Here is a 121,896-nt window from a genome sequence, read left to right on the forward strand (position 1 = left end):
AACAAAGCAATTTTCTGGAAGGTATTTAAAGTCAGATTCAAATTACTGGGGAATATCTCAATGTGCTTTGTTTGTCCGTGGCATTGTCAGCTCTTTATGTCAATGCTACATAAATTTAAAATATACACTGTTGTGTGTCTAGGTGTGTGTGGCTTAGGATCCTTCAGAGGAATGCTTTCTCCCAGACTGAATAAAATGTAACAGAAGGAGGCTCCAAATGAAATTTTATAGCTGCCTGAAGTTCCTGATATCCCTATTCTTTACTATGTCAACTTGGAGCTGATATGTCCATACAACGAAGAGGGAAACAGGCAACAACAATGAGAAAAACAGACATGGGGGAGACGAAAAAGAGAAAGCCCTAAATGGTATTGTATGGCTCATAATGGGTTCACTGAGCAGAGGTTACTTTCTTTCAAACTATGAATAATTTTATTATCTCAATTTGTTTTAAAAGAATTTTGTAGCAAGGAGATGTTTTTGTGGTTGCCACAAAAAAGACATTTCTGTATTATGGATTTACCATTGTTTGCTTTACAATTTTTGTAAGATGTAGCTTCAGCAAAGCATAAAAATGCAATAAAAATTTTCTATATTGTTTACAACCCCACCTAGTGGTCTTCTGTTTCAAATTTTAACAGTAATTATGCATTGTGTATTATAGGCATTCCTCAGGACTCTAAAGCTTTCTAGATTTTTTTATTTTTAACATTCTGTAAACATTTTAGAACTAAAAAAAAAAGGATTTTAGCAAAAATGTTCTGGTAAAAATACCTTGATCACACACTATGTCTGTTTAATACTGTTGTATTTTCCTTTTCTTCATGGCTTTTTTCGCAACAGTACAAGTTCATTGAGATTCAAACATCATAAAGAAATAAAAGAAATATATATAACTTAGGTGAGATAACAACCACCTATTGCAACTTTTAAAACTGTCATTTGTCTGTCTCAACATGCTGCTTTCATGCTGAGAGCTCACAAGGGACTTTTCTTGGCTAAAGGGAAAGGTGATGGGCTCAAGATAGGAGGAGAAGGAAGTCAAAGCATCAAAAGTCTATTGTAGTATAGTAACTACCAGGTTACAACTGACAGGTCAGCTGGAAGTCGAAACCAGGAAAGCTCCTAGAACAGACTATTAAATGGTTGGTCTTTGAGCACTTAGAAAAGGATGCTGTGATTGCTAAGACCCAGCATGGGTTTCTCAAAAACAGGTCATGCCAAATAAATATCACTTCCTTTTCTCTTTTCTTTTTCTTTTCATTTTTTGCTAGAGTTACAAGCTTGGTGGATCAGAGGAATGCTCTAGATGTAGTGTTTCTTCATTTCAGTAAGGCTTTGGACATCATCCCAAATGGTATTATTGTGGATAACTGGTAAAATATGAGCTGGAGTTAGGTGGACTTGTGGCTGGTTGACTTACCCAACCCAAAGAGTGCTCACTAATGATGGTTCATCATCCTGGGAAAAAGGACTAAATGGGGTGCCGCAGAGTACTGCCCTGGGCCCGTTGTTGTTTAACGTCTTTATAAATGATTTCGATTAAGGAACTGAGGGGATGCTCATAAAATTTGCAGATGACACCAAACTGGGAGGGGTAGCTAATGCCGCAGAAGACAGAATTGGGATTCAGATCACCTGAACATATTGGAGAACTGGGCCAAAACTGACAAAATAAATTTCAATAGGGACAAATGTAAGAATCTACACTTAAGCAGGAATAACCAACTGCACAAAGGTAAGTGTCATGAACTGGCAGGACAGCGGGGAGGAGGAAGAGGATCCCAGTGAGGGGTGTAGCTGGGACTGGGACAAGCTGGTTATGGGGAAGGAAGTACTCACAGGGTGACAAAGGTTAATCCACAGGAACCAGGGCAGCAGGACCCATTGCCAGAGCCAGAGTGGCCCCTGTCCACATGAACATAGCAGCTAAGGCGTAGGGAGCAGCGAGAGTGGTGCTCTAGGAGCCTGAGGCAGGCAAGGACCCCCCAGGCCAGCTCCCTAGTTGGCCAGGTGGGGCTCACTAGCTCTGGGAGGATGGGTGTGATTCCTCAGCTTGAGTAGGCTTGGAACAGGTGAAGGTCACCTGCCTCATCATGTCCAGATGCTGCAATCAGCAAGCAAAGTACAAAAGGGAAGCAGAACTGAGGTGCTGTGTTTGCTCAACTGCTCATGTTGATAGGCCTTGGCCTGGATGCTCCTAGATCTCTATGGGGCTGTACTTTGGGTTTGACTCTGAACTGTATCCTGACTGCAGGACTTAACTACTTGGATTGACCCTGGACTATATGGCTTGACCGTTGGACTTTGCTTGTGTCGCTTGACCCCCAGACTTTGGACTTGACATACTGAATTGCTGCCTGGAAGGCCAGGGGTTCAGGACAATAAGATAGGAGACGTGGCTTCCCAGTAGTGCATGTGAAAAGGATCTAGGAGTCTTAGTAGACCACAAGTTTAACATGAGTCAACAATGTTGTTAGGTTGTGGGTTGACATAGCCGACGACCAGCGATTTCTCCAAATAGCTCTTTATTTCGTAAGCTGGAATAGAACTGACTGCAAACAGCTCAGCCAGCCTGCTTTTATAGGCAGCCGGCTGTCAACATTGTAACAACAACAGCCCAGAGTTCCCGCCTAAAATAACTGACGCGGACCTGAGGGAAAACTATCTACAGACCTGAGTGAAAACTATATACAGTATCCCCCTGCTGGCCCAGGGTGAAACTTCACTACATAACAAATGTGGTACAGCAGCAAAAAAGAGACCTATTTCTATTCTAGGCTGCATCAACAGAAGTATAGTATCCAGTTCAAGGGAACTAATAGTACCACTCTATTCTGCCTTGGCCAGACCACACCTGGAGTACTATTTCCAGTCCTGGGTGCCACAATTTAAGAAGGATATTGATAAGCTGGAATGTGTGCAAAGGTGAGCAACCAAGATAAAGGTTCTGGTATGTTTAGCTTGGAAAAGAGGAGTCTGAGAGGAGATATGATGGCCATCTTCAAATAGCTCAAGGGCTATAACATGGAAGGTGGAGCAAGCTTGTTTTCTTCTGCTCTGGAGGACCCAAACCAATGGCTTCAGGATACAAAAAAGGAGATACAATTCCAGTACAGATGCAGAATGGGGAAGATATCCACTTAAAAGGCTTGCAGAAAGAGGAAAGTATTCAGTAGGTGCTGAAAAGTCAACAGGGACAGTGTCTAATTTTAAAATGCAGGGAACTCCAAAAGGCAGGCAATACCCAGAGATGGCCGGGTCCGTTTCATCACCTGAGGTGGTTTCCAGCATGGTATTGAGATCTCTTGGAGATCTTGCTGGGAGCCACCGGCACCACTTCTCCACGCTTCTCTGGCTGTGGGCAGGGGCAGTGCCCCTAGAGATTTTGCTGTCTGAGGCGGCTCCCTCAGTCTGCTTATGGGTGGGCTGCCCCTGGTGCTACCACATTGGAGACCAAATTCCTATTGTAGAGAATGGACCTCCTGATAGATAAGGAATGATATGATCTTTCAGGTACCCTGGTCCCAAGGGCTATATAAATGATACTGAACAGGAGTAGGGGTTGTCAACCCAGTTGCACCACGTCCCCTTCAAACTACTATCACTTTGCAACGGTTTTGCAAGGCAGTAGGGAAAATATCTTAAAGAGCCCATTTTACAGGGAGCAAATACATTTGCAAAACACACCCCAAGAAAAATTGCCCAAAGGGCATGTTTTACATTTGCAAATGCATCTACACCCCTTCAACACATTTCCCAATTGGAAATCAATATCTAATGGGGCAAAAGTGGGAACGTGAATGGAAGTGTAAGCAATCTAATGGAATTTACATTCTTATATCAGCCCGTTCCATGAAAACAGAGCTTGGACTTTGTGCCAAGATAACACTATATTTACACCCAAGAGCAGCTTGATTTTATAACCTGGATAAATTACTTACTTTGCATGTTTGATTATGTTTCTGCCCGCCCCCCCCCCCCCGGAAATTGTTCAGCAAAACCAGAGAGTAAAAGGAGACACACAAGTTTGCATAATGTTGGCATTTGCTAATTCAATGTATAGATATAAATTTTAAAGTGACTAATTTAAACGGAAATATGTCTTACCATAATGAGCAAGGCTATATGGCCAAGTGACCTGTGGGCTTGCTTAATCTGCAGGCCAGGATTTGTTAAGGGGTAGCTTCAAGACCCTCCCTTCTTCATACCTGCCTTGGGAGAGATGTCTAGCCTCTCCTTACATGACCTTAAGTTAAAAAAATAAAAATAAAAATAATTCAGGCAAGCCATGTCTTGTAGAGTTGACTCGCTGTTTCTTACTGTTTGTTTAACTGGGTGTGGTGAAAGTTTGATTTTGTTTTTAATTAGTAGGCTGCTTTTAATCTGCCTTGAGTGGCTAGTTTTGTAACTTATGGGGTTTGCTTCTTATTGATTTTAATGATTAATGTAAGCCACATTTAATATTATGGTAGAAAGGTGGGGTTACAAGTAGATTAAATCAATCATGTAAGCTTATCTTTGGCTGCTGTTTCTTGCTAAATGTGTAGCATTAGAACCTTCTTGTTCATTACTTGAATATCTCTGCTTTAAGAACTCTGGCTTCTCTACAAATAAGATTTTTCAACCTTCAATTAATTCTTTTCTACATTCAAATTTAATTGCTTTTTTAAATATATTCTTCCACTGCCTTCAGATGTGATATCAATTGATCAATGTATGGTGTTCTTCTCTACCTCCTCAACTCTCTTTACTATTCCAAACTTCTTTGTTAGCTTTATCTAGTCCATTTATACTCTTCATTGCATTACTTTTAGTCCCATATTCAAAGCTTTGCCTCCACTTCCACACTTTTCTCCACGCTTTCCAGGCATGATCCCCGCTTGCAAGCTCCTTATCTGAACTTTTTTTCCCTTGCTCTAAAGCTTTCCTCGCGAAACCTGCTCTTTACTACTGAATCGGAAAACGCCAAATTGCTGTTTGATTTAAAGAGAAGGCTTTTGCAGGGAAAACTCTGGGGTGAAAAAAGGAGCGCTTGGACACAGCTTTAAAGCACAGGTCTGTACATGGAAAGTGTGGAGCAAAAAGTGTGGATAAGCCCCAAGTCTCCCCTGGAATCATGTTGTTATTAAATATGAAGCACAACAAATACAAAGCCCAAAGTATCAAGCCACTGTCAGAAGGCCTACTGCATCTCTCCATTCTTTAGTGGGCTTTCCAAGTCTTTACTAGACAATCCTGTTGTATTTTCCTACATGGCTCTGAACACTCCCACCCACGCACCCCCTGGTATCTAGACACAAACCTTTACTTGAAGTTTGACTCACTTTTTCGAAGAAGGATAATAAAACTAGGACTATAGTTACCAGGATGTGATGATCTACTTTATCTTAATTGCTCACAGCATTCCTTGTGGAATAACTCTTCAAATAGCCACTCAATATTTGCATTCTCAAACACAGCAATCTGCCAATCGGCAAAAAGACCTTGATCCCCCACTGACACCTGGATCCCAAGCAGGTTTTGCTTAGAAAGGAGTCCAGTAGGGTTGCTACACCAGTGCACACAACTTCCAAAAGAAAATAAAAAAGGCTGCCTAGAAAATGGAAATATGAGTAGGGTATGTGGGTAGGGCACATTGCTATCCCTTTCTCCATTGACCACTCATGCACCAGCCCCCATATGCTAATGCTATTCCAGCCCTAGATGAATTGCTAAGCAATTCTGTATCCAGCAACCTGCAGCCTAGTGCACAGGACTCCATGCCCCCCCCCACATTTTCAACCAACATACAGTAAGCCCTCCTGGAGCTATGAGACTTGATGGTATTCCATAGCTCCCGAGGGGCGGGGGGACAGGTACAGGGCAGCCTATAGGCTGGATTCTTCCTCCATCCCTATTTTTCATTCAGCATTGACACAAACGTAATCCAAAATAGGAAAACAGACCCCGAAATATAAAGCAGAAAGCATTTCCCACCATCCTCATGAATAAATGAAGCAAGTAGTTCTTCTGGTACAGTGCTATGCAGTTCTGTGATGCAAGACCAGCTCCATTAGGCCTTCTCTCCATCAAATGGCACTTGCCACTGCTAGTAGCTGCCCCCGCAGGTTGCTGCAATGGGAGAGATGGGAAGCAGGACCATTTCACCAGCTCTGCTGAAAGTTCAGTTCCATTGGCCACCTCCTGTCCTTGAACTGTTACAATTCCAGTTGGTCATTCATTAAAAGTCTTTGTGGGATGGTCTAAGGCAGGCATAGGCAACCTCAGCCCTCCAGATGCTTTGGGACTACAATTCCCATTTTCCCTGACCACTGTTCCTGTTAGCTAGGAATCATGGGAGTTGTAGTCCCAAAAACATCTGGAGGGCCGAGGTTGCCTATGCCTGGTCTAAGGCTAAGCAGTTTCTCCAAACCAACTTCTCCATCACTTTCTTCCATTACACAAATATACTTAATTCTGTTCTTTACAGACTACATTTTGCCAGTAAATAATTGCTATTCAGTCACCTTGAAATCCTGTTATTCTGTGAGGATCTACTTGGAAACATTTTAATCTATTGATTATGATGATATATTTACTATATGTATATCCCACCCTTATTCTAAGAAGCTTCCCTCCGCCCCCATACATTTTATAACATAATGAATGGATTTAACAAACTTTGCAAAGAATAAGTCCATGACCTATAAAATATACAATAATAACAATGTATCTAATGTGATTATGATTGCTTGGTTATTATTGTATATTCTATACCCCATCCTTTCATAATATGTTATAAAAATGCATAATGTTCATTTAGTAGCTTGAGTTCATTCTTTTGCATCTATTGCTTGGTCTGGAAATATAGGCTTGTTTCCCGCCTGCCCCACCATTCTCCATTCTATCCCCCACAATCTTGATTGGCTAAAGGTCACTGAGTGATCTTCACGGCTGAGTGGGAATTTGAACCTGGGCTTGTCCAGTCCAACATCCTGGCTACTACACTGCACTGGCAATAAGTATAATTACATGGAAAGACAAAACACTTTGTACTGTTCCTGCTCCTTTCCATGTGCAGTTGATAAAATAAATTGCAAACAAGTTACCTGCTCCCATTCCCCCTTGGTTTGACTTTGCCCAATTATCTGTTTTAACTGACGCAAAGTTCAATTTCTTATATACTCAGTTTTGGAAATAGGATTGAAAGAAAGCCCTGGTAAAGAAAGATTTTTCTTTTCTTTTTTTTGCAATTTGTTAGAATTAGTGTGAGATGGATTATGAAACTTACCAAACTGAAATAGTACAAAAAATGCTAGATAAAAAAAAACTTAATTTCAAACAACCTCAGCACTTTATATTAAGGTTACAAAGAGAGCTTCAATTTCACATCAGAGTTGAAGTAGACAGTTTCTTGTTCTTGTGTCTGTAAGGTAAAGGTTGAGGAAATTATAGTGGAACTCCCAATGTGTTAAGCTCAAATCTCTGCAGACACTCATCTCAGTGGGAATGACTACTGCCATAAATCCATTATTTTAAGTGACCTCCATTTTTGTAAGGGAATGTGCCTTATTTTACAAGATCAGCTCTATAGGACATAACGAATGTTCCTTATTCCAGTAAACCCCCGTTTTCCAGCACTTGGTAGAATTTAACTTTATTAGAGAGTCCCTTACTAATTTTTCAAATAAAGTTTAATCTCTCACAACTGTATTGCATTGGGATCCGGTGTAACGAATTGGAATTCTAGTGCTAAATCGAAATGGTTTAGTAATCACAAGCACATTAGTACTAGGTAAAAGGATCAGTATTGCATACGTGTGAGTTCTCCAGCTTATCTTTATATTGCACTAGAATCCAAAGTTAACACATTCTAATCTTCTAAACAGAAATGGCTTAGCAAACTACACACACAGTTGTGATTGAGCAGAAGGATAAATGTAGCGTGTGTGTGTGTGTGTGTGTGTGTGTGTGTGTGTAGAGAGTCTGAATTCTTTTTATGTATCTTTATCTTTAAAATAATTGATTCAAATTACCATCACAATTGCACGTTAATCCTATGCAGTATGCCTTTCTGTGAGTAAAATGCTAGCGTAAAAAGCCTTGCAAGAGAGTGCAGTACCATTAGCTACATTTTTCTCCCTTTGTATCATGCATATGTTAAAATGTATGCTAATAAGATCTAAGAAGCTTTGGAAGTTTTATGCATGAACTTTGAAAAGGCTGTTTTCCCAGTTCACCACAGACAAAAGAACAACACACAAGCTATTTAGTATTTAATATTTTCCAAGTAGAAAAACACTCCAGTTAATTATGAAAAGTAATAATTCCAGTCACTTTGTATTTTAATTCATGCATTTAAAAACTGTTGAGCACCCTAAAGCACTCTAGTAGTTAATGTGAGAAGAAAGCGGCTATAAAAGATCTTAGAGTTTTGCAATCCCCAATCTGTTTCAAGTATCTAGAAATATATTTTCAATGAGACACACAACCAAATACCATAGCGAATCTGATAAATAATTGGAATTTGTTTCTCTGGTTTTAAAGGTTTCTAAAATTACTGTACCCAATGAAATGTATTAAACTGTGCAATTGTCATGGGAGTATTAATACTTGGAGAACAATCCAGTTCTCTGCCACATCCTTCCCACACACTCATGTGTGTTCTCACTGCCCTCTCTGTTGCCTCTCTTTTATGCATGGAGCTGTACAATTCTATGAGTGCTACGGTATATGCTCTCAGTGGTGTATGTAAGGAACTGACTGGATCATCCCCAGAGTATTTTTTAAGCACTGCATGTTGCTTTTAATTAACATTCCTTACAATCCTGTAAAGCTGGCCGACAAGGAAGGGGAAACTGAAGTTCCATCGGTGTTTATAAATGAACTGAGATTTGAACTACAGTGGTACCTTGGGTTACATACGCTACAGGTTACAGACTCTGCTAACCCAGAAATAGTGCTTCAGGTTAAGAACTTTGCTTCAGGATGAGAACAGAAATCGTGCTCCGGCGGCGCGGCAGCAGCAGCAGGAGGCCCCATTAGCTAAAGTGGTGCTTCAGGTTAAGAACGGATCTCCGGAACGAATTAAGTACTTAACCCGAGGTACCACTGTACCAATGTTCAGCTCTTGGAGCTCTGTCATGCTTATACCAACCATCTGGCATTGGTTTCCCCAGTGCTAGTCTTGTGTTCAGCAGATTTAGATGATTCTGAATTATTTTTAAGCAGGTTCCTAGAGACAAAACACTTGCTAAGTTGTGTATATCAAACATGTTGGCCACAATTCAAGCCCTATTGATTTCAGCGGTTCTTGTGGCTACAACTGCACTGGATTGTAACCACTAGCGGTAAATTCACATAAAGTTATACACTATCTCTGATATCAAAGGTGATGTTGGTAAAGTATGATGTATACATATTTTACTGGCCATATCAACATCCATCACAATGAGCTGGTATTGAATTACTAAGCAAAATAGGATATAGTTTTGCCTGAAAGTAATCATAGCTTTGCAACCACTTTCCACCTTACTTCTACTTTTGAAAGGCAAGATTAATACTGAAGGAATGGCCCACTTGTAAATTTATATAGATTCAGGAATGGACAGAAAAATGCTAAATACAGGTTGAAATCTGACTCCAGAAATCCAATAAACTAATCCATTAGGTGTGGTTTACTAACCTGAGAAAACCTTTCAAGAACAGTTCCACTATCTTGGCAACCAGCAATATATCAAGAGTAGATTTTGCCACTAAGGGTTAGTGGCTAGGATATTAGTAGCTGTACTTGGGGGGGGGAGGAGGGAGGAAAGCAAAACGGTGGGGGGGATCTGTAATTCCTGCTAAACTTTCCCTAGGTCTAAATAAAATTACTGGAAAATGTTTATATTTCAATATGAATGTAATCAAATAGGTTCACTTTTCATATAATGTCATAAATATGAATGTTGAGGTAACTGTAATATTGGAAGCAATGAAGGAGAACTAAGCATACTTCATTTGTGCAAAGATTTAACAATGAAATGTATTAATTGATTTTGAGACCTGAAACTTGTTCGGTTAACATGCACAAGGCACAGCAGAGTTTATACTAATATTAGTAACTTACAGATGGTATTAACAGAGAAAGAAAGAAAGAAAACCCTGACCATTGATACAGCATCAGCGACCAAGTACATTTCTAAATAAAAGTGTGATATCATTCTATCCAAGAGCAAGTGGACAAAAAGTGAATACGTTCTGGAACTCTTTCCCAACAGTTGTCTGTGTCTGAGATTCAAATGCATTTACATGCTGGTCTTTGTTAACAGCAGTAAATACCTCATGGTTGCCAGGAATACCTTATTTTGCAATAGCCTTGCCTAGCTTTGGCACTGTGGATCCCTTCGGTGCATAAAAGAAGTTTAAAAAATATTGCAAATGATGGTTTGTGGAGATCCTGCTCTCTGACCTTTATCTGCATTTAACAACAGCTTAAATTCCACATTTTCTCAGCATAGCAATCGCACAAAAGTCTACTAAATAGGCCCCCAGAAGCTGCTATTCAGACTCTGAGCGTTGCTTCCATTGTAAGCGTTTTCTCCCACATTTGGTTGTTTTAGGAGTAAAGTGTTACAGCATCTCTCGCTTTATTCCATTGAAGCCCTTTTTCTCTTTCAACTCTTTTAATGGGGGAGTACAAATGCTAGTAGTCTTTGTATATTTTCCTTCTGTTGTCTTTCTTCCTAGTAAAAGTAAGTCAGCACTTAGAATACCAGCAATATTTATGTTTTGTTTGGAGCAACTGGGATAATTTCAAATTACTTTTAAAAAAAACCCCAACAACAACATATATACACTGTTTATCTATAGTTTGAATAAAAATCTTTTCCCATCCGCCCAGATATTTAAAGAATGACTGGCTATTTATTATTATTATTTTTTAAACCACACAGCTTGTGTCCAAGCCTATACCTTATTATGGCTGAGAATAATATTGAATTTTTAAAATAATGCTAAGCAACAACATGTATTTTAATGACCAGAGGAAAAAATTGGCTATGGACCGAGATAGTGGTGGTGTTGTTTTAAAAAAGATATAAACTGGAAGCATGTGTAGCTTATATTTTCTTTATGTTGCAGAGAAAGCTATGCAAATACTGTGTTCAGTATATGCTTTTCTAGTCTAGAAATGTTTTCCCCAAAACAGGGAAAGAGCAAAAAAGGAATATGTTACTTTTTGCCACTAAGTGAGTTTCAGAAATTTGGTGAATGTTGATTTTTGCTGGTAATTCATAAGATTTAAAGACAGCAAGAGGAATAATTCATTTATATGTAGATAAAAAAAGACAATGGGGCCTTCAAAGAGTTAGCCTTGTTTCCACCAGTTCTCTGGAGAGCTGTGCACCATATATCTATAAACCTTCTCCTACCTACTTGGCACAGTAATTTAATGATGGAAATGTCTGTAAGTGTTAGAGAAGATCTGACAACTCCTCTGTTTATTAAAATAAAGTGCTACCTTATTCCCACCACAGGTAAATCCTTGGTGAGTCTTGTTCTACATGGAGCACCCAGCACACAAGGCTAAGGATTCTCTGGTACCTGTTGTGGGAAAACATAGATTAATGGGGCCATTCCTGAATGTAGCCAAGAGTAAAGATTAAAGAAAAGAAGCTTCGGTTCAGAAGGGTCTTGCTGGGATGGTAGGGTAAGAGCTGCTTTGTGGCAGGTAGGTCACTGTTGCTTTCCTGGAGGAGTTCTGTGGTGCATAGGTGCCTCCCAGTGTGCTTGCATTGTGCTGACCTCCCCATCACCTTGTCCCTTCTTGTAAGCAACAGTGACTCACCTACTGGGAGGCCAGCATAGCGGCACTGCCCTATCTGGTGAGCTACTTCTGAGTGTACTTTCATAGCATTTCCTCCACAGCCAAAATGTGGAGACGAATCCTTGCCCCACGGCCAGTGATCGACCGTTTTCTTGCTCTCACCGGAGGTAATCGTCACAAAAGAGATGGGGAAGAAACAGGAAACAATCACTGGCTGGGGTGGAAGTAGGTTGTGTATTGGTTGTGGGGCAGTCAGGCCAAAGACGGTTACTTCAGAGTTCAGCTAGGTGTTTGGAAGCAGGTAGGGGAAAGCTGGCTGCTGCTCAACTCCTGTTTTGTGCATGTAGGTACTCCTTCGTAAACTTTGGTAGATCCAGTGGGAGTGATTGAGGCCCAAGTAGCAACCTTGGGTAAAGAATCCTCTATTCCCTCTTGATTCCTGAGTTTTCATTCTCCACCACCCCAGTATTTTATGAAAATCTGTTCATACCTGATAAGTGTATAACACAATTAGCAAAGCAGGTCAGTCATCCTTTTTAAGCAAATGGACCAGGTAGAGGCTCATTTAATTGGTTATAATAATAGTTGCCAGAGAGTTTGCCAGGAATACCAGATGCTCCTGAGGAGGAATCGCATATGATCTGAAGCTCAGGAGAGAGCAACAGTCCCCTTTGCTGATCTTAAACATCAGTGTTATATGCTACCACTTGTGAATTGTGCCAGATGCCTAATTAAAACTTTTAGTAATATCTACTATCATACAGTATTATGGATATACGATGCTGTCAGGACGTCTGTGCCAACCTTGGCAGTGTGTGTGGATGTGCGTTTCAGAGAACATCAATGTGCTGGCTTTAGGGGGGCAAACAGGGCAGACTTGGGGGCCCTGCAAATCTTGTACAAAGCCCTGCCTGCCTTCTTTATAGTGTCAGGCTGCCTTGTCTTTCAACTCAGAAGCATTGAAGGCAATGCTTCAAAAACACAGGCAGCAGGCCCTTCCCAGCCAAATTCAGGCCCATCCACATCAATAGTTCTTTAGCAGGGAGCTGGCTTATGCCCTTTTTTCTGCACATGCCCAATTGCCGAGTTCCCTGATGACATCAGGAGGGAGTAGTCATTTTGTTTTAGTAAGAGGAAAAAGGAAATACTGCAGGCGTCCTCTCCACTTAGGCAGCTCCTTGTGCATGCTTTGAACAAAAAGAATTAAAGGAGTAGAATTTCCATGGGTAATGCATGTAGATACGTATGAGCCATCAAGCCACTCAACCTAGCCACTATGTATTTCAGCTTCATGCAGGTCTTACTAAGCTCCTTGTTGGCTGCCATAAATGGGAGGTTGGCTACATTCAGCTGTTTGAGTCACAAGTTGTGCAGGACTAGGCTAGACTTCTTTGCTGGTATTGAGACAATCTGCAGGACTCAGGGTGGTTCACAGCATAAACTAAAAATATAAAACTACAAAATACATAATCAAAATAAAAACAACAACCCAGCAACCCCTCCACATTTTAAAAGGGCATAGGATGTCAATCAAATAAACCAAAGGCCTGGTTAAAAAGGAACATTTTTGCCTGGCGCCTAAAGGTGTATAATGAAGGCACCAGGCGAACTTCCCCGGGGAGAGCATTCCACAGACAGGGAGCCACTGCAGAGAAGGCCCGTTCTCGTGCTGCCACTCTGTCATGTTGCATAATCACTATTTCATATGTTTCATGTATAATTAGTTCATTTTAATCAACAAATAACAAACATAAATTTATTTATTCATTTAACAGAATTGGTAGACCATCCTTCCTCACATCATGGTGACTCCAGGGTGGTTAGCAACATCTTGCAAAATAGACAACCACATAAAATATAACTTGATTAAAATAAATTACGGCATTGCAAAAAGAAACAAAAAACGAAACAAAATACAGTAGCAGATGAAATACCAAGCAGTGGATTGTTTGCACATGGATGTCAACCTATCCAACCCATCTGCACCAAATTACATGAAAGGAATGCTTATGCAACACCATTCCTCCTTACAGAGAGAGGTATATTTATTTAAACTGACAGCCTCTCCTGCCCACATACAGTGGAGAAGCGGCATTGGGAGATGCAGGCGAGCCCTTAGGAATCTAAGGAGACTTGCTGTAAATCACAACATTTGACACATAGCAGGGTTTAGTTTCTTGTAAGGAGGAATACAGCAACACAGGACCAATAGTTTCCTCCAGAACTAGGCATGGGTAATATTTGAAATATTGGAGCTTTTGAGTACTGGCAGGAAGAGGCCTGTTTTCATTAGTCAGGGAGCATTCAGGCCAAAGGGTTAGGAGCACAAAGATCAAACAGAACCAGGCACCATCAAACGGACAGAAAATAAAGGCTTGGTGCAAGTCAAATAGTCGCCTGGGAATTCTAGAATGATTCAGGAAGGCAGCACAAGAGACAATTCCCATAAAGTTGATGGAGGAATGAAGAAGAGCATATGAAGGGGTACACTCCAAATCTAAAAGGAGGTTGTATAGGGCTTCACCTAAGGAAAAAGAAACTGACCAGTGTACAGATATAATATCCCATGCAAAGTTTCTGTTTTGTTGCTGCCTGGACCATGGAGATCTGTAGTGCAGCATGGTGGCTGCAGTGTGTCAGGGGATGGGATTCTGGGCGGCAGGGGGGCTTGAGGGTGGCACGGCGTTTCAGGCGCTGCGGGGGGGGGGGGGGCAGCTGTCCTAAAAAAACACTCCACAACTTTGGTCCGCCCCATGCTCCTCAGATGAGTTCAGAACCCTTTTGAGATCTGTTTAAGCAGTCTTGCTTCCCCATTAATCCCTCTGTCATCAGGTGTGTAAGGAGCCTCTTCCTCCTTCAGTGAATCCTTTTTCTCTTTGACTTGCCACATGGGTAAACCCCAGAAATGCTGCCTTTTCCTTCTTTCTAGACTGTGTCCTAAGCCACTGTGGCAAGACTCGTTACTCTTTCCCATTTGTGTCAAGCTGTTCCCTGTCCTTGCTCCATCTGTGCTTGAAGCCCCTTCTAAATGTGCTGCCCGTCACACTTTTATCCACCAGGTGGTCTAACGCCTTTCCTTCTCTAGTGGGGCCACCTGCCCAGCTTCTTCTTGTCTCTTTGACTCACCTCTGCAGCTGACAGCATGGAGCAGCTGTGCCAGTCACTGCTGACACTCTTATACCACTTTAGCAGTCATAAAAAAGGTAAAGGTAAAGGACCCCTGACAGTTAAGTCCAGTTGCAAATGACTCTGGGGTTGCAGTGCTCATCTCACAGAGGGAGCCAACTGCAGACAGTTTTTCCGGGTCATGTGGCCAGCATGACTAAGCTGCTTCTGGCGAACCAGAACAGCGCACGGAAACACCGTTTACCTTCCTGCCAGAGTGGTACCTATTTATCTACTTGCACTTTGACGTGCTTTCGAACTGCTAGGTTGGCCAGAGCAGGGACCGAGCAACGGTAGCTCACACCGTTGTGGGGATTCGAACCGCCGACCTTCCGAATGGCAAGCCCTAGGCTCAGTGGTTTAGACCACAGCGCCACCTGCGTCCCTTTTTAGCAGTCATGGTCTTCCCCAAAGAATCCACTAAGTTCCCAGAATTCTCCATGACTGTAGAAATGGTATGAAAGTATTTTAAATGTGTTATGTAGATGTGATCTAAGAAGCAATAACCATCACTGTGTCGAGACTGGGCTGTAGGCAGCACACAGCAGGGAGCTTAGGAGCTAAGCTAAAGAGTCAGAGACAAGGAAGACCGTTGCTGCTCAAGCAAGATTCAGTCCAAATAGGAAAATTATTGTAGGCCTTTCTATCTAAGTCCAGTGGCCGGTATGGGAATACTTTTATTGGTAAGAGAGAGGATCTAGCCCTCGGTTCAATGGCTCAACACACATGAATCATAAAACTGTAGAGCTGGAAGGGTAATCTAGTCCAGCTCCCTGCAACTCAAAAATCTTTTGCCTAACTTGGGGACTGAACCCATGACGGTGAGAAAAAGAGTCTCATGCTGTGCTGACTGAGCTACAGAACAGAGGTTTTCCAGTTTTACCTCAAGAGGTTCCTCCCACACACAAAAAATAGCCGATGGTGTACACCACCGTCATCTTTTCGACCAGGACAGAAGTCAAATTGTTGCTTTACTACTAAATTGTAACTGAAGAATAAAAGACCCTGAGCAAAAGGCAAGGTAATAACCATTAACCATGCAAAAGTGTCTGGAAAACCGAAGACGTAACGAACCAAATCTACATATAACTTGGAAAGAATGGAGGTGGAAAATACATGTTATGACAAAAGGTTTTATCTATAGGATAATGGAGTCACACATATGAGCAGAATATTAATGAGGACAAAAGTAAAATTGATACTTTTCATTTTCTGAAGATGTAAAATGCTTAACTAGTTCATGCTTTTCTGCCAAAGTCCTTCTTTCTGGAATTTGCAAATATGTATAAATGATGAAATAAATACTGATATATATTAAGATTGTATATTTTCCATCAAACTGAAATAGGGGGGAAATGGTATCAGTTCACTGCTCAACTAAAGCTTAATGAGCTATTCTACATTTCAAGCTGAATACAGTACAGTGGTACCTCGGTTTAAGAACAGCCCTGTTTATGAACAATTCGGTTTCTGAACTCTGCAAAACTGGAAGTAGTGTTCCGGTTAGCAAACTTTGCCTCGGTCTACGAACAGAAGCCCAACGGTGGAAGGGCACCGGCGGCGGGAGGCCTCATTAGGGAAAGCGTGCCTCGGTTTAAGAACAGTTTTGGTTTAAGAACGGACTTCCGGAACATATTAAGTTCGTAAACCGAGGTACCACTGTATATAGATATGAGCTTGTGAAGGTGCAACTAGATATCAAGAAATGGATTTGGTGGATGGGAGTTCAGATTCCTCTGTGCTGAACTTCACATTATGTTAACGACATCAGAAGAAGCAACTGGTTTATGATAAGACCAATATAAAAATAACAGCATATATCCAGATTGTGAACAGAACACATGGTAAAGAATTTAAGATATATTGTGTAAATATATGTTCCAAGAGAAAACATTGACTTGAACATATTGACACTCCCAGGGTGTAATATTATGACAGCCATATCTTTGTATCATTGTAAAGAAAAAAACCATACATATATTTGGTAAGAAGTTTGTATAAAGTTTTTGTTTGACTTCTGTGCTAAAATGCTAAAGGTGGTTGTAAAAGGTTCCTTTCTAGGCCCACAATTTTGTTTTTTCAGATGTTAACAAAGAAAAAGAGGTGTCAAGTTTAAGATAATAATTTCAGAAAACTGATACAAAAATTACAGTATTTCATCCCACTGGAGTATTGAAAACACATCTTTTTGAAACTTTTAAGCAAGGTTAAACTAAGTACGTTGCTGGGAAATTTCTAAAATAACAAAAGGATTTAAAGCTTTCATAATAAAACTTGGTTTAGAACTAACAGAGCAATACTGTACATCAGATCCTTCAGCTGAGGGATATGGTAGAAACCCTGTCCCACTGACAGAATTTGAGATAACACTGCTGCCATGATAAACAGCATGGCAGAACATCTGTAGAACGCTCTGGTGGTGCACTCTACCAAAGATATGCCAGGACAGTTACAACAGAGGAGTAATAGGGAACGAACCATTACTGGAGATAACAACCAATGCTACATGCTATACTCTCCCAGATCATGACTATGTCCCCATTGGGTAGTTGATATCAATTGGGACTGGTAGGGCAGGGAGCCCAACAGTAAGTGAAGAAAGCCAACAAGAGGCAGACTTGTATGGATAGAGATGATTCTTAATATTCTGTAGTCCTGGGCCATTTAGGATTTTAGAGGTCAGAATCAGTACTTTGAATTGAGACCATAAACAAACTAGTGGCTAGTGTAGATCACTGAGCATTAGCAGGGCCTTAAAAAAAAAAAAAAAGACAGTACAGGTACTCACTGGAACAGAATACCAGCAATTCTCTCTCTCTTTCTCTCTGTCTATAGCTGGCACCTATGGCACATTTATCAATATATGAGTGCCAGCACCTCACTTTTTACCAAAAATAAAAGCACTATATTAGCAGACTTGTTTGTTTTGGCACTCTGAATGTCCATCTGCTTGTGTATGTCATCCCACCAAGATGTGCAAGGCAGTTTAGGTCCCAAAACTAGATTTGATTCAGAACAACCAGTTTCATCAAAGAAAACCTGGAGATGGTTTGCCACCATGTACTTGAATATCTTGCCTAAGGAATTTAACACAGGTTTGCCTTTTACTATGCGTATCGAGTTTCAGCTTTCTATTTCTTATGGAAGCACTTGTAACCGTTTTTGCACTGCTATTTTGCACCGTATTTTTTAATGCTTGTGTACCTTGAACAACAATCTGACGCACAGAAATCTACCGCGTCAAGCTGCTCCTTGGTTGGAGATGTATCTGCTAAATTTCTGTGTGCAAATTGGCTGTTAGCAAAACAGGACTGGGGCCAGTAATTAATGAGTCAGACATTTGATGTCATCTTTATAAATATGATAAAAAACCCCAAGGACTATGAGTCAAGGGAGTGACCTTGAGTTAGCAACTAGCTACTTATAAACATAACAGCATTTCCCTCTCCTCTGATTGTATTTAGGACAAACATAGTATTTATTGAATGGCATTGAGAGATTGTTTACAAATTTGAATTTTAAATCCTAACCAATGAAATAAATAGCATGTTGAAATGTTAATGCATGGAGTTTTACAGTTTTTATGCTTGTTTATAATCTTGGTGCTTAATATTAGGCTACGTTCTTGTTGTGCTAAAAAGTAGGTGGTTGATGATCTAATGGGGTGGATTTTGAATCATGGGACAAACCTACCCAACCAGTTTCCTAAAGAGATGAAGGCTGAGCTTCAAACAAAAACTGGTATCTAGCTTGTGATAGAATTCTTTTCATCCTGCATGTAATGTTGTCCTTATTATGAACTTTGACGCTAATTTGCATTGATTCAGAATTGTCAGAATGTCTCTTCCTTCAGGACTTCGGTTCTGGAGAAACAGGTTTAGTGGGACTATAGTTAAGGAAGGAGAGTGTCAGATTAGCTGGGAAATATTCTGTGTTCATTTTCTTGTTATTTGTGAAACAGTTTTTCAAAAGTGAGAAAGGCATTAACTTTAGCTTCCCTAATTCTGATGACTATAATATATTCATTATAACTGTGATTAATGAACAAGCCCAGGTCATAAACCATGGCTTGATCCTGGCTTGTTTAAACTAACCACCGTTCCCCTGAGTTTGGATATAATGGGAGGCTGTGGTTAATTTAAAAGCAGAAGTAAAAGCTTCTGATCTTCTATTTATGGCTGCACCAGAGCTGGTAAAGGGAAATGTGTGACTCTGAGGCTCATTCAGGTTTACTCACAGAGGTCTAACTCTAAACTATAGCTTAGAAGTGCATCTGAAAAAATCCTACATGTACAGTACTTGAGCAGTAGATTTAGGATATAGCAGCAATGCTTCTCCTTCCAGCTCTGATGTATTTCTGTCTGATCACATAAGGTGAACTATTCCTACTTATCAGAAAGGAAATTTGGGATCCTAGAGCAGTGCCTTTCAGTCTTTTTACGCTGAGGAATCTTTTCTATATTGACTTATTTGTTGAAAAACGTATGGGCATCTGCTGTAAGCATCTAAGCATAGTAGAAGATTCTGAGCTTGTTCTAAAGTAAACAGCCAGATGTGGCAAGGTAAAAGCGCATAAGGCATTTAAAATCCATATTGTCAGGAAAGCATTGTTTAATGTCTGGATTAGATATAAAAACTTTTTGGAGAGTAAAACCCCAAGGTGGCTTTCACCTATGGAAGCGAAAGCTCTGAAAAAACTTAATATGGAGGCCAAGTGGCCAAAATATTGGGAAATTTTAGAACAGGAAGGTGACAAATTGAAATTGCAGAGTTATGAGAAGTTCAAAGAGAAGGTGTGAGACTGGCTACACTATTTTCAAATAAGAGAGGTTTACAACCAGGATAAAAAAGTGGGTTTCCAGGTGGAAAGATCAAAGTTAGAGACAGAATTGCTAGAACCCAATGCTAAGATCCTATCAAGAATGTATAATTTGTTGCTGAAATGGAACACTGAGGAAGAAACCGTAAAATCGGCAATGATAAAATGGGCACAAGATATAGGATACAATATTATGTTTGCTGACTGGGAGAGGTTGTGGACCACTGGGATTAAATTTACGGCATGTAATGCCCTAAGAGAGAATATTATGAAAATGATGTACAGGTGGTACATGACCCCAGTCAAGCTTGCAAAAATTTATCATTTGCCTGATAATAAATGTTGGAAATGTAAAGAAAATGAAGGTACATTCTTTTCCCTTTGGTGGACGCGCCCAAGGATTAAGGCTTTCTGGGAGATGATCTATAATGAATTGAAAAAGGTATTTAAATACACTTTCCCTAAGAAACCAGAGGCCTTTCTCCTAGGCATAGTTGGCCAATTGGTGTCAAAGAAGGATAGAACTGGCTGAAATGACTGGCAGAATCCGAGACCAGGGAGAAGAGTTGGTGGAAGAAGATTGGAGGAAATTTAAAATTTATTTAGAGAAACATTGCAAAATTTATGAATGTTAATGACATTGAAATGAATTGAAGGGGTTCTAGCAACAAGGTAAAAAATAAGATTGGATTGATAATAGATAAATTAATTGGATATGAATTTGCTGAACTAATTTTTAAAAGGGATACAAAAAAGGGAGATGTGAGGAAGTCAGGAAAATAAGTGAATCAAAGATGAGAAATTAAAAAGAGGGATTTCTGTGTTTTTTATGTGCTTTTTCTTTTCTTTTTTCTTTTTCTTTTTTTCTTTTTTTTGAGTTAAATTTTTGTATTTTTTGTATTTTATAACTTTATATTTTTGTGTATGTGCTTTTTCCTTTTTCCGTTTGTTGTTATTCTTAAAACCTAATAAAATATCATAAAAAAGTAAACAGCCAGATGAATTGAGCCTGCATCCTAAAATTGCCAATATAATGATGCTGTTAGCAAAATCTATGGTTAATACAGACTACAGATCTACCTCATTTTTTAAATAGACCTCTGTGGTACATAAACTGGAGGCAGGGGCAAAAGAGTAATTTAGAGAGGCAGGCATATAATTATTAGGAATAAGTGCTTCTGAGCCCCCAGGAATGTTCTTACTACTGGAACTGAGCTTAACAGCCATTTCCTATGAGAATCCATGCCTAGCTTTTATCCAAGCTTTCTTCATTTCAGCTGACTAATTAAGAAGGGAGAAAGGTGTAGATTAGAAGTTTGGCCAGGTGTGGAAGATCGGGGAAGAGAAGTGAATTTGGTGTTGCGCAATCTTCCCTAATATCTGTCTGGGTGCCAATCTTCTCTGCGTAACACTGTTTTGCTTATAACCTGCCAAAAAACAACAACCATACACTGTTGCCCTTTCTCCACATGTAAGAACTTCTCTAGTTCAGTAGGGCTGCAGTCCCGTAAAGTCAGCTGTATTGAACTCCACGCAGCTTGCTTGTGAGATGTGCACAGGATTGCACTGTTGGGTTGCAATCCTACAAGATAGAGGACCCAACAAACTTAAACATCACCTACATGAGATTTAGGGACGCGGGTGACACTGTGGGTTAAACCACAGAGCCCAGGACTTGCCAATCAGAAGGTCCGTGGTTCAAATCCCCACGACGGGCTGAGCTCCTGTTGCTCGGTCCCTGCTCCTGCCAACCTAGCAGTTCAAAAGCACGTCAAAGTGCAAGTAGATAAATAGGTACCACTCCGACGGGAAGGTAAACGGTGTTTCAACCCGGAAGCTGTATGCCGGCTCCCTTGGCCAATAAAGCGAGATGAGCGCTGCAACCCCAGAGTTGGCCACGACTGGACCTAACGGTCCGGGGTCCCTTTACCTTTTACATGAGATTTAATTCCAGGCGGGGACTTAATTTGCGAACGGATCACTGAGGTATTTAAATTGGGATAAATACAAATTAAAACTCGTGTGTGTGTGTTTGTGTTTTGTAGGGTGGGGTGGGAGATGCAGTGTAGTAGTATTCTAACACCTCTAAAACCGCCGCGTGGACCTTGCACCATTTAATTCAACGAGTCTCAGCGACCTGTACAGATAGAACCGCGCGCGCGCACCCCGGGCGTCATTCCAGCAAGTGACGTGAGTCGTACGTCACACGCCCCAAGGGTAAGTGTGGCCCCACCCACAAAACCACAAAAGCACCAGCTCTTCCGCTTTCCCGGCAGCCTCCGGGCGCCTCCTCGGCACACATCGACCTCACCGGAGATAGTCACGAGATAAGGGTGGGGGGAGGGTGTTGAATGTGCGTCGACGCTGGTTTGCGGTTCCTGCTCTCGCGAGAGCAGTTTGGGGAGAAGCTCGCGGCTAGTCGGGGCCGTTGGCTCGGCGGTGATTGGCAGGCGGCGCTGGGTGGCTCCCTCCCCTCCCTCAACTCGGCGTTGAAGCGGCCGCCATTGTCGGATCAGCCAGCAGCTGGAGGAGGAGGAAGCAGAGTCGGAGAGCGGCAAGCGGCGGTGAGCAGCTTGTGTCTCGTGTTCCGTGTCTTGTCTGGTGGGGTGGGGGGCACATGGGGCGAAGTGGGGGCGGTGCTCCGTGTCGGGGCTGGAGGCGAGGGCCACCGTTTTGAAGCTGGAGGCTCCATCTTGTGTGAGAGTGAGTCGGCAGGAGCCCTTGGCCCAGTTCTCGTTTTCCCTTGTAAGGCTCTGAGGGACTGGCCTGACCCTGGCCTGGAAACATCCTCCCTTATCCAGCAGTCTTGATGGCTACGTATGCAGAAAATAAAAATAAATCCTCTCAGGCAGGCGTACCTTTTTTCCTTTTCAAATGCTTCCCAACCAAGCAGTCGTGGAGGTGAAATGGAAATTCTCACTGGCTTTCGCCCCATAAGTGTTCCAAGAAAAAAAATATGGAAGGGAACATGCAGACTTGTATTACTGGTTTTCAACCAGTAATAAACATAACAACAACACACGGAGTACATATTAATTTGCATTGCCTGTTTCAAAAAGTAACAGTAGGGAAAGATACGCAACTAGGTTCGTTGATTTAATTAATCCTCTCCATAAATACCCCCCCCCAGCCCTTGCCCTGTTGTTACGACATGCTGTACTTCTTTCCATTTGTCTTCATCATCAGGTTTGTGTCTTGCCCTTCCTCCCAAGGTGTGTACCTGGTGTTATTCCCTATGTTATCCACGTGTCAACTCTGTGACGTAGGTAAGGCTGAGAGCAATGGGCTTTGGAATTGAGGCCCAGGTCTCCCTAGCCCATTTCCAGTTCTGCATCCAGTGCATCCCTTAGTTTCTCTGCAGCATTTACACATCCTTGATTATTTATGTCAAACTTATGCTCTGGAACAAGCTTTGTCTGATCTAGCCTTTACGGCATTGCCTTTCTCTTCCTCAGCTATGTCCCATGGGACAGCCTGACACAGATTCTGGGGCTGCTCTGATTCCCCCCCCCCCCCAAAGAAGCTAATGGAAAGATCCTTCTTCTGGTTTCTCCTTTTCCCTTTTCTCGTGTCCCATTGTCTGACACTTTGCTCCCACATCCTTACAGACTTGATTCCTCTTCTGCAAGGGGGTTACAGAGACCATTGGCATAAAATTGTCAGCAGCCTCACAGGGCTGCAATTTTTGCATGCCTCTGCATCACTTGGTGAAGTTGCCCACAGATGAGTACTGTGTCACCATTGAAAAAGTATTGTGTTTAAGGTGGCATAAGCTGATAAACCTTGGGTTGTGGTCTTTACTCAGAAGTGGCTTTTAATACAGTGGTACCTTTGGTTAAGAACTTAATTTGTTCCAGAGGTCCGTTCTTAACCTGAAACTGTTGTTAACCAGAGGTACCACTTTAGCTAATGGGGCCGTCGCGCCACCAATGTGCAATTTCTGTTCTCATCCTGTTCTTAACCTGAGGTACTATTTCTGGGTTAGCGGAGTCTGTAACCTGAAGCGTCTGTAACCCGAGGTACCACTGTATATGAAAATCTTGATGTTACAGTGATAATAATAATAATAATAATAATAATAATAATAATAGTTTTTTATTTATACCCCGCTCTCCCCAGCCAAGGCCGGGCTCATGATGAACATGAATGTATAATTTGTTCTGCATTTACTACAGTTATGTATTGTAACACTACTCCCTTGTTTAGGACATCCAGCTCATACTTTAAAAGTGGCCCGAGAGAACAGTAAGTTTTGTTTCCTGCAGCCCATCCTGAATTAGTGCTAAAATTTGGAGTAGTGCTATCTTACTGGTAAACAGCTAGTTTAATCTGCAGGGAACTAGATCTGTTTTCAGTAACTGCTTTGACTAAGTTTGCTCAAGTAATGATGTTTATCGTATGTGGGTATGTTAGAATTTGCCATGAGGATGAGAAGAATCCTTACATTGCCCCAAGATGGCTGCAGTGACTTAATGGAAGTGTTGTTATATTAGTTTAGCTAAATTAGTGCCCTAGCTTTATGTTCAGACTCCTATTGGAGAAACATTGAACATGAAGTAGTTCACGATATTTGCTCCCTAATAATTTATACTCTGTGATGTTTTCCCCAAGACGGCCTTCTTTGTCTCAGGATGAGATAATTGCGAAACTGCATTAGAAGGGAGAATGCAGATGTAAAAAAATTGCCCCTCAGGAGAAACATTGCTTAATTAGATGTAATAAAAAAAAAAAATTCCTTCCAGTAGCACCTTAAAGACCAACTAAGTTAGTTCTTGGTATGAGCTTTCGTGTGCATGCACACTTCTTCATTTCCAGTAGCACCTTAAAGACCAACTAAGTTAGTTCTTGGTATGAGCTTTCGTGTGCATGCACACTTCTTCACACTTCTTGAAGAAGTGTGCATGCACACGAAAGCTCATATCAAGAACTAACTTAGTTGGTCTTTAAGGTGCTACTGGAAGGAATTTTTTTTGTTTTGACTATGGCACACCAACACGGCTACCTATCTTTAATTAGATGTGTTCTGTATGGAACAATGTGTGTTGCAAGTAGGTCTAAATCATCACTGTCAGTGTTGCAAGAGTTTTTTGTTTTTTTTTTGAAGCAATATTGCATGGAGGAAGTTAGGGAAGTTCTTAGAGCCAGCATCAGTAGCAGAGTTTTGTTGGTAAGCTGCAACTTTCTTTGCTGCAACTTCACTTTACCATCTTCAGAATCTGTTTGCCATGTTCTTTTCCTGCCATTTTAAACAGGGAAAGAGGTTGGCTTCTTTAGCTGGATAGTGTTGCTTAGTTAGAGACAGTTTTGTTTCCTTCTTCCTCCAGTTTTTACTTGTCTGGGGCCAAGTTAAACATTATGGCAGCATGAGTGTGGGTGGGAAAGAAAAGCAATACAGTAGTCTTCAGAACTCTTTTTACCTAGATATTTTTATCCCAGTTGGGGTTACATTCTGTTTTGGAGACAACTGGGATGAAAATATAAGGACGAAGCAGTTGGTGAAGCGCAGTGGTGTGTCCACTATGTGTCCACTGTCAGCAAGGGTAATTTTCAGCTGACATTTGATAACTTTTACTATATATTGCACTGAGCACCTCTGTTTTCTCCTAAGAACTTCAGCCAAACCCATTACGTAAAACGATCTCTTTCTTGGATACAGAAAAAAGACAAGCGATAAACAGTTTGTATTGTTTTTAACATTGTGTACTCATGACTTTTTACATTGCTAAAACCATTGCATTAAAACCTACTTTTAGCTTCAGGCACCATTCAAAAGACTTTTTTGTACAGTTATTCAGTCAAATTTATAAGCTGCTCCTTGAACTATTTGATGACATTAGCAAAGTATCTGTACTTAAACAAATGTGTAATTGGATCGATCTGGTAGATTTGAACTCTCAGATGCCTCCTGTTAAGGCCTCTCATCAAAAGTTCCTTCGAAAACTTTAGCAGCTGATGGGTAATGTGAGAGATAAGATAATGGTTAAAGAGGAGGCAGTGATAAAAATACAGCAACAGACTTAATCAGGGAGAGAAAGAAATAGTGGAGTCTCTTAGGGCAGTGTTTCCCAACCTTGGGCCTCCAGCTGTTTTTGAACTACAATTCCCATCATCCCTGACCACTGGTCTTGCTAGCTAGGGATGATGGGAGTTGTAGGCCAAAAACATCTGGAAGCCCAGGGTTGGGAAACACTGACTTAGGGAACCAAGTTGGGAATCAGGGCTGCTTAGTTGACTTCTAACAGTAATTGGTCAAACTTCATTGAAGGTAGATACCAGTGAGCCATGCAGAGATGCAGTGCATTTCAAAGTACAGTGGTACCTTGGGTCAAGAACTTAATTCGTTCTGGAGGTCCATTCTTAACCTGAGGCACCACTTTAGCTAATGGGGCCTTCTGCTGCTGCGGCTGCGCAATTTCTGTTCTCATCCTGAAGCAAAGTTCTTAACCGAAGGTACTGTTTCTCGGTTAGCGGTGTCTGTAACCTGAAGCATCTGTAACCTGAGGTACCACTGTACAGATGCAGGGAAAAGGAGATTCACTGCTGTGACTGCCCTGCTGGTGATGGGGAAAAGGGGTAATTCTAGGAGCATATAGTGACACTTTAGATCCATTGAATCCAAATCCTCTTGTACTCCAGAACTAGGAGAAAGCTATGTCAATTTTAGAGAATGTGTAATTCCCCTCTCCATTGGAACCAGTGGGTAGGGGTGGTACCTCTTTCAAGGACCCTCCCCCTTCATAAGATTGCTCTGCCCATAAACTTGGGTAGATGATACAGTAAATATTCTTTAAGTGACTCAGTTCTGAAGTGTACAGGATATTGTTGGCAGGACATGAGCAAAACTTCCAAAGACATCGTAACTTTTAAATGGCAGCAATAAAATAGCAGTTCAGCAGAGGAAAAATATTTAAATGTAGTCATTGCAGAAGCAAACATAAGAAAAAATACAGTTCCTTAGAGTAAAATACAATATGCAGAAAAAAATCATAAGCGTATAGACTGAACTCCAGTTTTGAGCACACTGCATCTTTTTGAATTTCTGCCCATCTAGTCCTTATCTAGTCTGGATGGGCGCATGGAAGCAGTCTTGGGATAACTGAGTACCTGATCTGGCTTGAGTCCTAAACCAAACATTCACAAAACATTATCATGTGAATACAGCATGAGGCTTCATTACCTCAGACAAACATGCATGTTATGCCTTAAACTTTAGAGTGGAAGGTTATATGTGTATTCTTAATATAACAAAAAAATAAGAATGAGGAAGGTACTGAGGCCAGAAAAAGGAAGGAACTGGTTAGATGCAACTGAATGTGCTCAAACCAGAAGGTAGTGCTTGATGAAACTTACACTTTTTGCATCTACACACAAAACCATCAGTTGTGACTTCTCAGAAGTTGAGGGAAGAGTAATAGGAAGGGAGGAAGGGGCAGTCATCTTTTTTAAAAAATACAAAAGGGAACCTAGGCAGGTCATCACCATTTTTTGTCAACTGTTGCCTGTTGTAAATATGTTGAATGAGCAAAAAGAATTTACGTTTGCAGTATAGCACACACTTGGCTTCTGATTGACTTTGGTATGTACAAATGTTAGCATACTGTGTGTCTATGGCCTGAGCAGGTGCTGTGTTGGCGTACTAATGTTCCATGTATAGTGGCCATGGGTTGCATTTAAGCAAGACACTAAGCATGTGCAATGATACCCTGGAAGTTCTTACAGTCTGAATGTACAGCAATAACTGTACGTGACTTAGAAAATCACAAAAAGTTCATTCCCCCAAAGCCAGGTGAACTTGTCTGTGCACATTTGTGAGTTGATGGGAGTGCTGAAACAGCTCTGTGTGCTTGCTTTTTCTTGTTTTTTATTATGAAGTAAGCTACATTTCCACTAGGTTACACACAGGGTATTTACTTTCAGGGCTGTATATCTTGTGAACAGCTTTTGAAATAGTTTATTTATTACCAGGGTTATATGAGCTTCTTCTAGATAACCAGGTTAATAACTTTATTAGATGGTAGCAGGTGCTCAGTGTTGACCTTCCTGAAGCTTTATTATGATACCTCAACATGTATGACTCTTCTACTCTTGCATATCATACATTTCAGAAATGCCAGCTTCTTTAGGTTTACTTCTAGTAAGTGCTTCCTTGTAGTTTTTAGCTGTGACTTGTCAAGCTTTGACTAGGTATGTATTTGTTACTCCAGTTCTATGAATAATGTCATCTGAGGGGAATGGCTGTCATTTTTCTGATCAGCAGGTAAAACTGTATAGTAAACTGGAACCTCTTTGCCCCAAACTGAAACCACTGTTGTGACATTAATTGGATAGCCACTTGTGCAATTTGGGGTGTTGTTCTTAAAGCCCCCAAACTTCTACTTGTGTTGTCTCTCTTCAAAAAAGTTCAGCAAGTGTTATAGCATTGTCCAGACTTTGATTTTGTTGCGGTTTTAGCGACTGTAAGAAGACATTATCCATTACAGTAGACCAAATGATTAAGAGGCTGCAGTTTATTTCCAAGTTTCTGAAATGTATATATTTGCTTTGTACTTAGATTTAACCTTAATTTGTTGATCCTCAGGTTAGTGTATAAACATTTGTGCAAAGCTTAATGTTACAAGCCATATGAATGCTAAATTTATAACTTGTATTGTTGTATTACTACAAAGAATATGCTCCATTATCTAATTGGAAATATAAATATTTTTTTCATATTGCATAGAATATGGAATCAAAGCCACCAAGAATTCCAAGGAGGGTATCCACTCAGCCATCCAGTTCTCAAAGTGCTAGGACAGGAGCAGGAAATGGAGGAACCAGTTTAACTGACTCATATCTTACAAGAGAATCTTCACTTAGATTGGAACCTGGATGCCAAGTAAGTAGTATTTGATGGTGATACATGCTTCATTCAGCTTCCGCTTCTGAGTTTCTGCTCAGGAACAAATGAGTGGACTTAAGTTGCATGAAAAGGGGATACCTTGCTAGGAAAAAGAACTTTAATTAATCTGTTTAACATGTTAAGATATGATCATGATAAGATGTCCAAAAACATCTTCTGAAGCCTTGATAGATTTATTTATATTGTCAATATACTGTCCATAATTAGAATATATATATGTGGCCTTGGAATTTCTCTTCCAAGTTTACTTTTTTCTGTACTGTATGTGTAGAACGCTAGACTACATAGTGCAGTATTGCTATTTTAAAGCATTATCCTAAAACAGGGGTTGGCTTCAACTGAAAAGTGGTATTGGGAAATAGTTTATTTTGTAGGTGCTTTTAGCTATCTTTTTTGAAGAATTAGCAGAATTAAGCCTCTAAATATAGAAATGCTTGTGGCTATTTTAAGCTTTAGCATTTCTCTGTTAAGAGTAACTTACAAAACAAGGACTTGGGCAGGGATTATAGCTCTTTCTCAGTTTGTTTCCAGTAGATTATATAAGCAGGAATTCTCCTGTGGGAATGTTCTTAAGACTGTCTTACAGGTATGACTACATGTAAAAAAATGAGTTGCATTCCTGCAACACTTTAGAAACTTAGTTGATGCTTCCTGTAAGTAGGCAATTTAACTACCATCCTTCAGTTGAAAGGATGCTTTATTGAATTCAGTGTGATTTGATTTTAAGTAAACATGGGTAGGAAGGGGCTCATAGTCATATTTTCTTAGCCCAAAATAGAACATTTAAAATGCTTTAAGGCCATTTTCTCAAAGCATTTTAAGCTGCTAATGTAAAATAAAAAATAATCAGAGAAATCAGCCAATAGAAAACATATGCAGTCCTCACAGAGGGTGGGCAAAAAACCACAATTTCCTCACTGTGGTAGGCAGAGCATTCCAGAGCTACAAAGGTAATATCTAGATAGCTGTGTGGCTTGAATCATATTCAAACAGTACAAGCCTGTGGTTCGTACTAGTATATGCATATTGAAAGAAATGGTCATTTGGGTATATTGGACCCAGACACTAAAGTCAAAGCATTTTGAATTTGGTTTGCTAGTATATAGGCAGTTACTGCTGCTGCAACAGCGCAGGGTTTAAATAAGTGTTCCTTGTAATATCTGTCAAAAGATGGTTCTGGTTATTATAGCAGATGAAGTTTTGAAGTCATTTTCATGGACAGCCTATTTAAAGTTCATTGCAGAAGTAAAGCCTAGAAATTATAAAAGCTTGTATCAGGGTAGCAAGTTCAGCTGCATGTCTTGTAATATTCTACAAGACATTCTACAAGTAATATTCTATTGGAATTTTTTGAGAGAGTGATCCATGAACGATAGTGATTATTAGGCCTTCAGTGAAACACCTAATGAGTGTTTGGATAATTTCAATGGGATAATTGAAAATAAATATTCAGAGTATTAGAAATGTCAAAATGTGGCCCAAATGAAATGTAAGATGAACAAACTTTGCCTGGCTTAAACCATCTTCCACTTAAGGGCTTCTGGAAAGGCAAACGTGAAGAAGGAAGTGAATAAATGCTGTCATACTAGATAGCTCTTCCTCACAAGGGAATTTTCCTGGACTGTTCCTTACCCAACGTACTGTAACACATTTCGAATATTGTGTTGGGAATGTTGACCTTATATGTACAGGTACCATGTTCCTGGTGTGGCATATAAATTTTATTTATTTATGTTACTATTTATTCATTTATCCCACCCATCCTTCTGAAGGAGCTTGCTGTACAAATACAATCAACACAGAACAATAATATAACCAGTGTAAAATCAATATTTTAAAAAATGCAGTACAGCAGGATGCCATTGACTGTACTGTAAAACTCTGCTCCAAATTAGGTCTTGGTTGCCAGTATATCAGTGTTAAGCACACCAGCACTGCTGTACTCCCAGCCACAGGTCCCTGGCAGGCTAATCTTGCAGTTAATTGCAATTCTATTTATTTGTGATGATAGATATGCTTTGCATATTTTCTTTTATCCTGCCTGGTGCAGTGTTCAAACCAGCCTCAGGCAGTAGTCACCATGGTGATACACTGTTAGCAAGATATTCATTCCTCTTAGTCTAAAGAAAACTAGTAGAGTAACAGTACTTAACTGTCAGGTAAGTAAGTACACCAAACTGACACCCAACATTTGCAGCTTTTAAATTGATAGCTTGAGTTCATTTTTAAAGATTTCCATTCTTGGACTAAAGTACAAATCCTACTGGGACACATTCATTTGTGTATATATAGTTGTGGTATATCACAAATCTATAAAAGTAATCGTCCTTCTTCCAAAAAAGTACAGGAGTTGCTTCACATTATCCAAAGTGTAATACTCTGGGTACAAACATAGCTTTTATGTACTTATTAAAATCATAAGGATGGTAAGGATGGTAGCCATAGATGGAACTCAACTTGATGTCTTGAGCAGAAATGTGACCATATTACTTTGTAGGATTCTAGTCGGTTGCATAGTTCCAGTAGAGACTGGGCAATTGGAGAAAGAGAAGCATATGAAAGCCCATGGAAGCTTCCAGCTTCATCTCCAACTCGCTACTCAGGAACACTTGATCGTCCATGGTCTGGAAGATTGTTGGGAAGCAGAAACAGACTGGTAAGATATTTATTTTAAATGTTTTCCAAGTTTGCAGTCACATTAATTTAATTTCTTGTAAGTAAGTTTCAAAGAAACATGCAAATGTTATCAGTTGTCTAGTTTTGTGTTAGACTGCAGTTGAATTGCAGAAATGTAGCTTTCTCTTAGGAAACTAAGATGTCTAGAATTGTATTAGGAAAATCCAAGCATCTGTAAGTATCTGTGCTTAGCCATTATGGACTTTGTAGAATCCTGTTTTGCGAACATTACCCACAAATTACTTAGTTTTTGCCTAACAACTCTTGAGAAAAGGCATTCTTGGGGTGGCCTCCAAATATGGAGATTAAGTACAGCATTTTATATGTTATTTCTTGTTTTTGTTCAGGAAATGTTGTTGTTTTATTCCCCCCCCAAAACAAAAAAAACAACAACACTTTTTACATTGTAACAAACAGTGCAAACTTCACTTTTTCAGTATCTGCATTCAGTCTGGAAGTTTCTAACTTTTGCTCTGTGAGTTACATTTCTGTGTAAGTGCTAGAGAACATGTTGTGAGCAGAAAGCAGGGAATGGGGTGGAAGAAATGAAGGGAAATTAAGGATGGAGACATGTGTCTGCAGCCGCCTTGAGTCCTTGTCAGGGAAAAAGGTGGGATATAAAAAAAAGAACAACAACAACAATTCTAACATAGAGAAATATAATAAAAAATAAGCACACAATTATAAATTCACAAGCATATGTATATTTGATATAAATAGTGCTAAATTTAATTTAAAGAGTTGGCATTATTTCCCACACTAAGACCCCAAATTAACTATTAATTTAGATTTAGATGTATATTCTGCTTTAACTATCACAAAGTGGCTTCCAAAAGATGAAAATATGAAACCACATAGCTATTAACAACAAAATAGAATACATGGAAAAACGCTTAACACCAGCAGAGAGGCATCCTAAAAGCTCTGCACAGCTTTGACAAAGCAATGCTACTGCTGCAAATGCTTTGTTGTAGTAGATGAAAACCTTTCCCTTGGTGATGGTACCTTATAATTCTTCAGATTATTTTAAAATGGGAGGTGGGTGAAGGTGGTAACCTGGGGAAAGGCACTCCTACTATATTCAGGGTCTAGGTTGCAGTCCTTTAGGTTGCAGTCCTGTACACCAAGGGTGGGGATCATATGGCCCTTCTGATCTTGCACTATTAACTTCCATCATTCCTAACCATTGGGGTTGAAGAAAGCTGGAGTCTAACAACATTTGAATTTCCACAGGTTCTTCACCCCCTGCTGCTGCACATACTTGCCAGGAAAAGCCTCACTGAATTCTGTGAGACCTTTTCATGAGGAGACATGCTTAGGATAGTACTATTAAGACTTGAAAATTTGACGCAGATTCAGCCTAGAATCAAACCAGCAGCTAATGCAGATAAAAAGAGCAGGTGTTAACAAATGTCACATCTGGTTCCAACCAGGAGCTGCACTATGGCTTTCTGTGTCTGATGACATTTTAAGGGGCAGCCACATGAATGCATAAATTAAAATCCGAGAAGATTTCAGAGCATGTAAGACATTAGCTTCTGAATGTGAAAATGAATGATAGTTTAAAAACAGTTTTAAGAGAAACTGTGCTAATTGAACTGTTTTCTTTAAAACCTGTTGAACTGTACTAAAGGGATTGTGTATATCCTTGAGAATGGATCTAACCATGTTGTCTAAATAGTAAGAAAAAACCTTTTAACTAGTATTACTTAACAGTGAATACAGTCATACCTCAGGTTGAATGCGCTTCGGGTTGAGCGCGTTCGAGTTGCGCTCCTCGGCAACCCAAAAGTAACGGAGCGCGTTACTTCCAGGTTTCTCCGCATGCGCAGACGTGCCACCGCTCCTTACATTTACTTCTAGATGTGAACGGGGCTCCGGAACGGATCCTGTTCGTATCTAGAGGTACCACTGTAGAAATATCAAATCCTGTGTTTCTGGTTGTTGGACTTGGAGCCCTTTGCACTATCTCTCATTCTGAAGCTTACTCCCAAGTCTTTAAAAAGAGGGAGGGAAGATCACCAATAGATATTAGACTTATTTTTAATACTTTTAAGGGTAAGCCTGCTCTTTTTCAATCTCATTCATACAAGCCCTTTTCATTATATAACCCAAGCATTTTCACTTTGATTTGATTTAATATTCTGCTAGCTTATTTTTTTAAGGCCCAGTATTTTGCAGAAAAGTAGTAACCTTTCAAAACATTGTTTGTAGTCTACATCTTCATCTTCACCTCTTACATCTTCTTGGTTTGGCGAATCTGAAAGAACTCAGGGATCATATTCTTCAAGACTGCATAGCCAGCAACAGGATACTGATTCTAAGAGACCTAAACTTTCTTATACATCTACCTCTAGTGTGAGAAATAATGGTTTAAACACAGTTTCAGGTAAGTGATGTGCTAAAAGGTATAAAATGATGTGTATTTATTTTGTTTTATACTGAAGCTAGCTTCTTGCTATCCACGCTCTTACACAAGCACAGTTGTCTTGTGGAAACTTAAAAATTAACAAATGTTATGGCTTTTTGTGGGGTTGAGTCTATTTCATCAGATGCATATAGCATCAGATACTATTATTATGCTCCTAAAATATCTATTTGGGGCAATGAAATACATATAAAGCTTTTATTCCACAACCAGAGTTTCTACTATAGAGTGGCTTTGACTGATCGACAAGTAATGGCAATATTGCCACTACAATAACAATAGCTATATTGTTGTGCATAATTTTCAGAAGAGAGAAGTGTATTCCAATCAGGCCTAAAAACACAGCAGTAAATATTGTGTGTTTAAGACTTTTATCAAGGAAGCAAGAATACATATCTTTTTCACTTTTTGATTTTAGATTCCCCATGGAGATACAGTGATGTACCCAGATCTTCATCCATGGTACTTGGATCATTAGGAACTGAACTTGCAAGAGAGAGGAGAGAGCTGGAAAGAACAGAACCATCTATTAGCAGTCTTGTGGACTGTAGTCGCAGAAATGGTGACTTTTCATCTTCATCATGTATGCATTGTTTCATTCTATTTATGAGGTTCAGTCTATTATCTGTTTTTGCTTAGATGAAGACACTGTTCTTGGCTCACATGGCAGGATAGAAATTTCAGGGGGTTTAGAATGTTGCTAATTGTGAATGGCAAAGTTTTACTTAAAGAATCCTTACGGGTTGAATGTATTGGGCCAGTTTTTTAAAAAAAACTTAACTTCTAGTCCCGTAACTAGTTTAAGCTAATAAAATAGCATTATTGAACAGTGCTAAGGATATGGCTTCCTAATTGTGCACTGTCTCCAGGGATGCATTTGTGGGAGGAAGGTATGCTCATCCTAGGTTTGGAGGCACATTTGGAATTTTGAGAAAGTGCTGAGGGTGCCAGTCCTAAAATGGCTGCTGTTAAGGGTGTGGCCTATTTAACACAAAATAGCTGTCACATCCAAAAAAGTAGAATAAGAAAAGAGATGGGTGGTGGTGGGAATGGTTCAAATTTGGTCAAAACAATTTCAAAAACTTAGCAATGTTAATTCTTGTTGCTTCTCTTGTCTTCTGCTGGTGTGTCGCTATAGAGAAAATAAAATATAACTGAACCCAGGAGTAATTTTGAATTGCTACAGCTAGCCATACATGTGTATAGTCACAAATAAAAAGACATAGGTAATGCTGGCTGGCAGTTGTTGTTGTTGTTGTTGTTGTAATATTATCTTTATAGAATAGAAAAGAATAGAAATACACAGAAAATAAACTTACCAGAGTAGTAGGGCTAGTTGCTACTGCACACTGTCTAATTTCTCAAATGTTGGTTGTGAGAATAAAATGGGGAGGGGGAAGGCTGAACCAAGTATGCTGTTGTGAATTTCTTGGAAGAAGGGCATGCTAAAAATGCCATATATCAATATAATCAACCATGTTCTAAGCAAGACCAAGGGTTGTAGCTCTAGCATACTTACATGCCAATAAGCCCCACTAAATTCAGTGGACTTATTTCTGAGCAAAAATGCATATAATTGGGGTCTAGTTAAAAATGTACTTCTTGGGCTCTAGTTAATAATCATCATATTTGGTTAGTCTTATCTACATAGCAGTATTTTACAGTTGACTTTTTGTGATTCTTATTATTGTAGATCTTCAGGAAAGATCTTCTGCTTCGTATGCACAGGGAGCAAGACCAAAAGAGAACTCACTGAGCTCTTTGAGGCTGAACACATCAATGAACCGCCAGTTGCCTTCTGAACATCAGTCATCATTACTCTCTCGAGAGCATAGCTGGAATTCAAGATCTAACTATGTCCCAAGAGAAGTAGAATCTTCTGAAAGGAATATACAACCAGAGTTTACCCTTGGTGCCATGAGAAGTGGAAGCGGTTCCTCAAACAGTTCCGATAGAGTTATGCCATCCCAAAGGTCACTGAGTGAGCCACCTGCAGATACTGAAGGAAGGCGTACAACAAGACAATTGTTGTCTCGTTTAGCTTCTAGTATGTCATCAACATTTTTCTCAAGAAGGTCTAGCCAGGACTCATTGACTTCAAGACCATTAGGTTCTGAAGATTCAACTGTTCCAAGAGCTCATTCTTCTACCCAAGCTAGTGCTACTAACACAGTTACAACTTCTGAAGGCACAGAAGGGCAGACTCCTGATGTTTCTCAGGGATTTAGCTTTCTTAGAAGACGATGGGGCCTGTCAGGTGTTTCATCAAATCCTAGTTCTGATTCGGAAGCTGAAAGTTACAGACCCGATTCTGAAAGTAGAAATTCAGGTTCTTGGCTATCATCTTCCCTGAGGAACAGGTGCACACCTTTGTTTTCCAGAAGACGAAGAGAAGGAAGAGATGAAACTGCAAGAACCTCTACCTCTGAAACACCAGCTAGATCACTGCATCTTTTCAGAAGAAGAGAACCTGGTGGGGAGGTATCTCTTGAAGCACAAAGTGAATCCCTCAGGCCTGCTGCCAGGCCACCAACACCTGCAGTACCTAATGGTGCTATGTCTGTTGCCTCTGGGCCAGATTCAGCGCATGGTAGAAGAAATTCAGGAATATCGGGAATGTTTCCTGGTTCTCTCTTCCGGTTTGCAGTGCCCCCAACCCTGGGGAGTAATTTGTCTGACAATGTTATGATAACTGTCGATATTATTCCTTCAAGCTGGAATCAGCCTGATGGACAAGATAATGACAAGTCAAAAATACTATCCTCAAGAGACCCTGAAAGGCTTAAAAAAATTAAAGAGAGGTAAAAGCACTATTTCTATAGCTTTTTAAATGGAGTTTTAAATCAATTATAAAACTGATACCATGTACCATGTACCAAGAGATCTTCAACTTTTTTTTTTTTTTTGGAAAATGTTGGTTTTGATCCTAAATTGCTCCTCCGTTTTAACTGAGGTGGGGTTGGGGTTTTCTGCCAACTTGCCTTCATCTGCAGCCCTGCACACCATTCTTAATGCTCCCCAATCCCCAGGAGCAGACTTAGGGGATGTGCAGGGGGCTGTAGATGGAAGAGAGGGCAGCAAGTCTCATTTGGTGAATATCACCTCTTTTGTTCATGCAAGGAATGTTAGGATCCAAGGCAATGTTCCTAGTGATGGTATACACCTCCTAGTTAATGGTCTCTCTTCAGTGCCATTAATAACTTGGGTTGGGAAAAGCTTCGTGATTGTCTCACATGTGAATGTGATTCAGATTAATGCGTTAACATGTGAAAAGTGTATTCCACGTTTTTTCTGCATAATAATTGTTTCCTCTTACTTAGCCTCCTTTCCGAGGACTCCGAAGAGGAGGAGGGAGACTTATGTAGAATTTGTCAGATGTCGTCTACTTCTGCTACTAACCTCTTAATAGAGCCATGTAAATGCACTGGAAGTCTGCGCTATGTTCACCAGGAGTGTATGAAAAAGTGGCTACAATCCAAGATTAACTCAGGTAAGGCAACTCATTTTTAGGACAAGATTTTTTTCTTTGCTCCCGAGTTGCTCTTCCATTGACTGAAGGTTTGATGCAATGGGGACTTCAAATACCTACTTCTGTTTCTGTTTCTGTTTTTGTGTGTATATATGACCATAGAGAGACATACCACACTCTTTATGCTAGGGTGTCACCAACCTTTTTGGATAAGGGGGCATATTTCAAATTTTGAGAGTGTTGTGAGACCAGTAACAAAATGGCCTCCATAGGGGCGGGGCATAACACAAGATGGCCGCCATTGGGACATGCCTTAGCATAATGTTAGATAATAGTCATATTGACGCTTTTTACATAGTTGTATTTTCAGACTATACAATGCTTAATCTGTTTAATTTGTTACTGCTATACAACTGTTAAAGGCACAAGAACCCTGCCTCCCCTTCCCCTTGCCAACCCATCCAAAGTCTAGGCTGCCATCCTGTACCCACTTACCTGGAAGTAAGCTCCATTAAAGAAAAATGCTTGCTTCTGAGCAGATTATGTATACAGCTGTACTGCATTGAACCATATACAGTGGTGCCTCGCAAGACGAAATTAATCCGTTCCACGAGTCTCTTCGTCTTGCGGTTTTTTCATCTTGCGAAGCACGGCTATTAGCGGCTTTAAGAAAAAGGAAAAAAACTTGCAAGAACTTGCAAGACGTTTTGTCTTGCGAAGCAAGCCCATAGGGAAATTCGTCTAGCGAAGCAACGCAAAAACCGAAAACCCTTTCGTCTTGCGCGTTTTTCGTTTTGCGAGGCATTCGTCTTGCGGGGCACCACTGTAATGAATTCTTCATGAATGCCTATTCGTTAGTTCCTGCACAGCAGAAGACATGCCTAAATTTCTTTGAAGAGTTTTCACATTTGTCTTTAGCGGGGAGAGGAATTTTGCAGAAAATAATTTATAGGATCTATTTAATCTCAGATGAACCCCTCACAGGAAAGATGGATCCTGGTTGCTAGAGGAAAAAGAAAGGGCAATTTATGGCGATTCAAAGGACTAGAACTTAAGACAGAAGCGGGGAAATAGCATTAAAGGGGAGGGGAAGATTTGCAATTATTTACGAAGGAAGGATTTCTATTCATTTACCAATCACAACTCTGACTTCATTCATTGGCTAAAACCACTGACAGGTGGGAGCAGCCAGGCTGAGTCATTTCACAGAAATTGGCTTGGAAGAGTGCCTGTGCTCTGTTTTGTAACATTTTCCTGGAAGGGCTAGAGATGCACTTTTTTAAAAAGAGAAGGCTCAAAGAGGCCGGGGCTCTTTGACCAGTGAAGGACTTTGTTAGCACTGTGTTAGCAACCTGCCCCCTCCCCCTTATATAAATCTGTACATAAATTTATACGCTTCAATGAAGGAGAATATGATGATGCTAGTTAGTGAACTGCGAAACATAAGTCATGCAGCTGAAACTTATGGCTGTTTGATCACTGGCACCAGTGTATTCTGCCTTGCATGTTTATTTTTTATTAATGGCTCGGTTATATAAACAAAGATAAACCTATCTTTCTGTTTGTTAGTGTGCTTTCATATGCCCAGTTGACTCATGAATGCCTTCACTCTGAAACAAAAAGTGTAACTCCCTTGTTCCCTCAGGTTCTTCACTGGTAGCAGTAACTACTTGTGAGCTGTGCAAAGAGAAGCTGCATCTCAATCTTGACAATTTTGATATCCATGAGCTTCATAGAGCACATGCAAATGAACAAGTTAGTATATTTTGGCTAATTTGGTAAGTGTCAGTTTTGTGCTGTGATTCGGGACACTTTTTTTTCTAGAAGAAAATATCAGTTCAGGTCAAATTTGATACTGAATTTTTAATTGTCCTAAATAAATCACAAACCACATTTGATATCTACAATGCCTGTTTAGAATAACATTCTGTCATATGTGTGTATATCTTGGGCTTTGTGTCTGAGTGTATGTGTTCTAATTTTTTAATTTTGGGGGGCGGTAACTCAGTGAGCATCTGCCTTGCATGCAGGCAGTTCTGACTTCAATCCCCAGCATCTCTAAGTAGGAATGGAAGAGACCCCTGCCTGAAACCTTGAGAGTGCTGTTGCCAGGCCCATGTAGACAATGCTGAGCTAGATGGATCCTGTGGTCTCATACAGTATGAGGCAGCATCCTACGTTCCTAAGACACAATGCAAAACAAAATAAATGGGAAGCCAGAATGAACATCATTGATAAAGTGACCTCACTTGCTGTGTGGTCCAAGATAAAAGTTGGGATTATGGAATAGCAGAAACAAACTGTCTTCTGACAGTGACAGTGCAATTTTATCTCAAAAGATGTCTATAGGATGAACTCTTAATAATATGTCTGTGGAAGCATCCTCCTTCCTCCACGCTGACCTTCCCTCATGGAGTCTGAAGGGAGAGTGTAGTTCACCTGAATGCTGTCAAAATCCTCCCTGCTCAGTGAGAGATTGTGTAGCTTTCTAATAACAGGGAGGATTTTCAGTCTGAAGCAAAAAGTGTTACGTACTTGCAGTTCCATTTCCCATGCACTATGCGGAAGGTCATGGGAGGTGATAGGACCAGACACCATTAATGAATATCTGAGTAGGCTTTAGACGCACTTGGAGACGGCAGCGCTAGTTTCCATTGATAAGTAAGGAGACAGTGTGTGTGCTGATGCTGAATATATTTCCCTTCTACAATTTTACAAAATAGGCTTAGCAAGAGGTGCTAGAAGAATTTTTAAAGACTAGGGGTAGGTCTGAGAACATTTGGGGGGGGGCGTGGCGTGTTGAAAGGCATACGTGTGCAAACCTACTTGCCAACAAATGAAATTGCTAGTGTCTTTGACAGACTCCTCCCTGTCAAACAGGTATAATATACTTGTGCATCTTTCTAACCAATATGCAGATGAGGCCTTTTTGTGTCTCATATTCATTGCTATATAAACACCAAGTTGTATTAAGCTTCAATATAAGTTTTATAAATGTATAATGCATTTTGCTTCTGTTTTTTAATACTTTCTGCTTATTTAAATCATTACATTTAATTTAGAGTTTGAGTTTTGAATATTTATCAAGGGCACCCTTTGTTTTGCAGAAAGGAGCCCAAAAGACTTCCCATTATTTAGTGTAGCTCTCATTTTCAATTTTCTCAAGATGTCTACTTAAGTATAGAATTAGTCATTTTAGTGAGGTGTTCATTTACTTGGAAGAACGGTCTTTACAAAGCAGTTTCTTTAAAAGTGCAATCATGTTAAGATTGAAATCTTTGATGGATATTAAGCAATAATGCTCCTGCATGTGCTGGGATAAAATAATCAGTGTAAAACAGCACTCATTGTGCATTTAAGACAACTTAAATGTTTGACTTGATGATACCCTCTTTCTCCAGGCAGACTATGAATTTATCAGTTCTGGGCTTTACCTTGTAGTATTGTTGCACTTGTGTGAACAGCGCTTTTCAGATATGCTGGGAACTACAAGTGAGGCCAACACACGTGTCCGGGTAAGTAAGTGGTGCAAACAGCTTCTGTGGCAGAAGCAGATTGTGACACCTGTTAAAGCATGTTTTGATATTTTCTTGAATTTTGTACTGGTCAGAATCAAAAGCCACACTCCCAGCTGGGGCTTTCTGCTCATTCCTGCTGCAGTCTCTCATGCCCCAAAGTTGCTCACAAAGGTCTGAAGACCCTCTGGAGATGTTATATAGGAAATGCAGCCATGTACACATGTTTTGTTGGCACAAGTCCTTCCTGCTTGCATATGGGGTTCTAGTTATTTCCTAAAGTACTGCTTAACAAACAAAGCCACACACATTGGGGAGATTAAATAGGCATTGGGTAGTATCTGAATGTAATTTTAAAGTTGATTAAGAGTACGTTAAGGCAGCATTTCTTTGGATCCTCAACTGGACTCCGTTCTTCTCCAGCCAGCACTACCACTTGTTTGGGATGATGAAAGTTGTAGTCTAGCAACATCTTGGGATCCAAGGACAAGAAAAAGCATATAGCAGGAGTGGGCTACATTTCCTTTGGAGCAATGTCTCTGAGTTTGCGTGTCACATGCAGAGTAGGTGGGGCCAGAGCTGATGGGTGGAGCCACAAACTAATCTGGAATAAAGGCTGTCCTGCATCCATGACTATCTCATATAAGAATTATCAATCTAATACAGGTCTACCTGAAGTAAGACCCACTGGGTTTTATATGGTTACATTCAAATTGGTATATAGGGGGGGGGGGGTTTCAGTGCAACAAACACATACAACTACTGGTCATGCAAGTAATAACTTCCTTACTTTACTATGCTGGACACACATTAATGGAAAAGATGTTCTTGAACATCTGGGAATAAAAATACTACCAGCATTCACCAATTTATTTTTACCAATAAAACACTACTCCAAATTATTCTGAAATTGCATCGAAAGAGAAAAAAGGAGGAAGTGATGGGGTGGAAGAATGGGGCAGCTTCAGGGGCATTGGGGGCCATATAAAATGAGGCTGGGGGGCTGCATGCAGTCCCTAGATTGCAGGTTGGCCACCTGTACTGGTACATTACTGGTAAAGGAAAGTGGAGGATAAGCATAACCTCCATGAACATGCATTGATTTTTCTATTCTAAAAAGTCTCATATGCCTATTTGGGCTCATAAGCATCATTGTAGTTGCCCTTTTTTTCCCATACTACGAAGCCCCATGCAGCCTCTGCTTGTAGATAAATTGACACACTGCCTGTTCTATCCACTTTCCAGTACTTGATACCTTTTTTGAGCAGACTTTGTTATATTTTTTCTTGATTGACCAATAAAAATCCCTAGAAATGTGCCTGTTTGGGAAAGGATTTTATTTTATCCTCTAGCAAAGTCCCCTGGATGGCTGGTGCTATCAAGATTGACTAAATATGCAGGAGTTAATGACAACTATCTATGCAAGTTTTTCTCAACACCCACTCCTTCCTGAACAAGGAGTTTCATCTAATGATAGATTTCATTCTGTTACAATTATAGTACTTAAGCAAGATTTTCTTACACTCTTGCTTGCTCAAAGGGTGTCCTTGACAAATATTCAAAAAAACCCCAAATCCAGTCATTCTAAATCATTGTTCTAGTTTTGGATCTGAAGATCTGCATGTATTTCCGTGAACTAAAGACGGTGCTCATCTTGTCTATATAGTAAACTAGACTGAAACTTGCAAGTAGGTTCACAGTCAACATATGTCCATTTCTAAGGCCTAGCTCATACAGTACTTTTCTACATGCAGTTAATAACTTCTGCATTAAGAAACTTAACATGTGATTGTTGGGTCAGTTTTAGCCATGCACATTCCCACATTTTTGTGGAGAAACTTACATGTGTGAATTTCTGGCTCACAGATACAGATGGTGTTTCCTGGGCCTTTTGAAAGCCTCTGCGATTATCAGTGTCCCTTCACCCCCTTGGCCCAGCTCACATGTTTTTCTATAGGTGTGCATTCATGGGGATAATTGGGACTCTTCATTAGCAAGATAGACAAATGAAAGTATTATATACAGCACATAGTCATTCTGTGGAATCTGCTTCCATAACAGGTAGGGATGGCCAACAGCTTGGATGGACAAGGCTGTCTCCTACCTCCACTATTGGAGGCTGCAGGCCTCCTACTACCAGTTGCTGGAAATCCCATGGGTATCTGGTTGGCTACTGTGAGAACAGAGTGCTGAACTACATAAGCTATTGGCCTGATGTAGCAGACTGTTCTTATTGGGAAAACTTAAATTCTTCCATGGCATATATATGCTTTGGGGTTTATGAATTGTTTTACAGGCCTGCGGTGATTTACAACTTTTAAAACTACCTTATTTCTGTATTATTTCTAGTTTATTAATCTTGCAAGGACTCTTCAGGCACACATGGATGATATTGAAAGTAGGTGGCTTCTGCTTGTTTTAGTTTCATTTAAAAGTCAAAGATGAAGTTTATTCTTGTTTCGTATCTTGTGATGTATAATGCTGAGTACTTGGCTGATGTGCAATTTTCACGCAGCTGTGACTGGTATATTTAATAAAACTGAAAGGGCAAAGAGTCCATTAAAAGCACTCATTCTTGACTGGATTGTTCCCTTTAGCAAGACCATTTTGAATGAAGAGAAACCTCTTACTGTCTCAATCTGACTTTCAGGTGGACATTAGGAATTTGTCTAGCTGTCTCCTAATGTCTGCCTCCGAATAACGTAATCAGGTTCTCAGGAGTGTGTACTTCTATAATGAAATCTTAAGTAACTTGTAGAGGTGTCCTTTAGAGGTAATTACGTTTTGGGGAAGGGCTGCTGCTTTGTAGGTGATGACTAACTTGGTCATGTCTAGTATAAACCACCTGACTTTCTGCTTGCATTTTGGACAGAATATGCATTAGCCAATTATAGCACCAGTAGAATAGCTGTAACTTACATTGCATGTTCATAGTAATCAGTCTCTAGTATGTATCTATGCTGAAGTGTTAGTGAGGAGGGCCTGAGATCTATAGTTGCTTTGCCATACAGTCTGTGGTGAACCCGTTAGTGGATCAGCAAGAGGAAAAAGAGGTGAGCATTTACAGTTGTTAAACTTGAAGTTATTAGTAGTTTCTTGTTCCCTGTAAACCCTACAGCTGTACATTCCCATGCCCCCTTTTCTCTTCCCAATGAGTAGGAATCTCAATAGTCTTTGATACCAACTGAAGTTGAATTAGTCCAAGCTGTGTGCTTCTTTTGGTTCTGCTTGAGCTGATGAAACCCTGATTACAGCAGAAGCCAGGAATTTGTGAGCTGGCTCGTAGAGCAGAATGTCTTCTTCAGCGTTTGTGCAGAAATGCTTGTATTTGTAGAGAGGAGAAATCTAGTATTGCCAGGAACCAGCTGCCTTTATTTTTCTCTTCCTTGAAGCTCTCTCATATGTTCTTATTTCAGCCGTGCTGCTCTTATGAAGCAACACTATCTACCCTCCTTTAATCAGTTTCCAATAGTTGCAAATCATTTTGCTGCCCTCTTTAAATACCATTTTCTAGTTTGCTGCTCCTACAGCTATAGCTGTTTGGTATAATTTATTCTACTAAATGGATTTTTTGCTTCCTTTTAAATGAATTTTGGGAATGTGTAGGCCACTGGCACACTTTGGGTGGGAGCAACTGGTTTGGTAGCTATTTAGAAAATGTATTATACTTTAAGCACAAGTGATTCAGTCAGACTCTTCCCATATGAACTGCCCTGGACCCTGCAATCGTAATCAGAGGCCCTTCTGCTGCGTGTGCCACCTCCACGAGAGGTCTGGAGGGTGAAACACGAGAACAGGCCTTTTCTGCAGTGGCTCCCCACTTGTGGAATGCTCTCCCCAGGGAAGCTCACCTGGCACCTTCGTTACATATCTGTAGGCGCCAGGTAAAAACATTTTTCTTCTCCCAGGCCTTTGGCTAATTAAACAATCTATGGCCTTTTAAACGGGGGGGGGGGGTATTGTTTTTGTGTGTTACTATGGTATGTATTTTTGTGGTTTTTTTATATTTTAAACTACCCTGTAATCTTTGAAGGACAGTATAGAAATTTAATGAAGAATAATAATTGTTTAGCAACTTTCCCTTTCTGAGCGACGTGGATTTAACCTTTGCTTCTGCTGAAAGTGTTTCAAAATGTCATTTATTGTTAATATAGTGCCTTCCATGTACATGTATTTGTACATCAAATGAAAGCAAAATCACACAGTGCATCGTACAAAGAGTTATATCCAGCATAAGCATACTTTGAATAAATCCACAGTAATAATTGAATTAAATTAGAGTGTATTGATCTTAGTGAGTCTGCTCTGAGTATGACTTAGTTGGATAGAACTCATAGACTTCCTAGAAAACCTTGGACTGAAATGGTTAAAATAGAAACTAGGCTATTGTGGTGATTGGGAATTTCCTCTTAAATGTTGCTTAAAGGATACAATTAATGGGTACAAAAAAAGTATGATGGTCTTATTTTAACAATTAAAAAAATAGGTTACCTTAGGACATTTCAGAAATACCTGACTTCTCTGATAATTTTCAATTTTTTCGTCAATAAAATTGAAAGCTTTACCCCCCACCCACGTATTGGGTTTAAAACACATTTGCTTCCATATACTTCATGGTGCTCATTAAATATTGATTTCATTTTAGCATAAGCATGTGTAGGTGTTTTTCCATTTTCAGTTCAAGAGATAAGATTTGTGTGTGTGTTGTGAAGCATGACTGTGGTTTTCAATTTAGGAAGCATTCTATTTGGAAACACTTAATTAAAATTACATATATGCTATGTTAAACATGTTTGTGTTCAAATTAAAAATTGCTTCCTGTACCTTAGAGTTGTAGAAAGGTTTTTGATTGGGTTGTGTACCTTCAGCAGCTTCTGATGATGATGATTCTGAAGATGGTGAACTCGACAGAACACTTGATGCTGCATGAATGTGAATGGAAGGACCGGGTGGATACTCAACTGGCACAAGTACCATCAGTATGCATATGTTTTGTAAAACACTGAATGCTATTAGATTTCTGACGCATTGCTGAATTCAAAAATTTGCTGTTGCACATTGGTATTGAGAGACCTGCAAGTGTGTTGTTTCTCCTTTGAGATTATGACATGTATGCCTTCTTCTAAAATAACAGATTTTTACGTGTAAGGCAAATGATCTCCTTTTGTATAAACTTCTTACAAGTAATCAGTTAAACTTCTGGAAAATGTTTCTCAACTTTTGCTCTTCTACTGGCTCTAAGTGGTAACATTAAAGTGTGTTTGCAAGTCATGGGGAGGAGATAGTTCTGTGTTAGCTTTCCATTTTAAAACACCTTTGGGAAGTCTCTTTTATTTTGCTTCCAGTGTTAACCAAGGTTGAGTGAGGGAATGAATGGGTTCTGTGAAGTTAGTGTTAAGTTTCTAAGTTTTTCTTGAGGAATGTTTAACTCAAAGCAATAAATTTGCAAGGGGCTACTAATAAGCGTTAATTATGGCTTTTATAAGTATTGATTTTGAAACTGCTGATTATATTTGATAATAATATTGTGTAGAAGTTCCGGTAAGGAATTGCAGCTGTAAACACTTGCATTTCAGCATTCCTGGAAGGAATAAAACTTATGGTTTAGAATCTTAACCAAGCTATTTATCTTAATGAACCTTTTTTAGAACCCACATTCACTGCTGAAGCACTGGTTATCAATGTGTTTTCTAGTGTTGTCACTTGTTTGTTAAATAAAAATTACAATGCATACGAATTGCCTGCCTTCTTAAAATACAGTAGATAATAGTGTACAACTTTTCTTCTAAACTGCAATCTGCATTTAAGTTCTTTAAAATTCTGGGGAGAATTCAGCCTTGTGTTCTGATAGTTGATAGTTCTGTCTATACAGGTCTTTCAGCTTGTCAAGACAGAACATCCTCCGCGCCTTCAGGAAGAAAGGATTGGGAGTAGTGACATTGTTGGATGCTGCTCATTATGTCACACACCATGGCCACTGGTGTGAATGAAATTTAGCATAATATGCAGGCCAAAAAGCCACAGTTCCATAATGCAGCAGGTATTGCAGTATGAAAGGAACATTTGGAAGACAGGATTGAAGTGCCAGAATTAAAATCAAGAAAACTAATGAATTCCCCATATCTGAATACAGACCAGGATCACCTTCTGAAACCTTTCAGCAAGGAAGGAGAGGCTGCTATTTCTAATCCTTTGCAGATGTTCTATAGTATGGTTTAAGTTTTGAAAGCTATTTAATGATCTAAGAACTGTAACCATAATCTCTCCCCCCCCCCCCTTCCAACCTTGGCAATTGCTGTAGCCGTTCTGATTCCAGGGAGAATCTCTGTAGTAGCATAGAGAGCAGCTGGCAGCGAAATCTAGATGGCCCTACTGTGAACACACAAGGTTAGTAAACCCAGTTAAAAAAAAAACGCAAGTCACCAGGATAAAACCTGAAATGCTTTTACACTGATGTTGATGAGCTATATAAAACTCCCCTTATGACATGTTCAGAATTAAATTCATTTTTAAGTAATATGTATTTAGTGCCACCTTTCTAACCAAAATTGGATTGCTTTTTCCGGTGACTGGCATGCAGTTATTTGAAGACTTACTAGTGTTAGATCAGTTAGGATGTGATGTCTATGGTAAAGTATTCAAATGATTGATAGCTTATTAAGTGTAATTGTGCACTTAAACCCACAGAGATGTGCAATCTGTTTAAGTGCTAGTTCAGTTGAGCTACTAGTTGCAATTTAACATAATGTTAAACTTCCTGCATAGTATTGTCCCCTCCTCAATCATTTCAGGAATTGATCATGCTTACTCTCTCAAACACACATCTTTCAGTACTTTGTTATTGTTTTACTATAAACTGCTTTATTGAACTACTTAATGTGTATAATGCTAGGAAGGCCTAATCACCTTTAGTCCCCCCCCTCTCCGTTTGATTGCTGTGGACCCCAGCAGCTATTTGATGTATTTGCAAACTGGTTTTTGCAGATTAGGAATATTTCATGAGCCATATGCTTCTGAATGATAATGGGTTCAGTTGTCCTGCAGTATGTTATTCCTCTCCCTCCATTTCCTTTTTAAAGTTACATTTACTAGCCACAGATGATACCATATGCCTCTATTCAAATGAATGAGAAATGGTGTCTCAAACTCCTAAGCCACTTTGGGTTATCCTCACCAACATCTCAAAATAGGGTCGAGAGGAATAACAGCATTTTGCCTGTATAATTTTGTTTATATGGGTATACACTTTAACACTAGAATGCATTGTTTGATTTTGCAAAAGAAAGCATGACTATATTTCTGCAGGTACCCTCTCTCCAAAAATAACCGTTACAGAATGCAGTGGAGCATGTTGGACCCCATAGATTTCCCCTTCTAGGGATTAATGCTTCTCCATGGTGGTTTTACTTCAGCACTTGAATTAAGATGCTTATAGTACTCAAACCTGAAATACTGATTTATTATTTGCAATGCTCTTTTGAAAAAACAAATTCTCTTTTATTTACTATAAGCACCATATTCCTGCTAGGCATCTTTGTTTTGTTTTTCCAGTGAAATTCCAGTGAAATTCTCGTAATTAATGTCAGGTTTTGTTTAACACTTGAAGAAAAACAACAACAACCCCAATAACACTTTTTGGAATATGGCACCAAGAAAATACATGTTAATTTCATACTGGAGTAAATTCAAATCAAATTTTTGTTTGGGTTTCTTTGCTAGTATTTTGAAGGATTCCTTTGGGACCAATGGCAAATTGATAGTGTTAAAACAAATGGTGTAAGAGGGTTCTGCCTTCCATCTGTCATTCTTAAAAAGAATTCATATAACTAGATATTTATATCAGAATTATACACATAAAAATATAGAGACATGTACACATGCATGATTTTCCCCACCACTGTGTTAATATAGGAGGAGTTGGCATTCGGGTATGAAGTTTTGTCAGATAGCTATAGTATGCAACATTTCAGCTTGGAAAACCAATTCTTAAAAAAAATTGGCATGGCCTCATGATTAAAGGTATGAAGGATGGAGTTACTTACATGCTCCAAGAAACTTTTGTGGAGGCTTTGTGAAATAACATCTTAGACTTGACAACAGGACCACCCCTAGTATTATGGTGAAACTTATAATAACAAAACCTACCTTTTCTGCAGATGGTTCCAATCTACAACTGGAATTCTGATTTCAGAAACAATTGAAAAATGTATAATTGTGGTTTGTCATTTGTTTCTCGATGCCATTTGTTAATGTAAATAAGGGCTTCAGGTGTGGGCTTTTAAAAGTTCTTCAGGCACAAAATAATCTTCAAAGTTTAGCACAATAGCTTAAGGTGAGAGTGATAGAGGTGAATCTCTGGATGTAGGAGACCACTTACTTCTGGATGAATGGCAGGTTTCTATGTACAGCTGCCCTTTCCTCCATTATATTACCTAGCCAAAGGTAAACACTGTGAAGGCCGACAGTTGCAGTTGCAGATATTGAGCAATTGTGGAAGTGCTTAACTTTGGCTGGACTGTATCTGCTGCTGTTTCTCCTCTAGCCCAGCCTTAACCTCTCCCGAAACCAAACTGGTAGTTCAATTTGTGCCAAGGCCTTTTTGCATAGTGAAAAACACAATAGAATGAAAGTGCAGCTTGTGAAAATGGTACAACAGTTGCATGGATGGAAATTTACTTCCTGTGCGTAAGAGCAATTTAATTTACCATTGAAGGTTGTTCATCTTCATGTGGAATAATGTCAGACTGTCTTTTCCTTGAGGTATATTTCTTGGGAGCCACTGTTGTTCTTTCTGTAATTATGTTATAAATAAATACAGTTTAGGCAGTATATTCATTTTCTTCTTCTACAAGAACCACTTCATCACCGCTTGGCACTTGAGTGGTGGAACTGTATGCTGTACATCCTGTTCCAGAAGAAACCCTCCTTTGATATAGGTACCAGAGAAATGCTGCAGACACTGCCACAATTACTGTTGAAGTTATGACTAAGGTAGTTGTCCAAGCGGTTTCATCTGAAACAATACAGGGATTCCGTCAATGGGATGTAGTCAAATTATGTACATTCTTTCTACACTAAAGCTAATGTTTATCTGCTATCACACTTGGCACACTAACAGTAGTGATTGCCTCTTTGCTTGGATCTAATTACCAGTTTGCAACTATTTAGAAAATATTTCCTTTTCTACAAGCTACCATGGAAGACAAAAGTAGCTCGGTGGACAACATTCTCACATTTTTCCCCTATACACAACATCAGATAGTATATGAATGTTTAATTTATCATAGCATACCCATGAGACAAACTTCGTCACCTCTTTGCTTTCACGTAGTCTTGTTCTATATGGCACTTTATTCCCAAAGCTGCTGGTGTTGTACAAAGTAGTATCCACTAGTGACAAGCATGTCTATACACAATCTCCTTTCTAAAAAAGCTTATGTGACACCAAATCAGGTTAAAACTACTGGGTAACAATGCAGAACTCTGGGTGTCATTTGCTACTTGTTTGTAACCAAATTAAATGGGCCTGAAATACTGATATAGTAATAACGAATAACAACCATGACATTAACTTTAACCACTTGAATATGTACACAGATCACAGGGTAAGTGTGAATGCTGTAGTTTCCTTATTCAATTACAAAGCTCTATAGCTCTGAATAACCAAGAGAAAATGCTCTCTTTTCAAAGCTCAACTACTGAATTTTTGCTGGGGGGGGGGAACCAAAAGATAACTCACCCGGTAAATACTTCTTTTCATAAAGAACTGCAAGCATACATGCAAAAGAAAATGAAAGGTGTTAATATGTGTTTATCTTAAAAACAGCAATTTGCTTTCACTGTAATAACTGACAGTTCTAACATCCTGAATCTTGAACACAGCATTCTATGCTCTTCAGTAACCTTTCCTATTCACTTGCATTAAAGAATGTTGTGCACTGTGTGCATATGAGAAGCTCATTTCTGTATAAGGTGCTGAAACACCAGATCTTCATGTTCATGTGGAAAGGACAGAAAATGAGCAGAATCCTTTATTGTGCAGAAATGACTGCTCCAGTTAATTAAGAAATGAAGTCTTGTCCTTCAGTTCCAATGTGATAAAAGCTGGAAGCAGGAACCAAACCAACACCATTGCCTTTACAAGAATCTTCCATAACTAGTCAAAAGCAATGCTAGTACTGGTATGCTTTTTATAGGGGTATTCACAAAAACAGTCTCCCAAAAGTTAACCCTCCTTGAGCAATCTTGCAAAATTTTGTGTAGCTGATCTCTTAAGACTAAAGGGAAGATGTTTAGAAGATGCTCTTAAAGTAAAATTCTTACCTGTAGCAGTGCTAATTGCTCCCAAGACAATTCCCTGCAAACCTCTGAACTCTGAAATCTACCACTAAGAAAGAACCATTTATAGTATAACAAATAGTGTGGGCATTACATACTGGAGGTTTCACAAAGGACTTCAGTCAGTGGGAGGTGCTCACAGGCTGCTTTTTTCCATCGGCCTGATGATGTCTGCATAACAGCACAGGTGTTTATTAGCTCCTCATTACTTTCTTCCTCTATCCAGTTTGTAAAATTCACTTTGGATTGATCGTACCATTTGAAAACGTTTTCTGCAACAAAATAAAATGGCAAAACCATGGATACTACTGTAGTAGTTGTTCACAAGGGATGATATTTAAAACTTTAATGCTGGGATTTAAAGTCCTATAACATTAAGGCTGGTTTGTGTGTGTAGGAAGAAGTCTCTGCCTTGTGTGCACCTGCTGTGTGGGTGGAAGTTTAATTTCACTTTCCAGAAGCAATGATCCTGGTTTAAAACAAACTCTAGTCAGTTTCTAAAGTTAGCTTCAAAAGCAGGAGTTATGAAGCTAACTTTTATAATTAACCAGAGTTTGTTTTATGCCATGATCTTAGTTTCATGGGTAAGAAACAAGCCAGGCCTTCTGGAAAGTGAAATGAAAATCTGCTACAGTCCTTGACCTGCAGGAGGAGGGGGAAGAGCAAGCCTCACATCGACTTCGTACTGCTAAAGGTAATACGTGGTTGACTGGTAACATCTGAACATGGTCTAATAGTAACAACATCTTGCAATAAAACAAACACAAGCACAAACCCTCCACCACCACAAAGTGTCCTCTGCCACCTCAAAGGGAAGCTCTATTGAGATCACTGGAACTTACTTAGGATTGTTTAGCTGCTTGATCAGGAGTCAGCAAGCTAAGGCCCATGGGCTGCAAGCAGCCCGCGGAGGTTGTTTGACCGGCCCATGAGCTGCCCCCGAACTGAGCCACCTGCGTGCTGCGTTAAACCGGTGCAACACGGCACGGGAACTTGCTTCTGCAGCACCGGAAATTGTGTGTATGCAGATGCTGGAAATCACGGGCACGTGTGTATGCTCACGCACATACACCAATCCGGCCCAGGCAAGATAAACTTTGCCGACCTCTGTGCTTGATTATACCATCAAAATTAAACCAAGGTCCGACTCTCTATGTCTTTTGGGGTTTGCATTCACTTACCATCTGTATCAAAAAACATGCCCAATGATACGTATTCCGGACCATGCCAATGGGTGCAGAATGTACTCCGAATAAAGCTATTCTCCTCTTTGTTATTTATGCTTACAATGTCAGCTCCAGATGCTGCATTTGAAGGGGTGGGTGGGAAACAAACAAACACCAAAAATCAAATCCCAGCACTTTGTCAGATCTTCGTCTAAAATAGACAACAGAAATAGTGCTCATGTGTGACCTTTTCTTATGCTCAAGTACTATTAGATTTTGTGTATCTCCCCCTCAACCCCCAGTTCATGAAAGACAAACAGGCCCAACCACCCAAGTTAATTGTGTCTGTGGCCCCAAATATGCCAGAGTGTCTGCTGTGACATACAGGAGCATGTGGCACACAATCCCAAGTGGAAAGCATTCCCAGAATGTAAAAAAAAAAAGCTTTAAAAAGACTGGGCTAACAATGAAATAGCAAACTGCTCTCCTCCTTTCCCCTGGATATGGTCAAGAGCACAATTAAAAGCCTGTTGAAGTAAATTTGCGGGAGTCTGGACCTGATAGATTACTAGAAACTCCGGACAAGGCAAATTAAATCAGAGCAGCCACTGAAGCATCAAACAGGATGAAATACTGATAACACTGTACTGCAAGAAAAGCTGCTGCTCTGATCAGAATAACATTCTATCTCCGATGGCCGACTAACTATGGGCCTCTAGAGGTTGCTGCACTACAACCCCGAGCATCCCTGATTACTGGTTATACTGTTGGGCCACAGGTTTCCCATCCCTGCCTTATTTTATTTTGTTGTTTAGTTGTTTAGTCGTGTCCGACTCTTCGTGACCCCATGGACCAGAGCACGCCAGGCACTTCTGTCTTCCACTGCCTCCCGCAGCTTGGTCAAACTCATGCTGGTAGCTTTGAGAACACTATTCAACCATCTCGTCCTCTGCCGTCCCCTTCTCCTTTTGCCCTTCATCTTTCCCAACATCAGGGTCTTTTCCAGGGAGTCTTCTCTTCTCATGAGGTGGCCATTTATTTATTTATTGAATTTATGTGCCACCCTATACCTTCAGGTCTCAGGGTGGTTCACAGATTAAAATCAAAATATAAAACCACAACATACATAATCAAAATTAAAACAACAGCCCAATAACCCTTCACACAGCTATTGGGAGGATAAAATGTGTGAAATGCTTTGAACACTCCCAACAGCATCTGAAGGGCCTTAGGCTAGTCTCCCTTGCTCTACAATTACCCTTATTGTCACAGCTATAATAATTACAAAAAATAATTAATGTACCCAAAACAACGCAGCCCTGAAGCATAGCCACAGCCTACGTATCTCATTATTGACTCAAAAAGGGACTGGAGAGGGATTAGTTGTATTACCATTTCCCTTGCAGACTTCCCTGGTATCATCGAGAGTCTCCAACGTTCCTTCAAGTAAAGCATAGCAGCTCCTTCCAAAAGAAAGCCAAGCAGCAGAGGGACATGCAACTAGGGAAGACAATGGTCACAATTAGTTTCCTGTATATTTGCATCCTGCCTTTTGATAGAAAAATTCACAAGGCACCTGATAAATATACTTAAAACTGTAACAAAATTGTTTAGACAAACTTGGTAATCAAAGAAGCTTCCGAGCGGAAAACTATCCATGGCAGTAAAAAGACTTAAGGCACCAGAAGATCCCAGAGGCCCTCTCAGAAAATACCACCTTTGCAAAACACCTGATAGTTAACCAGGAAGGGACAAGGGGAATCTCCCCAGAGAGGGAGTTCCAGGGTTTGGGTGTTAGTGTGGAATAGGCTAGATCTCTAGTGACCACCCACCTTCAGATGATGAGAGCACATGGAACAGGAGTTCCAAGGAAGATCTTAATGTGCACCATGATTCATAATTGGAGAAGGCTTGTTGGGGACAACTCAAGCAGTTTAGCAAACCATTGAGTGCAATAATGCAGGAAGGATGACACCTGGGCTGTAGATGGCAGAAAACTCATCTTAGAGCCTTATCTTCCAGCCTACACTTCCCACCCCCATTTCATCTGTGCTGTGCTGCTACTACACACTCACTCCATTTCTGCTATAACAGTTCTATTTCTGAACTGCTACTCCCAACAATACGGTGTCCTGGGCACTTCACTAAACTTTTTTATCTGTCTGTCATTAACCTGGAAGTAACTGCAAGGGTGGCTGAATTTTTGTTTCTCTTAAGAGTGGTGAATGGCATTATTTAGCGGGAAGAAACTCCAATGAAAATCCTTATTATTACATGTTTTACATGGCTGTATGTTTGTATATTATTTTAAAATTTTATATATGGATGCTTTATGATGGCCTATATTTGTAATGCCTAAAAAGGTTTGGCGCAGAAGATTTACAGAAACTGTTGCCTTGCAAAAAAACATTGGCGGGTTTGTGCTGCAGAGGCACTTTCAGCTCTGTTTAAGATGAAAAATTGCTTGTCCGTGTTCAAAACCACAAAGAACAGTTTAAAAGGAACTAAGTACAGTTTGTGTTTGTGTGTTTTCCTTTCTCTTCCAAGGGCACAAATAAAATTTGCTTTTGGAACATTTTGCAAGGGGAAAGAAGTACAAAAGGGGGGGGGAGGATCCTAAAATCAGTTCAGCTCTGCAAGAGAACAATTAGTGTCAATTAGTCTTGATCTGAACAAATTTTTCTATACAACAGACTAGCAACGTATAGACCCATAACTATATGCATTGTTCACCTTATTTTTGTTTTATAGATGGCAAAGCAAGTAAGAATGCAACAGATCCAATGTAACATTTCTTACTATCGTTCCCAACTACTGGCAGCCTGCACATCTCATATATGTGGGTTACCACTGGCTTGCTGAAACCCAAACACCATGTGTGGAAAAAGTCTTTCACAACTCTATGGATATAAGCTATGGTCGCTGTGTCACCCTAGGCTGGATTTTCCAGTGATTTCCATAGGTTGAGAAGAGTACAAAACCCATGGTTGAATCAAGTTTCCATTAATCGCCACTAAAAACCTCTGTCTATAACTTTTATATGTGGGTGATATACAACTAAGTCATATTTAGAGTAGACTCATAGAAATCAATAGACTTAAACCTATTGATTATAATGGGCCTGGAGAAATTGGATAACACGGCAAAAAAAAGGAGTTAATACTGTCAGCACTACAGAGTTCTCTCTCTCCATCAAAATAATTGAAGACAGAAGTAGCAGTTTAAAATTTTTGTGTTTTGCCTACAATCAAGAAAACAGACAGCCATCTAGCAGAAGTTATAGCAGATATTCATTTAAAGTGTAGGCTAACACCAAAGCCCTGTTTTCAACTATAAAACATTGTTTATTTATAGTTACAGAAATACTCACTGACCAAAGAATCTACTTCACCCCTTCCGGAGGGGAAAAACAAATATGCGTACCATATGTCTGGGGCAACAAACAGATGGCATACTTTATATACTTTCATTTTGAAAAGAAAGAACTGGAAATACCACAATGATTTTAAAAATAACATGTCCAGTTACATATGGCAAGATGCAGCCAAACCGCCAACACTCCTTTGATTTCATGTAACCATGTTAAAATGCAGTATGTATTCTGGAAATAAAACTTTGTAGCTTTTGTCTTGGGCTTGGTTTTTTTAAACTGTTCCTTGCCATGACAAGAAATGCTTCCTTTATGTCAGCGCTCATCCTGCTTCCTAAAGACTGCGGAGGCTGGCTTTCTGCAATGTGCTAAAATATAGTGATAAACTCTCCTTTTCATTGGATGCGTAGTAATGTGTGAAGGTAGGTGGGCTGAGACTGGGTTATGTGGTCCCTGTACAAGACCCTAGGAGGATGGATGGAATAACACACATGAGATAAGGGAGACTACCCAAAGGTCAGAAAAACAATAGCTGCTGGTTGAACGTTTTGATGGTACAAAAGTCTCTGGTTCATAATGTTTCAAAGAAACACAGGAAGTCTATTGGCAGCAGCTTTAAAAGGCTTTAGACAAGACTCTTGACCAGCCGCTTCTGGAGATTCCAAGGCCTGAATCTGGGACTTTTCAGCTCTTCCCTATACATCTAAGCTCAATTTCATAAAGCTCTTCCAAGCAGAGAAAGTCCAGAACGTGCATGGAATATGCTAGCCTGCTGCTTCTCCTGCAAAACTTGAGGGAGTCAGCATAATGCAAGAGATCTACGTTCTCCAGCCCTATGCTCCAGCTGTTTTTCATTTATCCCTTAAGGATGCCGAAAAAGACAAAACAAATGAAAGGTATACATTACAGTGCTGGGGAGTGAGAAATGCATTCTTTAAGTTTGAAAAAATTAACTATTATTTCAAATAACTGTCCACATATAATAGGAAGCACTTGTATTCGACACACTTCTTTTTTTCAAATGAGTGTGACTCTCTCCACTTAGCAAGGCTACATATATATTAGATGGGTGCAGCTGCCGGTGGATGCATTGTTCTCCTTTTAGCCATGGTCTTCTCACTTCAAAAAGCTAAAAAAAAAATGCCCTAATTCAGGGATGAGGATCTTGCAGAATCTGCTAGCTTTTTTTTCTTTTTCCTGGAACATTTTTATTTTTTTGCTGGGATAGAGTGGTGCAGAGCCAGGGACAAAGTGTTGCCTTCTCAGAAGGTAGAGCCAATTACCAGCTGCAGTATTTGCGCAACAGACTTCAGAGTTTAATCCCAACCATGTGTACTCAGAAGCAAGTGCTATCAAATCGCTTCCTGGGTAAGTAAGGCTAGCAGCCTTAGCTGACCAATCTGCATCCCAGTTGCTACAAGCCAAGGAGTCTTAACACCTCACTTCAGAAAAGAACAGTTGAAAACAGTGACAGATCTACTGCATCTCATCCTGTGGCCTTTTTTTTTTTTGGCCCACCCCTGTGGTCAATGAATTCTCCCTTGTTGCTAAGCATTTCAACAATTAAGCTCTGATCCTGAAAAGAGTCACAGTATATCTACGCGTATAGATGGCCTCACAATGTAACCAGGATCACACACACCCTCGCACCTACACATACAAATAATTTTAGCAGTGGATATAGGAATTAACGTCTATACGATTCTTGAAATAACTCTCAACAACCAAAACAGAGAGAAACAGAAGAAGAAAGTGTTTCTTTTCAGGCCATGAGACTGGAGGTTTTGTTTACTTTGACTCATGTTTTCTCAACATCTGTGCACTAGCCAAATGGACTTCAAACAAACAACTACCCAGAGTAATGCAAGTCTTTTTAATCTCCTTATGGAGAAAACAGGAAATTAATTTGCCCATTGTCTGATTTGTTTCCTGTGATGATGAAGCCTTAAAAGCTTGTGGGTCACATGATATATCTTGGTATGTATTATCTCATCCTGGCAAAACCTCTTCCACCACCCCCCTTTCATTCAGCTCTGGACAGATGAACCAGATATAATCCCTCCCTCATCCTGACCAACCAACAATACAGAGTTGTTGGGGGAATCTGTCCTAAATAGAACAGGTCTCTAAAATAGGTTTTGAAACAGTTTTCTGAATTAAAATGTATTATATTAAAATACAGGTTTTCCAAATCATGCTCATACTAAAATGTAAAGCAAAATGTAAAACTAGAACACACTTACAAATATATTTTAGTACATTTGATGTCTGGACACCCTCCCCTCTTTTTACAGGGGGCTATACCCCACAAAGGCAGAAACCATTGCCTAGACCAGGGGTTGGCAACCTAAGGCCCATGGGCCACAAGCGGCCCATGGGGGTCATATAACCGGCCCTTGGACCCCCGCCGCTCACTCGGGCAGCTCCTGTGCGCCGCCTTCCTTAACGCTGTCCGCCTTCCCATTGGCTGCAGGAAGCTCCTGCAGCCAATGGGAAGCTGCGCACGCCTCTGTGCCAGAAGGAGCGCTGGAAACAGCGTTTGTGCATGCGTGTGCACTCCGGCCCACCGTGGCATCTGCGGGTCCGTGAACCGGCCCAAGCCACAAATCTTTGCTGACCCCTGGCCTAGACTGTGGGACCTTTGGTCCAGTTTACCGTATTTTTCGTCCCATAGGACGCTCCGTCCCATAGGACGCACCTAGTTTTTTTGGGGGGGAAATAAAGGAATTTTTTCCCCATTTCCCCCCCAAAGGCAGGTCGGGGAAACCTAACCAGGTCGAGGAACAGCGGGATGGCGGCGCTGCGCCTCCCTGCTGTCCCCCAAGCTTGTGGGGCTGGCTGATGTCTGCCCGGCGCGAGGGGCGCTCTGCTTCAGGGCACTTCGCCCGCCGGGTGGCAGGCTGCTATCCGCAGCGTGGGGAGCCCTGCAGGGAACTCCTGCAGGGATCCCCACGCTGCGGATGTCTGTCTGGTGGGCGGGGCGCTCTGCTTCAGGGTGCCCCACCCGCCGGGCGGCAGGCTGCTATCCGCAGTGTGGGGAGCCCTGCGGGGAACTCCTACAGGGCTCCCTACGCTGCGGATGTCTGTCCAGCGTGCGGGGCACTCTGCTTCAGGGCGCCCCACCCGCCGGGCGGCAGGCTGCTATCCGCAGCGTGGGGAGCCCTGAGGGGAACTCCCGCAGGGCTGCCTAGGCTGCGGATGTGTTCTTGAAGCGCCGGGCGCTCTGCTTTCAGGGCGCCCGACACTCCGGGAAGCAGGCTGCTATCCGCAGCCTAGACATCCCTGCGGGACCTCCCGCAGGGCTGCCTAGGCTGCGGATGTCTTCCTGAAGCCTGGAGAGCGAGAGGGGTCGGTGCGCACTGACCCCTCTCGCTCTCCACGCTTCAGCGAAAGCCTGCATTCGCCCCATAGGACGCACCCAGATTTCCCCTTCATTTTTGGAGGGGGAAAAGTGCGTTTTATAGGGCAAAAAATACGGTACATCCTTCAGGGTCCATGCTGCCAAGAAATCATGCTGCCAAGGGCAGAAATTGTGTAGTGTATGTGAGATTTTGATCCAACAACTTAATTTCTTGCATTATAACTTGACATTTTATGTGCTATACATACTTTATATGTTGTTTTTTAAATGAGAAACCCTAGTTCCTAAGCCTTCAGGAAAGTAATGGTTCTCCATTGGGAAATCCCTTTATACCTAAATAAAATATGAGCCAAATTCTGGCTGCAGCTCCTGGTTAGTGAGGTGAACTAGGAGCCCAGGTTTGGAAGACATGCTAAATCCAACCTAGATATAGCTCAGTGCGGTGCAGGTGCAAAAAAGCATGGGTGGTGGGGGCAGAGAGGAGTTCCTCTCTAGGAGCTTTCAATTTTGCACAATCACAATAAGCTATAGTTTAAGCCAGTAAGCTGCCAGGCCACTGGTTCTTCTAGCTCAGTATTATACCATAGGTATAATCCCATGGGTCAGGACCCACACCAGGTGGGCTGCAGCAAAGCAGTTGCTACTATGTTGGACTCCAGCTGGGACTGCTCAAAAGGAGAACTTTTCTGCATTTTTTTGATGGTTTTAATTTAGTAGAAAGCAGGATTTTTGATAGGGGGCCCCAAAAAGTTGTTGAGCTTTTTTTAGATCACACAAAAAATTGTTGACATTTCCTTTGAAATGTTTTTGTTTTGTTTTGTTTAAAAAAAAGGATACCCCCAAATAGGACATGGGGGGCCAGGGTTCTGTTTTGGAGGCAGGCTTTTGTTTTTTTGAGGGGGGAGAACTTCAGTTTGGTGTTTCTATTGCTACGCTCCCTTGGCTTTGCCCATGGTAGGAAGGCTAACTAAGGTAACCCTAAGCAAATTGCTCTGTAAATTGCCATGTGTAATATGCATTACCAGTATGAAGTAAAAATCAAATGTGAAAGTGAGTCACGTTGCACTGCCTCAGATTCAGGCGACAACCCTACAAATGTTCACTTGAGAGAGCAAAGCCGCATTTGAATGCACAATTGGGAATAAGCATTTTATTTATTCAAATTCCTCTAACTAAACAGCGTTTCTTTACCTTATTTATTTGTAGCCCCGATGAGCTTAGGGGGACCATACTGGTCTCCCAATAACTCCCCCCCCCCCCGAAGCTAAATGATATGGAAAAAGTGCTTCAGGGAAACCTAAGGAGGTCTATGGGCGAGTTCCGAATCTGAAGCCAGATTTCCCCACCAAGTCCTTGCCGCTTTACCCACTGCGCCACCCTCTCCCAGCGAGGTCGCGCTGCGAGCCCTGCGCCTGAGGGACATCCAGGTTTCTCGCCACGAGCCCGCGCGGGGAGAGCTTCCCTGGGCGACGGCGCTGCAGGCGGGAGAGGAGGGCGTGCGAGCGAGCCGGGGAAGCGCAACCCGGAGGCCGCGAAGAGGAGGAACCCCCTCGCCGCGCTGCCGGCCCCGCACTCACTTGGCGCGCTCGGCCGGGACTAGCGGGGAGAAGAGAGGGAGGAGGAGCTCGCTGCCTTACCGTCTGCTGCTGCTCCTTGGAAAGGCAGCGCGGCGGCCAAGAGGAGGCCGCTCAGGAGGCAGGAGCGCGCGCTGGAGGGGGCGCCCATGGCGCAGACAAGCAAGCTCCGTCCGAGCCCGGCCCACTCGGGGCTCGACGACGACGACGCCCACTCCCTGCCGGTGGGCGTGGGCGAGCCCTGGCTCGTGCTCCGGCTTCGGAAGCGGGAGGGAGGAGAGCAGTAGGTCCAGCAAACTTTCTGCAAGGGGAACTGGGTGGCGGGACTTCTTTCTCTCCCCCTCCTCAGCTGGCGGAAGGGGCTGGTCACGAAGAAAAGCCCTCCAATGCACAGCTGAATTTATCCAATGTTGCCTCTGGGGTCTTGTGATCCCGACAGAGCTTTTGCGTCTTTAAATGTAGGCAGAAATTCAACTGGCAAAGCTTTCCGTCATCAAGGGACGCTCCTGTCGAACGCCTCGCGTCCCACCCAGCTGGGAAAAGGCGGTCGGAAGCAATTAGAACCTCCCTGCTTAAGTTTCCGTGTGTAAAGTTAAAACGGCGATGAATGGAAATACTTAAACTACAGTACTTGGAAGGTTATTCAGATGCGCTTGGCTCTTTTCCTCTCGAGGAATCTTTTAGCTATTGGTGCTTGTCAGAAATGCAAAATCTCCTTTTTGTACGCTGTGCTAATTATTTCAGCATAACTCCTTTTTTTCCATGCTTGCAATCAGTACTAATCCACTACTGACTGATCAATTTAATTTTGCACAGGGATGCAAAATATAGGAACATTAAATGTCACAGTACTAGTTATAATGAGGTCCTGTTTGTGTGTGATAATATTGGTAATGCCATTTCACCTTTCTACGCAAGACATAATAACAATTGCAAATTAGGTTAGTTATCTGTTCTTTTTAACCTAAAATTTAAATTACCTTAAAAGTATTTTCCCTGGATGGTAGAGACTTGGCTTGAGTAGGTGTTTGGAAAGTGGGAACTACAAAATGCTTCTTCAGTTAAGTTATATGCAAACTGACCAGTAGAGGGTATCAGTGTTGTTTCCTTAGTACACCAGCAATATGGGAATGCTATGCATTTTTCAATAACAATATACAAAAAACTATCAAAGTAAACTGCTTTGCATTATCATTAATTTCAGTGATAGTAACTATACCTTTGAAATGGATGGAACTTGCTTAATATTGACAGGATTAGGATTTCCCATTGGCCCTGTTCCAGTTCTAATAAATGTTTCAACAACACGTTTTTCTTACTGGTTCCGCATCTAACCCAGTGTCAAATTTCATTTTGTGCAAGACTCTCTGTAAAGTTGCAAAGACCTCACCATCACCTGTTGAAATTTGGCATGGTGGTACTTTTTAACAGCTGCAATCCCTTAGGAACCTTAGAGCAGAACTATGCGATGGCAGCACACCCAGGTCTTAAAATGTGGGTTCCTGCCAAACACCGTGTAAAGCAAAGTATGGAATGAGTTCAAGTGGGAAAGTCCCTGTGAGTGGTGCAGAACCCTTCAATTCCCTCCCTCCAGTCAGTTTTTTTCTCAGCTGCTGTTTGGGACAAGGAAAAAGTTCAGCTGGATGAAAAAAAAATTAAATGGTGTGTGTGGGTATGAGAGAATGAGAGAGAAAGGACAGAATAAATAATATGGGAAGCTGCCTTACACTGATTTACACTGATTGGCAGCAGTTCTCCAGAGTTTCAGACAGGAGACTTTTCTAGCCGTATCTTCGAGATGGCAGGAATTAGCATAGTGGACACTCTACTTATGTGCTGCCACCAGCATCAAGTGTCATTGTGCCCTTTTGAAGAAGCTGCAGTGAACACAGTTATTTACAAGTACTGTAAACATGCTGATGGTTAGGTTGACAGGCTTTGCAACATGGAAGTTACCGTTTTGCAGCGACTTGGTCTGTTTCGTTTACAATAAAAGGAAACAACACATCTCCAAAATTTTAACCTCAGCTTCTACAATGTTGCCCTTGGCACCTCAAAGAGCAAGTTAACTTTTCAGGGTATGAGTTCTTTGCACAGCAATTTTAAAAACCAGCTATGGAGAAACAGAATAGGAAGTTCAAAAATTCAGATTGATTATTATTTTCAGATAAAATCTTAAACTCAATGCCTTGCCGACTCCTATGTTGTTGTTGTTAGAATTTGTATACCACCCTTCATCCACAGATCTCATCCTACCCACATTTATCAGGAACTCCCATTGGTTTTCAGTTTTTAAAGTGTGTGTTACATTGTAGCCTAACTGCATATCAGAGAGGCAACATGTCTCTGATCTGTTGTGTTTTTTGCAATTAGTTTGAATATGCAACTAAATTTGGATTAAGTGCAGTGTATTGTAATGTGGTATGCGCATTGCACACGTGGTTCCTTCAAGGGCATAATCTGAAAGTCCAAGATAAAAAAAAAAGTCCAGGAAGCAAAGCAGGTCTGGATCTAGTTTAATGCCTAGATGGAAGGCTATCAGGAGACCCCCTAAGTTCTGTGATGGAAGAAAGCCAGGATATAAATGAAACTAGTGATCTTTTTTAACAGTTGCCCTGTGGCAAATATTCCCCTTTGGGGCAAGGTGCTCATGACGAATGGCAATGGTCAAGCTTCAGGTGTGCTTAGAGGAAACAAGATTATCTGGACCCATTTAAGTCTGGCTTCAACTAAAACTGCCTTGGTTGCCCTGGTAAATGACATTGGCCTGGAGAGCAGTAGTGTAATCTTGCTTGTCCTTAATCTCTCATGTCTATTGGTACCACTGACCACAGTATCCTGGAGGATAGCTTTAATACTCACAAACTTCTAACTTGCATCCATTCACAGACCGGGTATCATCCTCCTGTTGTTTTCTATGTCTGCAAAGGAATCAATTTCCTCAACATAGTAAGTTAAACATAGAATCTCTCTCTCTATCTTGAGCTCCCTAATGCATGCGCTGATGACAGCTTAGTCCTTGAACATTTTGGCTGCCAACCGCTGCCAACCTGGAAGTAACTCTTCTGGTTTGAAAACTACTTTTGGAAGCTGAACGTCTGACAGGGCTTCCGATTGGTTGCAGGAGCTTACTGCAGCCAATCAGAAGCTGCACTTTGGTTTCCAAACGTTTTGGAAGTCGAATGGATTCCATTCGACTTCCAAGGTACGACTGTATGGGAGAAGTGGAAGACTAAACAGGCACACAACTTCCTTGCAAGTCAAGTAATTGTTTTGATTGTATTCACCTGCTAATGCCATTTTCCCTTCTTGAAAAAAAAAAAAAGGGACAGAAGACACCTCAGAACAAGATTACTTTTTAAATCTTTATTAACTTTGATGTTTGTGGGTGTTTTTTTAAATACTGAAGAGTACAAAAACATTTTTAATCAGGTGAAAAGCACTGAAATCAGCTTAAATTATCTCACAAGTACAAATCTAATCACCATTGAAGCTTTCTACTAAATCTACTACAAGTATTTCTAAGGCCATGACCCACAGACCCACAGGTAGGTTTTGTTGCGAACTCTCAATACAGATATATTAAGGCATTTGCATTCATTCACATCATGACATTTCCCACAATATCGCAGAATAGATATTCCAGAAAAAAACCCGGCACACACAATTAAAAACATAATTAAAAAAATTTCTATCAGAATATTATACAAATAAACACTTTGTAGAAACACTGGAATCTTTTGTGCATATTTATCTACATCTTGCATCACTGAATAGCCCTGATAATATATTTAAAATAAACTTTCCATTTTTAGATTCACATCAATAACGAAGCCCACAAGTGCAAATAGTCATAAATTCAGTAATGCTGAGCACACTTATTTAGTGGAAATTGCCCCAAACCCTGGTTACTACTGCACATGCAAAAGAGTACTTAATGGAGTATGCCCTGCGCTGGGAGATACATACGTCTCAATCTTTGCAATATAAAATCTTTTAACATACGGTCATCCATTTGTCTTCCCAGTTTCAGTTCCCTGGTGTGTGGTGTGTATGTTGAATGTAGCCCCCAGTTCTTTTCTCTGCCACCTAGCAGGTGACTGGCGCTGTCAAAGATAACTACACCAGTCATCTGTTTGGCACAAGTACCTGTGTGTCAGGGCGTACATTAGAAATAGGTTGTGATGCAAATTTTATTAAATGGTGAACAAGCTTCTTCACCATTACTAATTTAGGACTTGGTTGTGGGCATTTTATTTATCTAAATATTCTAAATCATGCTTCCAAAAAAACACAAAAAAACAAAGTGCATTTTTTCTCCTGTGTGTGTGTACATGCACGTACACATGCACCACTATCATTCCCCAGTCCCTCATAGGTTATTATAGGCACTATATTAAAGACCTTTCTGCACAAACAGTTTGTGTGCAACAAATGTCCAATTTTTTGCCCGTTCGTTGTACAACAGCAGCCGTTGTGTTATCACAATTTCCAGATATTAAAAGGGGAGCATTTTGTATCTTGGAGATCACAGACTACCCAAGCTAGCACATTCATTGCTATTGGGATTGCTATATTGCTGAGGGCACTTGTTGGAGATTGTTTGAGACAGTGTGTGTCCAGTTAAATATCTCCTCTCCAAAATGCTTAATGTTTTTTTTTTAGAAGGTGTGCAGAGCCACCTCCTTATACATCACACTATCACCCTCCCTTATTATGTACTGATAAGATTATTATACTGCTGTCACTGAAAAGATGCTTGTGGGCAGAAATGCATGAATAGCACAGTTTAAATGATCCTGCAGAAATACCCCAGCTGAAGAGATCTATAGCAGGAAGAGACTAGTAGCAGTTCACAAGAGCTAACTGTGAAGTTGGACAAAGGCCTACGTGTGTGTGTGTGTGTATGTCTATATGTCTATGTGTACACCCCCCCCCATAGGTGATGTTACACAATCTTGAAAAAAGGGACTCACATGCATGCACACACGCTTCCAAAGGAAAGCTAATAGGCTGGCTTTCATTTTGCTAATTAGAACAAGATTGAGTAGCTACATGCTCCTATCTCTATGCATAGTATGCAGAACAATGGACGTTGGGCCAAGGAAAAACAGTCCAGAGCCCTAGGCGTCCAATGATTTCCTGCTCTCGTACATGAAGATTTTCTTCATGTATCTGTTAAGGCACCTCTTTTCTATTTGCATATGGAGTGCTTTTGTCTCGTTTATTAAATGGGAATCCTCTACCTATGTGGGATTCTTGGGGGGCTTTTTTGGCAAACCCCCCCCTAGCATAAAAATAAAACGAGTAGTAAGCTAATTATTTTTTAGTATTATCTTTGACAGCATTCCTTAAGTCAGTAGTATTATCTGAACAATTAGTTAAATATTTCCATGGTACATTTTTATTAAATGAATGGATTTCATTTAATAAAAACTAATAAACTAATAGAAGCTGTTCCTTTATTTTGGCTAAGAGACAAATATTATGCTACATATTAAATGATATGTGTCTTATAATTACCCCTCTTCTTCTAAAACTCAGTTAGGGTTGGCTGCTGTGTTGAGGCCACTTTGATTTGCTCTATGTGACAACTGTCACCACATGGTGAGCCGGTTATGTGCAGAAGCTTATCACATGAAGCCAGGTGTTCCTACCATGTCATAACATAGAACCAAGAAAAAGAGTCTTTGGTGACATGAGGGGAGGAAACACCACCTAGAAGTAGGAGCTATACATTAGGAGCTATAGTCAGAAGAAGAAAATGTGGACGACCCCATTTAACCATGGTAGTGTTTTGACCCCTCACGTCTGCATGTCTTTTAGATGCTAATCAATGGGTTGCATTCAACGAAGACCAACTTAGAGGACACCCACAGAAATGAATGGACCTAAGTAGGGCTAACAATACATACAGCTCAATGTGTTTTCTGTATTAGTACAGAACAAAATGAGTACCCCTTTAGAAGTAGCAAAATATGACAGAGGTAATAATGACAAATGTCAAACATTATCAACAGGAACCACAATCTTTCTCCAGGTTCCACTCTTTATACACACTAGGGGTCTGAATCTTTCATTTAGCCCTTGGTTTCCATTTGGCCTCTTACATTTGTATGTGTGGGGACGGTATGGCTTATTAAAGTTAAAAATGTTTTCAAAATGCAGGCTGACAAATTGTTGTTATTCTTTTAACTGTTGTAACTAAAAAGCTAACTAAAGAACTGAACCAAAGATAGGAGGGATCTTTGGAACTTTTATTGAAAAAGGTCAACATTTCAAGTTTGTATTAAAAACATTTCAAGTTTCTTTCTTTCTTTAAAACAACCCTTCTGTACCCCAATAGGTTTTAAGTACAGTGGTACCTCGGGTTAAAGTACTTAATTCGCTCTGGAGGTCTGTTCTTAACCTGAAACTGTTCTTAACCTGAAGCACCACTTTAGCTAATGGGGCCTCCTGCTGCCGCCGCACCACCTGAGCATGATTTCTGTTCTCATCCTGAAGCAAAGTTCTTAACCTGAAGCACTATTTCTGGGTTAGCGGAGTCTGTAACCTGAAGCGTATGTAACCTGAGGTACCACTGTAAAAGAGTATGGTTGATACAAGTTATTACATTATGTTATTTTGCGTCCAGTGAGTCGATTCCAAAAGATTCCCTAGGCATCAATCATACTTCATATAGCAGAGCATGTCCAAAAATCAAAGCATGTCCAAAAATCAGTTTCAGGGTCGTATCTCAATGCATGTGCAAATCTTAAAGACCATGGAAAGTGCAAAGTCTGATTGGAGTTTAAATCAGTTGGTGAAACACAGCTGACTTTCCCTCCTCCTTTCAAATGTGGGGGGAAAGGTTGCTGTCACACCCTGAACAAAAAATAGATACTGAACCCAGAGGTCAGCATTTACCTGCTACTGAATACATTTGGTATAGGTTTGCCAAACCAAAACCTATAAAATTATGCCTAAACAGCCCAATCCAGCACGAACTGTTCCTCAGTCACCATCTCTGGAAAACATAGTGTCCGTTTCATCTTCGTACAACCCCCGTTCGTAGCGTACCGAAGAGAATCCGCCCCAATTCAGTCGTTTCTTCTTATAAAGGAAGCATATCAATCCAGCAACAAGTGCGACAATAATTAGAATAGCGACAGCTATTGCCCCTCCTACATGATTAGAGACTGTAAGGAAAAAAAACACCCCAACGTCATCCATCCGTAACTATTAATCCAGAAGCAACTTGGCTGAAAATCATATATATTATACAAAAGTTGTGTGAGGCTACTTCATGCCAGCTAGAATGCAAAGCATTTCCCTGCCCTTGCTCCTCTCATTTTCAGCAAGAAAAGCCCTTTATTGATTTGACGTGCTCTTTGCATTGAGGAAATATGGGCATTCTCTATTACCTCTGTCCATGTTTGCAGAAGCACAGGGAGCCCCTACAACATTCACAGGAAAGGAAGGTTTTTGTAGGGAGATGGGTTTTCTCCTCCTCCATAGATCTCTGTATTTATTATGTGTGGTATTACCTATAGTATTATTAGTGTCATGATGATGATCATCATCTGCATCTTACCGATATCAAAACATCACATACAGTTGCTCCTGATGAGAGACTGGACCCGCCTGCTGACACAATCACAGGCCAGTTTAAAAAGCTACATTATTTTAAAATCAAAATCATACATACCTTGAGGAGCTTTGCAAACAACTCTGCTTTGGAGATTTCTGCAGTCAGTTTTGGACCATGTACCATTTGTTGAAAACACAACGCTACATTTACCATTGGCTTTTTCTTTTCCCTTTTCCCAGTTGACATATTTAATTTCTGAGCCATCAAGCCACTTCATCGATTCAGCTGTATATTAGGGGAAAAACCACCCACAAAAAGTTATTCCTTAACAGCAAAAATGTGCTGCAATTATTACAGTGTGTACAAGCAGCAATTTAATTATATACTGTTCAGAACCAGAAAAGTCTACAAAGCACCAATAGTCAAGAGTCTATTCAGCTTCTAAAAGCTTTAGTGCTGGCAGAAGGATTCAGAGAACTGAGAAGCAGGGAAGCCTAGGAAAGAAGGTCTATGGTAGGTATAGAGGAATAGATAGAAAACCATTAGGCCAGTAGAAAAACCGGTAAAACGAACAATCTCTCTATGCCTGCATATGGCTGCGAGTTGCAGAGCTAGACATAGATGAAATGATTTGAAATAACCAGGTACATACATCCTTGGCTAATGCCCTCTAGTCTGGCTAATTCTCTTTCTCTGTGCTTTTATTTACAGCATGGAAAATATGCCAAGTTGCAATGCATGTTCTTTATTTGATTTCTATTCATTAAAATTATAATAATGTACTTGCAGTGCACAGTAAATTTCAGGAGCATAATCCAAATAAAACTTCAGTTTCGCTAAAATCAATGGAAATATGGAATGCAGCTAACTCTCCTTGAAGAGAGATGCCTGACTTCACCTGCCTTGCTTATTATGCCTTGCACAGTACAGTGGTACCTCGAGTTACAGGCACTTCAGGTTACAGATGCTTCAGTTTACAGACTCCGCTAACCCAGAAATAGTACCTCGGGTTAAAAACTTTGCTTCAGGATGAGAACAGAAATCGTGCGGCGGTGGCATGGTGGCAGCGGGAGGCCCCATTAGCTAAGATGGTACCTCAGGTTAAGAACAGTTTCAGGTCAAGAACGGACCTCCAGAACAAATTAAGTATTTAACCTGAGGTACCACTGTATTAGGTTGCAATCCTAATCCCACTCCCTAGGAGCAAGTCCCACTGAATTCAATGGAGCTTACTTCTGAACAGGCACGGTTAGGATTCCAGCCTTAACAGTTATAAGTCACAAGTGCTTCATAGTTATTCACTGCTTACCATTTTCTTGCATTCCAAGCCATACTCTTCCAGTGACAAAATAATGTTCTCGTAAGTGTGCACTCACAAACTTATTTTCTTCCTCATTTTCTATAGTCAAAAGTGTTGCAGAAGGATCTAAGTGGATAATGTTAGTGGTCAAATGTGCAAATAACTTCTTGAAAGTTCTCTTTATTAACATTTATGGAAATAATTTATGGCAACATTTAAAGTAGTAACAAAAAAAATCAGCTCTCTATCCAAAATATTCTTAATTATATTATTGTCTCTTTTTTAAGATGTAACATGATGCATAATTTGGACATACCAAGCTTCTTGCAGACTTCTTTAGCTTCTTTCCAATTGTATATAGAGAAATTGTAAAATGCCAAATCAAATGCATAGCAATGCTGTTTATACTGTATCCACTGTGAAGCACTACCAGTAGTTTTTGGGCAGTATGTGGGATTTTCTGCTTGCTTTGACTGTACTTCTGTGAAAATATAAATCATCATCATCCAAACATCTTAAGGCACTCCATTCAGGTGGTTCAATGGAGCCTTGATAAGCCATTGCCACATAAACACAAACTGATTGTTGGCACACACACACACACATATATATCTGCTGCTGTATTGGAGCAATTTAATTTACTGTAAAGGTACAGGACTATGATCCATTGGAGGGCATCCCAGGGAATACAGACCTTTCCCTCTGATGCCTGAGATGGAATTCCAGAGTCTACCTCTGAATGCCAGTTTCTGGGAGAATGCTGTTGCACTCAGATCCTGCTTCGATGTTTCCCATAGGTATCTGGTTGGACACTGTGAGCATGGGATGCTGGACCAGACGAGCCACAGGCCTGATTCAGCACGGCTATTCTTATAATCTTAAGGTTTTGGTGGCCAACAATCCTCGGCAAGTTACTTAGAAGGTCTCAAAACCAGTAGGACTTGCTTTTAAGGAAATGCTTTTAAGTATAGGGCCAGGGTGGGGTGGGATCTGCCCTCATCATTCTCTTTGGTCTTAGCACCACACTGGAGACATGAATGCAGACTTACTGTTTGAAGGGTAGTAGCAAATAGCACCATCAGCACCATGCGAGCAATCCAAGCGATTCCAAAATCCTTTAGTGTCCAGTAAGAAACAATTTCCAGGAGAATGTGAATGCTCATATTCCCAGGGCTTGTAGTCAAATGTGCTTCCATCAGACCACTCAAAATCAGAATCACTTTCCTAGAAAGAGAGAAATTCGATTCCAGTTGAACAAGTTCAGATGTCACTTTTTGTTTTACAAACAGGGATAAACAGGCATCACGGCTAATTATTGGAGCACAGCACCACCCATGTCCTACAATGTGTTTAATGTATGAGACAAGTTAAAATATTGCTAACAGAAACGAAAAGCTGGCTCAAAACCTTTAAAGATAATAGCATGGGGATATGGTTGCAAAAGCACATGAAACAGTTCAAACTCACATTATGATTGGATAAACCAATCCAAAGTGGATATCCATCTCTTTTTACAATATTTTCCAGAAACACTTGCTGCGATTCGCTGTGTACGCTGGCTAAATCACTGCCATTTCGTTTGCATTCTCTCCATGCATCATACCAACTGAGCTGTTTTTGAAGGATCCAGTACGTGTTATTTCCATGGGGTAGTTTCTCAGGCAGCGGTGGTTTGTATTCTTTGGGTCCTATTTCAATATTACAACAAGGACAGAAGTTTAGTTTTTTTAGTTTTAGGCATATGTAAAAAAAATAATAATAATACCACCATAGGCCTTTGGAAATTCAATCCAAATTGCAGACATTGCTTACCCATTTCTATTTTACAGACAAGGATGCTGTGTAGGCTAAATTGCTGAGGTAACCAGTTGCCACTGTAATTGTACATATCCCAGACACCATCGAGACCAATACCAGCAACAAAATTATTATTCTTTACATAAGGTCTCCCTAGTCTCCAGTTATTGTATGAGAGGTATGTGTTGTCATCCCACTTCAGATTACCATCTGCAGAAAACAAACAAAAGAAGTTTCCATAATGAGTGCTACAGATTTTATTTAGAAGAGAGGAGTGTGCTGAAATTATCCCACAATGGCTAACATTAACATTACTGGAAGGTCAGTAATAACCAACACTTGGCTTAGAAATAAAAGGAGGTACCTTTTGCATATGCTATTTGGATGTGGCCTGGTTTGTTGACGGTATCAACAATTTTTTAAAAAAATGTTTTCCCACTTTAGAATTGTTTCTTATAATCAAAATTAAATCCAGAAAAACTATATTAATACACCCCCCAATGCATCTAAATACTCACATAAGCATTCATAACAAACATGGGGAGCTATCCCTTTAAATGGCGCACTGTGAATGCACCAATTGTTGGGATATAGTAGTTCATCTTCCTATAACACCTTTGCTGGCAGAGATATCCAGTATGGAAAACTTTTTTTTATTAAAGAAAAATGTTCTCACTGGAATTGGGCAACAGTATTAATGCTAACATCCAGATTTTCTCTCTGCAGATGGTGAAATACACAAGTCTACACTTTTATCACTATGCCTAACCTGAGGTATCTAGTTTCTGTTACTATTCCATGTTAACTCTTACTTGTTTTATGTTAGCATTGTACTAGTTTTATTATAACCGTTAACTATGCCAAGAGGGAAAAATAAAATAAATCAGTAATTTAAAATCTACCTTCAGGTGAAAAAAATGTATTTTTTCATAAAGGTAATTCCTCAGAAAATCTGCTGTTTAGTGTTGAATCAAAGCAAATGTCAATCCATGGAAAATCCAGTTGATGTTTGCTCCGATTCAGCGCTAAGATCAGATTTTCCTGGAGGAAAGCAGTGGGGGACAAGTGGAAGTCTAGATGAGCCCAATGTTTGTTCCATCTAAATTATTCCTTCTTATCAGGGGAGTCTTTGAAGATACTGTGAAACATGGTAAAATAAAATCTATAAAACAGGTGAATATCACTTTACCCCAACAGCTGCAGTATTCCCACTGCATTAATTCGTTAGAAACATTTTTTGTTTACATGAAAGCAGCACAGAAACTCCCTTCTGCGGAACCAGAGTTGCAAGTGAAATGAGTGGGCTGAAGTTGTGCAATGAAGGGCCCAAGGAAGGAAACTACCTGTAGGGTTGCCATATTTTGAAGGGCGAAAGAGGACACCCTGGCTGGCGCTTGGGGTGTGGGAGCGGGCACATTCTACAATGTCCTTTCAAAATATACAAAAACAAGGATCTGGTCCTTTCCTGCACCATGCAAAACTCACACAGTATGTATATGTTTTGCACTTGGTTGTCTACTACTGCATATACAACATAAAAAGTAGCCCATGCACCCCCATACAGAAAATGTTACCCCTGAAAAAGAGGACCTGTCCTGGAAAAAGAGGACCTATGGCAACCCTTATTGCCATATTTGAGCAAATAACGCTCAAAAGCAGACGCACCAGGAACATTAGGCATTTAGTATTTCTTATCAGATTAAAAATGACAGGCATGATTAGTGACTTCTGAACCCCCAAATCTGCATCCAGCATGCATCTTCTTTAGGTTGTCATTAAATTCTACAATAAAAATAAGCTTGAATAAGGAACAAATTATCCAAAGTGCTCTTGATTAAGCTTAAAGATTCTCACTCATCAACCTGCATTTGACAATTTGAACTCTAATCAAATATATTTTTTTGTTTTGTTTTTTAAATCCTCATCAATGGCTGTAGACAATGTTATAAGCTTTGGTCTCTTTGTATGTTTAAGAAAGGCATTCATCCTAGCAAGAGAGCTTTACAGAACTTAGAACATACCATCAGCATCATAAATCAGACCCAACCACAGCCAGCGAGCAAGGCCACTGAAAGAATGGAGCTGCTCAACAACAAAACTATTTTCATCTTCATCCCTGATAGTCAAGAGGGAGGCATTCGTATCTGTTGAAGCAATTTTTAAAAGTCAAATCACTTAATGGATCTGGCAGGATTTTATAGACAGTTTATGAAATGAATTGAAGGAAGGGGCTACCAAGGTTTAGCCGTTTACCTAAGTTTTTAAACCAAAAAAATAATAATCTTGAATGATTAGTGACAGAAGTCAGCTGCTCTTTCTTAGGTCTGGATGTACAGAGGTCATGGTACATAAATTATGGAAAAGCATAGAGAGGGGTGAGGAACCTTTGGCCTACTAGGTGCTGTTGGGCTCAAGGGAGACAAGCCTGGTGGCTATAGTAGAGCAGCAGCAATAGCCTCTCTGCAGTAGGGTTGTCACTGCTTCCTGGGAAGGGTGAAGTGGTGGTGAAGCAGGGTTGTGTGGATGCACAGCAGAACCAACCCAGTGCTCTCTTCATTACACCCAGAAAGTAGTCAATGTCTCACTTTTCATGGTAAGCGGCATTGACCCTGTTTGCAGGAGGTTGTTGCTATGGCTCCACCCCACTGATGAACTGCTCCTGGTTGGACCACAGCTCCCATCATCCCCATCTATTGGCCATGGATGGTTGGGTCTAATAGGAATTGTAGTCCAACATCTGGAGGGCACCACAATGGCTATCTCTCATGAAGGCTCTGCAGAGTGTGAAATGGGAACTCCATATTGGGCATCATTAGGAAATGGACTGTAATACTCTTTCCTATAAATGAGAGGTTGTCTAGTGATCTGGTTGACACATTACACACACACACACACCCCACACACAGAGCAGAACACTTTCCGTATACAGTGAAGGTAAAGCATTTGGAGCTTTTCAGTAAAGGAGGGGAAAGATGAGTGAGGGGAAATATGACAGAGGTTTATAAAATTATACATGATGTGCAGTGGAGATAATTTTAATTCCACTCCCATACTTTCAGGGTCATCCAATGAAACTAATCTGGTAGTAGATTCAGGAAAAACTAAGAGAAAGCAAATCTTCACACAATTAACGTATGGCATTGACGGCCATAAGATGCAGTATAATGGCTGCTTGATTATATGGCTTTAAAACAGCATTAGACAAATTAATGTAAGATGGCAGTAGCAGCTGAGAGACACTTATCTACAGTAGGTAAACAGAACATCTAAGCTCAGAAGGTGGTATAGCTTTCAATACCAATTGCTAATGGCAACAGCAGGGAATATTCATCGTCCAGCAGAACTCAAAATGCATTTTTAAAAAACTATACAAAACTGCATTCACTTTTTAAATGCTTTTTTTGTAAGAAGCCTTCACACTGGAATCTTTTTTTCCTGGATGCCCTTCTAGCAGGTCAAGAGAAGCTTCTTTTAAAAGGCATCATTTCTCTTAATCTAGATACGAAAGAGGTCCAACATAGTTCACATTAACACATTGTAAATTTAGATAGCCAACAGATGCTTTTATTGCAATGTTTTTCTAAGTCTGGGTGAGCAGAGTGCAAGCAAGGCCAGAGAGAACCACATATATAATACAAGTCTCCAGTGAAATACAATCCTTACCCTGGAGTAAGCCCAATCAACTCTATGAGGCTCCTTTCTGAGCAAACATACAGGACTGTACAGTATTGTAAAATCTGCACAGCTATGTAGATAATTCTGTGCCTGTTCACAGATATGATCCCTGCTTATTTCCTTTGACTAATAAAGTACAACTATGTGAAGAAACAGTGGTAACATGGAAGCAACAGCAGCATTCCCAAGACTGCAGTTCTAAGGGGGTGAGGGGAGAAGAGGCTGCTTTAGTGGAAATTGCTAATCATGTACTCTTATGGAGGAAACAAGCAGAGTCCTCTCAGATCTGAAAAAAATATATTCAAAAGTTATGAACACAGAAATACAAAACAAACTTTAAACAGAAACTTCTTACTCATCATCCTGCATAAATGGTGGGCCTCATCTGACTTCAATCCTTTCCATCTGTCTTTTGCTATCATGAATGAATAACAACTGTTTCGAAATGGCATCCATGGTGTATTCTTAATCTTGTGTGGACATTTAATAAAGTCAAATACCTCAGGTTTTTCAGTTTCAGCTAAAAAAGAAAGAAAAAGAAGGTACATTTTTTAAAGGCACTTCATATTTACTCAAATCAAAATTAGTTGGCCTAGAAAGCAACTTGAAGGAGGAAAACATAGACAATCCATTTACTAGATCAGTTCTGATGGTGTGGAGAACATGGAGCAAAACTCTGGCCCCTGACCATTCACCACTGGTCCTGTTCTTGGGTCACGACAGCTTTCAGACGCAAATATAAATAGCAACAGTTCAAGGATTGGGGGAACGTAGGCATTTACACAACCCGTCACCTGCTTCCCAGAGGAAAAGCAATTTCCAAAGAGGACCTGCAAGGTTAATTAAAAGGCACTCATACTACATGGTTTCAGGTAGCTCAGGCTCATTCTTTTGCACTTCCATTTGGTGCGCAGGGGAGACAGCCTACATACACTTACCTTGTTTGAATCATTATGTGGCAGGCCAGGCCTATGACTTGAAGGATGCTGCTTCCCAAATATACAGCAATCTATTAGATCATGAGGCAGGGGTTGCTATAGGCCTTCAGAATGTATGGGAATCAGATTTGGGCCACCCAACTGAAGATCACAAATGGGAGGGTATCTGGGCCACCCTCTGCTCAAAAAAATTTCTGCTTGCTTACAGGAGGCCTCGTTCAAGACCATCTTCCGATGGCACTGGATGCCAGTCAGGCTGGCAAGGGCTGTGAAAAACCTGGTTCATGTTTGGTGGGAATGTCCCAACGTTAAAAACTTTTGGAGTAGAGTGTTCTCCATTATACCCTCAATTACAGGCCAATCCCTTTCTCCAAATCCTGCCTTCTTTGGACATAGACTTATAGACTCCACCCTGTGCCACAGAGAACTAGTAGGCTTCTTACTGACCGCAGCACAATTAGTGATGGCTCAGCAATGGAAGAACCAGACTGAAATACCCCATAACATATGGGAAAATAATATCTGGGATGTAGCAATGTTTGAGCGTCTCACCAGACACACAAGGGCAAGTAAAGGCATAATGAATAGAGACACTTTCCAAGACACACGGGCCCCTTTCTTTAACTATGTTAATGACAAAAATCAAGATCTTCTGATACCAGCCACTCAATATTGTCAGTGGAGGAGTTACGTTAAGTAATATTTTGCATGTTGAACGTGTAAGTGTATGTCTAGAGACAATGGATATAACAAACACCATTTAGATGTACTGCTGGATTTTAATGGTTATTAAAAAAAATGGTTATTTAAAAATAGAATAAAATGTTTTCATTGGTTTATTTCAATGTATCTAAAAGCATTCTCAAAGCAGTAGCATATATTTTACGTAGTAACTGTAAAAGCAGGTGACAGCAAAGGTTGCAGGGTTTTTAGCTGGGGCAATCAAAATAAGATCCACTACTTGACTATTGATTCAAAACCCTAAAATGTATTTTATATAGTTGACTTTTTATTTCTATTCTTTGTATATAGTATTGTTGTTTCATTTCTGACGCAAATAAAAGATTTATTCATTCAAACCTACTTGCTGGAAGGTAGCAAATTGCTCCTGGCTTTTGCGTATAGCAGTCAGATGTTTTCCAAAGTCCATCTCTGTCCAAATATACGCATTCATCAAGTAAATCTTCGTCTTCTTTGGACCACTGACTAAAGCTAATGTGAGTTCTGTCAGCCCAGTGATAATGAATTCCATCCTGGTGGCATAAACATAAAGAAAAAAGGCTCGCGTTATGAAGATCAAAGACAAGTAAGAGCAATTCCTTGATGGTAAAACATCTGCTTGGCATTCAGAAGGTCTAAGGTCCAATCCCCAGTATCTTCACGTAAGGGTGGGAGAGACCCCTGCCTAAAGCCCTGGAGTGCCACTGCCTGGCAGTGGGAACAGTACAGTGTCAGATGGGCCAATGGTCTGACTCAATATAACATAGCTTCTCGTGTTCAATATGATTCAATGGGTACTGCTAATCTTCAATACAAGAACTCCAAGTTCAAATCCTAAATGCATTTCATGTACCAGTTTTGTTTAAGGTCTGCTTAAAGCAGAACAAAGCAATACCAGAATCTGAGTATATTTGTTGACCCACCCAGGGAGATATATCCGCTTGTAATTTGTGTGTGTTGTTACTTTTGCAGGTTAACTCTAGTGATTCTCAAGAAAGTTGGGCGTGCTTTGCCAACCCTCCCCCCACAACAATGATTTCAGTGGGACTGAAGGGACTTTACTTTCTAATTAATGTGCTGTGCTCATTCTGCATAACACAGCTATTTATTTGTATATTAGGCTTTTTAAACATATATTCACAAGACATGTTGCTGCCACAGACAAAAGCGGCAGCAAAGGTCTGTCATTTTACCCCATCGTTTAATATAGCTCAGTAGGTTTTCCCCAAATCCTCTTATTCGAGTGACATATTTTGAATTGGTTAGGAAACAAGCCTTACATCTTCGCTGGAGAGTCCAATCCACAGTGGGGAATTATAACGGGCTGCCTGCATAGCAAGAAAAGCCTGATGGTATTGTCCTGTGATGCTAACCAGCTGCATATTATTCTGCAGGCACTCCTGTTGTGCATCATGCCATGTCAAGTTCTTCAGAATTATGGTGTATGTGACATTTAGATAGTTCACGGTGACATTAAGCACTTGCTGTGTCTGGTTTTCTGCCTCATCTAATGAAAGAACAAAATAGTTGAGCAAGAGAAATGGTATCATTCGTCTAACTGTCTGATTTTTAGAAGAAGAAAAAACACATCACCTAGATCTTGGGCAGATTTTGTTTTAAACTGTTAAAAGGTATTATACCCATGGTCTAAACCACTGAGCCTTGGGCTTGCCCATCAAAAGGTCGGCAGTTCAAATCCCCGCATGGGGTGAACTCCCGTTGCTCAGTCCCAGCTTCTGCCAACCTCGCAGTTCAAAAGCACGCCAAAAAGTGCAATAGATAAATAGGTACCGCTCCGGCGAGAAGATAAATGGTGTTTCTGTGTGCTACTCTGGTTTCACCAGAAGTAGCTTAGTCATGCTGGCCCCATGACCCAGAAAAATTGTCTGCGGACAAACGCCGGCTCCCTCGGCCTGCAAAGCGAGATGAGTGCTGCAACCCCAGAGTCGTCTGCGACTGGACTTAACTGTCAGGGGTACTTTACCTTTTTTTTAAACCCATGTTGTTCATAATATTTTCAGTGAGGTGGTAAGATTAGAACTGCAACAATGAGTTGAGCAATCACTTAGAGGTCAAACAATCAAAAAACACATTGATCAACTAAAAGATTGCCCTTGATTGATCAATATTTTGTTTTATTTAAAAAAGCGAATATTATAAAAACTGCAGCTGACACAGGCACCATTTTAAGTAGTATTCCTTACTGTGTGTGAGAGAAAGTAAAACGACCTCTCCTAAAATGAAACCTCCTGTGACACATTCCATGCATCATTTAATAATGAAACTACTGTGCATGAAGTTTTAATAATATTTTGTCTCATATGCAAATTTACTATTCTCAGACTTACCTGTCTTCATCTGACATATGGCCAGAGTTTGAATACTGGCACAGGAAGTGAAATTCCAAGTTCCAGCATATGGTGATTTTGGATTGTTGAGCAAAACACCACACTGGTTATTCACCTCATCATCAAAAAACTGAAAAGCAAACAAACCAAGAAGCCCGAGTAATAGTAGATTAGCATACAGTGGCACCTCGGGTTACAGACACTTCAGGTTACAGATTCTGCTAACCCGGAAGTAGTACCTTGGATTGAGAACTTTACGTCAGGATGAGAACGGAAATCGCGGGGTGGCGGGGCAGCAGAAGCAGCAGGAGGCCCCATTAGCTCAAGTGGTACCTCAGGTTAAGAACGGATCTCCGGAACGAATTAAGTTCTTAACCCGAGGTACCACTGTATTTCATTAAACAGGGGCGGGGAACCTCTGATCCATGGGCCAAATTTGGCCCAACAGGGTCCCAAGTTGACCCGCCTGGTTGGATGTGAGGTCAGGTGTGGGGAAGGAAACAACATGGTTACAAAAGAACAACTGGGAGCTTACCATGAGATCCCGACTGTTCCTTTGCTAGAGCTGACTGACAGTGGCAGAGTGCCTACAGTAGTATGAAACAGTTGTATTCCCCATTTTAGCAGTGCTTAATTCACTTATAATGAAAAGCCTACAACAGAGGAAAAACCCTCCAATGACTCACATCATGCTCAATTTTCCTTAGTCTTCCATGCAGCAATGGATGGAAGTTGGAATATACCAACTCACTGCCATCTGTCCACCTGTTTTCACGTCTACGGATCTCAAAGTGCAAACCAATCCAAATATTTGGGGGCATACCAGGAAGCAAGGACGTTATAAAATCTGTTGGCAAAAAAATAAGTATTTGGGTAGACAGGGTAAATATCCCAAACTTGACTGCATAAGGTAATGCAACTTCTACTTCTGTTAAATTTACAGCATTTTGTGGACTGTAAATAATCTTATTTAGACAATACACCCCAAAGGCTAATTGGCGCAATATCGGCAATTTGGCAGCTATAAATGGAAGCAATCTTCAGTTTGCTTTGATGGCTTTCCTCCTCCACTTCCATCCCTTAAGATCATTTTGGGCAATACAGTGGTGCCTCGCTAGACGAAAAGAATTCGTTCCGCGATTCTCTTCGTCTAGCGGTTTTTTCGTCTTGCGAAGCAAGCTCATTGACAGCTTAGTGGATTAGTGCTAGAGCTGTCAAGCGGCTTCCAGCGATCAGCTGTTAAGCGGCTTATCAGCGGAACAGCTGATAAGCGGCTTAGCGGCTTAGGAAAAGGGCAAAAAAAAAAAAAAAAACCGCCGGGGGACACAAGATTTTTTCGTCTTGTGAAGCAACCCCATAGGGGAATTCGTTTTGCGAAGCGCCTCCAAAACGGAAAACCCTTTCGTCTAGCGGGTTTTTCGTCTTGCGGGGCGTTCGTCTTGCGGGGCACCACTGTACTTCATTTGCATTTATATGAGACTCAAGTTCCTTCTGAAGCTAAGAAGTTGCATCCAAAGAACATATCCAACGTTTTGGGGCCTGATTTTGCAAATTTGTAGTAATAGGTAAGGGCAGACTAGATCACTCTCAATTTCTTCTTCCTCAGATAACATTCACCTCTTCTCTTTGCCATGCTTCTAAGTCATGGAGAGCTGCCGTATCATGCCACTGATACATAATTCCCAAGGGTGGTGGTCTTCCTTTGCCAATTTTATGAAAAATGGATGCTGAGTGAACGTGATTGGCTCAAGAACATACAGTGAGTAACATAGCTGAGTAGATACACAGCTAAATCCACACTGTCCAGAATCTCCCCCCTCTCTCACACACACAAAGGACGGACAAATCTGTCAATTTTAACTTCCCTCAGTTTTTCATTTTCTAGTATTCTGTTCAACTTGCCACATTTCTGCATTAGCTAGTTTGCTTTAAAAAATAAAATTAAAAAAATGCATTCACACACAACCCCCCCCAGCATTTTAATATGCACTTCTCCCAATATACAGATTTTTACAAGCAGTTCTCCCTATCGCAACCTATTTTTGCATGTTACAAAAAAGTTGTGTGTAATTTCCCCTAGTAGATGCATTTAGTTTAGTTTGAGAAATAAATTGTAACCTTCAGCTAAGTGCTAAGCGTATCTGCGTTTTGGTTTTAGGAAGTGTGAATTAGGCACGATCACATTAAAATGCGAGCTGAATGGATTCCTGCCCACCTCTCTAATATATCATGCAGATAGGTGGCAGATTCAAGGAGTGGAAAATATTCACCTGCATTCCCACAACAGTTTTTTAGCAAATCTGTAAGAAAACTGGTACCTACCATATCCCCAGAAACTAAAAAATTATCAATGCACAGTGTTTTATAGAAGAGAACTACACTTTATAAGAAGTATCAAAGGTTATCACTTTACCTTGTTCAGCTTGGCTTGTGATTGATGGAAGAGAACCTCCCAAACTGTGACAATGTTCATCTGCCTCCTGAAACTTTAAATCCTTAGGGGGTACCATGCGGTAACACTGTAAGAAGATTTTATTATAAACACTCTGTCTAAAGTACCTGGATTTCACATTAGCTTTTATAATTAAGAGGAAATTTACAGAGCAGAACAAAATCAAAGGGGGAAAACACCTTACAAAAATATTTTAATTGCAGGCGATTTATTCTTTATTTATTTACTTTTTATTTATTAGATTTCTATACCACCCTTCATCAAAAGATCTCCGGGTGGTTCACAAGAAAACTACCGTTTTGCAAATACTCGTCAAGTTTTGGAGATTCTTACAAGGTACTTCCTAATAAATATTACCTTATCCATAAAAACAAGCCAATTTTCGCGACACGTCCTGCGAGTTGGTTTATAACCAGGGTCGTGCTTCTCCAATAGCGATGCATTGTATTTCTCACAGATGAAGGGGAGTTTTGTACTGCAGCTTATCGTGCTGTCTGCAGGAATCACAGACACATACATGTATGTATTAATATTTATCTATGCTTATATTCATACTGCATTTACTGTGTATTATTTCCACAAATTCTGAAAGGCAAACGACTGGACATCAAAGTAGGGTCCGGATACAACTATAAACTCTGAATGCCATACTGTAGGGTGGTCATCTGCAAAAGAGGAAAAGATTTCTTCAACTTTAATAGCTGTGTAGATGGGAGACTGTCGTGCAAGCTGAACTGCTGAAATTCCCTCCTCTACAATGGTCAAAGGCCTGGAAACGATGCCTTATGAGGAACGGCTAAGGGAGCTGGGCATGTTTAGCCTGGAGAAGAGGAGGTTATGATAGCCATGTTCAAATATATAAAAGGATGTCACATAGAGGAGGGAGAAAGGTTGTTTTCTGCTGCTCCAGAGAAGTGGACACGGAGCAATGGATCCAAACTACAAGAAAGAAGATTCCACCTAAACATTAGGAAGAACTTCCTAACAGTAAGAGCTGTTCGACAGTGGAATTTGCTGCCAAAGAGTGTGGTGGAGTCTCCTTCTTTGGAGGTCTTTAAGCAGAGGCTTGACAACCATATGTCAGGAGTGCTCTGATGGTGTTTCCTGCTTGGCAGGGGGTTGGACTCGATGGCCCTTGTGGTCTCTTCCAACTCTATGATTCTATGATTCTACACAGCTATTAGGAGCCCTGCCCTCTTTTGCAGCTGGCCACCCCCAAGACATCCACAAACAGGCACCACCAGCTGATTATTTTGTTGCTTTTAACATCCAGAACAGCACTCCAACTCCATAAAACTTCTTTATTAGAAGTAGTGCAGCTTCTAATAAAAAGTCTAAAGGAGAACTTTTTCTCTAAGACTGAAAGTTTGGGGAGAGAATAGTATCTTAGCATTGTTTAAAATAAAAAACTAAACAGCTTACCTCTGTACCAACTTTGATAAGAAATATGCCAACAATTCCTGTAGTATCGTTCATGATAGTATGAAAATACTGAAAACCTAGGCACAATGAAGAACTGAATTATTTCAGATTTGCCCTCTTGGTGCATGTAAATATTTATCATCATTGATTAGCTTGCTCATTTCTTTTTCATGTGTCCTACTGCACAAAATATTTGTTGACTCACTGGAGAAAGGACCAAAATGGAGCTGGCATCTTAATTTTTGCAGCTACAGAGCACAGCTGCCAAATTCTGAAGTTTCTGCTGCAGCGTTTACGTGTTTATTATATGTAAGAAATCCTGAGCCTCAAAGCTCAAGTATCTTGACCTATGACCATAATGCGTTCATCATTACTAGATCACATTCATCAAGTGAATGTCAAAAGTATTTCAGACATATATAGACTCTGATAGTTCTACATACAGTGAATGGTAGCGACTTGCAGGAGCTGTGTATTTCAGCCACCAACTTTGTCTTTCGTCCGATAACTGCAAAAACAAAAAGGAGATGCATTAGCATTAAATGCCATGTTACATCTCAACCTAGTATCAGAAAACCTAAGTATCAGAAAAATGTAGAATCTGGCATAAATTCCATATAAAGTCTATATACCCTAAATACACTAAAAAATGTTACCATGCAAACTAAAGGCAGATAATTTTTAAGCCTTCTCCCTCAGGTATTCAGTAGAGCCTAGTTTTTAATTAAACAGTCCCAAGAGCATTTCCAATGCCATAGTAATAAAAGCAAGTGTGAGACTTACAGGCAGGTTTCTTGGTGCAGTTTTTTAAACAGAGCTTTCTCCTGCATTTCAGAAACTAATGTTTTGCCTGCAGTCTGGGAGAAGGATTGCTCCCACTTTTTACTCTGAAATTTCATATCATCAATGAGAATTAGGCATGCTCTGGATTACCCTTTACTCTGTTACCCTCCCTAGTACTAGAGGAAAAGCTGGGGAAGAAGGATAAGAGAAGAACATTTTTTCATTGGATGCAGGAAAAACACTTTTGCTATACATGCTGTCAGACAAAGGTATCCTTCTTCTCACAGGCTTTTCCTGAACAGCTTATAGCAACAACAAGAGAAGGTGGTTTTTGGTTTTTTTAAAACCCCTATTTTGGCACGAACATTTTCACAACAAAATATATCCAAGAGACAAAGAAATAAATTACATTTGCAATCCTGTTTAGAATTCCCGTTAGTGCAGTGAAAGAGGCCACAGACGCTAAATCACTTCCATTATTAGAACAGTACAGAGCAGCTTCTTGAAAGCTCAAGTGCTTATTTGGCACAAACCAAAATTCAGACCCATCAATATTCAGTACTGGTCCCTGAAGTCCATCTCCATCTACAAAAGAAAGAAAGAAAAAGAATGCCATACACCTAAGCTTAAACTAAATGAAACACTGCATGCACACACAACCCCACCTCCAATTTCACAATGTTATCTAGTAGTGGTAGATGAACTATTGTAACAATGAAGTGAATTAACAGTTATCTAAAAAATACTGTGCATGAATGCAGGAAACTCTGCAACATAATTATTATATTTCTAGATCACCCTTCATCTGGCAATTGTAGGGCAGCAAGCAACCATAGATAAAAGCCAACATAAAAAACCAAAAAACCCCCAGTAAATATGAGCATATGCTTCCCCATGGGCAATGCTCCAAGACATTCACTGCAGCAAAGCTGAGTCATTGCTGACCCAACACGAAACTAAGCAAAGTAACAAATGAGTCCCTCTAAAAGTTTCTCCAGTTTCTGATGTTGTGCTCTGAGACACATTGTCCCCAAAAGTAAGTATGATATGAGGACAGCATTGTCTGTGGAGGCCCTCAAGGCAAACAGAAGGAGCACATTCATCTTGTGGGGAGGAATAGACCAAAGGAGTATGTATGATCTCCACGAAAGTCAAATGAAGATACCTTTAAATCAGGGATTGGGAACATTTGACATTCAAGATGATGTTGGGAGTCACAATTCCCTTCTTTCCTGACCATGCTGATGGAAGCAGAAATCCTATAACATGTGGAAGGCTGTAGGTTCCCTATCCCTGCCTTAAGTTGATGAGCAAATGATCAAGGACAGCAATTTTATGAGCGATACATTTTGGAGATTGTATGTCAATGGCTAATGTTGCTATCAAAGGGTTAAAAGGTAGCAGAAACGCTCTAATCACTGAGCAGCTGGAGGTCATTAGGCTTCCAGGAACATGAGTTTGTATAAATAGTCTCCTGTGTGTTTGTTCTTCCCCTCTTCTCCCCTTTTTTGGGCGTGTTTGCTGAGATGTGTGGTTCTTCGCCAGGGTTGTTTTTTGTTTTGTAAATAAACCTTATCTTTGAGTTACAAGCCGCATGCTCCAAGACTCCTCTTTGAAAAAATACTGCCTCTCCTGCCCTTCTTCAACTGCTGTGCGAAATACTCTGCTGTAGTGGGACTTGTGACGATGGCAGCGCACTGGGCATTTACATTAAACTAATTAAAGTTTAATGGGACAGGTTATGGGCATTTGTACGTCAAGAAGGAGCTAAGGAGTGCAGTTCAGAGTGATTTATGAAAGGACTGGAGCGAAGACAGAAGCGGTTGCCGACAACGAAAGCCTTCAAAGCAGCTTGAGTCCTGCAACGTGCCTAGAAAAGTTTTAAACAGGCACTGCGCAGTTTGTACTCGCTGGAAGACATCTTATTCTTCAAGGAGCCACCTCAGCAGCTGGGAGACGGTCTACAGGTGTGTGAGTATCGTTCCTAAGCCCCAGGGAGGATGGCAGAGTCCCAGGAAAGTTTTTCTGTCCCGTTTACGCGACTCAATGGGAAAAATTGGCAAGATTGGAAGGCTAGAGTAAGGGTTTGGTTGCAAGCAAAAGAGTTGTGGAGTTGTACTGAAGCACCGCCTTTACAGGCAGCTGCAGACGCGTCTGCAGAAGACAAAGCAACAGCAGCAGCTTCACAGAAACGTGACAGGAAAGCCCAAGGTCTACTAGTTTTGGCAGTGGGACCAGAGCAAATGCCTTACGTTTCTGAGTTAAAGAACACGCATGAGGTCTGGACGGTTCTGCAGCGGCTAAATTCCAGAAACACTGCGGGGGCCAAGATCCATGCTACAAGATGTTTGTTTGATTTACGTCTCCAACCGGGAGCGTGTGTGAAAGAACATATTGCCAAAATGGTGTCTGCCTTTAATCAACTAAGACAGCTGGGCATTCCTTTCTCTATGGAGCAGCAGTCATACATATTGTTGTCTTCTCTTGATAAAAGCTATGAGACTCTAGCTCTAACTTTGGAAGCTATGCCTTCAACTGAATTAACCCTTGAATACATTTCATCTCGGCTTGCAGATGAACAGGATAAAAGGCAAAGAGAAAGAGGTTTGTCTTTAAAGGGGAGTTATGCTGTGCCTAAGAGTGTTGATGCTGAGTTTGAGCACACAGTAAATGCTTTTGCAGCTAGACACTGTTTTCGCTGTGGTTCCCCTTCCCATTTAATTAGGAATTGCACACGTGAACCTGGTCAAGACAGCACCAAGGCCGTTACCCCTAGTTACCAGACAAGGAGTTCCAGGGGACGTCGAAGAAGAGGAGGAGGTCGTGGCTACTCCCACAGCACACAGCACATGGCTTCAGCAATGGCGTTGATGCAAGGGCGTGGCCAAGGCAGCAATCTACGCTGGTTTTAAGGTATCTCCAAACTACCAAAAGGTTTCGCTTAAAACTATCAGCAGAGGGCAGCACACAACTTGAATGTTGGGCCGACAGTAGTTGGGCAGATGCTGGACCAGATAGAAAATCAGTGTCAGGAATGGCGATAAAATTTGGAAATGCACTAATTGGTTGGAGATCAAGAAAGCAGTCACTTATAGCTTTAAGTTCAACTGAATCTGAGTTTAATGCATTATCAGATATATGTAGAGAACTGGAATTTTATAAGCAACTGGTACAAGAATTGTTTGGAGAATGTTCCCTACCTATCAGAGTGTGGGAAGACAACCAACCTTGTATTAAACTAGCTAAATCAGGTCAATTCAAGGCACACACAAAACACTTGGATATCCGTTATCAAAATGTATGCCAAAGTGTAAAACAAGGTTTAATTGAACTAAAGTATTGTCCAAGCCAAGAAAATCTCGCAGACGGTTTTACGAAAGCTTTGGGTCCGCAATCTCATAAATGTTTCTGTTCAGGTTTAAATTTGAATTAAGGTTGGTACAGCTCAGTGTTACGAGCGAGAGGGGGTGTTGCTATCAAAGGGTTAAAAGGTAGCAGAAACGCTCTAATCACTGAGCAGCTGGAGGTCATTAGGCTTCCAGGAACATGAGTTTGTATAAATAGTCTCCTGTGTGTTTGTTCTTCCCCTCTTCTCCCCTTTTTTGGGCGTGTTTGCTGAGATGTGTGGTTCTTCGCCAGGGTTGTTTTTTGTTTTGTAAATAAACCTTATCTTTGAGTTACAAGCCGCATGCTCCAAGACTCCTCTTTGAAAAAATACTGCCTCTCCTGCCCTTCTTCAACTGCTGTGCGAAATACTCTGCTGTAGTGGGACTTGTGACGATGGCAGCGCACTGGGCATTTACATTAAACTAATTAAAGTTTAATGGGACAGCTAATAAGATAGTTGTGGCCTACAGAACAGCCTCAGTTCAATGTATTTGAGACAGCACTATGCTTTTATGTTCCATTATGACGTTTAGGTGCTCTCTTAAATTAACCATCCATGGATTAATGAAGACAGAGAGACACCCTCTCACTGATTTTTCTTCAACGTCACTTGCTGTTTTCCCTGAAGATTTGCCAAATTTTAGTTTCTATATAAAGTACTGTAAGATTATTTCAGGTTTCATTCGGCTTTTGAATTTAGGCCCATGATTCAAGAGGGAACAAGTAAGGTATCAGTCTAAGAGCTGCTCTGCTTGTGTTTGAGTAAGTTGTTCAGTGTGCGAAGCCAAGCCAGAGTCAGCAGTTATGTAAGATGAGATGGGATTCATTGGATTCTTTCCGTCATCTGACCACTGCTGGGCTGGGGGCCACAGTACACCCTCAGGCCAACTGAAGCAGTGGTACTGCAGAACAGCAGAGAGCAGGCTAACAACTACCTCTACTTCCAGGCTGCATTAAAGGTAATGAAAATAAGATAGCTGGGGGTCCAAGTTGCTAGAGGCTGTGTTCGAGATCACTGGCACTTTTGGAGACCTATATGTGGCCAGCACCTTTATCAATGATGTGTAGGAAGCCTAAGTTGTTCGCTTACCTGGTTTGTACCACTCTGGTGTCTTTGGAGTACGACCTGTTGATGAGATTAAGGAAAATTAGGGCATGCCAATTTCCCTTTTATCAGAAGAAAAGGAGAGCTGGAATCTTCAGGAGCACCATTAAACAAAGAGTGAAACTGTGTTGTTTTTTTCTTTTTACCCGAAAGGTGCAAGCAGTAAAGTTTTATTACAGCTTACAAACTTGAACACAACTGCAATTAGGAAAAACCAATCATGTAGCTTGCTTATTATGCTTGTTTGGGAGGGGCTCAAGTGAGTTGCGAGGGGAGGTTTGGAAAAGCTGTGGGGGGGGGGGCAGGCAAAGGTGGGTGAAGTGTAGTGTGGTGTCTCAGGTTAAGAACAGTTTCAGGTTAAGAACGGACCTCTGGAACGAATTAAGTATGTAACCAGAGGTACCACTGTAACAAGAACCTGTGAAAGACAGACATTCCTTCTATACTTGGGCATCATCAGAAAATTTTAAAATGGCATTCAATTATTGGAAGCAGAATAAGTCATGCCCAATAATTGTGGAGTGCAAGGCCTGCTTGATTATGTGGAATAAAAACATGAGAGTAATTTTAAATGTAGATTCTTTATAGTCAATGTAAACTAGACACAGAAAATCAAATATTGATTCAAGGATCACCTTTCTTTTTTTAAAGCCTCACATCCAGCTTGAGGGTTCCCAAGGACATATTGATGACTACTGAGAACAGGATGCTTAATTTGTTAGGCCTGTGGCCTAATCCAACAAGCTCTTATTGTCTTGTAAAAAACACACACAATGTGAAATAAAACTTTTTTCAGTGCTCTTTGCCTCAAATTCACAGGAATTTGGGCAAACATGCTGACAAATGTGAATAAAATGAAAGTAAAGACATTTCTAAGCCTAATGCTGCCTTCCTATGCACACTGACCTGGGAGGCAGCCATATTGAATATGGTGGCACTCACTTCTAAGTAAATATGCATACGACTAAGCTGTGAATGAAGTTTACCTTTAGCGATCTGGCACACCCATTCAAGTTGTGAACCACAGTAGAAAGGCTTTAAGTAGAAATCTTCTTGTCTGTCTTCAGAATAGTAAAGAGTCCACATTGTTCGCCGTGTTAGTCTTAGAAACTGCACACATTATTAAGATAAAAAAAAAACCAATGAAACTGATTCCTGCATGTGCAGTGTAATATTTACATGCAACTAAGTTCCACTGTTTTAAGTGGAACTTACTATCAGGTAAGTGTAATGCAGCCTAAGTGAACTGTTAATAAACAGAAATTATATTTCATTCTTTTTAAAAAAAATAAAATCAGGCTTTTTTATGGATAAAAAAGCACAGATACTTGCTTTTGTGCAGCCAGATCTAAGGCAATCTAACACAGAAGTATGTCTGTCTAATCAAATTTCCTTCCAAGTATGCTTACAGAGGATTGTAGCTCAAAAACTAAACCACAAGGACACATGCACTTAAGCCAAGGTTGGCCAGGTGAAATAGTTATGGATCCTACTGCACTTGTAATTATTGCATAGATTTGAAAGCCTGCTCAGGGTTAATTCTGTTACAGTGCAAGCCTAAGCATGTCGACTCCACTGTATTCAATGTTATCTACTCCTAGGAAAAAGGTGAATGCAGCCTTATTTAATTTGCTGTAACAGATACACACACACACACACACACACACACACACGTTTATCACCAGTACTGGTTATCAAAAAGTGCATTATTTTATTATATATTTTTGAAACTAATTAAAGAGGAACTGTTTTTCAACTACAAAAAGAAGAATTTAGACAACATTTGTTACCACATTTCTCAGAGAAGACAGCAAGGGACACAAAATTATAGACTAATTTTTGTTATCGGTCCAATGCAATATTTCTATTTCATTCTTAAGTTATGTCACAGTAAGCATGCTGTAGCATTTTCGTTGTATTAACTCAATGACAACTTCACATTGGCAAAGTTGCAGCAATTCATTCTAAATTTAATCTATCAATTGAACTAATTTATAAAAAAAACCCCAAAGTATTCCCACTTAGTTATCAAGCGTATTACACCGCACCTTCACAGCTGCGCAGTCTCTAGTATCGTATCCATCTTTAAACTCAGGGTGCATAACAACAGTAGATACCTACAGAAAGAGAAGATACAGAATTGAATTGAATTGGCAATGACCACATTGTAGTTTTTCACCACAGGCACTCCTCCATTTGTGTCATTGGAGGAAACAGGGCTACACACACATTCCGTTCTGCTGAGTGAAGTAAACAGAGAGCCCAGACTTAGGGCTCATAGTTGGTGAATGTATGTAAGAATGTGGTCTTCTGCACAGAATTACAGCTGTATTGCAGCATTCATTTCCCTCATGTGCGAAATTAGCGTTCCAAAATGCTAGAGAGAGTCTCCACAAGCAGAGGTGGCTCCCTGCTTAAGAAAAATGCCTTTCAACCCGTGCAGGGCTGTAAATAAACAGATGGGACTCTGATGCACTGGAAGAAGCAGAGCACTCCCTCATGTGAAGGCTTTAATCACGTAAGATAAAGGAATGCCTGAATAGGGGCTTAAGCGCAAGATCACAATCCGATGCATAGTTCAAAAACGTCACCAAACATGACTCAGAGTTTCATGTGCACTTCTATGATCACACAAGGCTCCTACATATGGGCTGTCAATTTATTTCAGTGAGCCCAAAAGAATCTGCATGAAAACCTGATTGTTCAAATGAAATGGATGGAACACAGTGCCTGTGATGGGAAACATCCCTTTGCTTCTCAGAGCCCCTGCACATGTTAAGAAATAGTTCTTTTTTGTTGTATATGCGCATACTTCTAATACAAAGCAACAGTAAAAATGGCTAGAACTTTAAAAGTCTTTAAAAAATTCTTAAAAAGTCTTCCACTGACAAAATATGTCTGAAATATAGTTGGGTGTTTTTTTTAAAGATGCCTAATTTCTTTCAGACCCACCTATATTCTTCCAACTAAGGTACAATGATATGCTATTGCCATCAGTTTAACTTACAGGCTTATTGTCACTCCACTGCCAGGATCCTAGAGAGTCAGGATTCCTCTTATTTAGCCCAATCCAGACCCAACGGCTATCGCTGTAAATGAAATACCATTTCAGTCCAAGTACAGCTTTAAGCACAAATTATTCATCACTATAATCATGCAAAACAAGAGCCCTGTACAGACTTCCAAACTGAAAGCACAGAGTGTGTGTGTGTGTCTGTGTGTGTGTGTGTGTGTGTGTGTGAGAGAGAGAGAGAGAGAGAGAGAGAGACAGAGAATCATTTTACCAGTTTGCCAAAATACCGATTATGCCTGCCATTTGTACATTCCGATTTACATGTAGATTTCACAATGCATGTATGTTAATTAAGAAATACTTAGCTACAGTGGTACCTTGGAAGTCGAACAGAATCCGTTCCGAAAGTCCATTCGACTTCCAAAACGTTTGAAAACCAAGGCACAGCTTCCGATTGGCTGCAGGAAGCCTTCCTGCAGAATCCTAAAAACACACACCACAATCTGTACTAGAGATCTTGAAATGTATGTATGTATGTATGTATGTATGTATGTATGTATGTATGTATGCAACAGTATACTGCTTAATCATTTAACTAATGTGTTCATTAGGAAACAATACTCAAAGCAAGGAGGAAGAGGAGGAAACAGACTTGTCACCACATGCTACTGAAAATAATGTTTAAAACAAAATAATTGACAGAACAAATTTGCCGATTGTTCTTTGCATGTCAACAATAGCGGTTTTAGTTCATGTTCCAGAAGAGCTTCTTTTTAAAGGACATGACTATCAAATGCCACATTACCAACTGAGTTTGGCCAGAAAACTAGCTTTCCAAGAACGTTACCTTATGGTCTCTCTCAGAATGTCATGGAGTTCCTTGATTTCTGTTAAGTGGCTAAAACTAGGGAGGTGTCCTCCAAGAGCCTCACAGAATCTCTCCGCTTCTTCCCAGGTCCTGGTTCTCAGCACTCTTTCCTTATGAAATAACTTTGCAAAGAAAAAAAGAAAATCCGATTCAACCCTTTATCAATAAAAAGAAAGGGGCCAAAGATATAGCTAATACTTCAAAGCTACCTGACTGCCATATAAACCTACCCAATCTGGTTTCATACACACACATTGCATTCTATTCTCCCTGTCTTGTTAACAAAAACTGCCCTAAGAAAGCATCACAAATTTATCTTTTTTGTCCTGTACAGCCCCCCCCCCCATATATAGCTTCCTTCAAGGAATTCTGGAAATTGTGGTTTTACCCCCAGCACAAAGCTACAACTCCCAGCACCTTTAAAGGGCAACTCAGGATCCACGTGGTGCTCTTGTTCTGATGCATAGAGGCTGATCAGCCAGGGAAACAAAACCAAACGATGATAATCTAATCAGCTAATACAAAGAAATGTTATGCAAAGAAATAGTTGACCGTGGGAAAGGAAGGATTATGCAAGGGTGTTCTGTGAGTTTTAGATACAAGTCCAAAGTAATTCAAGAATATGAATAGTGTGTGTGTGTGTGTGTGTGTGTGTGTGTGTGTGTGTATGTGTGTGCACACTCAAGTCACTGAACTAGATTAGCCTTAGCCAACCTGCTAACCTCAAGATGCTTTGGACTACAATTCCCATCAGTTCCAGCTGGTTGGAGCTGATGGGAGCTGTAGTCGACTATTCAATTATTTCATTTCTATACCACTTAGTATATTAAATATCATTTAACATATTACAGATATCTTAAGCAGTGTACAAAAAACTGAATAAACAACAGACACTTAAAATATTACAAAGATAGAGTTACATATAAAATGTTACATTAATACAAAGTTACACACACACACACACACACAGAGAGAGAGAGAGAGAGAGAGAGAGAATATCTTCCTTCTGACACACCCTCCCTCTCAGCTTCTGGGTTCTCATCCCATGTCCAAACAAAATTTCACAGCCTATAAACTAGATTAAAATCAACAACGCGCTAAAAACTAGATTAAAACGTATGGCAACATTATACGTATCTGGCTAGGCTTTCCGAAACAAGCATGCCTACAATGGCATTTGTGCACTTGTTTTTGTAAGGTGTATTCAGAATGAACATCAGAAAAGATCTCTTTCCATATGGTGGAAATATCTAGTTCAACATTTTGTAGTGCTTTTGTTTTTTCTTCATTAAGATAATATACTTTTTTTTTATTTAAGTGTTAGCTCGGTTCCTTCAAGTTCATAATATCTAGAGAGCATCAGGATAGTGAAGGCTGAACTAGATCCTTTAGGTGATTTAATTGGAAGGATATATGCTACCTTATAACAAGCAAGACCTGATCCGCTGTGCCAGCCTGGAGGGCAAGGGTCAGTAACTTTAGGAACTACTTCCGGTTCTACTATTGGTCCAATGTACTTCTTGCAAATAGAGTAAGCTTTCGTTGTTTTGCAATTCTTGACCTCCCACTTTCCAAGGTATTTTCCTGCTGACATAGCCACGCATCCTCCACGCAATGCTAGAATGTAGATTAAAATCAAATCAAAATTGTAACCAAGAAATTTAGTATTGTTCAAGATTTAACATAGAACAAATAGTAGCACTTCACTGATCTCGAGAAGGTACTGTACCTGGTTGGAAATGACCCCAGTTTGTGTACGTGAGCATTTCATTCTTCCCATCTACGGTTCCCCAGCTATACTCTCCTGAAGAGCTGATATCGTGCAAGCCAGTCCAGAAGTACTTTTCTTCAACTCTGCTATGCTTTCTAATCAAATTGTTTATGAATTCTTGTTCGAATCTGTAAGAGTCAAGTTTCAAAAACTAAGGATGCAACTATCATGATCAAATACATGAATAAATCTACTAATCATAAATGTAAACACTTCACTAGCATATTGCAGAGTTCATTCTACATTCATGTTTCCACATGAATCTTGTTGCACAACACACATTTGTTTTATCTAGACAAAGACAAACACTAAAGAATACCTGTTTGTTATAGTGAGGTTGCACAGTTTCCCAAACAATTCTTCACTTTTCTGAACCTTGTAACAGAAGTCTCCATGCCTCCATTCCTATTTTAGAGAATAATACTCTTTTACTCAAAAGTACTGTATGCATTAATTATGTTCCACGTTACATTTTTGCAAAGGCAGAATGGTGAAACTTAAGAATTGCTACTACTTTGAAATTGGGGATACACTAGAACACTAGATAAATGACAGATGCTTAATATTTATTTAATATGTAAGAATTCTAAATATCCCACTCCATTCTATTATTAATAATGAATCTGAAATTCAAAATGTCAGGCAAACAGTAAGCAAAATACTTTTAATACAGCCTCCAAGATTGGTTTAAAATGTAATTACTGATATAGCCTTACCTCACCAGTACAATTTTTATCAGCTTTTGAGTCATTCAAAATCTTTCCATTTTTCATGCAGACGTATTTAAGTTTATTGTCACAAGGCAGGACATTCCATCGACCCAGCTATCAGCAAGAGGAGGGGGGAGATTTTTTTAGAACATTCCCAATATTATTCTCTCCATTGTTTATTGATTTTCAATGAAAGCAAACAGCCAGAGTAAACATACAAGTGAAAAAATGGGGAGGCACAAGCAAAGCAAAATGTCCACTATATCTATGCATAAACTCCTAAGAAAGTAGTTGGATAAATATAATAACAAATGTATGAGTGCTAATTAGTCTTTCCAAAAGGGTCCCTAATAACATTTTTTTAAAAGTACAGTGGTACCTCTAGTTATGAACATAATCTGTTCCGGAGTTCCGTTCTTAACCTGAAACTGTTCTTAACTAGAGGCGTGCTTTCGCTAATGGGGCCTCTTGCTGCTGCTGTGCCGCTGGCACACGATTTCCGTTCTCATCCTGGTACAAAGTTCTCAAATCAAGGTAACTACTTAGCAGAGTTTGTAACTACTTAGCGGAGCTTAGCGGAGTTTGTAACCTGAGGTGTTTGTAACTCGAGGTACCACTGTCATTGAAGTCTCATTTAAAACCACGTTGTCTATATTACAATGCAGACAGGAACAGATTTCGAGAGTGCTTAGCTTCCCTGCTACTCTCTCCTTCTCTCTCTCTATTTTTTCAAGTATGGGAATCTAAAAACGTAACAAGCCTGCCCTGTATCCCAACCTGAATGAGGATTTTAAGAACTTAAAAAGCACCCTGCTAAATCATTCCAACATTCTGTTCTCACGGTGGCCAACTCTTGTGAGTCGCGCAATTGGAAAACAGAAGAGAACACAGGCAGCAGCAAAAGAGACTGGAGGAGCAGAGGAGCCCGATTCTTTGCTCTGGCGCATTCACATAGTGCTACACTATTGCTTAAGAGTCACTGGCGGAGGAAGAGGAGTGCGGGGAGAGCACCCTGCCTCCAGCCGCATGCCATCGTGGCTGCCCCCCCGCCCATGCTGGGCTGCCCATGCCCCCGCAGATGGCACGCCCCGCCCCCAGGACGCGTGCCAGACCCGCCCTCACCTGCTCTCTGCCACCGTTAAGAGTTATGTGTTAACGGGGCAATGGTTGCTCATGCACCTCTGCTGTATATCATAGGCTACGAATATCATATACAGAAAAACTATTAACCCACCAACACTGACAAGCAGCTGCTTTGAGATTTTTCTCATAGAAAGAAACAGGGAGAGCTCCTCACAATAGGCCCTGTGTTCATGTTCTAAGGCTTAAGGTTTTCTCTGTTAGCGCAGTGAATTGCCTTCTATTCCTCTGTTGTGACTGGACCCAGGAATAGAGAGGAGACACACAAGTGATGGGTTGAACTAGGGCCACATTTTATTATCAACAACTGCAAGGGGAAATGAGAATTGCAGCAAGCTAACGTTCACTTCAACTCTGCATGAACCAAACCCTACCCTTTCCAAAGGGCATGACAAAACACAGTCCCAAGGTTGGGGCCCCACATTATGATGAGTAGGGCAGCCTTCTTGCCTCCATTCCCTCCCAGGGCCCCACAGGTGTGGCAGGTGAGCCTCAAGAACATTCCCCATCCAGGCTAAGAGCCCCACAGCCTGGAGAAGCTGGCATCCAGAAATGTCCTTCACCTTCAAAGGTACATAAGGGTGCTCAACAGTTTCCTTATCTTACCTTAACCTTTCCCAGTTAACTGATTTAACTATACCCATCCTTAAACCTCACTGTTCCCTGAACCCAGTACAGAGCAGGTGAAAAAAATCCTGCCCAACTTGGCCAGTTTGCAGGCAGGCAAAATATTCCAACTGTGCCCCGAAGTGACTGGAAATCCCATTCTGGAACGGAGTGTGGGCTTGGTGGGTGTGGGGGGGAAAATGACCAGAGGCACAGCAAAGGACCATATAGTCTATAGATACATCGCCAGACACAGACTCTCTTAAGGCAAATCTAAAAAAATGTATAAACACCTACAACTGGGAAACACTGGCCTGCGGGTGCTCCAATTGCAGAAAAGCCTTTACCAAAGGTGTCATGGGCTTTGAAGACGCTCAAACTCAGGACGATAAGGGAGAAATGTGCTAAGAGGAAGGCACACTTGGCAAACCTTCACCATGATCAACTCCCGCCCAGAAACCTGTGTTCCCACTGTGGAAGGATGTGTGGATCCAAAATTGGCCTCCACAGTCACTTGCGGACTTGCTTTTAAAACCGTGTTTAAGGAAGACAATCTTACTTGACTACGAGTGATCGCTAAAGAAGAAGAAGAAGAGTCTATAGATACATTGCCAGACACATGTGCTGGTGTCTGTATGTACACAACGCAGCATTGCCTCACCTGCCTCCCTAGCCAGCTGTAACAATGCTCCCAGATGCAGCTGGCGGGAGCGGACTTCTGGGCTGAAAGTTTGCTAGAATTCAAGGGTATAATCCTAAACATCCGAGTTCCATTGAAATACCAGGACGTTAATTCTGTGGAAGTCTGTTAAAGGTTGCACTGCTAAGGTATCATCTTTTCCACTTCCACAGGAGGAAACAGGCTATGTACATAAATCCACATGCTTTTTTCCTTTATTTCCCAGAAACTTAAGAGGCACTTGGACCAGAGTAACACATAGGCGACTTACCTTTCCTGAATAAGCTACACAGTTAGGAGTGTTGTTGGAGAGAAGTTTCGGCTCATCCTGATCCCAGTAAGTAAACACTACTTTGGAACTGTCAGACCATTTAAACAAGGCTGGAACATCCTCGTTTATCAAGCCAATCCACACTCTGTCTGCGGTGTCTATATTCAATAGCAAAACATAAGCAATTCAAAAAGCAATATAGCTAATCAAACAAGACACCAGGGGCACAGCCATATAACTCAAACAAGCTCACTTTTTTTCCAAAATGCATGGAATTATACAACAGATGCCCTATGACTAAGGCAAGACATATAGAGATAGGGCCAGCACAGTGCATTTTATACAAGTTGAAAAAAATATATATTTATTTTTATTATTGAGTCTGTGATCTAGAGTGACAAAAATTCTGGCCACAGATGAAGCAGTACCAGTAGTAGTAGTAGTAATAATAGTAGCAGCAGCTGTTGTTGTTGTTGTTGATTAAATTTCTATACCATCCTTCATTTGACGATCACAGGGAGGTATACGATATAAGAACCCACATAAGACCATAAGAACAAACACACCCCAACTCACATAGTTTAAGAGGTCATAGATTGTTTAAGTAGTCAAAGGCCTGGGAGAAGAGGAATGTTTTTGCCTGGCACCTAAAGATATATAAGGTTGATGCCAGGCAAGCAACCTTCTAAACCAAATTTCCAGTCATTTCAGCCTTAAGTTGAGATGGGGTGATTAGAGTGAAAAAGGCAGAAGAAATTCATGCCTATGCTTAGCCAAACTTACCATTATGAAGTTTTGTAACCACTATCTCAACATCTGCTATGGAGTGTATGCTGATAAGGTTGCTATAGCTTGCATTGCAAAGTTGATGTGCGTCCTCCCAGGAAGCAGTGCCGCTCATTAGCATATAGCAAAATCCATTGTGGGAATGCCAGTTAGGTTCACACTGGGTCTCCACATACTGCTCAACTGCTGAGAATAAATAAAACATGTGAACCATTCAGCAGGAAATATACACCAGGTGATGCGCAGAAAACACACACACTTTTTTTTTAAAAAAAAAGAGGAAAGGCAATTATAAAGGTAAAGGTACCCCTGCCCGTTCAGGCCACTCTTGCCAGACTCTAGGGTTGTGCGCTCATCTCACTCTATAGGCCGGGAGCCAGCGCTGTCCGAAGACACTTCCGGGTCACGTGGCCAGCGTGACGAAGCTGCATCTGGCGAGCCAGCGCAGCACACGGAAACACAGTTTACCTTCCCGCTAGTAAGCAGTCCCTATTTATCTACTTGCACCCGGGGGTGCTTTCGAACTGCTAGGTTGGCAGGCGCTGGGACCGAGCAACGGGAGCGCACCCCGCTGCGGGGATTTGAACCGCCGACCTGACGATCGGCAAGTCGTAGGAGCTGAGGTTTTACCCACAGCGCCACCCGCGTCCTGCTAAAAAAAGGCAACTATAGCATGACACTATAGCATTTTTACAATTGTAAAAATTCCCAAACGTTTCCCCTGATTTTGTAACTATTAACTATTTCTGCAAACAAAAACAAAACAGCCACACCTGGCTGAAACTCTCCTCTCACCCTTTGCACCTCTTTATTGTCTACTCTGAAGGTTTGAGACCAATAAACATTGCAATGAATATACTTTTTGGTATGCTGTTTTTCTTGCAAGCAGGCTTCCATAACTAAGTTGTTCTTGAAGAAAAAAGTAGTTACGGAGCAGTGTGCGACAGAAGCTGCAGCAGCTGTAAATATGAGTCAATTTAACTACGTAACTGCCTAACGAAAACCAAATCCACAATTTAATTTACCTGCAAACTCTGACTGGGTATTGTTGAATGGCTTCTTGCAAACATAAGGAAGTTTATTCTCACAAGGATAACTCATCCAGGCACCTTCGTTGGCTTCCATAGCTACACAGCCAGATCCATCTAGTGGAGATGAATTCTGAATCTCTACAGAAAAACAACAACTAGTATTTAGAAATTTAAAGTTATAGTATCACATAATTATAGGGCTGTAAAGGAATAGTTCCAAACATTTAGCACCATAAATCATTTTTTTAAAAAATAAGGCTGCAATCCTGTTCACACCTTCCTGAGAGTAATCCACTGAACACTGTGAGACTTTTTCTGAGTAGACATGCACAGAATTTCACTGGGACTGATCAGTGAAATGTGCTCACCTTGACTCCAGCTGACGAAATTCAATGGTGTATGATCCGACCACTGCCAGCCTCCAGAAATATCCAGCTGGTTTAATCCAATCCAGAATCTCTCTGCGATGCCTTCTTTTGCTAAAGAGTTAAAAATATTACAAGATGAATAATATTGATTGGTTTCCACACTGTAAATTCATAGTTCCCATTTAGCTGTACTGAACCCAGGTATTGTCTTTCCAGGTGGCTTTCGGTTGCTAAAATAATATACATATTTAAGGTCAAACAGAAATATTTGGGCACCAGCTTATGGAGCACAGTATGTGATGTGGTTGCACAAGCATTATATGAATTTATTAGATAGTGGCTTAGTTTGCACATCATGTTCAGCAAATCCATGGCTTAAGAAGGAACCCAAGTATCAGAGGGAGTGGCAGGTATATGAAAAAGGAGGAGAAAGCAAAAGGAAGGGGGAGAGAAAAACCAAGGGCACATTCTGGGTCCAGAATTTCTTGTGGGCATTTTAGTTATTGGTAGTAGGAAATAAGTTTGTGTAGAATGGAATTTTGATCATTCTAGAGAATTATGTGGAAGCAACTCCTTCAAGAGATAGGAGGTGGTAGCTAAGAATCTACCTTGACACTAATCCTCTTGCTAAGGTTCCATCCCCACTCCTCAATTTGGTAGTGCCAGGTTTCCCCAGAAATTCACTATATACAGTTGTACGTACCTTGAATACGGCTTAACTCGGATGCACTGGCAATGCTCAGCAAATCTCCACCTTGACTCTGGCATGAGACATATGCTTCTTTCCAAGTTAGGGCAGCCTGTGTGTTTAACTGGTAGCAATTTCCAGAATCTGCATCATGTTCCCATGCATTCTGACAACCATCCTCTGATGTAAGAGAAATAAACAATTAAAAAGCAACCGTCTGGGTACCACAGTAACCATGTGCTGAGAATTCCATATGGGGGCAATTTAGATGTTTCCCCCACCCTTCAAACGAAGAGCATGGTCGCGCATAGTTAGAACGAGGCATTGCGATGAACACGAAGTCTGCCTGCACCTCCCATATCTATGTGAAAAACGTCATTATACATTTCAGTCCGGTCGTTCTCAAAGGGTGTGCTGCACTACATTGGTGTTGCAGGAGAATAGCAACTGCAGCAGAAAGATTCAAGGACAATCAAAGAAACATTTAAACATTTCAGTGTAGCACAGTATATAGCATTTTCGCAATGCTACTTGCCTGGCTTTAAGCAGACACCCCATTCTTTATCTTGATCAAAACTGTAGGTTGTAGAACACCATTCACCATCTGTAAACATTTCATTGCGGGTGCAGTCATGATGCCATGTTCCATTAAATAGGAAAGGGAATTCACAAGGCTTTCCATAGGAATTTCCATCCTTCGTATAAACCTCTGTAGGGGGGGAAATGGTTTTGACATTTGAGTGGGGGGGGGGAATAGATATGAACGCATGGTAAATTGAACCAATATTAAGACACTGTTGGAATCATTCAGAAGTAAAGATTATTGGCACATGCAAGCTATTATTTACAGGTATATATAACGCAGTTGCAGTGCATCTTAATATAATGCGGTAGGAAAATGCTTAACATTTTGGCCATATGCACTTCATGCAATAATAATTCATTATTATTATTATTTTCTCAATTAAACAAAATGGTTTTTTGTGTTGTTTTCACCGTACTTTCTGCGAGGGCATAAATATGGATATATAAAACAAATTAATATGTTAAGATCTGTAGAAGCCAAAAATCACTCAACAGTGAACTCTTGAAATTAAAAATGTCTCATGGCCCAAACCTATGGTTCCATACTGAGCAGCTTTCAGGGCCTGCGCATAGTCTGGGAGGTGGTGGTGGGGCAACTGCCCCCTCTAAATCAAGTAAATAAAAATACTTAACTGACCAATTGTATTGCAGGTAACTCGGTTCTCCCCCACCGCAACATAAAGCCTGCGTCCCCTAAAATAAATTCTGTGTACGCCCATGTTTTGGGTTCAATGCTTTGCGAAAGGCTTAACTAGTGCATCTCAACCAGCAAAGCTATTCCTGGGATATGTCAGTTCAGCACCAGCTACACTGATACACTTCGCTCCTGATGGTGTGCTGCACTCTGCACATTTGGGGTTGCTAGCATTAATGGAATGTAGCCACAATCCCACAGAAGACACTTATAACAGCAAATACTCATGAGCACCTCCTTAGTAAGGATCTGCCCCGCTTGCTGGGAAAAGGGAGTAGATTTAACTGTGTTAGCAGTGCAAACCACTCTTAAAACACTTTAAAAAAAAGAAGAGAATAAGCCTCAGGGCAGAGACCAATACTGTTTCTAGGGCTTCACAGTTCACACGACCTTCTTCCCTGTAGCAGTTTCATCTACTTATTGACATATCAAGCTTTCAACCTCATCAAGGTAATAACTACTGCATTTTTTCACAACTATTGGAAATTCGGAGACGGCTGGCAACAGAGCTGCAGTTCTTGCATGCCATTTATGCATGTCTCATTTTTAAAAATTTGCCTTAGGGCAATCCTGTCCCGGCCCAGGGAGTCATTAAAGAACTACTGCATCTCTGCCAGCTTCTGCAGATCAGGGAAGAAGGAGGGCGGGGTTAGGAGTTATTTTGTGCTCCCCTCACCACTGTACCAGAATCCAGGCCCCTCTCTGGGAGCTGGCCTGACATAGGATCCAATGGATCCTGTAGCCCCTGCCCCCAAATGGTCCATTTTCATGCCTCCACTGGCTACCACCTGCTCAGGTGAGGACTGGGCCTACATCACAGCAAAACCCTCAACAGCAGGACTCCACACCACTGGCAGAAAGGGGTTCATCCTCTATCCTAACCCATCTATTGAGCTATCAATATTGAGGAGGGTAGGGAAGGATTTCAATCTTAGTTTCTTCCCAGTTTTTTTTTTAATACTTACAGCAATATTGGTGGTAGGAAGCATTCAATCAAGCAAACAATGTATGAATTTGAAAAGTGAAACAGAAAATATGTCTTGCCAGGAGTAGGAAAGTAGTAACTGAAAAAGCATGGACACCTGCAGGAATTTCCCCCCACCCTAGATTCTGGCAAAGTATACATACAAAATACATAAATATAAATCTAAAGACATAAAACATTTTGTATTGGGGGAAAACAAAACATTTTCTTGACTTTCGAACTGCTTTGCTGCTCTGGAAGGGAGCAACTGAAATAGTCTTGAGCTTTGTTGTAACCCAAGAGGGAAGGGAGTATGTGTATGTTTGACTAAAAACCCAAACCAGTCAATGACAAAATAATCAGATGAGTAAGAGGTGCTAGTAACTTCTCAGGTGTGTTTGAGGGTTATTATTTTTTGAAATGTGTACAGGGCGCTGTGGAGTTTATCACAGCAGTGGCAAATAGGAATGTATGGGTGATTACTTTCCCTTTAAGTTGTTTTTGCAGCAAAATCCACCAGCTTCAAGGGACTTTTTTTCTCTCATGGGTGAGAAAAAATAATAATCACACCCTCTCCTCAACATGGCTGCTACTATGAGCTTCACAGTCCCAGTTTCCCTTTCAAAAAACCAACACCTCAGGAGACTTGACTGCAGGGTTGCTGCCTCCCTATCCCACTCAGAAACACTTCTGGGATACTTTATGGGTCCATCATAAATTCTTTCAACAGGTCAACACTCTCTCAGCAAAATAGCCCCACACCCTGTAATGTGAATACAATAACGATGGGGCTTTATCTGCATTTGCATCATGGAGCAACTTTTAAATGTTTACAAACCGGGTGTGCGTATGTCACATTTTTCAATAATAAAGTGAGACCTGAACTATCGACTCTTGCCTTTACTGCTACCTGTTGTGTTTTGATAGGCACACTACTGCCTAAGCAGGGCCTAAGCACTAAACTCCTGGATTTCTGAACTGTTTTCTGTGGGCTGCAACCTCAACTCAACCAGGAGAACTAAAAACTAGCTTAAAAAATGAAACTGAAAACTCTGTCTCCAGGCAGTGACCGTGTCACTCTATATGGCTAGCTCTGCTTTCCTAAATGTCAACTGCACCTATGACTTCATTCATTGGCTAAAGACCCTGAACGGCAGTATAAGGGTTATTTCTCACAAAACCAGCAGGCAGAATAATGCCTGCACATTTCGCCTCATATCTTGAGATCTACAAGACTTAGAGACTTGCTTTTATTTTTTACTAATGACAGTTGGGGTTCTACAGCTCAAATAGGGGACTTTGTTGGGATTCGCAGGATACTGGATAAGTCTGCAGGCTTCAACAGGATGATGCAATACTCTGCTGGGTCAGAGTGACTCAGCAGGAGTGTGATTAATGTGATTGGCTATCACCTGTTTTAAAAAGGAAAGCCTGTTTAACAGTGGGCGTGGTTGGTGTGGTGGTTGTGCTGTAGTGTGGTGGAGAGTATTCGTTTGTAAGTACTCTGTATGGACTGTTTCTTTTGTATATGCCTGTATATAGCTCACATTAAAAAAAGACTGCACTGGAAAAACCTGGAACTCTTAGCGTCTCTGCTGAAAGCACCGCGTGAAATATGCGACAGGGTTATGGGCCCAGCACGCTTCCGCTGCGCAAGAGTACAGGTGGCAGTTATCTAGCCGTGGGTGCTGGAGGTGAGCTGCAGGGATGGAGCAGTCCAGAACTGGCGTGTTGCTGGAGAAGCTGACGGCCACGAACTACAGCATCTGGTTGGTCCGCATGCAACACTTCCTCAAGCGTGAGGGCCTGTGGAAAGTGGTGGAAACTACACCGCAGCCCCCTGCGTGGGATGAGGATGATGAAAAGCTGGCACTAGCAGAGGCCCAGCTTGAAAAGGATGAGAAAGCTTTGGCTACGATCATCCTTGGAGTGGACGACAGCCAGCTAGTCTACGTAGCTGATAAGGTAACGGCAAGTGAGGCGTGGAATGCGCTCAAGGCTGTCCATGTGTGAGAGACAGCTGGCTCACTGATAACACTGACCAGGAGACTGCACCGGTGTCGGAAGAAACCGGGGGACTCCCTGGTAAACCACCTAAAATTCCTAACAGGCTGTTTCCAGGAGCTAGCCTTAAGAGGGAGGCCTGTGGGGGAAGAGGTCAAAGTCTTTATAGTCCTGAGTTCCCTTGATGACAGCTATGATATGCTGGTCAACTCCCTCGAGTCGGTAGAGAATGATAAGCTGACTCTGGAATACGTTACCGGACGGTTGTATGCAGAGGAGGACAGGCGTGCAGAGCGGAAGATGACCTCAGCCCAGCTGTTGGAGCATCCCAGAGGGAACAACAGCCGGGAAGAGCAGAGGTGTCGGGAGCCGGAGAAACAGCCAGGAGGAGCTGCTGCAGACCAGCCGGTGGTCAACAAAGTAAAAAGGTGTTTTTGCTGCAAGTCCAGTGGACATCTGCTTCGGGACTGCCCGAGAAAACAACAAAAACAGCAGAAGCACAGGAGGCAGCAGAGAGAATCTACCGCTTGGGTGTCTGCAGATAGTCAAGAAAATGAAGAGCTGTGGGTTCTGGACAGTGGAGCTTCTCAAACCTTTTGTAAAAGAAAAGGACTGCTAACTGATGCTAGGGCTTCAAACAAAAAACATGTAAGTCTTGCTACGGGCCAGAAAGCTAATGTGGTTTGTGAGGGGGAGGTTGTGTTCCCACAGCTGGGACACACATTCAGGAATGTGTTGTGTGTGCCTAGTTTGCAAAACAATCTCCTGAGCATTCCTGACTTGGCAAAAGCAGGCTTTGAAGTAAACTTTGTGGGAGATCAGTGCCAGATAAAGCAAAATGGGGCAGTGTTGGCAAATGCTAACCTTAGAACTAATATGTATGTACTGCAGTGTGAGTCTAAGGTTGCGAATGTGCAAAATGTCCCAACCCATGATATGTGTATTCATCTCCTGCACAGGCGTCTGGCTCATGCTAGCTATAAGGTGCTAAACAAAACATTGGAGTTGTGTGGGGGGATGAAAAACATAAAAAGTTGTGATAATTACTTAGACTGTAATATCTGCAAGGAGGTTAAAAGCAGGGCTTGCCCAGTAGCAAGAGCAAGCCAGAGAGAAACCAAAAAACCACTGGAGTTGATTCATGCTGATGTAACTGGTCCTTTTCCGCCAAGTGTCTCCCGTAACAAGTACTGTTTGATCCTAGTGGATGACTATTCTAGATTTGGCTGGGTCTATCCATTAAAGCAAAAGTCTGACGTTGCCCAAACTTTGAAGTTCTGGGTAAGAAGGGTAGAAAGGCAACTTGGTGAAAAGGTGTGCTCTATTCAGTCAGACAGGGGAGGAGAGTTTATGGCAAGCTCCCTAAGAAACTGGTTGCGTTCCCAAGGGATTAAACATAGGCTTACCAATGTGGCGACGCCTCAGGAGAACGGGGTAGCAGAGCGTAGGGGAGGTGTCTTGCAGACACAAATGAAAGCATTGTTAGCAGATGCAAATCTCCCAATTAAGTACTGGGCTGAGAGCATTAAGACCGCGAATTATATTGGGAATCGCTTGTGGTCAAGGGTACTAGATGACATACCCTATAAGATTCTCTATAACAAAAGTCCCAGTTTGCAACATTTGAGAATCTTTGGGACAAAGGAATGGGTTGACATACCTGTAAAGAACCGAAGAAAAGGTGGGAAAAGGGCACAGCAGTTACTATTCCTTGGGTATGAAAGTGGTACGAAAGCCTACAGGTTTGAAGATGATAAAAATCTTTTGAGTTATAGTCGACCAGCCAGCTTTAATGAGCAAAGAAATTGGCCCAAGATACATGCAAACCTGCTGCCAGAAAAAGTTTTACTGCCGAGCGTACCTGATAAGGCAGTTGAAACAAAGCTAAGAATTGGCAGCTCTCCCAGAGAAACTGAAAGGGAGGAGGTAAAGGTTGAGCATTTTTCTCCAGCTGCTAGCATGGAGCAGGGGAGAGAAGAAAGTGCAACAGGGACAGGAGGAGGTAGATCTCCAAAGTCAATCCACCCCAAAAGCAGTCCTGAAGGTAGCCCAGGGGGTGAGGTTAATGAAACAAGGAGATCTGCAAGAAGTAATAAAGGTCAACCTCCAGACCATTATGGGTTCCCAGCCACCATAAACCAGGTTTGTGTAACTGAGCCAGAAAACTTTGAAGAAGTGCAAGAGTTACCTACTCTAGAGAAAGAGGCGTGGTTAAAGGCAATGCAGGCAAAGTATAACTCTCTGCTAAACAAGAATGTGTTTGTCCCTACAGAATTGCCTGAAGGTAAAAAGCCCATAAGCTGTAAGTGGGTTTTTAAAGTGAAAAAGCTGGCTGATGGTAGTTATCAGAGGAAAGCCAGATTGGTTGCAAGGGGCTTTACACAAAGGAAAATGATACATTATGATGAAGTGTTTGCCCCAACAGCAAAGGCTGAAACAGTAAAATCAGTTTTAGCAATGGCAAGTCTGAGAGGGTTAAAAGTTAATCATTTTGATGTTGCCTCAGCATATTTAAATGCTCCTATTGACGCCGAGGTGTATTTACAGCAAATACCAGGTTATGAGCTTGAAAAAGACAGCATGGTGTTAAAGCTGCAAAGGGCACAGACACAATGAATGCATAGACACAAGTTTGAAAAAGATGGGATTCAAACAAAGCCTGGCTGATTCCTGTTTATATTCAGCAATGGTGCAAGGAAGTATTTGTTATTTACTTTTGTATGTTGACGATATCTGTCTGATAACAACTGCACAAAAGCAAGTGTCTTGGTTTATAAACAGCCTAGGTAACAAATACAAACTGAAGTATTTGGGAGAGATTCAGAATTACTTAGGAGTAGAGGTTCAGAGAAATGAAGAGGGAGTCTACTCTCTGAGTCAGAAGGAAAAAAATTGAAAAGTTACTGAAGACATATGGAATGGAGAGGGCAAATGAGGCTGACACTCCCATAACTACCCAGTACAAAAATGAACCAGAAGGGCAAAAATGTGAGAATGCAACAGCATTTCATTCTCTGTTGGGTTCTCTGTTATATTTAAGTTGTTGGACAAGACCCGACATAACATTGGCAGTGCACATGTTAAGCCAAAGAAGTGCAGACCCGGCTCAGAGAGATTGGGTAGCACTTAAAAGAATCCTAAGGTATCTGAAAGGCACAAAAGATTACAAACTGGTGCTGGATACAGGATATGATCAGCAATTGTATGCATACGCTGATGCCAGCTGGGGGGACAGAGAAAATGGAAAGTCTACCACTGGCTATGCCATATATATTGGAAATGCCCTGGTTCAGTGGAAATCCCAGAAACAAACATTTGTTGCCACAAGTACTTGTGAAGCAGAGTACTCAGCCATAAGCGAATGTGTATCACAAATAGAATGGTTTGCTTGCCTAACAAAAGAGCTTGGAATACCTTCTGAAATGCCAATCACTGTGCTAAGTGACAACATGGCTGCACAACAGCTTGCTAACCAACAGAACTTTAAAAGCAAGAGTAAACATATAGCTATAAGATACGGAAATGTTAAAAATGCTTTGGAAAGAAATGTGTTAAAGGTACAGCACTGTAACACAAAATGTAATGTGGCAGATTTGTATACAAAATGTTTGGATGCTCCTAAATTTCGAGACTTAAGAGAATTATTAGGTCTCAAGCCTTTGACTTAAGGAGGAGTGTTGGGATTCGCAGGATACTGGATAAGTCTGCAGGCTTCAACAGGATGATGCAATACTCTGCTGGGTCAGAGTGACTCAGCAGGAGTGTGATTAGTGGGTTTGGCTATCACCTGTTTTAAAAAGGAAAGCCTGTTTAACAGTGGGCGTGGTTGGTGTGGTGGTTGTGCTGTAGTGTGGTGGAGAGTATTCGTTTGTAAGTACTCTGTATGGACTGTTTCTTTTGTATATGCCTGTATATAGCTCACATTAAAAAAAGACTGCACTGGAAAAACCTGGAACTCTTAGCGTCTCTGCTGAAAGCGCCGCGTGAAATACGCGACAGACTTTGCCCCCACTCCAGAAACCAATGCCTGAAAGTCAGTGGAGCCGATAAGGAAAAACAGTCAAGTGGATTGGAAGTGATAGGCAGCTCAGCAGAAGTGCAAAACTAGCCAGCCTACGTATATTACCTGCTTCAACTGGCAGAGCTGGTCTTGACCGCTTTGTAGAAAAAAAGGCTACTGTATGACAACTATGCATTTCTACTCCGGTTTAACCTAACAAATTTGCAGATTCTTACTGCAATCAAAGTGGATCTTTAAGGTCCACCTAAAATTGTCACCTGTTTCGCTACAATCAGTGTGACTCAAACTATGGTAGATGCAAACACCCCAAAATAGTCTGGTGGCTGCAGCCTCTGCCAACTCTATGGATGTGGCAGCCCTTTCAAACTCAGTAGGAGTTATTATATACAGTAATATATAAAGTACCTATGTTTTCCCCCCCTATGCACTGTACTGAGGGATTGAACACCACAGTATGTATCGATGGCCTTATAAGCTATTTGACAAAACCAAAAATGAAAAAAGAATCGGAAGGGGAGGGGGAGGGGAAGGAAGAGAAAGCAGATCCAAGCATTAATGCTTCATAGTTACATAAACACAGAAAGAAAATCATGCCTAGAAATTGCAGTGCGGCACACTGTAAAGCACATTTGAAGCAGATTTCACATTCCCACCACTCGAAGTATTCTGGGCACTGTCGTTTACCCATCACAACATTATAATTCCCAACACCTTTAATAAATTACAGTACCCAGAAATCTTTGAGGGGGGAAATGTGTTTTGAATGTGCTTTAAAGGTATAGTGTGTATCCAAACCAAGTTTCTCCCCAGCAACAGAGAAAGACAAAATTACCTGCCTTGAGGTAAATTTTCACTTGCTTGGGCACGTCAGAACATTTTCCTCAGCGAGAACCACTGTGTTTGTAAACTAGGGGTGCTTACTATGCAGCCAATTAGAAAACACAGATTGAAATACACTGACAATCCTCACAACAGACACCCACCCACAGAGAGACTGTTTCCTGGGCACTTAAGTGGGGGTTGAGGCAGCAACCGTGTCCAGGGCATAAAGCCTAATTATTATGGCACCATTTGCAAGTTCTCCCACTTCTCACTGTTACACTTTATACTGTATACATTGTTCGTGTTTCTCTAGTGTATTCAGCACACACTGGTCCTCTCATCATGTTAGTTTGTGACCGCCCCTGCTTTAAATTCTCTTCATAATAATAATGTTACTGTTAGCGGTAAATCCAGCAATGGACTTATGTCACCCTGAGTCTTGAGGGCCAAACTGCTCAGTGCAGCACTTAAATTTCATTTAAATCATGCATATTGTTATGATTTTAACTATAGGCAATATTGAGGATTTTTATAGTGGAAACACAGGAATTTGTTTTAAAGCAAATAGAATAAAATAAAATATGGGATATCTTTATAGTTTACAACTTGAAAATATGTTTTTTATTCCTTCTGAGTAAAACTTGATTTTTTTTAAACAACAACTTGATTAAACTTGGGAGGACTACAAGGGTCTAGGTAAAATGGTCCTGGGAGCCAGATCTGGCCTACTGGCAAAGCAGCCGGCTGCAAAACGAGATTATTCACATTATTATTTGTAGACCGTCTTCATTAACTAGGCTAAACCACATGTGTTCTCACTACTCGTCATTCTAGTTTTACAGCATAGTGTTTCACATTTTGTTTGAACTAAACATGGTCCATAATAATAATAATAAACAATAGCTAGTAGTTGAAAAATGAAGGTATGCCTGTTGTTTTAGTTTTCTTTCTCCCATGCCATTTCTGGCATGCTTGAGGATCTGTTAACCGTGGGCAGGATTTACCTAACCACCCCTGTCTGCACAAACCTGCACGAGGAATTATGCTTGCTCAACAGGGCTCTTCACTCACACCCACCCACTCCTAGAAATTGGCCTTGGGGGTGCCGGAACCATCAGAAAAGCATGGGGGGGGGGGAGGAAAGGAGGTATAGCTGGCAAGCTGCAATGCTTGCACATAAGAATAGATTGTAATAGCATGATTAAATATTTTCAGCCTGCATTTTGTACAGCATCTGTATGTGTCTACACAGAAGTAAAGCCTGCCGAGTTCAGTGAGACTTTCTCCCTGGTAAAGGAATATATGGTTACAGCCTTCATTAGATTTTTATTTAAAAGGGCTATTATCCCTGGGACCTTCTACCAAAAGCAAGTCCCATAATAGTGGTGCAGTGCAGTGTATTACATTTAGACCTGGGAAACTTGAGTTGAAGACCCAGCTCAGCCATGCACAATGTTGTGTAAGTCATTATTTCTAAATCTGCTATTTCCTAATCTGTAAAACTGATACGACCTACGATTAGGGTTCAGAGTTTGATAGGTACAAAAAGATTTGGCCAATTGGTTCAATAATCTATTATTTTTAAAGCATTCATGTTCTGATATCATAATAACTGTAATCATCCACAAATACAACACTGAGGCCAGCTATTTTTTTAAAAAAAATGTTAGATAACCCTTACTGTAAAACAAAGGGACGCGGGTGGCGCTGTGGGTTAAACCACAGAGCCTAGGACTTGCCGATCAGAAGGTCGGCGGTTCGAATCCCCGCGACTGGGTGAGCTCCCGATGCTCGGTCCCTGCTCCTGCCCCCCTAGCAGTTCGAAAGCACGTCAAAGTGCAAGTAGATAAACGGCGTTTCCGTGCACTGCTCTGGTTTGCCAGAAGCGGCTTAGTCATGCTGGCCACATGACCCAGAAGCTGTACGCCGGCTCCCTCGGCCAATAAAGAGAGATAAGTGCTGCAACCCCCGGAGTCGGCCACGACTGGACCTAATGGTCAGGGCTCCCTTTACTTTTACTGTAAAACAATACTGAGTTTGAGCCAGATTAAGTTGTCTTTAATCTCATTAAAATCAATGAAATTTACATTAGTCATGCCTATCCTAAACTCACTTAATGGGGAGTAAGTCCCAACTGAACTCAAAGGGGCTTACTTCTCAATATACAAGTACAGGATTGCACTGGCAGTCAGAACTTAAACTGGACCTGATCCATTAACTTTAGAAAAGACTGCAATTAATCACTTCTTCACACTTTTATTCTGCCATTCCAAGGAGCTCAGGGAGGTGTACTAGCCATTAGTACCTAATGAGCTTCCATGGCTTTGTGAAGATTTAGATCCGAGATTTCCTAAGTCCAAGTCCGTACACATTAGACAGAACCACTGTTGACTGTCTACTCTTTAACTCTTTTCAAAATCAGCATTTACCTACATATTTACTTAACTGAAACTCATGTGCAAACTTCTCCTTTCTCCAGATAAAACAAATGAGAAGGAAAATACATACTGCGATAAGGGAGTTTGCAAATAGTATCACTGGAATTGCTTCTTCTCCAGGTATCAGAAGAGTTTATGCTTGCTGTCACAATTCCATTTTGTAAAGTCAGCTTGTTCTCAGATGCAGATGATATTGAGGCATCGTCACAGCGCCACCACAGTGAAAGATCCGAGTCACAATCCACCACTTTCAAGGCATTCTGGGATTTGGCAGTTTCTAGTCCAAGGCACTTTTGGGACCCCAAGTTAAAAAGGCGATGCTGGGAGACCCATGTCCACAAGGTCTCTTCTGCTCCCTGGCAGTCTCCTGTTGTTATCTGCTGGTTTTTAACTTGGATGCACTTGTTGGTTTTTTCATGGCGGATGGTGAAGACATTGTTATCTGCATTAGAAAAGAGGCATATGCTTTGGTGAGTTTTTCCTCTGTGATTTACAGTGGGGAAACAATACTATACTGGTGGTACATTAAGAACATGCTTCCTGGAAAGTACTACCACCAACTAAATGTGTGATTCTAAACATGTAATTCCCAATACAGAAAGTTGCTGCTCTGTAAATTTACTGCTATGTAAAATGTACTCCAACTATAAATTTGTTAAGCCTGATCAAGGATGAACTGATCAGGGTAACTCATCAAATAAATGGGCAAATGGAATTAATAAGGTTTGTTTGGTGTGTGTGTAATTCTAGGTTTATTAGAATCAAATGTATTGTTTAGAAACAATAGGAATATCTTCATTAAAACTTTTAATTTTTTAAAAAAGTCTTATCTGTAACTTATAAAAATGGAAAACTTTTTAATTTAGCATGAAGTGATAAGTTAACCAAGTTCTGTAAACCAGAGGTCCTAGAGCTTAAATCATTTATCACACCTTAGGGGCAATAGAACACAGCTCACTTTTACCTGGATCAAGGAACCCGTGGCATTCAGATATTTCTGGATATAGCTCCCATTAGGCCCAAGCAGCATAACCAATGGACTAGGATGGTGGAAGTTGGAGTCCAATATCATCTTGATGGCCACAGGTTCATCTTTCCTGACCCTGACTTTTATTAGTCTCTAGATACGACCTTTCCCAAACTTGGGTCTCCAGCTGTTTTTGGACTACAATTCCCATTATCCCTGACCACTGGCCCTGCTAGGTAGGGATGATGGGAAACCCTGCTCTAGAAGTATTTTGAAGTCCAAAGTAGTTGCAACTCATCATGAAATTTATCCCAGATAACCCTAGGCACTTTGACTGAAATGGAAGTTAATTTTGTGATGAGCAAATCTTATATAAAAGCACAAGCTAAATTGTGTGGTTTTTGTCTAATTTACACTGGAGCAAACAATCCCAGGGGACAGCCATGTATGGAGATGGTTAAACCTCTTTTGTCATATAGGAAAATGTGTGTTTGTTTACATCCTGTATGTGTGTGTGTCTATTAAATTAGTGGTACTTTTTTTTTTTAAGATCATAGTGTCAAAGTAATAACTGCTCTGTTAAATAAAGCTATGGAAAATAGCAAGTTAACTGGGACATAAAATATTTATTCAGAATTCATTAGCCTGAATACTGGAATTTTATATACAAAAGCTTCTAGCTGGAGAGAAATATGTTTGTGCACTCACAGCCCACTCAGGGCCTATTCCTTGGAGTCATGCCTCCAGCAATTTGCTGGAAGAAAACAATTGTGCTGTGTTTTATGCCTTCAGCTGAAATGCGCTATGCAAGTTCTATTTCATTTCTAAAATGTCACCCAGTGCTGGAGCAGGCTGCTGAATACTCAAGAAAATAAACAAACAATACCCAACCCAACCCCTCATGGATAATTCTGTGGAAAGGAGGGGGGGGGGCAGCATAAGAATAGTCAGTATTCAATCTCTTAACTTGGCATTAAGACATGGGCACAGGAATAATAGATTGGCCTGGCGTTCAGTCTTATTGGGAGTGCAATATTCTCTTTATTTGATTTGATTTATAGTTTGCAGCCTTTGGAGTGTGTGTGTGTGTTCTGTAGTTAAGACAATACAACAATAAAGTCATAGTACTGTAGTTCCTAATTTGCAACTGATTATGACATTGATTTATAATCAACTTTCCCTAACTTTTGTTCTTTAAACAGCCAGAAATTAACTAAAACCTTATCGCTGACATGGTGTATAGTATAATAGCTTGCTTCATCAAATAAAGGGGTAGGCAGATTTAAGAGCTGCCATCTTACTTACGGCTGGCAAAACATTCTAAAATGTCATTTATGAAAAACAAAATAGCACCAGAAGATATATTTTATGTAGTGCACTATTTCCTCTGGCACACAACAATCTCTTTACTCTTCATGTTTCCTGAAACTGCTGAGACTCAAGCTTACTTGATCATCAGAAATCTGACCCATGTGATTTGAATCTCAAGAGGAATCCACTCCTAGCTATAATCACCCCTCATCCAGCATTAGAAGTGAGCACATCGATCCCATGAGATTCAATCCTGTCACATAAGTATTTCTTGTTTATCATCTCTGCAGGCTCAGCAAGCTAATTCACACCTCAACACCATTTTAAACCACACATCAGCACTCACAAAATGTAAATGCTAAACAACCAAATTTCTAAATAGATAAAGAAGAGGATCAAGAAAGGCTGAGTTCACCTTCTTTTACATAGGCAATATTTCTCCTGCAGCTGAAGAAAACCCAATAAACAGAGAGAAACTAATTCAGAGTGTGATGCTGATGACGCCAAGATTGCAGGTTCGATTCCTGTGTATTTTCCGGCATTGCAGGGGGTTGGACTGGATCAGGCTTCCTCAAACACAGCCCTCCAGATGTTTTGAGACTACAATTCCCATCATCCCTGACCACTGGTCCTGCTAGCTAGGGATCATGGGAGTTGTAGGCCAAAAACATCTGGAGGGCCGAGTTTAAGGAAGCCTGGACTAGATGATCCTCAGGGTCTCTTCCAACTCTACAATTCTATGATTCTCCTACATGTGTGTAGGGGTTTCCTATGATTAACAATGTCAGCTAAGGTAGCTGGAAAGAGCCTCTACCTTAAAATGTTTTGGAGTTCTCAAGATTTTCTGCAGAGAGATGACTCAGGGCAGTCCAATATAGGACAGCCTGAGTTGTTTATGTCACAGCAGTTAAAACTAACCCCACTTAACAGAGTTGCAAGGAAAACATTAAGACACACAAATGATTTTTTTTTAAGAATAAACTACATATGGAAGCAAACATTACATCTTGGAATATAGCGATGGAGCATTATGAGAGTCCTTCCAATGGTGCAAGCAATGATAAGAAAATAATTATTGTAAAAGGTATTGAGAATTGTAGACATGGGATACTGAATTGGTCCATTGAGCTCTCTACTGTCTACCCTGACTGGCAGTGGATCTCCAGTGTTTCAGACAAGGGGGCATTACCACTGCTACCTGGAGATGCAGATTGATGCATTTAACTAAGCTAAAGCAAATGTTACAGATACAATGCCTAAATTCACAGAAACGTTAAACCCAGAAAGGCAACAAGTCATTTGGAAATGGGACAGCAACACCTTGAGGGGCAGAAGCAGAATAAACTATTCAACATAAGATAAATTATTATGCATGTATAATTTGTACAAGTTGATGTATAAACATGGACTCCTCTTTTGTGTGCATAATTTATGTTACCTTGGAAAAGCTAGTGAACACACAAGCACAAGGACAGCAACAGCAGTTAAGTCATGCCAACAAAGAATAGACTGCCTATAATCAGAGACAGCATGTTTCTGATCACTGGCTGTGCGGAGAAAACATCATGGGGTGTCTCTTTCTGTCACGTCCCACTTGCAAGCTTTTCTGGTTACTGAAGAACTGTGAGGTTTCAGCCTGAAGTCCTCACTTAAACCTCAGCTACGAACATTAGGTTATGTCATCCTCACTCAGCTTTCTGCAATATGGAAATAATAGAAGACGGGTCTATTCCACAGGGCTGTTGCAACTGCGCTAATGAATCAGAGGAGATGCAATGTACAGTGGTACCTCAGGTTAAGTACTTAATTCGTTCCGGAGGTCCGTACTTAACCTGAAACTGTTCTTAACCTGAAGCACCACTTTAGCTAATGGGGCCTCCAGCTGCTGCCGCACCGCCGGAGCCCTATTTCTGTTCTCATCCTGAAGCAAAGTTCTTAACCTGAAGCACTATTTCTGGGTTAGCGGAGTCTGTAACCTGAAGCATATGTAACCTGAAGCGTCTGTAACCTGAGGTACCACTGTAATTCTAATGTATCAGCATTACCTGGCTGGCCACTGAGTAGAACTCTGGGCTGCTGCAAATGCTATATACAGTGGTGCCTCGCTAGACGAAATTAATCCGTTCCGCGATTCTCTTCGTCTAGCGGTTTTTTCGTCTTGCGAAGCAAGCCCATTGACAGCTTAGCGGATTAGTGCTAGAGCTGTCAAGCGGCTTCCAGCGATCAGCTGTTAAGCGGCTTATCAGCGGAACAGCTGATAAGCGGCTTAGCGGCTTAGGAAAAGGGCAAAAAAAGCAAAAAAAAACCGCTGGGGGACGCAAGATTTTTTCGTCTTGTGAAGCAACCCCATAGGGAAATTCGTTTTGTGAAGCGCCTCCAAAACAGAAAAACCCTTTCGTCTAGCGGGTTTTTCGTCTTGCGAGGCGTTCGTCTTGCGGGGCACCACTGTACAGTGATACCTTGGGTTACAGATGCTTCAGGTTACAGACTCCGCTAACCCAGAAATAGTACCTCGAGATAAGAACTTTGCTTCAGGATGAGAACAGAAATTGTGTGGCGCCAGCAGCGGGAGGCCCCATTAGCTAAAGTGGTACCTCACGTTAAGAACAGTTTCAGGTTAAGAACGGACCTCCAGAACGAATTAAGTTCTTAACCTGAGGTACCACTGTACATGCGCCAGTCTCTCATACTTGTTTTCCTCCTTTTCAAGATCAGAAGAGAGTCTCACCCACAGTTGCCCAGCACTGTGCTGTGTAATGTACCTGGCTGCTATAGCAGCCTTGTTGCCAGCCTTGAGCCAGGAGAATCACCTGAGGACTGTATTTCCAGCAGCAGTGGGGCCGGTCGGCACTCTGACAGCACCATCAGCACAGGGTAGATGAGAACGAGAGCAAAGCAAGCATGTTATTACCCCCCCACACACACACACACCCTGCCCTGCATCTACATCTGAGTGCCAATTCCCTTAATTCCATGGGGAATACCTGTCATAGATACAGGTTCTTCAAACATGAGAATTGTAAGATATGTATCTTAAGATGGGCAAACTCCTCTGCAAAAGCGGAAATCAGCTCCAGCAATCACAAATATTGTCTATAGGCAATATTTATTTAGTTATAACTTAGAGCCTTACGTTCCTAAGACCTAAGTATACAGAGACATCACATCACCTCTTTGTAGTACAAGGGCTGTCAACATTGCAGCTTTTCTCCCTTTGTTCTCTTCTTTCTCTTACCACTCTTCCTTTACTACTAGTTCTTTGATCTCGTATTTTGACAGAATTACAAGCCTGGTAGATGAAGGGAACGCAGTGGATGTAGCCTACCTTGATTTCAGCAAGGCATTTGACAAGGTGCCCCATGATATTCTTGTAAAGAAGCTGGTAAAATGCGGTCTTGACTATGCTACCACTCAGTGGATTTGTAACTGGCTGACTGACTGAACCCAAAGGGTGCTCATCAATGGTTCCTCTTCATCCTGGAGAAGAGTGACTAGTGGGGTGCCACAGGGTTCTGTCTTGGGCCCGGTCTTATTCAACATCTTTATCAACGACTTGGATGATGGACTCAAGGGCATCCTGATCAAATTTGCAGATGACACCAAACTGGGAGGGGTGGCTAACACCCCAGAGGACAGGATCACACTTCAAAACGACCTTGACAGATTAGAGAACTGGGCCAAAACAAACAAGATGAATTTTAACAGGGAGAAATGTAAAGTATTGCACTTGGGCAAAAAAAATGAGAGGCACAAATACAAGATGGGTGACACCTGGCTTGAGAGCAGTACAAACTTGACATGAGCCAACAGTGTGACGCAGCAGCTAAAAAAGCCAATGCAATTCTGGGCTGCATCAATAGGAGTATAGCATATAGATCAAGGGAAGTAATAGTGCCACTGTATTCTGCTCTGGTCAGACCTCACCTGGAGTATTGTGTCCAGTTCTGGGCACCACAGTTCAAGGACACTGACAAACTGGAACGTGTCCAGAGGAGGGCAACCAAAATGGTCAGAGACCTGGAAACGATGCCTTATGAGGAACGGCTAAGGGAGCTGGGCATGTTTAGCCTGGAGAAGAGGAGGTTAAGGGGTGATATGATAGCCATGTTCGAATATATAAAGGGATGTCACATAGAGGAGGGAGAAAGGTTGTTTTCTGCTGCTCCAGAGAAGCGGACACGGAGCAATGGATCCAAACTACAAGAAAGAAGATTCCACCTAAACATTAGGAAGAACTTCCTGACAGTAAGAGCTGTTCGACAGTGGAATTTGCTGCCAAGGAGTGTGGTGGAGTCTCCTTCTTTGGAGGTCTTTAAGCAGAGGCTTGACAACCATATGTCAGGAGTGCTCTGATGGTGTTTCCTGCTTGGCAGGGAGTTGGACTCAATAGCCCTTGTGGTCTCTTCCAACTCTATGATTCTATGATTCTACTTCCTTCCTGTTCTATCAGACAAAACCAGTAACTTCTGTCTAGAAGAAAAAACAGCCAAAAGTGTTGTCATATCAGGGTGCAAGCTAAAAGATATGCCTGCTACCTGTAAACATCTGAAGATTAGAGTTATAGAAAAAAACTGAGTCAGTAAGTTCTTATTTACCCAGAGTGGTCATTGAAAAACAGCCTAAACAAGTATTTCTCACCCCTTAAGCGGTGAGGTGCCTGAAAATTGCTAAAGATCCCCAGACCTCAATGTGTTGGAACCTATGGTAAATTGAAGAAACAATCCCTGCTATCCTGCTATATTAAGGACTCTCGCACTGTAGCATGAGCTAATTTAATGACTAGCTTGGCAAGTTTCTCCAAGTACTTTTGTACTTTTGCAGGCTTTTATTTAGTTATTTCATTAATAAGGGAAATGTATATTCTGCCCTTTTCACAGTGTGGCCTCAAGTTGGGTTCTAACCATCATGCCTTGAATTATTTGCAAGTATTCCATTAAAAAAAAAAGTTTGACTGAAAGCTTTTGAGTGTATTTGAATATAACATTCAAACGACATTAAGGCTGCAATCCTATACACATCGACCTGGAAGTAATCCTACAGAATTCAATGGGGCTTACTTCTGAGTAGACATGCATAGGATTGCACTATAAGGAAGCTTTCCCTCTTCTTCAAACATTTACTTTAGCCACTGGGAGAAAAACTGGGATGTTTATACCGTATTGGCCTGAATACAAGACTCACTTTCCCCCCAAATTCCAACTGTGAAAAGAGTGGCTTATATTCACCTTACACGGGTAAACAGCATCAGGAGCACGGCAAAGTGGCGTCTGCCCTATGCGTAGCCCCCTGTCGTCTCCTCCAAGGCTGGGAAGGAAGAGAACGTGGAAGGGGAAAACCACTGGCAACGCAGCGCAGCTCCCCCCCTCCCCATGCAGCCAGAAGCAGTGAGGAAGGGAGCAGCTTATATTCGGGTATTTTTTCTTCCCCCCCCTCCAATTTTAAAGGTGCGGCTTATATTCGAGTGCAGCTTATATTTGGGCCAATATGGTACATCATGTAAAATTAACATGGCATACTTTTTAAACTTCAAATCTCAAATTAGTTTAAGAAAATTCTAGAAAATCAGTTCAAAAATTCTAGAAAATCTGTATCGCTGGTGCCAATACTACCAGTCTTCAAGCTAAGTATGAGAACCAGGCATAGTGCCTGACTGGTCCAAGGATATCACATGAGCTAAAATCAAGATGCCTAAACTACCACCACTGCATAACAGGTAAAGATTAAACAGGTGCTATTTTTGCACCATGGAAATGCAGTGAAATGAAAATTTGTAACCGCTAAACTTTCGCAACCTTCTTTTCAAGCAGACATTGCCAGAGGTGGAGGAAGTGCCTCATCTCCCTTAGGAGAATTTGTTCTCTTGCCTGGAGGGTAAAGGAACAATCAACCTTCCTCCTGAATGTAGCCACCGAGCTCCTCAAGGTAGTTCCAACCGGTTTGTGGAATTCCCCTTCACCCACCCACGATCTGTCCTTTCTTTACTGTGAACTGGGTGGCAATTGGAGCCAGGCCAACCTTTGAGCCCCTGAGTCATGCTGCGGAAGGATTCTATTACAAAGGCTCCCCGGAGCATATAAACAACTCCTGGAGAAAGAGCAAAAAGGGTGTGTGGGAAAGCCGTTGAAAAACGGAGGTGAAAAAGGCACTTGGCAATCAGGACAACAGAAGAGGAAAAACGAAAGTCTTTCTTGCCCCGCCCACTCCAGCTTGCAGGATTAAAGCACCTTCTACTGCAGTAGCTGCTAGAGGAAATCGCCTCCACCCTATTGGTGGAAAGTAGGGCTCGAACTCCTACTGGCTCGGATCTCGAGAAGCTACGCTTCTTAGTTGACAGGAGAAAGGTGCTCTAGCAAACGCGCTCGCGTTTTATATCCGTACTTCCTGGGGTTCCAGGCCGGAGCCCTTGGACGAAATGTGCAGGTTGCCGAGCTAAAAATAAAACACGGATTTCTGTCTAGTCACGCTTCCTTTCAAACGCAGCTCTTTCTGTCCAACGCAGGAGAAAAGAAGACATCCGTCCTACGCATCTGGGAAGACAAATGTGCTTTTCCACCCCCCACTCCCACGTAGTTCAGCAGGGGAAATCCACCCACCCGCCAAGGGGGGAAAACCCCACTCGGGGCATTTCGGTTATTTCAGAAAATGGGGAACAAGCGAGGCACACTTTCAGTTTCGCAAGGCTTCGCTTCGGCGGTGCTGTCAGGGCTGACGTCCAGGGCCCCCGCTCGGCGCAAGGAGCGGAAGGGGGCGTCCCAATGCGGTGCAGAGCTGCCCCCCCCCCATTTTGAAGTAACCGAAATAACACGCGCGCGCACATTAGCAGCTAAAGGGCCGCCCGCCCCCCTTGAGCAAAAAGCATCTGTTAAGTCTATGGAATCTAACTGCGCCAAGGTGCGTCTCTTCAAAAAAACAACAACCCCACCCCTCTAAGAAACTTGCACCGCGCCACAAGGAGGGGCTTCTCCCCAACAACCCTCGAGAACTTTGCGCGGGGATTTTTATTTTTTCCCGCCTTGCGGGCTGCGCCCACGTTGGCTGGCACCAGGTTCCTCGGTCCCCAGCCCGGGCGCAAAAGTGCGCGGCCAAGTTACCCGCCAGGCTGCGGTTCTTTACCTGGGGAGCAGCGCGCGCCGCAGCACAGCAAGGTGGCGAGCAGCAGGGGCGGCAGCAACAGCTGCAGCCCAGCTTCCCGGCAGGTGGCGGGCAGGAAATGCCGGCGCGCCCTCCTCCTCATACTCCCCGCAGCGGACGGCAAAGTTGCAGCGGCAAGTGCGGAGACGGGCGGGCGCGACCGCCGCTTTCCCAGAGAAATGCTGCCCCTTTCCTCCTTCTCCTCCTTTGGGCGCTTCCCAGGCGCTCGGTCCCCGTCGCCGCCGCAGCGCCAATGACAACGGAGCGCAACCTATTGGCGGACGTCCAGGCCAATCAGGGTTTTTTTTCGCCTTGCCCTGGTGTTAAGGCGCAAGTTGTTGCCAGAAGATAGGCCGAGCAGTGCGCGCGGATGGCGAGGAGCTGCTATATAAGCGCTTGTATCTTTCTCTCACACCCACGCCTTCGTCTTAAAGGGGCCTACGGCTGTAGATAAGGCGAGGTCCCGCGATGAGAAGTTAAGATACCGAAAGTAAACAAGCTGCAACAGAAGAGTATTGCTCTGCAAGAGAGATGAACCCCAATACGTAGGAGGTTTAACGGTTTAGCAGCGAGGCAATAGGGCTGGCAGAACATAGTTGCTGGGGTGCTTGGGGAGGGTGGTACATACTGTATATAAACGGTGCTTTTTTTCTGGAGGGACGCAGGGGTATGCACCCTAAACATTTTGTGAATCTTTGTACAGTACTTTTGTCCATTTACTGCATTTATTTTCCCTGATTTTAACTATAAAATGGTGATTTTCTTGAGTCAAAATGAGAGTACCCCTAAACATTTTTTAAGAAAAAAAAGCACTGTGTGTGTTTTTGCAAGGTTGAGGCTCCTAGGCTATCCTCCAGCAGAGAGTTGCAGTAACAGATCTGTTTCTTTATAATGGCAGTTACAGCCCCATTTTAAATAGTTATAGGGAGGAGAATCCCCCCCAACCCATTCCTTTATTCT

The 121,896-nt window shown here is 41.2% G+C and overlaps 3 protein-coding genes across 11 annotated transcripts; 1 reads left to right on the forward strand and 2 right to left on the reverse strand.

Annotated features, from left to right (window-relative positions):
- The first annotated feature begins 21,993 nt into the window (after positions 1-21,993).
- MARCHF7 (membrane associated ring-CH-type finger 7) lies at positions 21,994-46,493 on the forward strand. 7 transcript variants are annotated; one of them, XM_083707269.1, is made up of 12 exons: positions 22,055-22,339; positions 22,962-23,041; positions 28,495-28,650; positions 31,172-31,330; positions 33,565-33,739; positions 34,197-34,361; positions 35,472-36,579; positions 37,099-37,268; positions 38,893-39,002; positions 40,649-40,762; positions 43,112-43,160; positions 45,634-46,493. In XM_083707269.1, exons 3-12 carry the CDS (start codon positions 28,498-28,500, stop codon positions 45,690-45,692), a joined length of 2,262 nt encoding a protein of 753 aa, XP_083563395.1. In that variant the 5' UTR covers positions 22,055-22,339; positions 22,962-23,041; positions 28,495-28,497; the 3' UTR covers positions 45,693-46,493. The 7 variants fall into 7 exon arrangements, 6 of the variants coding, with proteins under 6 accessions (XP_083563391.1, XP_083563392.1, XP_083563395.1 ...); XM_083707267.1 differs by having other exon boundaries at positions 22,098-22,339; positions 45,631-46,493; XM_083707268.1 differs by having other exon boundaries at positions 22,224-22,339; positions 22,988-23,041; positions 45,631-46,493.
- On the reverse strand, positions 41,498-61,101 carry CD302 (CD302 molecule). Of its 2 annotated transcripts, XM_083714519.1 has the most exons (7): positions 60,367-60,435; positions 56,630-56,765; positions 53,659-53,766; positions 52,282-52,404; positions 51,199-51,372; positions 50,502-50,528; positions 48,580-49,775 (listed from the first exon to the last, which is right to left on the reverse strand). In XM_083714519.1, the coding sequence occupies exons 1-7, from the start codon at positions 60,418-60,420 to the stop codon at positions 49,582-49,584; spliced, it is 816 nt and encodes a 271-aa protein (XP_083570645.1). In that variant the 5' UTR covers positions 60,421-60,435; the 3' UTR covers positions 48,580-49,581. The 2 variants fall into 2 exon arrangements, with proteins under 2 accessions (XP_083570646.1, XP_083570645.1); XM_083714520.1 differs by lacking the exons at positions 56,630-56,765; positions 60,367-60,435 and adding an exon at positions 60,635-61,101 and having other exon boundaries at positions 41,498-49,775.
- A 2,821-nt stretch (positions 61,102-63,922) lies between these two features.
- Positions 63,923-121,535, reverse strand: LY75 (lymphocyte antigen 75). Of its 2 annotated transcripts, none has more exons than XM_083703687.1 (35): positions 120,919-121,535; positions 111,598-111,969; positions 100,535-100,708; positions 100,015-100,179; positions 99,312-99,422; positions 98,938-99,081; positions 97,910-98,095; positions 97,127-97,284; positions 94,437-94,544; positions 94,040-94,125; positions 93,679-93,848; positions 93,370-93,566; positions 91,929-92,071; positions 91,076-91,157; positions 90,117-90,185; positions 89,055-89,178; positions 88,054-88,089; positions 83,986-84,161; positions 83,237-83,301; positions 82,794-82,870; positions 81,729-81,865; positions 81,333-81,438; positions 79,606-79,766; positions 78,920-79,049; positions 77,852-78,078; positions 76,936-77,104; positions 75,269-75,433; positions 73,260-73,382; positions 71,254-71,448; positions 70,909-71,129; positions 70,491-70,665; positions 69,758-69,922; positions 69,451-69,567; positions 68,259-68,426; positions 63,923-67,749 (listed from the first exon to the last, which is right to left on the reverse strand). In XM_083703687.1, exons 1-35 carry the CDS (start codon positions 121,037-121,039, stop codon positions 67,565-67,567), a joined length of 5,208 nt encoding a protein of 1,735 aa, XP_083559813.1. In that variant the 5' UTR covers positions 121,040-121,535; the 3' UTR covers positions 63,923-67,564. The 2 variants fall into 2 exon arrangements, with proteins under 2 accessions (XP_083559813.1, XP_083559812.1); XM_083703686.1 differs by having other exon boundaries at positions 97,910-98,098.
- Between the last annotated feature and the right edge of the window lie 361 nt (positions 121,536-121,896).

Source organism: Podarcis gaigeae (genome assembly GCF_964106915.1).
Source record: "Podarcis gaigeae genome assembly, chromosome: 1".
NCBI classification, from domain to species: Eukaryota; Metazoa; Chordata; class Lepidosauria; order Squamata; family Lacertidae; genus Podarcis; species Podarcis gaigeae.

Excerpts from the sequence above, each read along its gene's own strand:
- MARCHF7 (XM_083707265.1), top strand. The coding sequence starts at position 22,127 with ATGTGCGTCGACGCTGGTTTGCGGTTCCTGCTCTCGCGAGAGCAGTTT. Across the intron at positions 22,340-28,494 it reads TCGGAGAGCGGCAAGCGGCG|AATATGGAATCAAAGCCACC; the intron begins GTGAGCAGCTTG and ends CATATTGCATAG. Across the intron at positions 28,651-31,171 it reads GATTGGAACCTGGATGCCAA|GATTCTAGTCGGTTGCATAG; the intron begins GTAAGTAGTATT and ends ATTACTTTGTAG.
- CD302 (XM_083714519.1), bottom strand. The coding sequence starts at position 60,420 with ATGTCCCTCAGGCGCAGGGCTCGCAGCGCGACCTCGCTGGGAGAGGGT. Across the intron at positions 53,767-56,629 it reads AAGAAGTGTGTCGAATACAA|TTGCATGTCCCTCTGCTGCT; the intron begins GTGCTTCCTATT and ends TGTCTTCCCTAG. Across the intron at positions 50,529-51,198 it reads AGTCCTTTGTGAAACCTCCA|TTCTTTATGAAAAGAAGTAT; the intron begins GTATGTAATGCC and ends GTATGCTTGCAG.
- LY75 (XM_083703686.1), bottom strand. The coding sequence starts at position 121,039 with ATGAGGAGGAGGGCGCGCCGGCATTTCCTGCCCGCCACCTGCCGGGAA. Across the intron at positions 94,126-94,436 it reads ATAAAAATTGTACTGGTGAG|GAATGGAGGCATGGAGACTT; the intron begins GTAAGGCTATAT and ends TCTCTAAAATAG. Across the intron at positions 75,434-76,935 it reads AATTTGCTACCTTCCAGCAA|CTGAAACTGAAAAACCTGAG; the intron begins GTAGGTTTGAAT and ends TTTCTTTTTTAG.